Source organism: Hoplias malabaricus, chromosome 4 (genome assembly GCF_029633855.1).
Source record: "Hoplias malabaricus isolate fHopMal1 chromosome 4, fHopMal1.hap1, whole genome shotgun sequence".
NCBI classification, from domain to species: Eukaryota; Metazoa; Chordata; class Actinopteri; order Characiformes; family Erythrinidae; genus Hoplias; species Hoplias malabaricus.
In genome coordinates, this window is record NC_089803.1 from 7,569,478 (window position 1) to 7,693,061 (window position 123,584).

Below are 123,584 nucleotides of genomic sequence, written 5' to 3' on the forward strand. Positions count from 1 at the left end.
TGTGTGTGTCTGGGTTATATGTGGTCTGCTGGGTTTACAGAGAGAATGACCTGAAGAGTTCTGATTCAGATGTGTGTCTGGGTTATATGTGGTCAGCAGGGTCTACAGGGAGAATGACCTGAAGTGTTCTGATTCAGATGTGTGTGTCTGGGTTATATGTGGTCTGCAGGGTCTACAGAGAGAATGACCTGAAGAGTTCTGATTCAGATGTGTGTCTGGGTTATATGTGGTCAGCAGGGTCTACAGGGAGAATGACCTGAAGAGTTCTGATTCAGATGTGTGTGTCTGGGTTATATGTGGTCAGCAGGGTCTACAGGGAGAATGACCTGAAGAGTTCTGATTCAGATGTGTGTGTTGGTTATATGTGGTCAGCAGGGTCTACAGGGAGAATGACCTGAGGAGTTCTGATTCAGACGTGTGTGTCTGGGTTATATGTGGTCAGCAGGGTCTACAGGGAGAATGACCTGAAGAGTTCTGATTCAGATGTGTGTGTCTGGGTTATATGTGGTCTGCAGGGTCTACAGAGAGAATGACCTGAAGAGTTCTGATTCAGATGTGTGTCTGGGTTATATGTGGTCAGCAGGGTCTACAGGGAGAATGACCTGAAGAGTTCTGATTCAGATGTGTGTGTCTGGGTTATATGTGGTCAGCAGGGTCTACAGGGAGAATGACCTGAAGAGTTCTGATTCAGATGTTTGTGTCTGGGTTATATGTGGTCAGCAGGGTCTACAGGGAGAATGACCTGAAGAGTTCTGATTCAGATGTTTGTGTCTGGGTTATATGTGGTCAGCAGGGTCTACAGGGAGAATGACCTGAAGAGTTCTGATTCAGATGTGTGTGTCTGGGTTATATGTGGTCAGCAGGGTCTACAGAGAGAATGACCTGAAGAGTTCTGATTCAGACGTGTGTGTCTGGGTTATATGTGGTCAGCAGGGTCTACAGGGAGAATGACCTGAAGAGTTCTGATTCAGATGTGTGTGTCTGGGTTATATGTGGTCTGCAGGGTCTACAGAGAGAATGACCTGAAGAGTTCTGATTCAGATGTGTGTGTCTGGGTTATAGGTGGTCAGCAGGGTCTACAAGGAGAATGACCTGAAGAGTTCTGATTCAGATGTGTGTGTCTGGGTTATATGCGATCAGCAGGGTCTACAGGGAGAATGACCTGAAGAGTTCTGATTCAGACATGTGTGTCTGGGTTATATGTGGTCAGCAGGGTCTACAAGGAGAATGACCTGAAGAGTTCTGATTCAGATGTGTGTGTCTGGGTTATATGCGATCAGCAGGGTCTACAGGGAGAATGACCTGAAGAGTTCTGATTCAGACATGTGTGTCTGGGTTATATGTGGTCAGCAGGGTCTACAGGGAGAATGACCTGAAGAGTTCTGATTCAGACGGGTGTGTCTGGGTTATATGTGGTCTGCAGGGTCTACAGAGAGAATGACCTGAAGAGTTCTGATTCAGATGTGTGTGTCTGGGTTATATGTGGTCTGCAGGGTCTACAGAGAGAATGACCTGAAGAGTTCTGATTCAGATGTGTGTGTCTGGGTTATAGGTGGTCAGCAGGGTCTACAAGGAGAATGACCTGAAGAGTTCTGATTCAGATGTGTGTGTCTGGGTTATATGCGATCAGCAGGGTCTACAGCGAGAATGACCTGAAGAGTTCTGATTTAGATGTGTGTGTCTGGGTTATATGTGGTCAGCAGGGTCTACAGGGAGAATGACCTGAAGAGTTCTGAATCAGATGTGTGTGTCTGGGTTATATGTGGTCTGCTGGGTCTACAGAGAGAATGACCTGAAGAGTTCTGATTCAGATGTGTGTGTCTGGGTTATATGTGGTCAGCAGGGTCTACAGGGAGAATGACCTGAGGAGTTCTGATTCAGACGTGTGTCTGGGTTATATGTGGTCAGCAGGGTCTACAGGGAGAATGACCTGAGGAGTTCTGATTCAGACGTGTGTCTGGGTTATATGTGGTCAGCAGGGTCTACAGAGAGAATGACCTGAAGAGTTCTGATTCAGATGTGTGTGTCTGGGTTATATGTGGTCTGCTGGGTTTACAGAGAGAATGACCTGAAGAGTTCTGATTCAGATGTGTGTCTGGGTTATATGTGGTCAGCAGGGTCTACAGGGAGAATGACCTGAAGTGTTCTGATTCAGATGTGTGTGTCTGGGTTATATGTGGTCTGCAGGGTCTACAGAGAGAATGACCTGAAGAGTTCTGATTCAGATGTGTGTCTGGGTTATATGTGGTCAGCAGGGTCTACAGGGAGAATGACCTGAAGAGTTCTGATTCAGATGTGTGTGTCTGGGTTATATGTGGTCAGCAGGGTCTACAGGGAGAATGACCTGAAGAGTTCTGATTCAGATGTGTGTGTTGGTTATATGTGGTCAGCAGGGTCTACAGGGAGAATGACCTGAGGAGTTCTGATTCAGACGTGTGTGTCTGGGTTATATGTGGTCAGCAGGGTCTACAGGGAGAATGACCTGAAGAGTTCTGATTCAGATGTGTGTGTCTGGGTTATATGTGGTCTGCAGGGTCTACAGAGAGAATGACCTGAAGAGTTCTGATTCAGATGTGTGTCTGGGTTATATGTGGTCAGCAGGGTCTACAGGGAGAATGACCTGAAGAGTTCTGATTCAGATGTGTGTGTCTGGGTTATATGTGGTCAGCAGGGTCTACAGGGAGAATGACCTGAAGAGTTCTGATTCAGATGTGTGTGTCTGGGTTATATGTGGTCAGCAGGGTCTACAGAGAGAATGACCTGAAGAGTTCTGATTCAGATGTGTGTGTCTGGGTTATATGTGGTCAGCAGGGTCTACAGGGAGAATGACCTGAAGAGTTCTGATTCAGACGTGTGTGTCTGGGTTATATGTGGTCTGCAGGGTCTACAGAGAGAATGATCTGAAGAGTTCTGATTCAGATGTGTGTGTCTGGCTTATATGTGGTCAGCAGGGTCTACAGGGAGAATGACCTGAAGAGTTCTGATTCAGACGTGTGTGTCTGGGTTATATGTGGTCAGCAGGGTCTACAGGGAGAATGACCTGAAGAGTTCTGATTCAGATGTGTGTGTCTGGGTTATATGTGGTCTGCAGGGTCTACAGAGAGAATGACCTGAAGAGTTCTGATTCAGATGTGTGTGTCTGGGTTATAGGTGTTCAGCAGGGTCTACAAGGAGAATGACCTGAAGAGTTCTGATTCAGATGTGTGTGTCTGGGTTATATGTGGTCTGCTGGGTCTACAGAGAGAATGACCTGAAGAGTTCTGATTCAGATGTGTGTGTCTGGGTTATATGTGGTCTGCTGGGTCTACAGAGAGAATGACCTGAAGAGTTCTGATTCAGACGTGTGTCTGGGTTATATGTGGTCAGCAGGGTCTACAGGGAGAATGACCTGAAGAGTTCTGATTCAGACGTGTGTCTGGGTTATATGTGGTCAGCAGGGTCTACAGAGAGAATGACCTGAAGAGTTCTGATTCAGATGTGTGTGTCTGGGTTATATGTGGTCTGCTGGGTCTACAGAGAGAATGACCTGAAGAGTTCTGATTCAGATGTGTGTCTGGGTTATATGTGGTCAGCAGGGTCTACAGGGAGAATGACCTGAAGTGTTCTGATTCTGATATGTGTGTCTGGGTTATATGTGGTCTGCAGGGTCTACAGAGAGAATGACCTGAAGAGTTCTGATTCAGATGTGTGTCTGGGTTATATGTGGTCAGCAGGGTCTACAGGGACAATGACCTGAAGAGTTCTGATTCAGATGTGTGTGTCTGGGTTATATGTGGTCAGCAGGGTCTACAGGGAGAATGACCTGAAGAGTTCTGATTCAGATGTGTGTGTCTGGGTTATATGTGGTCTGCAGGGTCTACAGAGAGAATGACCTGAAGAGTTCTGATTCAGATGTGTGTGTCTGGGTTATAGGTGTTCAGCAGGGTCTACAAGGAGAATGACCTGAAGAGTTCTGATTCAGATGTGTGTGTCTGGGTTATATGCGATCAGCAGGGTCTACAGGGAGAATGACCTGAAGAGTTCTGATTCAGATGTGTGTCTGGGTTATATGTGGTCAGCAGGGTCTACAGGGAGAATGACCTGAAGAGTTCTGAATCAGATGTGTGTGTCTGGGTTATATGTGGTCAGCAGGGTCTACAGAGAGAATGACCTGAAGAGTTCTGATTCAGATGTGTGTGTCTGGGTTATATGTGGTCTGCTGGGTCTACAGAGAGAATGACCTGAAGAGTTCTGATTCAGACGTGTGTCTGGGTTATATGTGGTCAGCAGGGTCTACAGGGAGAATGACCTGAAGAGTTCTGATTCAGACGTGTGTCTGGGTTATATGTGGTCAGCAGGGTCTACAGAGAGAATGACCTGAAGAGTTCTGATTCAGATGTGTGTGTCTGGGTTATATGTGGTCTGCTGGGTCTACAGAGAGAATGACCTGAAGAGTTCTGATTCAGATGTGTGTCTGGGTTATATGTGGTCAGCAGGGTCTACAGGGAGAATGACCTGAAGTGTTCTGATTCTGATGTGTGTGTCTGGGTTATATGTAATCTGCAGGGTCTACAGAGAGAATGACCTGAAGAGTTCTGATTCAGATGTGTGTCTGGGTTATATGTGGTCAGCAGGGTCTACAGGGACAATGACCTGAAGAGTTCTGATTCAGATGTGTGTGTCTGGGTTATATGTGGTCAGCAGGGTCTACAGGGAGAATGACCTGAAGAGTTCTGATTCAGATGTTTGTGTCTGGGTTATATGTGGTCAGCAGGGTCTACAGGGAGAATGACCTGAAGAGTTCTGATTCAGATGTGTGTGTCTGGGTTATATGTGGTCAGCAGGGTCTACAGAGAGAATGACCTGAAGGGTTCTGATTCAGATGTGTGTGTCTGGGTTATATGTGGTCAGCAGGGTCTACAGGGAGAATGACCTGAAGAGTTCTGATTCAGATGTGTGTGTCTGGGTTATATGTGGTCAGCAGGGTCTACAGAGAGAATGACCTGAAGGGTTCTGATTCAGATGTGTGTGTCTGGGTTATATGTGGTCAGCAGGGTCTACAGAGAGAATAATCTGAAGAGTTCCGATTCAGACGTGTGTTTGGGTTATATGTGGTCAGCAGGGTCTACAGGGAGAATGACCTGAAGAGTTCTGATTCAGATGTGTGTGTCTGGGTTATATGTGGTCAGCAGGGTCTACAGAGAGAATGACGTGAAGAGTTCTGATTCAGATGTGTGTCTGGGTTATATGTGGTCAGCAGGGTCTACAGGGAGAATGACCTGAAGAGTTCTGATTTAGATGTGTGTGTCTGGGTTATATGTGGTCAGCAGGGTCTACAGGGAGAATGACCTGAAGAGTTCTGAATCAGATGTGTGTGTCTGGGTTATAGGTGTTCAGCAGGGTCTACAAGGAGAATGACCTGAAGAGTTCTGATTCAGATGTGTGTGTCTGGGTTATAGGTGTTCAGCAGGGTCTACAAGGAGAATGACCTGAAGAGTTCTGATTCAGATGTGTGTGTTTGGGTTATATGCGATCAGCATGGTCTACAGGGAGAATGACCTGAAGAGTTCTGATTCAGATGTGTGTCTGGGTTATATGTGGTCAGCAGGGTCTACAGGGAGAATGACCTGAAGAGTTCTGAATCAGATGTGTGTGTCTGGGTTATATGTGGTCAGCAGGGTCTACAGGGAGAATGACCTGAAGAGTTCTGAATCAGATGTGTGTGTCTGGGTTATATGTGGTCAGCAGGGTCTACAGGGAGAATGATCTGAAGAGTTCTGATTCAGACGTGTGTCTGGGTTATATGTGGTCAGCTGGGTCTACAGAGAGAATGACCTGAAGAGTTTTGATTCAGATGTGTGTCTGGGTTATATGTGGTCAGCAGGGTCTACAGGGAGAATGACCTGAAGTGTTCTGATTCAGATGTGTGTGTCTGGGTTATATGTGGTCTGCAGGGTCTACAGAGAGAATGACCTGAAGAGTTCTGATTCAGATGTGTGTCTGGGTTATATGTGGTCAGCAGGGTCTACAGGGAGAATGACCTGAAGAGTTCTGATTCAGATGTGTGTGTCTGGGTTATATGTGGTCAGCAGGGTCTACAGGGAGAATGACCTGAAGAGTTCTGATTCAGATGTTTGTGTCTGGGTTATATGTGGTCAGCAGGGTCTACAGGGAGAATGACCTGAAGAGTTCTGATTCAGATGTGTGTGTCTGGGTTATATGTGGTCAGCAGGGTCTACAGAGAGAATGACCTGAAGGGTTCTGATTCAGATGTGTGTGTCTGGGTTATATGTGGTCAGCAGGGTCTACAGGGAGAATGACCTGAAGAGTTCTGATTCAGATGTGTGTGTCTGGGTTATATGTGGTCAGCAGGGTCTACAGGGAGAATGACCTGAAGAGTTCTGATTCAGATGTGTGTGTCTGGGTTATATGTGGTCAGCAGGGTCTACAGAGAGAATGACCTGAAGAGTTCTGATTCAGATGTGTGTGTCTGGGTTATATGTGGTCTGCAGGGTCTACAAGGAGAATGACCTGAAGAGTTCTGATTCAGATGTGTGTGTCTGGGTTATATGCGATCAGCAGGGTCTACAGGGAGAATGACCTGAAGAGTTCTGATTCAGATGTGTGTCTGGGTTATATGTGGTCAGCAGGGTCTACAGGGAGAATGACCTGAAGAGTTCTGAATCAGATGTGTGTGTCTGGGTTATATGTGGTCAGCAGGGTCTACAGAGAGAATGACCTGAAGAGTTCTGATTCAGATGTGTGTGTCTGGGTTATATGTGGTCTGCTGGGTCTACAGAGAGAATGACCTGAAGAGTTCTGATTCAGACGTGTGTCTGGGTTATATGTGGTCAGCAGGGTCTACAGGGAGAATGACCTGAAGAGTTCTGATTCAGACGTGTGTCTGGGTTATATGTGGTCAGCAGGGTCTACAGAGAGAATGACCTGAAGAGTTCTGATTCAGATGTGTGTGTCTGGGTTATATGTGGTCTGCTGGGTCTACAGAGAGAATGACCTGAAGAGTTCTGATTCAGATGTGTGTCTGGGTTATATGTGGTCAGCAGGGTCTACTGGGAGAATGACCTGAAGTGTTCTGATTCTGATGTGTGTGTCTGGGTTATATGTGGTCTGCAGGGTCTACAGAGAGTATGACCTGAAGAGTTCTGATTCAGATGTGTGTCTGGGTTATATGTGGTCAGCAGGGTCTACAGGGACAATGACCTGAAGAGTTCTGATTCAGATGTGTGTGTCTGGGTTATATGTGGTCAGCAGGGTCTACAGGGAGAATGACCTGAAGAGTTCTGATTCAGATGTTTGTGTCTGGGTTATATGTGGTCAGCAGGGTCTACAGGGAGAATGACCTGAAGAGTTCTGATTCAGATGTGTGTGTCTGGGTTATATGTGGTCAGCAGGGTCTACAGAGAGAATGACCTGAAGGGTTCTGATTCAGATGTGTGTGTCTGGGTTATATGTGGTCAGCAGGGTCTACAGGGAGAATGACCTGAAGAGTTCTGATTCAGATGTGTGTGTCTGGGTTATATGTGGTCAGCAGGGTCTACAGAGAGAATGACGTGAAGAGTTCTGATTCAGATGTGTGTTTGGGTTATATGTGATCAGCAGGGTCTACAGGGAGAATGACCTGAAGAGTTCTGATTCAGATGTGTGTGTCTGGGTTATATGTGGTCAGCAGGGTCTACAGAGAGAATGACCTGAAGAGTTCTGATTCAGACGTGTGTTTCTGGGTTATATGTGGTCAGCAGGGTCTACAGAGAGAATGACCTGAAGAGTTCTGATTCAGATGTGTGTGTTTGGGTTATATGTGGTCAGCAGGGTCTACAGAGAGAATGACCTGAAGAGTTCTGATTCAGATGTGTGTCTGGGTTATATGTGGTCAGCAGGGTCTACAGGGAGAATGACCTGAAGTGTTCTGATTCTGATGTGTGTGTCTGGGTTATATGTGGTCTGCAGGGTCTACAGAGAGAATGACCTGAAGAGTTCTGATTCAGATGTGTGTCTGGGTTATATGTGGTCAGCAGGGTCTACAGGGACAATGACCTGAAGAGTTCTGATTCAGATGTGTGTGTCTGGGTTATATGTGGTCAGCAGGGTCTACAGGGAGAATGACCTGAAGAGTTCTGATTCAGATGTGTGTGTCTGGGTTATATGTGGTCAGCAGGGTCTACAGAGAGAATGACCTGAAGGGTTCTGATTCAGATGTGTGTGTCTGGGTTATATGTGGTCAGCAGGGTCTACAGGGAGAATGACCTGAAGAGTTCTGATTCAGATGTGTGTGTCTGGGTTATATGTGGTCAGCAGGGTCTACAGAGAGAATTACGTGAAGAGTTCTGATTCAGATGTGTGTCTGGGTTATATGTGGTCAGCAGGGTCTACAGGGAGAATGACCTGAAGAGTTCTGATTTAGATGTGTGTGTCTGGGTTATATGTGGTCAGCAGGGTCTACAGAGAGATTGACCTGAAGAGTTCTGATTCAGACGTGTGTTTCTGGGTTATATGTGGTCAGCAGGGTCTACAGAGAGAATGACCTGAAGAGTTCTGATTCAGATGTGTGTGTTTGGGTTATATGTGGTCAGCAGGGTCTACAGGGAGAATGACCTGAAGGGTTCTGATTCAGATGTGTGTGTCTGGGTTATATGTGATCAGCAGGGTCTACAGGGAGAATGACCTGAAGAGTTCTGATTCAGATGTGTGTGTCTGGGTTATATGTGGTCAGCAGGGTCTACAGGGAGAATGACCTGAAGAGTTCTGATTCAGATGTTTGTGTCTGGGTTATATGTGGTCAGCAGGATCTACAGGGAGAATGACCTGAAGAGTTCTGATTCAGATGTGTGTGTTTGGGTTATATGTGATCAGCAGGGTCTACAGGGAGAATGATCTGAAGAGTTCTGATTCAGATGTGTGTGTCTGGTTATATGTGGTCAGCAGGGTCTACAGGGAGAATGATCTGAAGAGTTCTGATTCAGATGTGTGTGTTTGGGTTATATGTGGTCTGCAGGGTCTACAGGGAGAATGACCTGAAGGGTTCTGATTCAGATGTGTGTGTCTGGGTTATATGTGATCAGCAGGGTCTACAGGGAGAATGACCTGAAGAGTTCTGATTCAGATGTGTGTGTCTGGGTTATATGTGGTCAGCAGGGTCTACAGGGAGAATGACCTGAAGAGTTCTGATTCAGATGTTTGTGTCTGGGTTATATGTGGTTAGCAGGATCTACAGGGAGAATGACCTGAAGAGTTCTGATTCAGATGTGTGTGTTTGGGTTATATGTGATCAGCAGGGTCTACAGGGAGAATGATCTGAAGAGTTCTGATTCAGATGTGTGTGTCTGGTTATATGTGGTCAGCAGGGTCTACAGGGAGAATGATCTGAAGAGTTCTGATTTAGATGTGTGTGTCTGGGTTATATGTGGTCAGCAGGGTCTACAGGGAGAATGACCTGACGAGTTCTGATTCAGATGTGTGTGTCTGGTTATATGTGGTCAGCAGGGTCTACAGGGAGAATGATCTGAAGAGTTCTGATTCAGATGTGTGTGTCTGGGTTATATGTGGTCAGCAGGGTCTACAGGGAGAATGATCTGAAGAGTTCTGATTCAGACGTGTGTGTCTGGGTTATATGTGGTCAGCAGGGTCTACAGGGAGAATGATCTGAAGAGTTCTGATTTAGATGTGTGTGTCTGGGTTATATGTGGTCAGCAGGGTCTACAGGGAGAATGACCTGACGAGTTCTGATTCAGACGTGTGTCTGGGTTATATGTGGTCAGCAGGGTCTACAGGGAGAATGACCTGAAGAGTTCGGATTCAGATGTGTGTGTCTGGTTTATATGTGGTCAGCAGGGTCTACAGAGAGAATGACCTGAAGAGTTCTGATTCAGATGTGTGTGTCTGGGTTATATGTGGTCAGCAGGGTCTACAGGGAGAATGACCTGAAGAGTTCTGATTCAGATGTGTGTGTCTGGGTTATATGTGGTCAGCAGGGTCTACAGGGAGAATGACCTGAAGAGTTCTGATTCAGATGTGTGTGTCTGGGTTATATGTGGTCAGCAGGGTCTACAGAGAGAATGACCTGAAGAGTTCTGATTCAGATGTGTGTTTGGGTTATATGTGGTCAGCAGGGTCTACTGGGAGAATGACCTGAACGGTTCTGATTCAGATGTGTGTGTTGTGGTGGAAGTTTTACCCTGAAAATATCAGACAGGCAGTTCTTGTGTCAAGTAACAAAAAGTTTTTATTAAGAGTAAGAGAGAGCGTGCGTTGTGGGATGAAACCAGCGGGCACACACTCTCCTGAGAGAAGGTTACACACAGTTTTAACATTTCCTGACGATGACGTGAGGAAGTGAAACAGAGCTTGCTCCATGTTCTGTAGCCTTGTTCTCCTATCTTATCAGCAACCTTGTAAGCTTGGTTGTGAGTACGCGATGTTCGTGTTGCAAGGTGCAACTGTCTGTTTAATCTGATGAATGTGAGCACATGCTGGTCACTTCTTCATGTCAAACGCCAAGGTACATTTTGCTCAGTATCAATCATAAATGAGTTTGTCATTACAATCCCCCCTATGATCCATCCATCCATTATCTGTAACCGCTTATCCAATTTAGGGTTGCGGGGGGTCCAAAGCCTACCTGGAATCATTGGGCGCAAGGCGGGAATACACCCTGGAGGGGACGCCAGTCCTTCACAGGGCAACACAGACATACACACATTCACTCACACACTCATACCTACGGACACTTTCGAGTCGCCAATCCACCTGCAACGTGTGTTTTTGGACTGTGGGAGGAAACCAGAGCACCCGGAGGAAACCCACGCGGACACGGGGAGAACACACCAACTCCTCACAGACAGTCACCCCGAGCGGGAATCGAACCCACAACCTCCAGGCCCCTGGAGCTGTGTGACACTACCTGCTGCGCCACCGTGCCTCCCCCCCCCCCTATGATACTATCAAAATTTACCTTAAAACAGTCCCACTAGACATGGCTATGATAATATGGTGTAAGCGTCCTAAGTCAGCTTGTCGCTGAATTTTACTAGGCAATCGCGTGCGCTGCATTGTATATGAGTAAGCGTATTTCTACAAATTCACTATGCACATGTGAACATAATCGAGTGTTTTATTAAACAGAAACAGGTGGTCCATCGAACAGGTCTCCCAACTCCAAGGCATCCTCGTCCGGGAGGGGCAGTGTTGCGATGTAAGTCAGCTGATTCTGCTGGAGAGAGAAAGAGCGGAGGAGGAGAGAGGAACAATGGGAAAGCATACATGGGATTAACAGTATGATGAAGAAAAACCCTATCAGCATGGGCAGGACCACGGTCAGCAGCCAGTGGCCCCATGGCCCCCACAGGGCAGTCAACTGTTCGAGCCACCCAGTTGGTTCGGCGCCCCGAGTGGCGTCTTCTACGTATCTCTGTAGTGCAGTTAGGTTTCTTAGGGCTTCCGCAATCTTGCCATGGTCTTGTCCTTCATCCGGGATGTATGTGCAGCAAGTAGTACCGATTATTTTGCACACGCCCCCTTGGGCTGCAGTGAGTAAGTCTAACGTCAGGCGATGCTGGAGAACCATATCACGCAGAGCGGCCAGTTCTGTCTTTGTCCCTACTCCCATTGTCGCAGTAGCATTAATAAGTCGAAGAAGGGCGTATCGATTTATTTCTACATGATCTCGCACCTCGCCTAGGCCGACCCACAGAAAAACTTGTTGCCAAACCTTCGCTCCCCCTCCCCAGATGCGATGGTCCCATGGGACTTTGGTGTCAGCTGTAATCCAGGTCTTACTTCCCCACTTATGTGTGTATGTGTCAGGTAGGTCCCTCTTGGTCCTACTGTGTAACATGCTTGTCGGGTGGTCATGCTTTTTCTTAATGAAGAAAGTGTGATCACTGAGATACACTATGGTGCATAACCCTCCCCAATTTGGTGGGATATGTGTGTAGGCTTTATATCCACATATAAAATACCAATCTGCCAATACTCTACTACCCTTCCAACCTGGGACTATGGCTGAACACTGCGCGGTTTGGTTAGTACCTGGGATTAACTGCTTATACGTCTGGTTACGGGAGCATTTGGCGCGTCGCATGGTGCGCTTGCCAGAGCAGTTAAGATTGCTCAGGCATGACAAACATGCTGAGGCGCGTAGATAGGGGCAGAAAGTATAGGTGTTATTACACAGGGACGCCGGGAAGCTTCCAAGGCTGGTAGAGCCATTATTAACGAAGCATATGGGGAATGTCTTTAACTGTACACCAGATAGGGATACTGTCTGCGGTAGGGATATGGTACGAGGTGATTGTGGCCAGGCCAGTAGATCATGCAACATGGAACAATTTTGGTTGGCCAGTGGTGTGCCAGACCAGGATATGTTCAAAGGTTTGGAGAAATTTGCTTTGGCATACGTGGTTAGTCGCCCTGGGTGGGTTGCTAGTCCTAGCAAACAGTTTGTCAAGGGTGCGGTCAGATTGTACGGGTAGAGATGTGATCCGCTTACGCTAGTTGGCATATGGGAACATGCATAGCATCCCGATACATTGCGAGTGTGTGCAGTGTATTGTACTAGTTGCCACCACTGGTTCGCTTGGTACTCGTGCGGGGTTGCATCTCCAGAGGCGGCCACAGAAGCGAGGAGGCAGGAGAGGATTATTCCAAGCACGCCCGCTCTTGACGGACCCGAGCACAGAAAGGGCCTGCCCATAGCGGCAGTTAACTCCCTAATCCGTGCAGGTCCGGTCGGTTGTGCTGGCGTCTACCTCTACTGCTGGAGCTCGCTTACAGTGAGTGTGGTGCACCCAGGTGCCTCTTCCTTCTGTTTTAACTGCAGTGTGTGTAGTCAGGAGCACTTGGTACGGTCCTCTCCACCTGGCGTCTTTCCAGTGTTGTCTTCTTAGATCCTTAATCAGCACCCAATCGCCTGGTTTGAAGTCATGCAGGAACTGGTCAGCTGGGCTCGGCAGGACAGCTTTTACCTGTGGATAGATATCAGACAAGATTGTGTAGAGTTTTGAGCAGTAAGCTACCAAAGTGTCGGACAGTAGGACTTGGTCCTGTAGGGGTGGTCCCACTCCAATATTGGGAGGTCTTCCAAACACTATCTCAAAAGCGCTGAGGCCTGTTTTTGGTTGAGGTCTGGTTCTCATCTGCCACAACACTAATGGTAGGCATTTGACCCAGGATAACCCTGTATCCTGGTGCATTTTGGCTAATCCATTCTTTAATGTGCCATTCATTCGTTCCACCGCCCCTGCACTGGCAGGGTGGTAGCTGCAATGTTTTATCATGTCTATACCTAGGTGCTTGGTCAGATCAATCAGACCTCGTTGTACGAATGGGGTGCCATTATCGCTCGAGATGCGGGTTGGAAGACCCCACCTGGGGATTATTTCTCTCAACAACATTTTCGTAACAGCTTGTGCGTCCTGTTTACCTGTGGGAAAAGCTTCCGTCCACTTGCTGAACATACATACGCAAACCAACATGTATTTCTTTCCCTCTGCCTGAGTCAGTTCTACAAAATCAATTTGCCAGTGCTGGAATGGTTCTGTTGCGGGCGGGTGGCCCGCTGTGGAAGTTTGCGCATGTGCTGCTTTCGCAGAGTGTTGTGCGCATATCAGACACTGAGAACAAAATTTTTGGGTTAAGTTCATGAGGCCTGGAGCGTACCACTGCTTTCTCAAAGTGTCCACTATCCCCCCTTTGGACATGTGGCTACGCCCATGTACAATCTTAATCAGGCCTCTCGCGTATGCTTTGGGTAGGCAGGGTTTGTTTGTTGGCGCATGCATCCAACCTTGTGGGGTCAGTGAACACTTGTCTTGTTTCCACCTCCTTATTTCAGCTGCCGTGGCTGAAGACTGGATATCTGCAAGAGATACGGTAAGGTTAGTCACAGGAATAGCAGAGGCTTGGATTTGGGGTTTGAGTGCTGCTGCTTTCGCAGCAAGGTCTGCCTTTGCATTACCCTTGGTGATGTAATCAGTTCCCTTTTGGTGAGCCGCACACTTAACTATAGCTAATTCTTTGGGTAGTAGGATAGATTCCAGGAGTTCGGCCACTAACTGGTGATGTTTAATGTGTGTACCATTGCTAGTCAGGAATTTACGGTGTTTCCAGATTGCAGCAAAATCTGAGGCCACGCCCCAAGCATATCTGGAATCCGTGAAAACCGTCGCTGACTTACCTTCTGCGAGTTTACATGCCTCGATTAGGGCTACCAGTTCGGCGGCTTGGGCCGAATATGTGGATGGCAAGGGTTTAGCCACTAAGACCTCTGAAGCAGTCACAACCGCACATCCAACATTATTCACGCCGTGTCGGTCTCTGGAAGCTGATCCATCTACAAACAAAACAAGATCAGGGTTAGTGAGAGGTTCGTCTTTCAGGTCTAGTCTGGGTGTGCATGTTTCAGTCAGTACTGCCACACAGTCATGTGGTTCCTCGTCCTCGACCGTAGGGAGCAGGGTTGCTGGATTTAGGGAGGTGCAGTGTTTTACTGTGATGTTTGGCATGTCTAGCAATGTAGTGTGATACCTCAGCCATCGCTGCGCCGACAAGTGTGAGACCTTCTGGTCCTGCAATATTCTGTGAACTGCATGTGGTACTAGGAGTGTAAGTGGAGAGTAAGCAACAATGTCACGTGATGCTAAGACTGCTTTTTCCGCAGCTGCCACTGCTCGGAGGCAAGCTGGCAGTCCCTGTGCAACTGCATCCAATTTTGCAGAAAAATAGGCAACCGGGCGTTTATGTGGTCTGTGCTGTTGGCACAGGACAGAAATCATATAGCCCTCTTTTTCATCCACCATCTGGTGGTAGGGTTTGTCTGGATCGGGGACTCCTATAACTGGAAAAGTTTGCAGTGTTTGTTTAAGGTTAGTGAATGCCTTTTCTGCCTCTGCAGTCCAGACCAGTCTGGAAGAGCTAGTTCCCTTAGTGGGTATTAAGTTTCGCAAGGGGCCCTCAGCCTGAGCATAAGATGGTATAAACGCTCTACAGTAAGATGCAGTTCCTAAAAATGAAAGCATTTGTTTTTTGGTTTGCGGTTTAGGTATGGCTGCAATCGCTGCCGCTCGTTCTGCTGACAGTGTATGGGTGGAACCTGTCAGGATGTGGCCCAGAAAAGTCACTTCCTGTTTACAATATTGCAGTTTTTTAAGAGACGCTTTGTGCCCCTCCTTAGCCAAGTGCAGCAGGAGGTCATGAGATGCTACAACACAAAGTTCTCTCGTGGGGGCAGTTATAAGCAGGTCATACACGTACTGTAGGAGGGAAACGCCCTCAGGAAGAACTAAACCATCTAAGCTTTGTTTCAACGCTCCATTGTAAATGGTAGGGGACTCACAATATCCCTGACATAGCCTGGTGAAGGTATAGGGTTTACCCTCAAATTGGAAAGCAAACCAGAATTGGCTATCAGGATGCACTGGAACGCTAAAAAAAGCGTTTGCTAAGTCCACAACTGTGTACCACTGTGTGTCAGGCGGGATGGATGATAAGATGGTGTGTGGGTTGGGTACCTCTGGGGCTCTAGCGTGAACTGCAGCATTTACAGCCTGCAAATCTTGAACAAAACGCCAGTTATCTCCCCCTGGTTTCTTAACTGGGAAGATAGGTGTTCTGACTGGGGAAGATGGGCATGGGATAATTACTCCTGCCTCTTTTAGTGCCTCGAGTACTGGCCTAATACCTTCCAGTGCCTCCTTCCGTAAGGGGTACTGGTTCTGTTTGGGTCTGTATGTGCTCTTTGGGGTTATCACAACGGGTTCACAATTCCTAATGAGGCCCACATCATTTTTACCTTTTGCCCAGAGGGTATCTGGGATATCTGCTAGGTCTGTTGGCAAAACTACCTCTGTTACCATGGACAGTGTATCATTTGCTGCCAATGTGACCACTCTGTGCGCATGGAACAGGTAAGGTGTGACTATTTTATATACATTTGTGCAACGGCTGTGCATGATGGGCAGTGGTCCCTCCACAGGACGCCAGTCTGTAACCTTCAACACTACTGTGTTTAACCATGTACCCACGTCCTTCCATTCCTCATGCGGAGCCTTTCCCAGCGACACATGAGGAATGGAGTCATACACTTCAAACAGCTGAATTTGGTCCCTGTTTAGGGTGACTGTTGCGCCTGCGAGGGTATTGCCCACGTACACTGTGTTAGTCCTAATAATTTCGTTCTGCACTTCCTTAAAGAACTTTAGTTCGAATTCTTTATCTGGCCCTTCACTTATTGTGGCTGTGACATGCAGCTGATCAGGCTGCATCCACTGCATTGCTGTCTCCATACTTAAGTCTTTAGCTTCGTTTAATAGCATCGCTCCTAGATTTCCATGCCCGCTCTTCAACTCCCATTCATATACATACAGAGGTTCTCCCAATCCGTACCTCACGCCCTGAAAATCAGGGTGTTCTTCTGCAAAGTCCACCGACAATCCCGTCGGGGTACTTTCCAGCTTACACTTTAGTTTACACATGAGATCTCTGGCTAGTGAGTTTACTGGGCAACACATGGAAATCAGGAAACTGTGCTGAAAATTTCTATCTCCCAATCTACATTCGAGCAGGCCAGAGATTGGCTCTTTGGTCAGTCTCCCTCCAGCTCCAATGGTCGTTATTGATTTGTTTGTGAGTGGCACATTTATTTCATTCCCTTTAATAACTGAGTGAGCTGCCCCACTATCTACTAAAAATTTCAATGGCTTGTTTTTTACAATGAGGGTTACCATAGGCAAATCTAAAGCGTTCTTAGTCAATTGCGTTTGATAAAGTAAATAAGGTGATTGTACTTCCCTGTCTGATGCGTCGGTGTGTTCCCTGGTGTTCCCTCCTCCGCCCGTCATTCCTCCTCGCCATCCGCTGGTGTCCAGCTGGTTGGGTATTTTGGATTATTTGGTGGTTGTGGGCAATCGCGCGCTAAATGTCCTGGCTTATCGCAGTTGTAGCATCGATTGTGTCGCTCCATGTCAGGTCCTCCAGGCGCTTTGCGTTCTTTCTTTTTTTGATCTCTTCCCCTGCCTCTCCCACGTCCTCTACGTGTGGTCTGGGCTTGGAACTGCTGCACCATGGTTAACATGACTTGTTCTTGGACGTCCGCCTTTTTCTTGTTCCTCTTGTTTTCTTGCTCGCGGAGTAGTGTTTCGTGGTGTCTGGCATGCTCCTCGATGATCGTCAGGGGCTGCTTTGAGTAACCCACGCAAGTGGTCTTTACGCCTGCGAGAATCTGAGGCTTCAGATCCAGCAGGAGGCTTTGGACCAGGTAAGACTCCCATGTGGAGCGGTCCGTGGTTCCGATCGCCAATGTCACTGGTTTATCTAATCCACAGCTTTCAGTGTGGACCATGGTGAGCCGAGCAACATAGTCTGACACTGTTTCGTCGTCCTTCTGGACACACGAGCCGATGCGGGAGGACTTGACCATTGCAGGAAAAGCTTGTTTGAGTCTCCCTTGTAAATCCGTTATGACCTTTCTATAGTCATTATTGTCCGCATGGTCCAGGCTCGGGTTGACCATTTTTGGGTCCCCGTTTGCCCACTCTCGGTCGATCTTTAAGAACTGTGATCCGAGAACAAGGAGGTACAGGCGACGTAATTCCGTTTGGGTTGGTTTAAACGAATTCACAAAGGGTATCAGTTCGTCCGCTGCGCGCGACCCTCCCACCTTCAGGGGGTTGGGCAGACTTTGCGCGATATCTTTTATGTCCGTTTCTGTCCAGTAGCGGACCACCAGTGTGGGTCCACTTGCTCCAGCCACTTCAACCATTGGGCAATGTAGCACTGGTTCCGCTGTCTTTCTTCCTATTGGTGAAAAATCAGACGTGTGTGTCTGGGTTATATGTGGTCAGCAGGGTCTACAGGGAGAATGATCTGAAGAGTTCTGATTTAGATGTGTGTGTCTGGGTTATATGTGGTCAGCAGGGTCTAAAGGGAGAATGACCTGAAGAGTTCTGATTCAGATGTGTGTGTCTGGGTTATATGTGGTCAGCAGGGTCTACAGAGAGAATGACCAGAAGTGTTCTGATTCAGATGTGTGTGTCTGGGTTATTTGTGGTCTGCTGGGTCTACAGAGAGAATGACCTGAAGAGTTCTGATTCAGATGTGTGTGTCTGGGTTATATGTGGTCAGCAGGGTCTACAGGGAGAATGACCTGAAGGGTTCTGATTCAGATGTGTGTGTTTGGGTCAGCAGGCTCTACCAGGGGAGATACCTGAAGGGTACTGGGTTCAGATGGGCATGTTTAGTAGGTGTTTATTAAACTCAGTTTATTTGGCAGGGTGAATTTTGTGTGTGTTAGGTGAAGTGAGTTGATTATTTTCATTGAACCGTTGAAATAATTCACCAGTATTTGGAGTGCCAAGAAGGCCAGCCCCCCCCCCCAAAAAAAACTACATACACTCACATGTTTTGCAGATATTGTAGAATGGCTTAAAGAGTGATGATTGTAACTGAGGAGTCTGTGAGAAGTAGAAAACAACAACTTCCAGCGACAAAAGCAAAAGCAGGAACAAAAGAACACATTTAAAAGACAACAGAAGTCATGCACTGTGCTTGACTAACTTAAAAACAAATATAATTACACAGATTAGTTTCTTGTAGATGTGTCTCCTATAAGAGGAACTTTAAGAGCATTTACAGTTTAAAAAAAAATTAGAGGTCTTTACAATAACTCCTAAAAGACATAGGCAGCTGAGGGGCCCTTTCAGTATGAGTTTTAAAACATGGAAATGTTCTTCAAACATTTCAGTAATCAGTCCTGCTGGTAAAACACCTGTGAACAGATTTCCTGCTCTGAGACAGTAAAGGGTTTACATTTGCACAGTAACTAACATCCTGTGATGAACACAGCTGAAGGAGACTCTAGTAAAACACTGTAGTGTTGAGTGGAGCTGAACACGGTGGTGAACGGTGTTAGAGCAGTAGTGATGGACACAGCTGAAGGAGACTCTAGTAAAACACTGTAGTGTTGAGTGGAGCTGAACACGGTGGTGAACGGTGTTAGAGCAGTAGTGATGGACACAGCTGAAGGAGACTCTAGTAAAACACTGTAGTGTTGAGTGGAGCTGAACACGGTGGTGAACGGTGTTAGAGCAGTAGTGATGGACACAGTTGAAGGAGACTCTAGTAAAACACTGTAGTGTTGAGTGGAGCTGAACACGGTGGTGAACGGTGTTAGAGCAGTAGTGATGGAAACAGCTGAAGGAGACTCTAGTAAAACACTGTAGTGTTGAGTGGAGCTGAACACGGTGGTGTATGGTGTTAGAGCAGTAGTGATGGACACAGCTGAAGGAGACTCTAGTAAAACACTGTAGTGTTGAGTGGAGCTGAACACAGTGGTGAACGGTGTTAGAGCACTAGTGTTGGACACAGCTGAAGGAGACTAGTAAAACACTGTAGTGTTGAGTGGAGCTGAACACGGTGGTGAACGGTGTTAGAGCACTAGTGTTGGACACAGCTGAAGGAGACTCTAGTAAAACACTGTAGTGTTGAGTGGAGCTGAACACGGTGGTGAACGGTGTTAGAGCAGTAGTGATGGACACAGCTGAAGGAGACTCTAGTAAAACACTGTAGTGTTGAGTGGAGCTGAACACGGTGGTGAACGGTGTTAGAGCAGTAGTGATGGACACAGCTGAAGGAGACTCTAGTAAAACACTGTAGTGTTGAGTGGAGCTGAACACGGTGGTGAACGGTGTTAGAGCAGTAGTGATGGACACAGCTGAAGGAGACTAGTAAAGCACTGTAGTGTTGAGTGGAGCTGAACACGGTGGTGAACGGTGTTAGAGCAGTAGTGATGGACACAGCTGATGGAGACTCTAGTAAAACACTGTAGTGTTGAGTGGAGCTGAACACGGTGGTGAACGGTGTTAGAGCAGTAGTGATGGACACAGCTGAAGGAGACTCTAGTAAAACACTGTAGTGTTGAGTGGAGCTGAACACGGTGGTGAACGGTGTTAGAGCAGTAGTGATGGACACAGCTGAAGGAGACTAGTAAAACACTGTAGTGTTGAGTGGAGCTGAACACAGTGGTGAACCGTGTTAGAGCAGTAGTGATGGACAAAGCTGAAGGAGACTCTAGTAAAACACTGTAGTGTTGAGTGGAGCTGAACACGGTGGTGAACGGTGTTAGAGCAGTAGTGATGGACACAGCTGAAGGAGACTCTAGTAAAACACTGTAGTGTTGAGTGGAGCTGAACACGGTGGTGAACGGTGTTAGAGCAGTAGTGATGGACACAGCTGAAGGAGACTCTAGTAAAACACTGTAGTGTTGAGTGGAGCTGAACACGGTGGTGAACGGTGTTAGAGCAGTAGTGATGGACACAGCTGAAGGAGACTCTAGTAAAACACTGTAGTGTTGAGTGGAGCTGAACACGGTGGTGAACGGTGTTAGAGCAGTAGTGATGGACACAGCTGAAGGAGACTCTAGTAAAACACTGTAGTGTTGAGTGGAGCTGAACACAGTGGTGTATGGTGTTAGAGCAGTGTAGAGTAGTGATGGACACAGTTGAAGTTAAATGAGATAAATTATGTCCCAATCCTGCTCTCAACTCTCTTGAACCTAGAACGCTGCCATGGTTTTTGTCCCATCCTCACGCTTTATCATCATAGTGCACACTTCAAGGTAGGTCTTAGGGCTTAGGGAAATAAAGTGGAACAGATTTTACAGAGGTGCTCATAAACAGTAAATAAAAGTGAATAATACAGAAACAGACCATGTACAGAGATGAAAATGGTTGTGTTATTTTGTGTAAGGTAATGTCAGAACATGTGAAACTTACAACACTTTATATAATTCAGAAAATAAGTAGCAAACAAATGAGATAAAATTCATATTGTCATATGACAGCCCACCCCCCCACAACCCCAATCAGTTAAATATTGAAATTATGTCCAGTACAGGGACAGTTTCCTTAAAAATTAAATATTCAAATGTGTCTTTACATTTTTCCCTTTTTCTGCTCGTGGTCACAGTCTAAATCAAGGCAGACATTTTTCACTTCAGGTTTAAAAGTGATCCAGGTTTAAAGAGGTCGCCTTCTGAACTTATACGTCTTTGAAAATAAGACTGAACTGTAATGGTACGTTTGGTTTAAGGCGATAGAAAACTGGACAGGGAGCTCTCTGACTAAAACTGGACCACAGAACAGGAAGATGTTGCCAACAGATGTGCATTGCTGACAGCAGCAGAATTAAAAAAAAGAAAAGAAAAAAAAACAGAACTGAAGCTCTGTAGTTCTGCTCAGATCCTGTTTATTGCTGTAAAATAAGTGACGCTGACTCTGTTTTCCAGATGCAGTAAAACTGTCTCAGATAAAGAGCTGAGCTGATTTCCCTCCTCTCAGTTCTGTATGGTAGTTGGATCTTGTTACCCCTCCTTTTTATTTCAGTTAATGTAAAATACAACCACTATATTCACTAAGTATCCAGCACCAACCTCCTGTACTCACCTCTTCAGGGTTTGGGGTTTAAATACAGCAGACTCCTGGGGTTTAACCTCTCTCTCTGTGTATTTATTTAATCTACTGCTCACATTAATTTTAACTTTGGAGAATAACTCACCGCCGAGAGAAAGGTGAAGAACTACAAACAGCACAAAAACCCAAAGTCCAGCTGCTCCCATCGTGAACTGGTCACTGGTCCAGAGTTTACTTCACAATTCTCTGATGAAGGTCCGTGTACAGTTTGTCACAAAAATCTCAGTGCAATTTTCACTTTTTAAAATCTCTAGACTGATGCATTAAAACATCAAGGTGTTGCACACTATAATCTATATCCAGTAAAGTGTTCTGTTCCTGCTCTTCACTGTTCATGGTTCTCGACAGGTGACATCATCTTGTAAACAAGACTCAGTCTGACATGTCCTAAGAACAATGTAAACTTTGTGCAGAGAAGTCTCGCCCCCACCGCAGCTCACTGAGGTAAAGTTTGTTTCATATTCGACATTCACCTACGTAAGCCTTGTAGTGTGTAAGGAATACATTTCTGTATTGACTTCATTGAATGTGTTTCACTTCATTAGACACATCAAATACAAAGTTTATTAGTTTTATTTGAATATTAAAATAATTATAAATAAACAGATTAATAGTATAATAATACTATTATAATATAATATAATAAGGGGCAGCATGGTGGCACAGCAGGTTAGTGTCGCAGTCACACAGCTTCAAGGGCCTGGAGGTTGAGGGTTCGATTCTTGTCTTGTCGTGTCTTGGTTCCTCCAAAAGTTTTTTCCTCCAGCCTCCACTGTTGTCTTCGGCTGTTCACCTGGTGACATTCCGTTCTGATACCAATTGTGTAAAGCTGCTTTGTGACAACATCTGTTGTAAAAAGCGTTATATAAATACATTTTAATTTATTGATTGATTGAGGAGAATGCTTTAAAGGAGCAATCAGTGATTTTCTCATGTTATTCATTATTAAAACTGACTGACCCCTAGTGGCCTGAGTTCCATAGAAAACTCACAAGAGCAGAATGACTCAGTGATGACTACAACTATAATGTAAAAGTGTTTTTTACAGTGTAAAACACATGTAAACTATGATCAATTAATAGAACAAAATATTCTCTGTTCCACATTGACAGCAAAATCAGGATAAACCATACACACCTACAATAAAGTGTAAAAAATAAAAACTAAAGAAAAAGAGTTTGTGCTTCTGTATTTAACACAGTTCTGGGTCATGGTGCATGAGTGAAGGGGGCTATAGAGTCAATATATTTACACAAACTCTGAGTAAATACTTCACTTACAATTGAAATGTGCAATTACTGGTCACAATAATATGTCAATTGAAATATGTCTTGTAGTGAACACCTCTTTCAGGTCCCAAACCTTCTCTAACCATTAGGCCACAGCTGTCCTCATCATGTGCTTACTCCTTCCGTTCTGGACAGTGTTTTCTAAATGTGCTCAAATCTTAGAACCAAACCTGTAAAGACTTGTAAATTAATAGCATTTTTGCATAGTTTCTACAGCTTATTTTTTTCCTCCAGAAAATTACAGGTTCACCGCATGTTCCCCATGTGCTTGATCAATTTCATACATCAAAAAATAAATATTTTGTGGTCAGAGTATTAACTATAAAATAAAGAAAGAAAGAAACAAAAAGACATTTCAGCTTTAACATGGCGCTAGCTTCAAGATTAACTTTGAGAAACACTGGAGTGAAAATCAGGCTCTCAGGAGTGGTTAGGAGTATTTTTAAATCAAATCAAATCAAATCAAATCAAATTTATTTATATAGCGCTTTTCACAACTGATGTTGTCACAAAGCAGCTTCACAGAATTCCAGTAAGACAAAGATTTGACATGAAATGTAAAAACAAATGTAAAACCCTCAAGTGAGCAAGCCAGGGGCGACAGTGGCAAGGAAAAACTCCCCCAGCTGAGGAAGAAACCTTGGGAGGAACCAAGGCTCACAAGGGGTGACCCATCCTCCTCTGGTCAATCTACTGGTGATAATAGTTAGTAGTCCGTGAGAACTTCAGTGTAGGGACAGCTTCAAGGCACTTGGTGGTTGCTGGAGCGTGGGCAGCTGGTCTGAAGTGTGGAGGAGGATCTTGACAGTCATCCATCAGTGTCCAGACAGACAGGTGGGCAGTCGTTTACTCGGAAAAATGTAAAGATATAGAATTAGTTTTGAACTGTTTTGTGTTTGTAAAGTAGAAAATATGAAAATGCGGCACGGTGGCGCAGCAGGTAGTGTCGCAGTCACACAGCTCCAGGGGCCTGGAGGTTGTGAGTTCGATTCCAGCTCCGGGTGACTGTCTGTGAGGAGTTGGTGTGTTCTCCCCGTGTCCGCGTGGGTTTCCTCCGGGTGCTCCGGTTTCCTCCCACAGTCCAAAAACACACGTTGCAGGTGGATTGGCGACTCGAAAGTGTCCGTAGGTGTGAGTGTGTGAGTGAATGTGTGTGTGTGTGTGTCTGTGTTGCCCTGTGAAGGACTGGCGTCCCCTCCAGGGTGTATTCCCGCCTTGCGCCCGATGATTCCAGGTAGGCTCTGGACCCCCCGCGACCCTAAATTGGATAAGCGGTTACAGATAATGGATGGATGGAAAATATGAAAATTTCCAGAGTGTGGCTAATGACTCCGGCAGATCTGACTATGACAGCTTTAACTAAAAGGAGAGAACCAGGAGGACACACAGACACGGGAGCATCCTGAAACACTGGCATCCCTCCGCTCCACCGTCAACAAACCTGAGTGATCGCGAGAAGCGGCGGGACGACAGCACCAGCGTCTCAGTTTACTATAATTCCCTGTGTCCATGGACCCCCCGGATCTGCCGCCTTTATCCATGGGGGAGTATTAACTACCAAAAGATAAACTAAACAAATGTGTTTTTAGCCTAGATTTGAAGATTGTGACTGTGTCTGAGTCCCGAACATTTTCTGGAAGATCATTCCAGAGTTTGGGGGCTTTATAAGAAAAGGCTCTTCCCCCAGCTGAGGCCTTCTGAATTCTGGGAACTATTAAAAATCCAGTATTCTGTGATCTGAGTGAACGTGGAGGCTCATAATAGGAAATTGTATCTTGAAGATATTCAGGAGCAAGCCCATGTAGAGCTTTATATGTTAATAACAGAATTTTGTAATCGATACAGGATTTAACAGGCAGCCAATGAAGTGATGATAAAACTGGGCTGATATGTTCAAATTTTCTAGTTTTAGTGAGGACCCTAGCTGCAGCATTTTGAACTAGTTGAAGTTTTCTTAAATTGCTGCTGGTGCATCCTGACAGTAGTGCATTACAGTAGTCAAGCCTTGAAGTAATAAAGGCATGTACTAATGTTTCTGCGTCCTGAAGGTATAAGGCATTTCTAATCTTAGCAATATTGCGAAGATGTAAAAAAGCTGTCCTAGTGATACTACCTATGTGTTGATCAAATGATAAATCCGGGTCAATTATGACACCAAGATTTTTTGCTGCTGAACCAGGTTTAACTGGGAAGTTAGCTAGATTTAAAATTAAATCTGATAATTTATTTCTTGCCACTTTTGGACCCAAAAGCAGGACCTCTGTTTTGTTGCTGTTTAGAAGGAGGAAGTTACGCAGCATCCAGCCTTTCACGTCTTTTACACAGTCCTCTATTTTCTTTAATCTGTGTTTGTCATCGGGCTTGGCTGAAATATACAATTGTGTGTCGTCTGCGTAACAGTGAAAGTTAATGTCATGGTTTCTTATAACTGTGCCTAGCGGTAACATGTATAATGTAAATAATAATGGTCCTAAAATAGAGCCTTGTGGAATTCCAAATCTTATTTTAGAATAATTTGAATTTAGATTGTTTACTTTTACGAATTGATAACGTTCCGTTAAGTATGATTTGAACCATAATAGGGCTGTCCCTGTGATTCCAACCATGTTTTCTAACCTTTCTATAAGAATATTGTGGTCTATTGTATCGAAGGCTGCGCTTAGGTCAAGAAGCACCAACAGGGATACGTGACCTTGATCAGAGGCAAGAAGAAGAACATTTGTTATCTTGACTAGAGCTGTCTCTGTACTATGATGTGGCCTGAATCCAGATTGGAATTTTTCATATATATGATTCTTATGTAGATATGAACTAAGTTGTTGGGCCACAGCTCTTTCTAAGATCTTAGACAGAAATGGCAAATTAGAAATAGGCCTGTAATTAGACAGTGTACTAGCATCAAGATTTGGTTTCTTGATCATAGGTTTAATAACTGCTAGTTTAAAAGCTTTGGGTACATGGCCCAGACTAAGGGATGAGTTTACTATAGTTAAAAGAGGATCAATAATAGCTGGTAGTAATTCTTTGAGCAACTTTGTGGGAATTGCATCAAGTGTGGAAGTTGTACAGTTTGCGGAGGTGATAATCTTCTCTAGTTCTAACTGTGGGAGTGGGTAAAAGGTTTCAAGTCTTTCTTTTGTCTTTCATCCACTATGCTTCTCACAAATCCCTAATCATATAAAAGTTTCATATGAAGAGAATGATATACACTGATGAGGGTTATTTTGTACCTGACCACAGATATGATGAATTTTGTGATACATGACGGTATTACATTAATTCACCTCATCTACTCATTAACAGGTGTCAAACACGTTCCATACAAAACTGTATAATGCTGAGCTACTACAAAGAACTCAAAAACCCATGTGAGGAAAAGAGGAAAATAATAAAAAATATATATAAATGAAATAATTACATGAATAAAATGTAATATTTTGATCGTATAGTGTTTTAAATACTACATTAGAGCCCGACAGGTCTCAATATTTCATATAAACCCTTATTACAATCACACAACAATGAACATACCTGAATAAAACAGCATGGGGCACAGTAAGCTCATGCAGCAAATCAGCACCCTCTCTCACCCTACACTGGTGACGCCAAAGAAATGTGACCGTGTTATACATCGCCAAATATCGTTCATATTTGACACAAAACTGACATTCCAACATTTTCTCCTGAGATATTAAATTACACGTAATCACAATTTCTTTGTTTAGTGGCTTAATACTGCATTTCTCAAGGAAAGAGAGCAGCAGGTCTCACCCATACAGCTTCAACTTAATTAATTAATTAATTAAGACCCCAGCTAAAACAGGTTCAGGGGGAACCCAAAACGGTTAGGAAAATTGAACTTATTACACTTCAAGCATATAGTGACACATAAAAAAAGAAATAAAGTTTTGGTGAAGTTCACAATAGCCATAATTAATTTATCACAACAAACAAAATAATTATAAATAAAAAAATTAAAAAATAAACCAATTTAATCTCAGCTACACACACACACACACACACACACACACAATACAACGGGTTTCTGGAGAATTTGATGTTCACTTCTGAAATTATCTGCAAAAGAGCTCATTAAAACTCACCTAAATTACAGTAAATTACTGCTAACAGCAAAGGATGCTGGGAGACTGGCCGTTCAGCAGGAGACACTTGTAAAATGAGGAGGTTGACCCGTCTGTATCTCAATTTTTGTTGAAAAAGTGTGAGTCCCTTATTCACAAAGAGGGGGTTTGTTTATAAGAGTTTACTGAAGGAGGCTCTGAAGGTCTTTATTATATTTTCTTTGACATTAATATTTTTACAGGTTTAACAGTGTGGCCTTGACCTCACTGTTCTGTGAAGTTAATAACAGCCCAGTTTTGCAGAATTAAGGCATTTTATTGAGAAACTGCTGAGCAGCAGTAACTGGTTCTATTCTCTGGAGAAGAAGTTTTATTTCTTCTTATCTTTCACTCACCCTGTCATTCACACACTCACCCAGTCACTCACACACTCACCCTGTCATTCAAATACTCACCCAGTCACTCACACACTCGCCCAGTCATTCACACTCACCCTCTCATTCACACACTCACCCAGTCATTCACACACTCACCCTGTCACTCACACTCACCCAGTCACTCACACACTTATCCAGTCAATCAAGCACTCACCCTGTCAATCACACACTCACCCAGACATGCACACACTCACCATGTCATTCACACACTTATCCAGTCAATCAAGCACTCACCCTGTCACTCACACACTCATTAACACACTCACCCAGTCACTCATGCACTCACCCTGTGGTCACTCACACATTCACCCAGTCACTCAGTAACTTACACACTCACCCTCTGGACAGTTTCCTGGAGGAAACCCACACACACTCCTCACAGTGAGCTGAAAGTATGTTTGAAAACACTACCCCAGGACCCTGGAGCTGTGTGACTGACACCCCCTGCTGCATCACTGTGTTACCCCTGAATACAACACAGATTTGATTTTCTTTTTTAGATTTCTTTGGGGTGAACAGTGGGTCTGCTTTAGTGCTGTGTAAAGCTCTGATGGTAAACTCTATGACATGACTTCATCATCACAGTCATCACAGTCTCAATGTGTAATATATTTGTAAACAGTGGGAGAAACACTGTGGTATGGGAGGCCTGAGGAGTCCACTAGGGGGCAACAGAAGGAAGACTCGACCTCTGTGGTCTACAGAATGATAACACATCACTGTCGGTGTAGACCGTCTAGGACAGTCCTCAAACAGACGACAGGAACAGAGTCAGACTGTTCTGTAGGAGCAGGGGACACTGTAATACCTCCGTACACCATCAGAGAGTCCAGTTTAGAGACTGTGACCGAGGGGGTGGGGGCAGGAACACAGTCAGACTGTTCTGTAGGAGCAGGGGACACTGTAATACCTCAGTACACCATCAGAGAGTCCAGTTTAGAGACTGTGTCCGAGGGGGTGGGGGCAGGAACACAGTCAGACTGTTCTGTAGGAGCAGGGGACACTGTAATACCTCAGTACACCATCAGAGGGTCCAGTTTAGAGACTGTGACCGAGGGGGTGGGCACAGGAACACAGTCAGACTGTTCTGTAGGAGCAGGGGACACTGTAATACCCCAGTACACCATCAGAGGGTCCAGTTTAGAGACTGTGTCCGAGGGGGTGGGGACAGGAACACAGTCAGACTGTTCTGTAGGAGCAGGGGACACTGTAATACCTCAGTACACCATCAGAGGGTCCAGTTTAGAGACTGTGACCGAGGAGGTGGGGGCAGGAACACAGTCAGACTGTTCTGTAGGAGCAGGGGACACTGTAATACCCCAGTACTCCATCAGAGGGTCCAGTTTAGAGACTGTGACCGAGGGAGTGGGGGCAGGAACACAGTCAGACTGTTCTGTAGGAGCAGGGGACACTGTAATACCTCAGTACACCATCAGAGGGTCCAGTTTAGAGACTGTGACCGAGGGGGTGGGCACAGGAACACAGTCAGACTGTTCTGTAGGAGCAGGGGACACTGTAATACCCCAGTACTCCATCAGAGGGTCCAGTTTAGAGACTGTGTCCGAGGGGGTGGGGACAGGAACACAGTCAGACTGTTCTGTAGGAGCAGGGGACACTGTAATACCCCAGTACACCATCAGAGGGTCCAGTTTAGAGACTGTGTCCGAGGGGGTGGGGACAGGAACACAGTCAGACTGTTCTGTAGGAGCAGGGGACACTGTAATACCTCAGTACACCATCAGAGGGTCCAGTTTAGAGACTGTGACCGAGGAGGTGGGGGCAGGAACACAGTCAGACTGTTCTGTAGGAGCAGGGGACACTGTAATACCCCAGTACTCCATCAGAGGGTCCAGTTTAGAGACTGTGACCGAGGGAGTGGGGGCAGGAACACAGTCAGACTGTTCTGTAGGAGCAGGGGACACTGTAATACCTCAGTACACCATCAGAGGGTCCAGTTTAGAGACTGTGACCGAGGGGGTGGGCACAGGAACACAGTCAGACTGTTCTGTAGGAGCAGGGGACACTGTAATACCCCAGTACTCCATCAGAGGGTCCAGTTTAGAGACTGTGTCCGAGGGGGTGGGGACAGGAACACAGTCAGACTGTTCTGTAGGAGCAGGGGACACTGTAATACCTCAGTACACCATCAGAGGGTCCAGTTTAGAGACTGTGACCGAGGGGGTGGGGGCAGGAACACAGTCAGACTGTTCTGTAGGAGCAGGGGACACTGTAATACCTCAGTACACCATCAGAGAGTCCAGTTTAGAGACTGTGACCGAGGGGGTGGGGGCAGGAACACAGTCAGACTGTTCTGTAGGAGCAGGGGACACCGTAATACCTCAGTACACCATCAGAGGGTCCAGTTTAGAGACTGTGACCAAGGGGTGGGGGCAGGAACACAGTCAGACTGTTCTGTAGGAGCAGGGGACACTGTAATACCTCAGTACACCATCAGAGGGTCCAGTTTAGAGACTGTGACCGAGGGAGTGGGGGCAGGAACACAGTCAGACTGTTCTGTAGGAGCAGGGGACACTGTAATACCCCAGTACTCCATCAGAGGGTCCAGTTTAGAGACTGTGACCGAGGGGGTGGGCACAGGAACACAGTCAGACTGTTCTGTAGGAGCAGGGGACACTGTAATACCTCAGTACACCATCAGAGAGTCCAGTTTAGAGACTGTGACCGAGGGGGTGGGGGCAGGAACACAGTCAGACTGTTCTGTAGGAGCAGGGGACACCGAAATACCTCAGTACACCATCAGAGGGTCCAGTTTAGAGACTGTGACCGAGGGGTGGGGGCAGGAACACAGTCAGACTGTTCTGTAGGAGCAGGGGACACTGTAATACCTCAGTACACCATCAGAGGGTCCAGTTTAGAGACTGTGACCGAGGGAGTGGGGGCAGGAACACAGTCAGACTGTTCTGTAGGAGCAGGGGACACCGTAATACCTCAGTACACCATCAGAGGGTCCAGTTTAGAGACTGTGACCGAGGGGTGGGGGCAGGAACACAGTCAGACTGTTCTGTAGGAGCAGGGGACACTGTAATACCTCAGTACACCATCAGAGGATCCAGTTTAGAGACTGTGACCGAGGGAGTGGGGGCAGGAACACAGTCAGACTGTTCTGTAGGAGCAGGGGACACTGTAATACCTCAGTACACCATCAGAGGGTCCAGTTTAGAGACTGTGACCGAGGGGGTGGGGGCAGGAACACAGTCAGACTGTTCTGTAGGAGCAGGGGACACCGTAATACCTCAGTACACCATCAGAGGGTCCAGTTTAGAGACTGTGACCAAGGGGTGGGGGCAGGAACACAGTCAGACTGTTCTGTAGGAGCAGGGGACACTGTAATACCTCAGTACACCATCAGAGGGTCCAGTTTAGAGACTGTGACCGAGGGAGTGGGGGCAGGAACACAGTCAGACTGTTCTGTAGGAGCAGGGGACACTGTAATACCCCAGTACTCCATCAGAGGGTCCAGTTTAGAGACTGTGACCGAGGGGGTGGGCACAGGAACACAGTCAGACTGTTCTGTAGGAGCAGGGGACACTGTAATACCTCAGTACACCATCAGAGAGTCCAGTTTAGAGACTGTGACCGAGGGGTTGGGGGCAGGAACACAGTCAGACTGTTCTGTAGGAGCAGGGGACACCGAAATACCTCAGTACACCATCAGAGGGTCCAGTTTAGAGACTGTGACCGAGGGGTGGGGGCAGGAACACAGTCAGACTGTTCTGTAGGAGCAGGGGACACTGTAATACCTCAGTACACCATCAGAGGGTCCAGTTTAGAGACTGTGACCGAGGGGTGGGGGCAGGAACACAGTCAGACTGTTCTGTAGGAGCAGGGGACACTGTAATACCTCAGTACACCATCAGAGGATCCAGTTTAGAGACTGTGACCGAGGGAGTGGGGGCAGGAACACAGTCAGACTGTTCTGTAGGAGCAGGGGACACTGTAATACCTCAGTACACCATCAGAGGGTCCAGTTTAGAGTCTGTGTCCGAGGGGGTGGGGGCAGGAACACAGTCAGACTGTTCTGTAGGAGCAGGGGACACTGTAATACCTCAGTACACCATCAGAGGGTCCAGTTTAGAGACTGTGACCGAGGGGGTGGGCACAGGAACACAGTCAGACTGTTCTGTAGGAGCAGGGGACACTGTAATACCTCAGTACACCATCAGAGGGTCCAGTTTAGAGTCTGTGACCGAGGGGGTGGGGGCAGGAACACAGTCAGACTGTTCTGTAGGAGCAGGGGACACTGTAATACCTCAGTACACCATCAGAGGGTCCAGTTTAGAGACTGTGACCGAGGGGGTGGGGGCAGGGACACAGTCAGACTGTTCTGTAGGAGCAGGGGACACTGTAATACCTCAGTACACCATCAGAGGGTCCAGTTTAGAGACTGTGACCGAGGGGGTGGGGGCAGGGACACAGTCAGACTGTTCTGTAGGAGCAGGGGACACTGTAATACCTCAGTACACTATCAGAGGGTCCAGTTTAGAGACTGTGACTGAGGGAGTGGAGGCAGGAACACAGTCAGACTGTTCTGTAGGAGCAGGGGACACTGTAATACCTCAGTACACCATCAGAGGGTCCAGTTTAGAGACTGTGACCGAGGGGTGGGGGCAGGAACACAGTCAGACTGTTCTGTAGGAGCAGGGGACACTGTAATACCTCAGTACACCATCAGAGGGTCCAGTTTAGAGACTGTGATTGGGATTTCTCGTTAGCTGATGAAATTATTGTCATATTTTGTTCATTTTTTATGACTTACTGCTCTTTTAAAGAATAAAAAATGTTCTATTTACAGTAAACATTTAGAAAATCTTTCAATAAACACAAGAGCAGAGTGATGATAGAAAAGTTTTATTTTTAATAAAAATATACCTTAAGATATTTACATTCTGTACAAAAATATCATTCAACAGCATTTAAAACATACACCAAAGATCAAGAAAACAAAACAAACCAAAAAAAAAAAAAAACAAGAAAAAGATTAAAGGAGTGACAACATTAAAGGAGTGATCAGTCATTAGTCTTTTGTTGGAGATGAACTATGTCTCCCCCTGGTGGTCAGTGAGAGTAGCTGGCTGCAGTGTGGAGGGGAGGGTAGAAGGCAGACAGTGGTCACCTGCAGCTCATAGGAGCTCTGACTGATCTCACAGCTTTTCATAACGAAATACAACATAAAGTAAATAAACACGCTACAAGAGAAAAGTGGTTAACATTTTAGAAAAAAATTATTTGAATGGAGCTTCTTGTCAATGAGGAACCTAGTTACACACACACACAGAGAGAGAGAGAGAGAGAGAGAGAGAGAGAGAGTAATTGTCATTAAAAGTTGATATAAAGAGATGTGAGCACATGAGGAGCACAGATTAATCTCATTAAATTATAATGAATGTATTAATTACATCAGAGGACTGTTCTGTTCATAAGTGAATGTTAAATTTATTGTAATTTTACACCAACACCACGTCGTAACGTTTATAACCTCATCAGCTCTGAGTGGAACTTTCTTAAAAACACAAGGAGCAGAGTCAGGGGCGGAGCTGGTTAATGACGTGTTAAATTATATGTTAATGATGTGTGCAGTGTGTACTTCTCTCTAAATGAATAAAGACACTGAGTTGTATCAGCTGTGTTTCTGTAAACCCCTTCTACAGAGGTGTGTACAGTCAGGGTCAGTTCTGGAAGTGGGTCCTGTGTTTACAGATCAACTGACTTCAGCTGAATCTCTAACTCTACACCTGCACTGACACTGTAAGGCAGGTGTGTGTGTGTGTGTGTGTGTGTGTGTGTGTGTGTGTGTGTGTGTACTACAGTAACATTGTTCTGACTAGTTACTGAACACAGAATTAAACCTGTTTTCTTATCTTCCAGATTAGTGTCTAACAGCAGCACTTTTACTGTCATTAGTCTCTAACACAGAGATCTGTGAAGTTCATCAACTCAACACTAATCACCTGCTCCAGAGTCTGAGGAAAATCACTGTCCTGACTTTTCTAAGTGAAGTAAACCCCTCCCAGGTTAAAGAGCAGTGAATAAACTCAAACTGTTGAAGGTCAGTGTGTGTGAATCCCACCGTTCCCGTCCGGTCCACTTTCTGAAAGTTAGTTTAGAGTTTAGTGTGTGTCTGTATCTTCAGGTGAATAAACACTTACATCATCAGATCATTCCTCTTCCTGCTGTTCCTCCTCCACCATCTCAGTGTCTTCATCAGTTTTATTCCTAACACAGGAACCTAAAAAAAAAAAAATGTTAATCTCCAGATCATTCATTAGTTTAGAATCTAAAATAAATCTAAAATAAAGGAGAAGTCTCTCTAAAGTTTAAAGACGTGTTGCTGTATTTCCTCAGGACTTTTGGACCGTGTCATTAATCTTTAAGACGTGTCTGTTGCTGGTGTGTGGTGTTTTTCCTCATTTTCTCTCAGTGTTTGATTCTAGTTTTACTCCAGTGTCTGTGTGGAGGAGTTCAGTGGAGTTTGAGCTGTGAATGTTCATCATTTTAAATAAATCTCTGCAGATGCCTCCCTCTCTCCACTCGTCTGTTTATAATCTCAGAGATCAGGATTAAACTGCATTTCCTCAAAGACACTGCACACATTTACAGATTACACACTCTTCACTGACTTTAAAAACTAAACAGGAGTCAGATGTGTTCAGGAGAAACTTTACCAGAGTCGAGTGATGAGTCACTACTTTTATCATCACTTCCTCGTCCTGAAAAAGAGAAAAAACACATGAACCTGATTAGAGCTGAGTTACAGTGAACAACCACCATTTACAGACATTTAAAAATGTTAAATATGGATCATTACCAGAGTCTGAACTGTCCTCTTTCTCTAAAGAAGAACCAAAGAAAACACAGATTTAAATAAGAAATAAAAACATTAGCTGAAGAGTAGAAATGAACCCCATCTGTTTATTAATCAGTGCTCTGTTCCAGAAACAATGTTTAAACTGGGTTCAGTTTTATTTCATTTCACAGAGAACAGAGAAAAACAGCTTCACTAATAAACTGTTGCGTTAACACTGTTGTATTACGCTCAAAAATGAAGCTGGAGCTGAAACAAGGACTTTACACTTTGTAGAGTTCACTCAGAGCTCAGAGGAGAAATAAACTGTAACTCAACTCACCGTTTTCCTCGAGCTGCGGAGGAACAGACCTCAGAGGAATCTTCTCACCTGAAAGAGCAGGATTTAGAGAGAGTTGAGTACAGATGTGCAGTAACATCGGCTGTGTCCTGATTGACTGGTTCCACATTCATTCACATGTTCAGCACAGTCTCAGTGTGAATGTGAAGGACTCTGATTGCTGAGGAAGCTCAGGCTGGAGTGGATCTCCAGTACTTTGAGGGAGATGAAGAAATAGATCACAAACAACAACTTGGAGAACTGGAGAAATCTCTGTGTTCAGATGAGGATCAGGAGAATGATCAGACAGTGACACTCACCTATGGCCTGAGAAAACTGGTGGGGATTTACTGATCTTCTTCCTTGAGTTACTAAATAAAACATGACAATATTTTATTCAGAAAAGAAATAATAACAACAACAATAAGAAAATATTTAAATAGAGTATGCCATATGTTTTAAACCTTGCACAGAATCTACACTCACCATTTCTCTTCTTCTTTATAACATCAAAGATGAGCACAGCCACTGCCAAAAACACCACTTCAAGTAGTGCTCCAACAATCACAGGTCGATCACTTGAAGAGTCACTGTGTTTCCTGTCTGTAAACAAGTGAGGAACAACAGAGACAAAGTGTTTCTGGATTAAAATAAACCCCTGTAAGAACTGTAACTACTGTAAGAACAGTGGGATATTCTGAGTCTAATGGAGGATTCTCTACTCTTCAGTGTTTCTGGATTAAAATTAACCCCTGTAAGAACTGTAACTACTGTAAGAACAGTGGGATATTCTGAGTCTATTGGAGGACTCTACTCTTCAGTGTTTCTGGATTAAAATAAACCCCTGTAAGAACTGTAACTACTGTAAGAACAGTGGGATATTCTGAGTCTAATGGAGGACTCTCTCTACTCTTCAGTGTTTCTGGATTAAAATAAACCCCTGTAAGAACTGTAACTACTGTAAGAACAGTGGGATATTCTGAGTCTAATGGAGGACTCTACTCTTCAGTGTTTCTGGATTAAAATAAACCCCTGTAAGAACTGTAACTACTGTAAGAACAGTGGGATATTCTGAGTCTAATGGAGGACTCTACTCTTCAGTGTTTCTGGATTAAAATAAACCCCTGTAAGAACTGTAACTACTGTAAGAACAGTGGGATATTCTGAGTCTAATGGAGGACTCTCTACTTTTCAGTGTTTCTGGATTAAAATAAACCCCTGTAAGAACTGTAACTACTGTAAGAACAGTGGGATATTCTGAGTCTAATGGAGGACTCTCTCTACTCTTCAGTGTTTCTGGATTAAAATAAACCCCTGTAAGAGCTGTAACTACTGTAAGAACAGTGGGATATTCTGAGTCTAATGGAGGACTCTCTCTACTCTTCAGTGTTTCTGGATTAAAATAAACCCCTGTAAGAACTGTAACTACTGTAAGAACAGTGGGATATTCTGAGTCTAATGGAGGACTCTACTCTTCAGTGTTTCTGGATTAAAATAAACCCCTGTAAGAACTGTAACTACTGTAAGAACAGTGGGATATTCTGAGTCTAATGGAGGACTCTACTCTTCAGTGTTTCTGGATTAAAATAAACCCCTGTAAGAACTGTAACTACTGTAAGAACAGTGGGATATTCTGAGTCTAATGGAGGACTCTCTACTTTTCAGTGTTTCTGGATTAAAATAAACCCCTGTAAGAACTGTAACTACTGTAAGAACAGTGGGATATTCTGAGTCTAATGGAGGACTCTCTCTACTCTTCAGTGTTTCTGGATTAAAATAAACCCCTGTAAGAGCTGTAACTACTGTAAGAACAGTGGGATATTCTGAGTCTAATGGAGGACTGTCACTTGTTTCCTGAAAACAACTTCCACCTCGCAATCTCCTTGTGTTTTTTAACTTTCTGTCCTTCACTGTCTCCACTATCCCAACTGAAAATAAACGGGGACGCCCATATTTAATATTCAAGGAGTGATTTGAACTGACTATGTATTTGTCAGTGTTGGTGCTTTATAGGCAGAACATGGGGTTGGTTCCCCTGGGCATATTTTGAAACAGATTTTGATTCATAAAGAGGAAAGAGCATTCAGGTGTGTACGCTTCCTCACAGTCTCAGTCACCTTCAACATCAAACTGTGGGAGGTGCTGTTTCTGTTTCACTGCCTGTGGACTTTGTAGTTGATTGACGAAGAGGCTAATAGGCCCCTCCCCCCAACAGAACAGTTATAAACAAATCACCTTTTAAAAATCCAGTAATTTTGATGACATGATGACATCAGTAAACAGCTCACCTGCATGACACCATACACGCAGTCTGTCATCTGGCTCGTGCAGTGAAAACTGGGATTCTTCCCTGAGACGGTTTCTGACAGTTTGTGCAGAAATTCTTGGTTATTCAAATTGATTGTTGCAGCAGCTGTATGGGGTCTGGTCTCAGACGATCTTGGAAGTGAAGATGGTAGATGTGGAGGTCCTGGGCTGGTGTGGTTACACATGGTCTGTGGTTGTGAGGCCTCTTGGATGTACTGCCAAATTCTCTGAAATGCCTTTGGAGACAGCTTATGGTAGAGAAATGAATATTTAATTCATGGCCAACAGCTCTGGTGGACATTCCTGCAGTCGGCATGCCAATTCCCTCAATACTTGCAACATTTGTGGCCTTGTGCTGTGTGATAAAACTGCACATTTCTGCGTGACCTTTTCAGCATGATCTGCAATAATCATGCTGTCTAATCAGCATCTTGATATGCCACACCTATGAGGTGCATGAACCTGTGAAGGGGCAGCCTTGGCCTAATGGTTAGAGACCGGGTTTAGTAACGGAAGGCTGCCAGTTCGCTCCCCAGGACCGATGGGAACATCCAAGGCTGAAGTGCCCTTGAGCAAGGCACTGAACCCTGGGCACCGGGGGATGTCTGCTCGCCGCTCTGGTTGTGAGTGTGTGTGTGTGTGTGTGTGTGTGTTCATTGATACAGGTGGGTTAAATGCAGAAAACCATTGAAGCTGACACTGCCCTCCTTAGTGCATGTTATCGTATTGTAGTGGAATTTAATATCACCTTTCATACTCGCCCATCAGAGAGTGTGTGGAATTCATAGGCTTTCATGGCTGTGTACCAACAAAGCCTCAATGAAGAGCTCAGGGACCTCATGGCACTCCATGAATCTCCTGCCTCACAGTAGCTCTATGAACTCACTCTGAGGCTTGACATCCACCTGCAGGATTGTTGTCAAGCAAGTAAAAGGGGTCAGCATGCACCTCCATACAGTAGAGGACAGTGAACCGATCCAACTGGGTCTTACCCGCCGTACACTCAAATTAACTGCCAGCCCAAATCCATCCAACAGGTGTGACCCAGGCACCTAAGGTACCTACTGACTATCATGACCTTTTATGAGGTTTTCAACAAGCAGAAAGCAGAGGTCTCGCCTCCTCATCGGAATTTTGATTGTGCCATTGAGTTAATACCCGGTACTACCCCTTGTAGGGGACGTCTCTTTTCCTTGTCTGGCCCAGAAAAAGAGGCAATGGAAAAATATATTTAGGAGTCTCTCACACATGGCTTAATACACCCCTTCACGTCTCCTGTGGGTAAGAAGGGATGAAGGCCTGTGTCCATGCATAGATTATAGAGGGCTCAATAAGATTACTATCAAGGAACACTATCCCTCCCCAGAGATGGTTTCATCATCCCTAATGGCCACTGAGAGTATCTAGTGATGCCATTTCAGTTGATGAATGCTGCAGCTGTCTTTCAATGCCCCAGCCATGAGGTTCTGCTCAGGCCTTTGGCCTATATGCTTTTGCCTACATGGATGACATACTCATTTTTACCAAAACCTTTAAGGGACATGTTAACCATGTCCACCATAATCTGCAGCTACTCTTGGAGAACCATCTTTATGTCAAACTTGAGAAGTCTGAGTTTCATGTACCAGTGGTACACTTCTTGAGGTTTGTCATCTCCAAGGATAGTCTAGCCATGGATTTGGCCAAATTGAAGGTGGTGGTCGAGTGGCCTCGCCCTGCTACTCTCGGTTTTGTCCAACACTTTCTGGGCTTCACTAATTTCTACTGTTGCTTGGTCAGAAACTTTGGTTCAGTGGCAGCCCCTCTCATGGCTGTGACTTGCAAGCAACCAGGACCCTTCAGATGGACTGATGAAGTCCAGAGAGAATTTGAGGAGAGTAAGTACAGGCTAAACACCTTCCCTGTCTTGCGTCTCCCTGATACTAACGTCCTCTTTGTAGTGGAAGTTGATGCCTCCAACATAGGGGTGTGCTCAGGTTGTGCAAAAGGCCTGTGGAGTACCTCCCTCCTATTTCCTCCTATCATTACCTTGCACCAAATTAGAAGGCACAAGGACAATTAATCAGTTGCCAGATTCTCAGTAGCAGAGAGAGACAGAGAGAGCTCTTTTATTTTTCTATTTCAGAACCTGTAAGTACTGTGTAACATTGTACTGATGGTCATAGTATTAGCATAGTGATAACTTTAGGCTACACATTCATGTTGAGCACTGTGATGATGCTTAGCTAATGTTGAATGTTAGGATGGTAGGTAGTCACATCATGTTAATAGACTACTGCTGCTTGTGTGCACCTGTTAACATGCTATAGCTAAATTTTGTTTACCCAATTTAGCAGTAACTATTGATACTTTACATTTGGTTATTTATTTTCAGTGTGCTGTATCTCCTTATACATTATTGCTCTAATATAGAGAAGAGAAGATATTTCCTTTTCTGGCATCATTTCATTTTCTGTATAAGTTCTAATCAGTCTTCCTGTAGTGTTACCATTAACCTAACCAGGCAATCCTATAATAGAATCACTTGTTTTCACAGGTTCAAACAACAAACTCCACCCTTGCATGTTCTTGTCTCACCATCTGACCACCACTGAGCGAAATTTTGATGTACAGGACAGAGATCTTCTGGATTTCAAAATGGCAGGAGGGGGGCAAACATCCCTTTCTGGACTGACCACAAAAACCTTCCATATCCCCAGGGAGCCAAACATCTAAATCCTAGACAAGCTCGGTGGGCTTTGTTTTTTAGTCGTTTTGACTTTACCCTATCTTACTATCCAGACTCTAAGAAGGTCTAACCAGATGCACTCTCCAGACAGTTGGAAGAACCTTCTGTTTCACCACACACTCCTCTTCTCCCTCCTGAACAAATCATTGCGCCACTATGGTGGGAGAGCAATGGAGTGATAAAAACCGCCCTACAAACTGAACCAGACCCAGGTGGAGGTCCTACAAGCAGGTTGTATGTACCCTCTGCACTTAGAGGTCAAATCATGTTTAGGGGATATACCAGTACTGTCTCAGGACATCCAGGAAGCACACTCACCTTGGAATTCCTGCAAAGGCGATTCTGGTGGCTGAACATGGCAGTTTGTGACACGTGTGCTCGCAATAAGGAACATGGGTCAAACGGGATTGCTCCACCCTCTCCCTATCCCTGGTCACACTTGGCCCTGGACTTCATAACAGGTCTACCCAACTCTGGAGGGTACACCATTATACTAACTGCCGTGGATCGATTTTCCAAAGCGGCCTGTTTTATCCCTGAAACTTCCCTCAGCCAGTGAAACTGCCTAACTGATCCTCTAACGTGGTAAGTTATCATGAGGTGCCTGAAGACGTGGTGTCAGACAGAAGCCCCCAATTCCAGCCTTCTGCTCATTTCTGGGGGCTTCTGCTAGCCCACAACACTCTCTAGCACTCATCTCTGGGTATATACCCTTTTGAGTGCCAGTTTGGTTATTCACCTCCCTTATTCCCGTTTCGAGACCTCAACACTGCATCTAATTAGTTTTAATCTCCACAAACTGATTTTAAATTCACAGAAACTTTTATTCTGGAATATATACTATTACGAATATTACCAACAACTATGAGAGATATACTAATATAAAATGATTATGCTAAAAATGTTGACACTGTGCTGGATTAAAATTATTTACTAATCTAATTCATAAAGAATAACAAAAATAAAATAATGAAGGAAAAATAATACTGTGAATGGAAATGTGACACTTGTTCTTTTTAAAGGGTGGTGGTCCACCCAAATAATGCTGTGCAAAATGCCAATGGACCTCCAACTTGGCCCTCAGTGGACCCAGGGTGGTCCGCTGTCTTCTTGCTATCTGGGCAATGGTTAAACCATGACATTTTACTGACTGTATCTGTCTCTGGCCCTGTCCTGAGCAGGGAAAGTGAAACAAAGTGTAGAATACACACAGTTTTTACTTTGGCAGGTGATGCTCATGACAAATGACATCCAAAATCCATGAAATTGTGTTTGACCAAACAGTGCTCGATTTGTGAAAACTTTCTCAAACACAGTTTGTGTATTTAAATCAGTTTTGCACTACTACCCATGCTTTAATTCATATAAATTACTCAACTTGTCATGAATTGAGATTAAAGCTGACACACACACACACACACACACACACACACACACACACACACACAAACATTCTCCTTAGAGAACATTTCCTCATATTTCTTTAAGTTGAGTTGGATGAAGGCGCTCAATCTGAAAAAAAACAAAACAAAAAAAAAACGATGCAGTGTACAATTAAGTTTCCACTTTATTTTAATACATACATCTCCTGCAGGTTTTTAGTCAGTTTTTACTTTCTCTTTAGTAACAATGGTATTGCTTCATTCAGAGAAAAACTTACCTTTTAAAATCGACAAAATGGCCACTTCAAGCAGCACACAGAGCCAAATCCTACACTCTCCCATCTTTTGCTCGTCATTTATTCTGAGATTTTAGAGTGAGTCCATTCCTGTGCTGAAATTCCATAGGTCTGGCAGCTGGTGGACAGTTAAGGAAGTTTAGTGTCCAAGAGAAAATCAGGAAATCTTATCTCTCGTAACTTTCTAGGCAGAAAAGAGCACTGCATGTTACTGAATCCCTGCTCCTTGCTCAGCATGTCCTCCTCTGATCTGGATCTACCTCGTCCAAGCATCTGTACACACTGCTGCACACCTGGGCTACAATATATTCTTACGTTTAACGCTGTTGTGCTTGTCTTTGTTCTTTGTGTTCGTCTGCATGTAAGATGCTGCAGCACAAACATTTCCCTGCAGGGGTCAATAAAGAGTTCATCTTATGGGATGACATGGACCTGGACCTGAGGTTCATCACAGGCCTATAGGTTATCAGTATGTATAACTCATTTTGGAGCCAGTGTAATGATCTGAGGACTGAAGATATCTGAGATTTCAGACTCAAAGAGACTGTGTCAGTAATATTTGGAAGATGAAGAGCTGTTCTAGAAATGTTACCTTTGGATTCGTCAGATGATAAACCCAAATTGAAGACTCTCAACTAGAGGTGTTTGACCCAGGTGCTCCTGGAAAATCTGCTGTATTTAAACTTTGTCTGACAGATACTTGCATGTTTCTGATTTACACTGTTTGTGGTGTTATATTAAACATAACCGACCATAGTGAACTAAGCTAACATATAATGCTAACAGCAATTTATACTTTATTCATTCATTCATTCATTATCCGGAGTGGGAACCGAACCCACAACCTCCAGGTCCCTGGAGATGTGGGAGTGCGACACTACATGCTGCGCCACCGTGCTGCCCATGTTTTATACTTACCCAATAAAATACAATGTCAAGTACTAAGAAGTGAATGAATTAATATTATCTTAAACTGGTAATATTTAAAAAAAATCAGACTCAAATAAACGGTACGATAAATCGATAAATGTTTTGAAAATTAAGTTAATATTGGGATGTTTCCAATGGTGGAAAGTAAGGAATTATTTAGTTCAAACATTGTATCTTTTTACCTTTCACCTTCACTACATTATGAAAACCTGTCATTCCTGATGTGGTAAAACTCCCTGCTCTGCACAGTGTCTCTGCGCTGCGTCTCTAAGACACACACAGTCAGAGTCTAACACAAGCAAAACATAACGATTCTCCGCCTACAACCAAGAAACGACAAATACTTAGAGACTGTTCTGTTATGAATTAACAAAACAATTTATACAATTTACTACTGATCCCTATTAGAGTGAGAAGTAACTGGCAGTGTTACCGAGATGAAATGTACTATTCATTCCTATTACACTGTTGACAGATCTGTAGATACATCATCATTCACTGTATTTAGTCTTGGGCTATTTCTGCTGTTTTTAGATCTTCATTATTTATTTGACCACAAAGTATTGTTTAACTTCTCTCAAGTCTGTCCCTTTTATCAGAACAAACACCTTTTAGGTCATTTGTCCGCGTACTGCCTTAGCCTATTGTATAACGTTTTTAAACATAGGTTACATATGGAGAACGCTAGTCTGTAGTTTACTAATTGTACAGTATTCATTTGTTCCAATACAGATTTCACACATCTGTGTGGACAGCGCTGACCCTTCATCCTGCCTCCATTTTTTCTGCTGCTGTCGCAGATAAATGGGAGACCCCAGCATTGAGGCTACTTCTTCTACCTTCAGGACACAGCTGGACTGGCCACTGGGAGAGAAATAAACAGGGGGTAGGAGTGGGTTGTCAGGTGTAAATAGTAATAGAACATACATTCAACACTGTGGAGATACACTGTCGGAGCACATACAGAATCAGGCCAGACACTGTCCTGCTGAAATAACCATGGACTTCCCGGGAGAAGATATCACCTTGATGTCTAAATTCCCAGAATCCACTGCCTGATGATTGAAGGATAGTGTGTCAAAGGGGACTAAGAAGGTATGCAGAGCAACAGCTGTATACAGTCTGCAATTGTATAACTACTAAGTGCTCCTGTGTGTTTCTGTCCCACCCTCTCTATTAGCTTGTTTAAAATGACGGAAAGTATTTGCAAAGATTTTCTGGTGAAACATAAAATAATAGATAAGTGCAGCATGATGATGATGCAACAGTGTTTTAATTTTCATTAAAAAACAACAACATATATTCAAAGTTTGCAGAAAATGAGTGACTTTGGCTTCTAGGAGAACCTTCCCCCTTCACCAGACTGACCTGACATCCACAAGAGCCCTGGAATAAACAGTAAACACCACAGAGAACCCACACAGCTACAGTACATCAAACTCTCATAGAGCACAATAAAAAGATTAAACTGTACTGTTCCTGCAATCCATCAACGTGCAGAAAATAAAATCTTAAAATATGTAAAACCATCAACAGATATTTCCTTTCTGATGTAAAAATTACTGATTGCTCCTTTAACATTTATATAATTTCATTGGGGATCTAAAGTTTTTGTGAGTGGCTTTGCTCAGCAGCTGGGGTGTTGATGCAGGTTTCTATTGTCACTGTCTTCATCTCCATCATCTTTGTCCGCAGTATCCACTGTAAGCAGGTATCTAGCATATATTTCAATCCAAAATGGTTTGGAAATAAATGACCCCCGTCATTAGTTACATATAAAACACAATATCAATCAACAGACATGTGCAGGAATATAAAATCAGTCCTTGAGGTCTTTCTGGTGGTGAACAGTTTCAAGTCACAGAAAAAAGATTAGTTGATGTTAATGTGTTACAATTACATTATATTTAAGTGCTATCTGTAATTGAAGTTAAAAAGCAGTTTTATAGATTTCTGAGTCTGACCCAAAAGTGAGGCCCACTGAGGCAACAGTGGCAGGAAACACTCACTTAGAACCAGAGGAAGAACCACTGAGAAGAACCAAGACTCAAATAGGAGAACAACCTCCTCTGGTCCACACCAGACTGAAAGAGTGTAAACTCAGAACATGTCTGTAATATTTGTAACATGAAACACTTTAAAACAATCATCATCTTAATCTGGGTTCTGTGCTGCACTGGGAGTCAGTGCAGAGGCTGAGACTGGAGGATTCCTGCAGCTGTGAACATCAGGAATCTCAATGACCACAAAGATATCTCACTGACCACAAGATACAGTGCTTTCTCCTAAACCAGCAGCAGTGTAAGGTCTGAATCTGGAGATAAACATTTCTGTCTCTTCTGTAACCGTTCATACATATTTTATAAAAATCTTTATAACACAGTTTGAACATTTCACTGAAACATAAATAAGATTCAGAAATTGATTTCCAGAGATTTGGAGATTGATTAGTGGCTTTAAGACAAAGATTGTGAGGATCTTTTGCTGCTGTTGAGTTTTCTTCCACTGCAGAACCATTTCCATCTCATACTGCAAGAATCAAGCACACACACACACACACACACACACACAATCACACACAGACACACCCAGACACACGCACAGAGCTTGGTAAATCTGGAGGGAATTAGAGGGTATTAGAGAGGCCAAAGACCATCACCATGGGCTTCATTTATAAAGGGTTCCTATGCACAAAAACAGGTCTGAAATGTGGGTGTCACACAGAAACTATTATTTATAGAGAAATACTAGGCATAAAACAATTGTACAAGTGTCTCTGTCACAGCTCCAGAGACCTGGAGATCCTGCTGGGTTCTGCTGGGTGACTGTCTGTGAGGATAATGTTGTATCTACAGATCTGTCAACAGTGTAATAGGAATGAATAGTACATTTCATCTCGGTAACACTGCCAGTTACTTCTCACTCTAATAAAGATCGGTAGTAAATTGTACAAATCGTTTTGTTAATTCATAACAGAACAGTCTCTAAGTATTTGTCGTTTCTTGGTTTTATGCGGAGAATCATTATGTTTTGCTTGTGTTAGACTCTGACTGTGTGAGTCTTGAGACGCAGCGCAGAGACACTGTGCGGAGCAGGGAGTTCTGTAACAAGCAGGAAGAATAATAGGAAGATGAGGAAACCTCCAGCAGGAGAAAGGAGGCTGTAATGCCATCGCATTGCTGCACAGGGGCTCCTTCACCTGGCAGCGAAGGCAAGAGACGAGGAAGTTCATTTCATTATCTGAATGAGCAAAGGGGACACAATTGTTTCGGAGCATGTTACTGGAACAGCCGGAGAGCAGGAAATGGGAGGCTTGAGGTCACGTGCCATCGGTGGAGGTAGAGGAGGGGTTTCAGGCATATCACTGCAGGAGGAGAAGCAGAAGGACAGTCGGTGCGGGAGCAGTTGCTCTTAAGCTTTTAGCACTGGGAGCAGTAAGGAAGCAGGCATGAAGAAGGCTGATCGTGTTCCCCAAACTCAAGCAGTCCCGTAGCTGTTATCACCGAAGAAAGAGGAAATGGGAGATTTGGAGCTGTGCTGACAGCAGAGATAGTAGCTGGGGTTACACTCAACGCTGCTCATAGTGGAAGTCTGCGCTGCAGAATTTGTAGCAGATGAAGCAGTGGGTATTTGTGCAATAGGGTATTTGCAATTAAATTTTATTGTTTTCAATTTAAGTTCCAATATAGGAATACTTATATTTTAATCAGAATGAGGGAAGGAGAAGACTGCAGTTGGCACCATATCGGAGCTAAATAAATATATGGAAATGTCCTTTGGCCTCTCTAGTGCCCCCTTAGCATCTATTGACTATGTCCTCAGAGACAGGATGGGGCAGTATGTCATTGAGTACATCAGTGACATCTTGCTATACTGCCTTTAATATACTCTCCAGTCACAGATGCCAGAACCAATTATCATCACCAGAATTCTGATAATGTGCAATCCCTATGAGTTTTATGAGGTATGAGAGTGATTTTCATTGTGAAGTTCTGTTTTCTGTTCTCTCTGCATACTGTGCATTTATCATCTGCCATTTCTTGACCTGAGATCAGAAGTAAAGTGGCTTTTCTCTAGGACAATACAGACTCTTACAAATAAAACATAAATCAAAGCAATTAGAAACTAAAACAGATTAGGAGAAACTTTACCGGAGTCTGAAGATGTAATCACACCGCTGCTCCACTGAGACATAAAAGTGCTTCCCATCCCTGGAAACAGCCACATCAGAACTAAGTTACAGCAAACAACCACTAAATCAATTCAAATATTCATCACATGTTATAATAATCCAATATGAATTATTACCAGAGTCAGAATTACCAGCCAAAGAAACCAAAGAAGTATACAGATTAAAAAAGAAAAAGAAGATCAGGACACAGAGGGGAAAAGAGCTTCCCTGCTCTGCTCCAGTAACGATGTTCAAAGTTTAAACTGGGTTTTATTTCATTACACAGAGAACAGAGAAAAACAGCTTCACTAATAAACTGTTACGTTAACACTGTTGTATTACGCTCAAAAATGAAGCTGGGGCTGAAACAAGGACTTTACACTTTGTAGAGTTCAGCTCAGAGGAGAAACAAACTATAACTCAACTCACCATTTTCCACAGGCCTCAGAGGAGTCCCCTCACCTGAAAAAGCAGGATTTAGAGAGAGTTGAGTACAGATGTGCAGTAACATCTGCTGTGTCCTGATTGACTGGTTCCACATTCACTCATTAACCCTTCACTGACTCTAAACATGTTCAGCACAGTCTCAGTGTGAATGTGAAGGACTCTGATTGCTGAGGAAGCTCAGGCTGGAGTGGATCTCCAGCACTTTGAGGGAGATGAAGAAATAGATCACAAACAACAACTTGGAGAACTGGAGAAATCTATGTTCAGATGAGGATCAGGAGAATGAACAGACAATGACACTCACCTATGGACGGAGGAGACGGGGGAGGAGTTTTTCTTCCTTCAAATACAGTTTAAACAACGATACATTATTAACTTAGTATAGATTTAAAAAAAAAAAAAAAAAATATATATATATATATATATATATATATATATATATATATATATATACCGAGTGATTTATGAAGTATATTAGGAATATCATCATACTCACTTTTCTCCCACTGTTTATAGACAATGAACCCACACACTACAGCCATCACCAACACCACCACTGCTCCAATAATCACACCTTTAACACCTGAAGAGTCACTGTGTTTCCCTTCTGTAAACAGAAAAGTGTTTGTAATAAAATAAACCCATGTAAGAACTGTAACTACTGTAAGAACACTGGGATATTCTGAGTCTAATGAAGTACTCTACTCTTCAGTGTTTCTGGATTAAAATAAACCCCTGTAAGAACTGTAACTACTGTAAGAACAGTGGGATATTCTGAGTCTAATGGAGGACTCTCTACTCTTCAGTGTTTCTGGATTAAAATAAACCCCTGTAAGAACTGTAACTACTGTAAGATCACTGGGATATTCTGAGTCTAATGGAGGACTCTCTACTCTTCAGTGTTTCTGGATTAAAATAAACCCCTGTAAGAACTGTAACTACTGTAAGAACAGTGGGATATTCTGAGTCTAATGGAGGACTCTCTACTCTTCAGTGTTTCTGGATTAAAATAAACCCCTGTAAGAACTGTAACTACTGTAAGAACAGTGGGATATTCTGAGTCTAATGGAGGACTCTGTACTCTTCAGTGTTTCTGAATTAAAATAAACCCCTGTAAGAACTGTAACTACTGGAAGAACAGTGGGATATTCTGAGTCTAATGGAGGACTCTCTACTCTTCAGTGTTTCGGGATTAAAATAAATACTATCTTTCTGGGCAACAATGGTGGAATTGGTGATCCTCTTACCATCTTGGCTTCAGAGAGACACTAACTATAATGAAGCTTTATTATTGAATGCACTGAGACAGTAAGATTTTAGCAGCAAATACTCCTGTGCGTCGGTCAAGACATCAAAGACACGGAGACACAAGATGATATTCTGGATGTTGTTGTATTAAGTGGATTGGTTTGACATTGTAGTTAAATCAGAGAATATTAAGCAGTACACTTGGAGGACAAAGGCACAGAAGAATGAGGAAAAGTAATTGAGTCTGAAATGAACAACAGACAGGTACAGTATTAACTAGTAGAAGAAGTATATATACACATACACATAAATGGTGGGATAAACAAGGCTAATACATGCAACACCCATTAATATCATACCAGAGCACAAGCTATATCGTCACCTTAACGGACACACAGCTTAAACAATGGGATTTTAGCGCTCCCATGTGGACAAAAAAAAAAAAAAAAAAAAAAAAAAAGAGTAGCAAAAGTCTGAGCAGTAACTAATTATACGCCAATGAAATCGACTAAAAACACGGATTTTGCGCATTTCCACCAAGTTACACCATCAATAGTAATGTGGAACAGCTCGATGTTGTAAAATATATTAGAAAATATTACCAAACCTATGAATATTAAAGGAAATACAAATCGATAATGAAGCTACATTTCTACAGACCTAGCCTACAATTAGAATTAATCTATTCTCAAAGAATGAACATAATAGCTTACTTTGTGTCACAGACTCAAATGAAGATTTATACCCAATCATGTTGTCAGTTGACCTAATTAGTGTTAATTGGTCTTCCAGCTGTTTGTTATATTCTCAATTTCCTTTTTCCAGCCACTTATTGCTACTTGTCCCAACTATTTTGGGATTTGTTGACACTGTGAAATTTTGAATCACCGCGATCTCAAGATGAGGCTGGGAATAGCCTCCATGGCAACAATAAACAGATTAAACAGTAAAGCCCTCGGAAACGAGACAGTCACTCTCTCGCTCAGCAGCAGCAACATGTTTACCGACCGGAGCAATAATGACATGCCTGAAATTTGCCCCAAAAAGGAAACTGGACAGCGAAAACCGCCAGTTCCAGCCAGAATGGACAGAAAGATTTGCGTTCTTTCTACCACCGTCCAGTACTCGCCCTATGAATCAAAACACAACTGTTATTCCCTCCCCGAAGCACGGTCAGACACAAGTGGTTTTCTTTAACTGGTTTACTGAAGTTTTCTTCTTCTTATCAAACCGTGAAAACTAATAATACACAGTATTAAACATAAAAACCACCATGTTAGCATACGTGATGATAAATGATATAAAACAAAAATACAAACTGTACAAATACCTCGTAGGCTGCATGCTGGGAAAAGAAATCTTCTTAAACATTACTTTTCTTAATTCCAAAATATCCTATGACTTATATATTATTACCTTCACAAGAACATCTCTCCCCTGCACCTAATGGAGCCAGCCTGCACCTTTTTTTCCCTTCTTCCCTTTTTTTTCATTCACGCCCAACCAAATCCCAGTGGAAGTGACAAAACAAGTCATTTTTGTTAACCTTAAAGTGGCAACAGTAACACTCCCACAAAATATCACAATCTTATTGTAGGATTTCTAACACTTGCTGACTGTTGCAAGTAAACTTGAACCCTTTAAACTTCAAACATTACTTCAATGACTATTACACAGAAACCTTGTGTACATAAAAATTAAACCTTGCATTAAATGCAAATAAAAACAAAACAAAATGAAACATTCAGGATAGAATGCCAATAAAATATTAAGCATCTTGATCTGCTTCAAGTAAAGTGACTAACTTGTGTACAGGTCTCTCTAGGAGCACTGTTTTCGTAGTGAATTTACACATGGCATCAAATGTGGTGTCATTAACAATCAACCTGACCTTTCTCACCCTGTCATCTGACCCCGGGTATACTTCTGTTATTCGGGCCAGCTTCCAGTCATTGTGTGGGGCTTGGTCATCTTGTAACAGCACAATATCATTCACCTTCAAATTTCTTCTGGTGTTCTGCCATTTTTGTCTTGATTGCAAACTCAATAGATATTCCTTTTTCCATCGAATCCAAAACTCGTTGGCTAAATACTGTACTCGCCACCACCTCTTCTTAAGATAAAGATCCTCTCTGATAAACTGTCCGGGTGGAGGTAAGATTATAGTGGACTTCATTGTAAGGATATGATTCGGAGTCAATGGTTCAGGTGAGGATGGGTCATTCAGTGGTTCAGCGGTAAGTGGTCTGCTATTGATGACCGTCATCACTTCATAAAAGAAAGTTCTTAGGGATGAGCTATCAAGTCTTTGCTCCTAATGGTTCTAATTTGTCTCTCCCAGATGCCACCCATATGACTTGCCGCTGGAGGATTCATTAGAAATTCGCATCCTAAAGCCTTCACCTTTTCTTCATCCATTCCTTGCATGAGTTCTGCAAATTCACGTCTTGCACTAATGAAATTGGTTCCTTGGTCACTTCTAAGCTGACGAACATTACCTCTTATGGCAATGAATGCTCTTAGGGCATTGATGAATGCATCTGCTGTCATATCATCAAGCATCTCAATGTGTATAGCTCGTGAACACAGACAGGTAAGTAAAAGTCCGTATCTTTTAACATCTTTTCTTCCTTCTTTTACATAGGACCAAAGCAGTCTATACCGGTGTATGTGAATGGAGGAGTTGTTTCCATTCTGTCTTTAGGTAAATTGCCCAATTTCTGGTCTTCAGTACGTCTTCTGTACTTTCTGCACTTGACACATTTGAATATGTGCGATGATACTACACTGCTGCATCCTAGTATCCACCATCCATTAGCTCGCAGTTCACTGACTGTCATTCCACGTCCTTGATGATATACTTGCTCGTGGAAGTGCTTGACAAGTAAGCTGGATATGTGATCACCCTTTGGAATTATTGCTGGATGCTTCACATGTGGATGTAAAGAAGCTTGACTTAGACGTCCCCCTACTCTCAGGATCCCTTCTTTGTCTAAAAATGGACTTAACTTGTACAGCTTACTGTTCTTGAATTTGGAGATAACCTTGTTTGCCTTCAAGCTCTTTATCTCATTTGGAAATTCTTCTTCCTGAACTAACTTGACAATAGCAATTACTGCTTCTTTCCTTTCTTCTAAGCTCGTACTTTCATTGTTTTTTTGTTTTTCACCTTTGTGTTCTTTAACTAGTCATTTTAATCTGGCCACTGCTTGAACTACTCTAGACCAGTCAGAAAACTTCTTAAGGCGGTCCAATAATGATCTGTTCTCCTTTGATTTGGTGCTGAATTCAGGGTCATCATCTTTAACTTCTCCCACCTTCTGTTCTCTGTCAGGCAATTCCCTTTGCCAGAGAAACTTTGGTCCAGTAAACCAACTGGAGGTTGTAAATTGTTCTGCTGTTAATCCACGAGAGGTGTAATCTGCCGGATTTTCCTCAGATGCAACATTAGCCCATTGTTCAGGCTTCGTGCTTGCCTTGATTCTTTGGATTCGATTTGCCACGAACACTTGAAACCTTCTAACATCATTATTTATGTAGCTGAGAACAACCGTGCAATCCGTCCAAAAGTATTCTTGCAAATCTTGAATTTCTAATTTGTTGAGGAGCATGTCACTGGTTCGAACTGCCACTACTGCTGCAGTGAGCTCCAGTCTTGGTATTGTTGTCACTTTGGTTGGTGTAACTCTTGATTTCCCCATCACAAGAGAGCAATGGACTTTGTTGGACTCACTAATAACTCACATCATATTCACCGTATCCTGAGACGCTTGCATCAGAAAAATGATGAAGCTCATATCGATCAGTTGACGTCACAGGTACGTCACTTCCGGCTGACTGCTCGCGTGCTTGATTTGAAATTGTTTGCTGTTTGTCACTGTTTTAGTCCTCTAGACATTTATTTACAATCTCTATTGCATATTTTTTTTGGCATTGCTTATCCTAGTGTGCTGTATTCATCGTTCCTAACCCACTGTGCTTCTTAACTTAATTTTTTTTCGTACATATTATTTCTCATTGTTTATTTTTCTCTTTTCATGGTGCCTGCCGAGGAACGAGCCCTTTCTGAGCTCGGCGCGGAGCTTGAGCAGCTCGGTCGCCGGATTCAGCATCTCTTGGAGAAGCAGACAGAGCTCCAGCGGGAGAAGACGAGACTCGAGGCAGCCCGCGACACCTCCTACGTGGCCGTCGCCTCTCCGGCTCCTCTGCCGCGGCGGTTCGCGGGGGTACCTATCTACACGCCTGCACCGGGATGGGAGCGCCAGCATGGGAGTGGGAAGCCGAGGCCGTCCCCCCCTCCACCGCAGCCAGTCTTCACTTCTGCCAACCGGTTTGAGGTGCTCAGCTCCTGGCCTTCACCTGCACCTGCTCCAGCACCGAAGACTAAACAGGACGGTTTTCTAATTATTGGTGATTCAATAGTTAGACATTTAAAAGTGCCGGGGATAAAGAGTAATGCAACCGTGTCTTGTCTCCCAAGCGCACGTGTCCTGGACGTTGCCAGGCGGCTTCCGTCGGCACTTCGGCAGCGTGAGGACTTCTGCACCGTCGTTCTCCACGTGGGAACGAACGACATCTCCACCCGCCGCAGTGAGGTCCTGAAGGAGCACTACCGTTCGCTTCTGGATACCGCTCGGAAGAAGGCGGATGCTAGGATCATCGTCTCTGGCCCCCTGCCCACCTACCGTCGAGGATGCGAGGCGTTTAGCAGGCTCTTCGGGCTCCACTCCTGGCTCCTGGATTGGTGCGGCACTGTCGGCGTGGACTACGTCGACAACTGGGAGTGCTTTCGTGAGCGTCCGGCCCTGTATCGTTGGGATGGGCTTCATCCGAGCCATCTAGGATCCGTAGTTCTCTCTGAGAACATTGAGGTGGTTCTGCGCCAGAACTGACTGGTCATTCCCAGTCACATCAGTCAGGTACGTGGAATGGATAGCAAGCAGGTAAGTAATATTAAAATTCCTAATGTTCCTCCTGACCAGCTCTCTACTGCTAGTATGATGAGTAGCATGTCCATATCACCCACTCTGATTAACGCTAATAAATTTTTCAGCATTGAGACTGTGTCTGTTCCCCCGCAAAGCCTGTTATCACAAACGCCCAAAAATCAGTTTTAACAACCTAATTAGAATTAACACCAAGGCACTGCAGCGAACGCAATATTTCAGCACTTCCAGCATTAAATTAGGGCTTTTAAATATACGATCTCTAACATCTAAAGCACTCACTGTCTGTTATATTATTATTGATAACAAACTCTATGCATTATGTCTCTGCGAAACATGGGCTAAACCCAATGAATACATTTCCCTAAATGAGTCCACTCCCCCTGGCTTCAGCTATTACAGTTGCCCACGAACATCTGGTCGTAGTGGTGGTGTAGCCACAATTTATGACCCTACCATTGACACAACACAAAAATCTAGTTATGATACTAAATCCTTTGAAGTACTTACTCTTAAAGTCACTGCATCAAAAAGGAAGCACTCTTTTATGCTCATCACAATCTATCGTCCTCCTGGCCCTTATACAGAATTTCTTTGTGAATTTGCTGATTTTCTCTCAAGTGTATATATTGTTTCAGAAAAGGCCTTAATTGTTGGTGATTTCAATATTCACTTTGAGAAGGATCATGATCCACTTAAAATTGCATTTGAATCAATTTTGGATGCACTAGGGTTCACTCAGAATGTTACTGGGCCCACTCATCAATGCAAACACACATTGGACCTAGTGTTAACACGGGGCATTGAGATAAAGAATCTATCCAATCTCTCGCTACATGAGACCATCTCTGATCACCATCTAATCACATATGAAATTGCGTTAAACTTTGATATTTGTCCACAGCCACGCTATATTAGAAAGTGCACTATAACATCCTCAACAGTTAGTGATTTTATCAACAACCTTCCAGACCTTACCACCATTTCTTTTCCTACTCACCCAAATGACCTTGAGATCATTACAAACAACCTAAACCACTTATTGTGTACAAACCTAGATAGTGTTGCACCAGTCAAGACCAAACAATTTAGAGAGAAAAGGCTTGCTCCATGGTACAGTGACAGCACGCGTGCCTTAAAACTGGCTGCTCGTAACCATGAACGTAAATGGAGACACACAAAACTAGAATGTTTCCGAACTGCATGGCAGCACAGCCTCGCCGACTACAAACATGCCTTATCTAAAGCCAAATCACAGTACATCTCTTCCCTTATAGAAAACAACAAAGACAACCCTAGATTCCTTTTTAACACTGTATCACATCTAATTGGCAACAAAAAGGAAATCAACCCCATTGTCCCCTCTGATTTCTGTAGCAATGACTTTATGAGGTTTTTTAATGATAAAATTGATTGCATTCGCCTCAAAATCCAAAATCAGTCCAAAGTCACATCGGCTTTTGTTGATGAACCCCCCGCCAGCTCTGAGGTGAATTTAGACTACTTGAATTCTGTCGATGAAAATGATTTGCTTAGTTTAATTAGCTCATCTAAATCAACTTCATGCTTACTGGATCCTGTACCAACACAATTATTTAAACAAATTTTACCTAAAGTCATTAGACCATTGCTCACAATAATAAACTCATCCCTCAACATTGGATATGTACCACAACCTCTGAAACTAGCGGTAATCAAACCAATTATTAAAAAGCCCAATCTTGACCCTCTTGTACTCGCAAACTACAGGCCAATATCAAACCTCCCTTTTATTGCTAAGATTCTAGAAAAAGTCGTGTCACAGGAGTTGTGCTCTTACCTACAAAACAATGACATTCATGACATTTTTCAGTCTGGATTTAGACCAAATCACAGCACAGAAACGGCTCTAACAAGAGTAACTAATGACTTACTCCTTTCACATGATAAGGGCTATATGTCTATTCTGGTGCTGCTTGACCTTAGTGCAGCGTTTGATACCATGGATCATGTGATGCTTCTTGATAGGCTGGAAAATCTGGTAGGAATAAAAGGATCTGCCCTCTCTTGGTTCAGATCCTATTTGTCTGATCGTTATCAATTTGTTTATCTGAATAATAAATCCTCAAATCATACTTTAGTTAAATATGGTATTCCACAAGGATCAGTGCTTGGCCCTGTATTGTTCACACTCTACATGCTGCCACTGGGTCGACTAATCCGTAAGCATGGGATTCAATTCCACTGTTATGCTGATGACACACAACTGTATATATCAGCCAAACCTAATGATGTTGCTTGTCTACGTAAAATAACAGAATGTCTAACTGAAATTAAAGACTGGATGATGCAAAATTTTCTCATGTTAAATTCTGATAAAACTGAAGTCTTGTTACTAGGTACAGATACTCAGATACATTCACTCAGAAATGCTGCTATTAATCTTGATAATTCAACAGTAAAACACAATACCATCATTAAAAACTTAGGGGTAGCCTTTGATTCGACTCTCACATTTGATACTCACATATCCAATACAGTCAAAACCGCCTTCTTCCACCTACGCAATATTGCCAAAATTCGGCATATTTTATCCTTAAAACATGCAGAGAAACTAGTGCATGCTTTTATAACTTCACGTCTAGACTACTGCAATGCGCTCCTGGCAGGGAGCTCGTGCAAAGCGTTACACAAGCTTCAGTTAGTTCAAAATGTAGCAGCCAGGGTGCTCACTAGAGCTAGAAAATTCGAACATATCACCCCAGTTCTCTCGTCTCTACACTGGCTACCTGTAAAATTTCGCATTGACTATAAAATACTCCTCTTAGCTTATAAATCTCTAAATGGTTTAGGCCCGCAGTATCTTACTGAACTTCTCATACCTTATCGCCCGACACGTACACTTCGTTCACAGGATGCCCATCTACTCTTTGTTCCTCGCTTTAAGAAAAACACTGCAGGAGTGTCAGGAACGAGGGACGGATTGAAGGAGGCGGACGCACTCGCTAAAACACAGCTTTTTAATAAAGGAGAATAACAAAACAAAGATACATTAACATAACGAAAACAAACAGGGAGCTAGCCAAGCTAAACTAAACAAGGGGAGCTAAACAGGGCAAACGGGACTGACAGACTAAAGAGAAAACGAAGGAACGAGAGAGGAAAAGTAACTACGACACGAAACAACGACTAGGGAAACAAACACGGAGAAACTGTGGAGACAGACGGACAGACTCGAAAACACGACCGACTAGACATGAGAAATGTGAAAAGAGAAATGAGAAATGTACGACAAACAGGACGTGACACAAGAGGGCTTAAATACAGACACAAACGAGACACACCTGGACAGATAACGAGGACGGGCTGACACATGACACGGACGAGGAGGCGGGACGAAGGCGGAGACTCAAACATAAACAAAACAGAGCCATGTGCAAATAAAGCATATGGCCGGGACAACAGACTAACAGGACGAAGGCGTGACAAGGAGGAAGAGTCTTTTTTCACAAAGCTCCTCAACTCTGGAATAGACTTCCGGTTACTGTTCGGGGCTCAGACACACTCTCAATCTTTAAATCTAGACTAAAAACCTACCTTTTCAAACAAGCTTTTGGGTAATCATTCACTTTCTCTATTTACTCCTTCTCTATTGGTGTTCGGGCTGGTTTTCATACTATCACTGTTCTGTATTAACCCTGTCATATCACCATAGCTACAGCACTTTTTAGCTCTCTAGTAACCGCCAACACGCTGTCTGTCGCTGGGTTCTCTTGCCTGACCTGTGGAAGCTTTTTTCGCAGGACAAATTTGCCCGTTCTTTACCATGACCCTACTAACCTCTGTATTTTTATTTGTTCCCTTTGTCTGGTTTTCTTTCTCCTGTCTCTCTCATGCTTTGAGATGTCCTGCTGCTCTCCAGGTGTTGCCCTGATCCAGCCCCTGTGTATCCTGTACAAGATCCTGGCCTTGTCTCATCTACACTATCATGCTTGGCCATGCTGTTTTATCTCAGATTAACTCTGCACCTAATATTAACTCACACAGAATCCCTGATCACCTTCTCCTTCATCAGACTCATACATCACTCACATTACTATAACCCCTTCATCTGTCATCATTTCACTTTTACTTCTGTTCGACCCGAGGAGGATGGGTTCCCCGTATGAGTCTTGGTTCCTTCCGAGGTTTCTTCCTCGTGTGCTGAGGGAGTTTTTCCTTGCCACTGTTGCCCCAGGCTTGCTCATAGGAGGCTTGGACCCGGATCTCTGTAAAGCTGCTTTGTGATGACTTTTTGTTGTGAAAAGCGCTATATAAATAAAATTTGATTGATTGATTGATATCGCTTGACGTCATGGAAAGTTGAGGGTAAGTAGCATCTTTAATCTCCATTTCAGACAGCATGGGAAGGTCTCTAATCCAGGACTCCCACTGAGGTCTTAGTCTTACTGGAAGTTCATTGTCCCAGCCAATTTTTTCTCTACACATTTGTTGGAGAACTTGCTTTCCAAGAAGTACGAAAGGTGCCATGAATCCTAATGGATCATACACAGAGGCAATTGTAGAGAGTATGCCTCTTCTCATGAGTGGATTGATCTTCACTTGCACTCTGAACTTGAACGAATCGGAGATGATGCACCACTCTACGCCAAGCACTCTCTCCATATGAGGTAGGCTCAAGGTCATGTCTTGATCCTTGACAGTGGCACGTTTTTCTTCTGGGATGGATGCCATCACATTCCTGTTATTGGAGACGAACTTGTGGAGCCTTAACTTTCCGGTCGAACAAAGTTACCTTGATTCACTGACAAGCTGAATGGCTTTCCTCTAAGTGTGAACACTTGCCAGACCATCGTCTACATAGAACTTTCTCTGAATGAAGTGTATGGTGTCTTCGCTGTATTGACCTTGTCCTTTTGCTGCCAAATGTTTCAGGCCAAAGTTGGCGCAGCCAGGTGACAAAGCTGCTCCAAATAGGTGGACTTTCATTCTGTAGGTTGAGGGTGAGGTTTCCAGATTGCCGTATTCCCACCATAGGAATCGTAAGTAATCCTGGTCTTCCCTTTTAAAGTGAACCTGGTGAAACATCCTTTCAATGTCACAAGTCACAGCAATAAATCCTTTTCGGAATCTGCACAGGACTCCCACCAATGTGTTTGTCAGATCGGGCCCGGTAAGCAGATGGTCATTGAGAGAAGTTTCTTGAAACTTGGCAGAACATTCAAATACTACCTGAATTTTCCCTGGTTTCTACGGATGGTAAACTCCATGGTGTGGAATATACCATACAGGACTGTTATTTATTTCTTGCTTGGGGACTTTCTCTGCATCACCACGTGAGATTATGTCATCCATAAAATTCACATAATCTTTGAAGTATGTTTCATTCTTCCTTAGTCTCCTTTCAAGACAATTTAGATGGTGTATTGCACACAAGTAATTGTTTGGTAGTTTTGGTCTTTCCTCTTTGAACGGTAATGGCATTTCATAATGACCATCGTCCTTCTGCTTGATGTTTTCTCTTATCTTTGACAGAAACTTGAGATCATCTTGGGACACAGAATCTTCTTCTCCAACTCTTTCTGTGAAGTCTGATTCGAAAAAACTTTTAAGATGTCTGAAGGAGTAATTTCTATGATTTTGTATCTGTTCACATAGGGCACTTCTGTTTTTAGATTGATACAGGGCGCAGTATGTGGAGTCACTTGCCTTACCACTATACGATGACTGATCCCAATGGCATCTCCATAGTTTACAAAGGGGTTTCTATAGCCAACTATACTCGACCCCAAATCTGTGCGCTGTGCGTAGGGCTCATTTTCTTTGCCAAAGACAACTTCTCGTGGGAGTAAGGCTTGAGAGCAATTGTACCCGATGAGCAGTTCGCAGTCTTGTAAAGGCGCCACATCTTCTTGGAGGTGTTCTAGATGGGGCCAGGCTTTGGCAGTTTCACCAGTTGGGATGTGAGTTTGGTTGACTGAAATAAAATCACGTGTGTAGGCTGGTGGTAAAGAGATCTTCTTATTGGAGTTAAAGCCGCGGACTTGTAGGTCTTTCATTCGTTGAGAGCTTATTACTGTAGTTCTTGAGGTCATAGTAGAGAGCTTCATCTTGACTTTATCAGTTCTTTATCAGTTTCTAGAGCATCAGCTACTTCTCTCAAAACAAAGGTTGTATCACTTTGAGTGTCCAACAGAGCATATACCAGTACCTCTTGTGCTGGCTGCTTGACTGATGACAGCCAGACAGGAAATATTGCAGATGTCTGTGTATTGGCTTCTTCAAGGATTACTCTGTTTGAAGAAGCAACTATGGTCGTGTCCTTGAGTTGCGTTTCTTGAAGCCATTCTTTATTCTTTTCTTGACTTGAACTTGACTTTTCTTGACTTGGATTTTGTTTAACTTGTGGTTGTTTTTGTTTTTCCTTGTCTTTGTCTTCATGCAAACAAGTAGGGTGCCGCTTGTTGCAGGTATCACAAACACTCCTACTGCTGCAGCTCTTAGAGATGTGACCTGGCTTGAGGCATCCAAAGCAGAGCCTTTCAGTTTGGACAAACCTTATTCTGTTAGAGACTGTCTTTTCTAGGAACCTTCTGCATTTGTGCAAAGTGTGCCCATTCATCTTGCAGAAAGTGCATGTCTTCCCAGTCTCTTCATTAGAACTTGTTGTCAGTGTCTTTGCTTTGATGTTTTGATGTCTATATGTCTTTAGCTTGTCAGGTTCACCTTGCTTTAATGATTGCAACGATGTCACTGGGTTACAGGCAATTTTTGATTCTCTTGTGAGGAATTCAACAAACTGACTATAGGAGGGGAATTCACTGTTTTTTTCTTCAATTTCAAGGACTTTCCTACTCCATCTTGCAATAAGCCAATCTGGTAACTTTGACAGAATTTTTCTGTTTTCATTACAGTCATTTAAAATCTCCATTGCCTTAATATGGACCATGGCAGCCTCACAACTGCGGAGGAAGTCGACAAACTCTCTGAGCTCAAAGCTGTCTTTTGGACCAATCTTTAGCCATGTTTGGAGTTTGTCTCTGTATGCCTTTGCAACTGTGAATGGATTTCCATATTTCTCCTCCAAGATCTCCCATGCTGAAGCATAAGCAGATTAAGTTCCAAGCAGAAAGTTTCCTTCAAGTGCATTCTTAGCTTGACCACATACATATCTACGAAGGTAGTATATCTTCTCTTTGTTTTGAATATTTTTTTTATCAATAAGTGTTTTAAAGGAGAGCTTCCAATCACTGTACTTCAGTGGATCCCCATTAAATACTGATGGTTCAGGAACTGGGATTCTGTTAGTGCTTAAGGCATCTGTAAAGACCTTGACCAGCTCAAGTGTGCTTTGATTTGTGGAGGTTATTACAGCTTGAGGGGCAGGAAATATAGGCAGGGGTAAATGCTTTGTGGGGCCCAACTCATGAGTTAGGATGTCCCTTGGGTTAGGATGTCCTTCATTTCCATCCAATTCTTGATCATACGCTTGCATTCTTGCCTGTGCAGCATTTAGTTCCTTCACTATCTCCAAATGCTGTATCCATCTCCGTTTTTCCTCCAAAGTCCTTTGTAGAGCGTTGTGCTCTTCTTCAAATTTAGCTTTCAGCTCAGCTTCCTCTTCTTCTCTCCTTATTCTCCTTTTCATCTCTTCAGCTTCTTGTTCTAGCTGACACTTCATGGCAGCTGCCTCCTGAGCAGCAAGCCTCCTTTTTGCTTCTGCCTCTAGATGCTGTATTTCCAGTTGTTCTCTTTCTTGTTCTTGTAACACTTTTAGAACAGCTTGGCTTGCAGCAGCATCAGTGGCAGCTTCTTGGCGTTTCACAGAAGACTTGCTTGAATGCTCTGAGGCTTTTGGGATAGAAGTGACGGAAGTGAATTCACTCTTGCCTAAGTTCCAAAGAAAACTTGAATCTGGCCAGTCTTCTTGTTCTCCTTCTGAAACGTTTCCACTCAGGTGGCAAAATGCTCTGGATACAATGAAGCTTGAAATCTCTACACACCGGTCTACCTTGCGGCGTGTGTCTTGGTCTAGAGCTATGATGCCACGTAGAGCTTCATAAATGCACTGGAGGTCAGCACATAGGCCTCTGACATCACCCATGATATCGTTCAGAAGATTGTCAGATAAGGGCTCTAAGAAGGACTGTGACAATTGCTTCTTGGCGAATTTGGCTTGTATTCGCCATTTTTGATAAATGTAATTGAATCGCTGCTGAAGTGCCTTGATTTTGTTATCTTGCATTTCTTTGCCCTTCTCTGTTAGTTTGCGAATTCGTTCACCACGTTTTGGATGTGGCACTTCATCTTGCTGCTCCTTCTCTTGTGGCACATCAGCATCTTCTTCCATTTGATCTTCTAAAGGGTCTTTATTTTCACTATCCCTAACATTGTCCTTTACCTTGGGTGTGGACATGCTTGACTCGGCCATTATCAACAAATTACCTTTAATGGAATGGCTGAATGTGAAATGAAAATAAATCTGAAGTGTGAATATATCCCTGTATGAATTACTAGCTCTTAATGTGCAAGTATTTCTTATAACTGTGAATGTCTTATAAGTGAATTTGTTTGCTCAGAAAATAATGTCATAAGCTCTAATAACTAATTCTAGCAAAAAGAAATATTTCTTCATATATTTGTGTTTCTTGCATGTGTATATCAGTTTAACAGAAATTATCATTAGCAAAAAATGATCAAAATCTTAAAACTCAGATTTCACCTCAGAAATGTAATTAAGCATCTGTCCCCTTCATACACATATTCTTAACCAAAATAGCAGATAGCCTTCACTTGTTATCAAAACACACTTTACATTGGAACCTTAAACACAGTGGGAAATTTCACCCTTTGACTTAAATCTTTAAACTAAGCTTATAGCAACCTTCATGGCAAGATTTAGTTCACCTTAACTTAGCAAATAAGTTGCATTCATCACCCACAGTTTTCAAGCATTCACATAAATCCTTCAAGCAACTCTTATAAAGCCCTCTTCTTAGCCTATTCTCATCAGTGTACAAGTAATTAATGGCCCTTTTTCATGTTGCTTATACAGTTCGTGTGTTTACGCCTTCAACCACGTATATGTGCACGACTTTCACTCATCTGCCAGTCCGGATAAACGCTCGCTGCTCCGTCGCGACCGCGTTGAATTGAGCTTGCTAGCTATCGTCTTACTGTGTCGGCCACTCGAGTCGATGGACAGTACGAGTTTTCACTGTTATTCCCTCCCCGAAGCACGGTCAGACACAAGTGGTTTTCTTTAACTGGTTTACTGAAGTCTTCTTCTTCTTATCAAACCGTGAAAACTAATAATACACAGTATTAAACATAAAAACCACCATGTTAGCATACGTGATGATAAATGATATAAAACAAAAATACAAACTGTACAAATACCTTGTTGGCTGCATGCTGGGAAAAGAAATCTTCTTAAACATTACTTTTCTTAATTCCAAAATATCCTATGACTTATATATTATAACCTTCACGAGAACATCACTCCCCTGCACCTAATGGAGCCAGCCTGCACCTTTTTTCCCTTCTTCCCTTTTTTTTTTCATTCACGCCCAACCAAATCCCAGCGGAAGTGACAAAACAAGTCATTTTTGTTAACCTTAAAGTGGCAACAGTAACAACAAGCATTTTGAAGAGACATTTACGCAAAACTCCCAGATCAGAACAACAAAATTAAATGCTCTTAAAGCATCATATGAAACATCTAACCGAATCCTCCACACTTCTTTGACAAAACAACAAAAGACAACACAATGCCCCCTTAGAGTAGCGTGGCTTTTGGCGAAGCACATGAAGTCATTCACGGATTCAGAGATAATGAAAGAATGCATGATTGATGTGATGGACACGTTGCTTGAAGGCAAAGGAAAAGAGGAAATGAACGCCAAAATCCAACAAATCCCACTGTCTGACTCCACAGCATGCAAACATACCGAAATGTTGCCTGATGATGTTGTAAAGCAGCTGTGTGATGGAATAAAAATGCAGAGTGCATTTCCCTAGCTGTGGATGAATCCACTGACACTACTGATAATGCTCAGTTGATGGTGTTTGTGGGATACTTTGATGAGTCAAAAAGGGAGTTTATTGAAGATGTGCTGGGCATGGCAAACCTTTCTGGGCAGACGAGGGGTGAAGACATTTACAATGCAATAATGGGAGTGCTGAATGAAAAAGGAAATGATGCGAAGAAAATTGTGTCAGTGGCTACTGAGGGAGCGCCATCTATGATGGGCAGAGAGAAGGGACTAGTTCAGCGCCTGAAGCTTCTTCACCCTCAATATCTTACCACTGTATAATTCACTTGTGCAAGACTTGGAGAAAACTACGCTTAAGTCATGAACACAATGATGAAGCTTGTGAATTTCTTGAGAGCATCATCTGCACTACAGCATCGCTTGCTGCCGTCATTCCTGACTGAGGTCAATGCTGAATTTGATGAATTGCTTTTGCACAACACCGTCAGATGGCTGAGCAAGGTCAAGGTCCTGGAGCGGTTTTGGGCCATTAGGAATGAACTACAACTATTTCTGTCACAACAAAAAAGTGCAAAAGCAAAACTGTTCGACTTACAGGTAGGCTGTTTAACATTGTCTGCCAAACACATCTTTATCTTATTTTTATTTTTTAAAATGTCACAGAAGGAATTGCTCCATTTCCCCAAACATTTGGAGCAGACCAAAGAAAAAGAAGCCCATCTGCAACATATTCCATTTGTGGAGAAGATGATTGAGAATTTCTAAACAAGATTTGATGACTTCAAACTTGGAAAACAAATCCTTCTATGCATTGGAAACACATTTCTGGTAAGAAATGTGAGCGAGTTCTCTTCAGAGGCAAACCAGATCTTCCCATGGATGCCAGCTGCTGCATTGCAAAGTCAGCTCATTAACCTGCAAGAAAGCGTTGCACTGAGAGAGACTCAGTGTGACATCATCACCTTCTGGTCAAAAACGGTAACTGCAGCCAGTTTCCCTCTGCTGCAGAAGATGGCAATTCACATCCTGACAATGTTCGGGTCAACCTACCGCTGTGAATCTGCGTTCTCAACCATGAACATTGTTAAAAATCAGTACCGCAGTTGACTCACAAATGAGCATGTGCATCAGTGTGTCTGCCTGGCCATCACACACAAGTTCATCCAAACATTGGCCAAAGACACAAGAGGCCATTTCTCACATTAAGCTGAGAAATGTGAAATAGTTCTTGACACAGCGATGCATAGTTTGTTAAACAAAGCACAAGAAATGAGCTGCCTGAAGGCTCTTTGCTTTGGATCTTGAACATGGTTATGTTTGGTTTTATTTAGTTATCAATTTTAATTTATGCCCAAATGCAAATTATATTTTTATTTTAGGTAATATTTTTGTTTTGAATAAAAATGAAATGTTATAAATGTTATACGTTATATTGTTATGATACGTTATCATACACGGTCCCAATAAATGGCCCCTTAAGTCATTGAAAAAAAAATTGTGGCCCCTCATCATTTCTAGATTATACCAGAATACCCCTGGTATATGATATTATCTCCCAGTTTACATCTAGTTATATAAGCAATGTTAGACTATTGAGAAAGTGATTAAACGTCGTGGTTTCATATTCTGGAAGTCCTTGTTTTAATCAGAATTAATCCTAATTTCTGACTTCTTGTTCTGTTCAGCAGTGTCTAAAATAATGTCAAACAGTAACAGAAATCATCGTGTGAAATCTAAACTAGACTGAACTTTAATGTGCCACAAACACCATCAAACAGATATATTTACCCCAGGGTTTAATTATTGGTTCCTGGAGGGAGCTGTGTTCCACATAACAATCATATCCTGCTGTATCTTCCTCCTGGACGTCCACACTCTTCCTCAGCTGGTAGGTTCCATCACCATTGTGTCTGACTCCTGAGGATGTTAGTAGATGATCAGGGAGTGAAGTGGTGAATCTCCTCAGTCTCATCTTCAGGTCTTTGGGGTAGAAGCCCGTGGCCAGGCAGGTCAGGTTCAGTCTGCTGGACTCAGTCTGAGATTTCTTCACAAACACATACACATCTGGAACAGCTGCAGAGAGGAACAGTGTAAAAACTCTATGTCTTTCATTCAAAATTTAAGTCTGTAATGTTCATGAACATTGTAAGAAAGACTGATCTCCTCGAGCAGCTCAGTGTTTTACTAGAGTCATAAATATAAATGTGTTGAAAGTGGTTAAGGTTATCATAGTCTCGTCTTCATGTGTGGAGGTGTTTCTGTGACACACAAGCCTTTCACTTTATGCTTTATATTTTACAGTACTGGAACTTGTCTGTCTGTGTAACAACACAAATACTCAGACACTGTCATGGTGAATGCCAGGAACAAGCCACAGGAGTAAGTGCTGGGATGCGGAGTTTGTTTAAAAAAATGAATCGCATACAAGAATAAAGAACCATGAGAAATAACAAACAAATACTAAGACAATGAACCTATAACATAAAGATAATATAACGCTTGTGAGTAGTGATAAAGACAGTCGCATGGCTAAAAGAATGAAATGAGCATGTGGAACAGTAAACAGAAACAAAGAACTACATGGAGACAGATTCCAAAAGAACATGAATTCAATAGAAAGACAGAAATCTATCATGAGACAAGGGTGAGGAGTGTGCAATCCTGGAAAAAAAATAAAATCAGAACTGGACAGCAATATCATTTTCATTCTTCTTTCTTTCCTTACAAATTACACCTGCCTTATTTGTTTTGTTTCTTTGTTGAGTGGCACGGTGGTGCAGCATGTAGTGTCTCTGTCACTGAGACACTACATGTTGTTGGTTCGAGTCCCGCTCCACGTGACTGTCTGTGAGGAGTGTGGTGTGTTCTCCTTGTGTCTGCGTGGGTTTCTTCCAGGTGACTGTCTGTGATGAGTGTGGTGTGTTCTCCCTGTGTCTGTGTGGGTTTCCTCCAGGTGACTTTCTGTGAGGAGTGTGGTGTGTTCCCCCTGTGTCTGCGTGGGTTTCTTCCAGGTAACTGTCTGTGAGGAGTGTGGTGTGTTCTCCCTGTGTCTGCATGGGTTTCCTCCGTGTGACTGTCTGTGAGGAGTGTGGTGTGTTTTCCTTGTGTCTGCGTGGGTTTCCTCCGGGTGACTGTCTGTGAGGAGTGTGGTGTGTCCTCCCTGTGTCTGCATGGGTTTCCTCCGGGTGCTCAGGTTTCCTTCCACGCTCCAAAAACACAAGTTGGTAGGTGGATTGGCGACTCCAAGTGTCCGTAGGTGTGAGTGAGTGTGTTTCGCCCTGTGAAGGACTGGCGCCCCCTTCAGGGTGTATTCCCGCCTTGCGCCCAGTGATTTCAGGTTGGCTTGGGACTACCTGAGCTCACCACTACCCTGAACTGGATAAGGGTCATTGGACCATGAATGAATGAATGTTTCTTTGTTTTTAACACAACAAACTCAATTTTCTACCAACATTTAAACCTAACACCAATATATAAACCTAACATTTCAAATCAGATAACATAATGATGAATAACCTTCACATCCTTTATTCTTAAAGGAGCAATATGTAACACTGACACCAAGCGTTTCAAATTGGAATTATAATACAGTTTCAATTCTCCTCCCCAAGCATGAAGCTCGAGCTGGGTGCCAGTTTGAGGAAAACTGAACAAACAAGCAAGAGATGAATTTAAGAACTTGGGATATAATATGTAAAAAGAATGTGCCGTAATCAACATATTTACACAGAAATGTGTTCATCATTACACTCCATCTTTAATTCTGTTTCCCACTTACATTTAACATACAAGGAATTATGTGAATTATAAGTTGATATAAATTTGAAATGACATTGCAGGGAGTATCACCTAATTGAATTTTCATAAATAGTGTTGTATCGAGGATGGTAATTTATTTTGACAAAAAGGTCATTCTTATTTAAAAAATGCATGATCTGTCAATACATAAAGAAATCTGTCTCAGGGAATTGTTCAAAAGATTTGAGGATTTTTTTTATTCAAATAGTTGATGGGTATATGCCCTGTCTTGACCAGTTTTCAAATCCTGAGTCTATATGCATGGGGGGAAAATACACATGGATGTAATTGGAGTTAATGCAGAGAGAGTGGTAGGGAGACTATATATTTAAAAAGTTTTCCTCCAAACTAAGAGTGTGTCTTTTTTGTCCGTTTGTGCTTATCTTGATAGCTGTCAGGGGTGTATCAGTAAATAGCAGGTCCGCCATCGTGTATTCACAGCTTAAACTTAACTTAAATATCTAACCATCTATTTGTTGTATCATTGGCAGTAAAGTCTAACATAGGTGTTAGTTGAGCAGCCCAGAAATACAGCTTTAGATCTCAGAGGGCCAGCCCTCCATCAGATTTATTTAACTGAAGTGTATGGAAATGAATCCTAGACTTTTTATCCTACCAGAAAATGCGAGAGATAACTCATTCAAACATATGGAAGTTTGACAGTGGAATTGGAACTGGAAGCATTTAGCACAAATATAATAGTCTTGGGGGAATATTTATACATATAGATTCTGTTCGTCCTAACATAGACAAAGATAGTTTTGACCACTGGCTTAAATCACTTTTAATATTGTGAATTATCTTGTCATAGTTAACGTAGTACTGTTTACCCAGACAGAGTGGAATATATATATTATAGATATTTCATGCCTTCTCCTGGCCATCTGAAGCCACTGTCATCTTTCATTTTTTGTGGGACTTTAACATTAATGTCCAGTGCCTCAGTTTTATTCACATCAACTTTATACCCAGAGTAAATTTTTCTATGCAGTCCATTAAAGATGTTATAGAGTAAGATGGATATGATAAAAAAAGCACATTGCCTCCATAAAGGTATATCTTATGTTCCTCCTCGCTCACCCAGATTCCTGATATGTTTTTATTTTCCCAATGCAAATTATACTGTATCAGTGCAAATGGCTAAAAGGGGAGGTGACAATGGGTCCCATTGTTGTTTTCCTCTCTCAGGAGCAAAATAATTTCATGTGCACCCATTAACTCTAACTGCTGCTCTTGGTTCTGAATAAAGTGTACAAATCCATTTAATGAAATGTTGGCCAAATCCCATACTGATTAAAGTTTGGTAAAGAAATTTCCAAGAAAGGCGTTCGAATGCTTTCTCCACATCTAAAGATAATATGATTGCTTCTTCATCACCAGCGGTTCATATTTAAAAGTCTGCGGGCATTATTACCAGAGTATTGGCCAGTTATGAATCCCGTTTTGTCCGATGTACTATTTGTTTGATATATTTATCTAGTCGTCTTGAGAAAATAAATGTTATTAGTTTTTGGTCACCTTTAAGAAGAGAGATAGATCTATATGAACTGCAGTCTGTAGGATCCTTCCCTTCTTTATGAATTATAATAATGAAGGCATCTATCCAGGAAGGAGTCAGATGTCCTGTCTCTAGAACACGGTTATACGTTTGTGTCAACATAGGAGGCATTATATCTATACATTTTTTAAAATTAATAAAATTAATTTGTGTATTCATCTGGACCTGGACTTATATTACATTTTAAGTAAGTTTAAGCTATAGACTGTCATACTTCACATTCAGTAACTAAGCTATCCAATTCCTACACTGCAATTTCTGGAAGATTTGTCATAGTAATTTGGTACAGGAATGATCCGATTTTGGCTTCACAGGAAGCAGTCCCTGTGTTTTTATAAAAGGATCTGTAAAATTCAGCAAATGATTCAGAAATTTGTTCTGGTTTAATCAGAAACTGTCCTGGTGTGTCTGACTTTACTTTTGTCACCACCTGAGATGACTGTTCTTTTCTTAACTGAAATGTGAGCAGACAACTTGCTCTTGATCCATACTCATAATATCGCAGTTTAGCAAGTCGCACTTGACCTTCTGCTTTTTCTGAATACAGGGGACCCATCTGCTGTTTCGACCACTACACAATTAAAGTATCCTGCTATGTAAAGAACACCTGTAGCTTTGCATAGAGATACACAGATACCATCAGTGATTCCATTCACTGATAGGTACCTACTTTCTAAGTCCTTATGGAATGAAGTAGCTGTAAAGTTTAACATTATATTTATTAGGATTATTACACCTCTTTACCATCCTGAACTGTGAGATGAGAAAAATATTTTATCAGCCCACATTCTGCCCAGTTTTGCATGCTTCTTCTCTGACAAATGATAAGGATTAGGTTTAGGGGCACACACTTTTTCATGCAGGGTCATGTAGGATTGGATTATTTTTTTTGTCCTTTAATAATAAAAACCTTCATTTAAAAACTGCATTTTGTGTTTACTTGTGTTGTCTTTGACTAATATTTAAATTTGTTCGATAATCTGAAACATTTAAGAGAGAAAAACATGCAAAAAATAAGAAATCGTGAAGGGGCAAACAGTTTTTCACATTAGTGTATATATATCTGCTTTAAACATGACGAGTTAAAGTGATGTAGCTTGCTGGCCTATTTGTGTTTATTTATAGGTATGACAAAGATAAATCTATGTGCAGAGTCGTTTACTAATCTCTGTGAAATCATTCATGGTCAAATTGGGGGAGTGGCTTTGGAATGAGGGCTGAAAGAATGGAGTGTGATTGGTCAGAGATAAACAAAATAGCCACCTCCATCACCATGTCTAACCCTGTGCTTAAAGTGGAGGTCTCCTTAGTACAGCTTATCTTCGTAAATGCTACTATGAGGATAATTTTAGCATTCTTGAGCCTGCTGAGTATATCCTTGATGTATGCGCCAATTTTAAGGTAACTGTGGAACCTTTTGATAGAAGAGATGTTGTGGACAAAGTGGTGATTTCTACAGATCACAGATGAGTAATAGGGTGACTGATCAGCAGCAGACTTACAGACCTTTTCAGGATTTTGCAAGCTTGTTTGAAAACAAGTTTTTGTCAGGCACAGAGTTGAGAACTTTGTTAACTCTGTATGTAGATGAGCTTGAAGTTTGCAATCCTCTAGGAATCTCATACAAAATAACAAACTTTCTACAGTCTGCAGTTTTGAGTCACTTAACTCCAAGGTCATATTCAGTGCTGTCTTCTATATGTTTGGCAGTTTTGTGTAAGAGTGAGGATGTGGAGAGATATGGTTATGACACTGTCTTGGATCCTCTTCTTCAAGCTTTGAAAAGTCTTGAGCAAGAAGGATCTTTTAAGGGCATAGTACCCGTAGAGCTTGCCCATTGCTTAATATTGTTGATTACCAAGAATTTCTTCACCCATGAGCAGCTCACAACAGTCATCCTTACTTTCCCTTATACGTTTGGAGAAAAGAAAAATAAATCATGTGATCCCATGAACATTTTTCCATTAAAATAGGTGAGAAATTCCCTGGTACATCTGAAGTTGATTAACCAAATCTGTTTTGATGTCACGCCCTCGTCTCTTTTAAGTCTGTTTTTCCGGCCATGTGCACTTTTAGCACATGGCTATGTTAGTTGTTATTCTAGTCCTGCCTTTGTTCCTCCTCCTCGTCTGTGTCATTTGTTACCCTGCCCCCTCTTTATCTGTCCAGGTGCATCTTGTTTGTGTCTTGTATTTAAGTTCCCTTGTGTCTTTCCTGTTTGTTGGACATTTCACCTTCGTTTGTTCCCAGTCATGTTGTGTTGTTTATCTCCTGTTTCTAGTCAGGTCATGTTTGTTTCCTAGTGTTGTCGTTTTGTGTATTTCCTGTCGTCATTTAGTCTCACGTCTGTTTGTTTCTACTTTCCCTCATTTTGGTTTTTGCCCCAATCCTAGTCTGTTTTGTTATTCCTTTTTGTAAATAAAGTATTGTGTTTTAGCGAGTGCGTCCGCCTCAGTCAGTCCGCCCTCCGCGCGTCCCTGACATTTGAAGTATGTTGTCGATTTCAAAGAGGACATGATATTTGCCCATGAATCAACAAGTGGACTTCCTGACTTCAGGCAAATTGTTCAGATTTGTGTAGTACAGAAATGACTGTACAGAACAACAGAAATTACTCTTCAAATCTTCTAGAGATTTTGTGGGTGTTAAAACATTTTTGGGCCTTTGAAACTACAGATATTGGAAGCCTGTGCTAGCATTTCTCCTGTGGTGTTTCTATCAGTGTGTGAAAAGTGGGAGAAGAGGGTTGCATTGACAATCCAACACAATGGGCAGCACTTTGAACACATTTTATAAGTGGTCAGAAATTTGTAAATAACTCATGAAAGAATAAAGTTAAAACCAAGCAGACCATTGTTTTTCTTGTGAAATTCCCAATATGTTTGATGTGTCCCATGACCCTCTTCCCATTGAAAAAACAAAAGTTGGATCCAAAATGGCTGACTTCAAAATGGCCACCATGGTCACCACCCATCTTGAAAAGTTTCCCTCCTCCCATATACTAATGTGCCACAAACAGGAAGTTAATATCACCAACCATTCCCGTTTTATTAAGGTGTATCCAAATAAATGGCCCACCCTGTATAAATAGTTTTAGTCAGTTTTATATCAGCAGCTCCAGTCTGTCATGTTTCTTCCTAGGTTCTGCAACATTTCTTGCTAATTTTAATTTTCCGCTAACAACATCAATTTCAATGTAGATTTAATCTGTCACATTAAATTATAATAACTTTAAAATAAGGTGGACCAGAGTAAATAAAAGTAGTTAAATCAACACAATTAACCCTATTACATATTTTTTTGCAGTAAGTTGGACCAACCTAAGTAAAATAAGTTAAACTAAAATGAGACATTAGCTTTAGATCAAGTCTAGCTTACATAAGTAAAATAAGTTTCATTAACACATGTAAATCAATTCCAGATAACATCAGTTAAGTTGGAAATTTGAGAACTTTAATTTTATCCAATTGAAATAAATTACATTTGTTTAACAAAATAACCTTGTTTAAAAAAAGCAATTATATTGTGTGGAAATACTTTCCAATATTCAATTAAATTAATTAATTCATTATGTCGTATTCATTATATTCGTTACCATTTATACAGATCATGGTGGGTCCGGAGCCTACCCAGAATCACTGGGCACAAGGTGGGAACACACCCTGGAGGGGGCGCCAGTCCTTCACAGGGCTACCTGCTGCACCACCATGCCGCCCTCCCTTTCATATTATTTTAAGTAATTAAAAATAATATCAAATAACAATATCTATAAAATAATAAACTGGCGATTACTAGTACTAATTAACAAACGACAGCAGTCAAATAACACACACAAATCATTCATTTTTCACCCGTCTGTAAGGGATTCATCCAGATCAGGGTTGAAGTTGATCTGGAGCCTACACAGAACCTTCTCTGGGCTCAAGGCAGGAACACACCCTGGACAGAGCACCAGTCCATCACTGTGTACGACAGACACACACACACCTGTGAACAGTTTCACACACTCACCCCTACAAATGCGTGTGGATTGGGTGAGTACCCAAAAGAAACCGACTCGCATACAGAGACCTGGAGCTAGGCTCTAACCCACAACCCTATGAGCCTGGAGCTGTGCGACTCTGACACTAAATCAAATAAACATATACTCACCTGTTCTGTTTTTTGTGGTATTGTTTTTCAGATAAATCTTAAGCCACTTCTCACTTTCCTTAAAAGCATGATCAAGAGCTTTGTGTAAATGTCCATACTCATGATTTAACCACTTCTCCAGTTCACTGCCCTGAGCAGCTGAGGCTAACCAAGTCTTCAAGGTCCAGTTATAAGAGAGTAAATCTTCTCTATCGTAGCCAAATTCATTAACATGGTTTAAAGTTAACACAGAACCATTAGATATCTTTTCCCCCACACAGCCATGTCTCCACTGAAAAACATGGCCATCTGAAACAGAAGAAGGAGAGAGACAACCACACACACATACACACACACACACACACACACACGAATAACTTTACACACACCCTAAACAGAGTACTGCATTTACAGTCTCACAAACACTGGGTCAAATATAGTTATGATATTTCTAAAGTTCTGTTAGTTCTTTTTGATCTGATTTTGTTTACACAACTCATTCACTCATTCATTGTCTGTAACCCTTCTCCAGTTCAGGGTCGCGGTGAGTCCGGAGCCTACCCAGAATCACTGGGCACAAGGCGGGAATACACCCTGAAGGGGGCACCAGTCCTTCACAGGGTGACACACTCTCTCTCACACACACACACACACACACACACACTCACACCTGTGGTCATTTTGAGTAGCCAATCTACTTACCATGTGATTTTGTACTGTGGGAGAGCACTCAGTGGTTAGTGCCCTGGACCCTGGAGTTGTTGTGCTGCCATGCTGCACTTTTTATGCTGTTTTATGCTGTTTGTAAAAGTTTTGCGGTTGATATTTTAAAGAGGGAATAATTGAAATACTAAATTTAAAAGTAAGTGGACTGAAATAATATTATTGGAATAATAGGAATATTTTACTCTGAAATCTCTGGGATTTATTTGCATTGCTGAATAACTTCTTATTTTCCAACTGAATAATTTATTTGAATGCAGGTAAATTTCCCACATAAAGTATGAGTCCCATTTATATATCTGTGAGATTTAATGCAATGCTTGTTTTTCAATGTGCTCTTTAATTAAAAAAAAAATCATCATCATCAACATCATCATATTCACCCTGCTCGCTCCATTTCAGAGTCATAGGGGCAACTAGCCCAGGCATCCATGTCCCCCTGCAACCTCCACAAGCTCCTCCTAGGAGATGCTTAGGCTTTCCCCGGCAGCTGGAACATACACTATATTGCTAAAAGAATTTGCTTGACTGCCTTTACATGAACTTGAGTGACACTTAATGCATAGGGTTTAATATGATGTCAGCGCACCTATTGGAGCTATAAGAGGTTCCCACAAGGTTTAGGAGTGTTTTAATGGGAATTTTTGATCATTCTTCCAGAAGCAAATTAGTGATGTCAGAAACTGTTGTTGGATGAGGCCTGTCTCACAATCTCTGCTTTAATACATCCCTAAAGTGGTCTATCAGATGGGGGTCAGGACTCTATTAAGGACAGTCAAGTTCTTCCACACCAAACTCGCTGGTGAACTGGTGCACAGTCATGTTGGAACAGGAAGGGGCCGTCCCCAACTAGGGGAAATTTCATAGGGAGGTTAAAGAGAATTACAGCTCTTGACCACATAAACCTAACTGACAAAATTATCGGAGTTACTTACTCTCGCCAGTTCATCTTTGCCTTACTTGTTGCTTTTCAGTGGTTTCAATATGCATGTAAACACTCCTGTCTTTCCTTTAGATACTGCTACTTCCTTTTCTGAGGATCATACTACAATGCTTATTACGGTTATTTCAGACTCTCTAAACATTTTCTAACTCCTTTAAAACCAAAAACAGTTTTTTTTTTTCATTCTTCATAGTACACTGCTAAGCTCCATGAATTGAAGAAGGCTGGTCACCAACTTGAGAGGTTACTTAAGAAATCCAACTTGGATACCCTCCAGTCCTCCATCTTAAAAAGGAGAGCCACCACCCCTGACTGCAACTCCAGAGGCACTGCTCCTGATATCCTTGGATTTTGCAAGATATTTCAGCCAGGACAGCCCCACAACATCCAGAGCATTTAGGACCTTGGGGGCAGATCTCATCCACCCCTGGGGCCCTACTACCAAGGAGTTTTCTGACCACCTCTGCCACGGCTTGGGTGATTGCCGAGCCATCCCCAGGGTCTCCAACCTCAGCTTCCACTGTAGAAGTGATGGTGGGATTGAGAAGATTCTCAAAGTATTACCTCCATTGTCCAATGATGTCCTCAGTCGAGGTCAATAACTCCCCACCTCTACAATATACAGTGTTGGTGATAAATATACCTTCCCCTCCTGAGCCACCGGAATTTGCTAAAATTATCTCTGTGCCAACAGCCAAATGTCCAGACTTAAAGTCACCAGCCTCCCCCAGAATGCAGTCAAATCTCTGCCAAACGTTGGAAGTTAAAGATCTTTCTGACAGGTTCCTCTGCCCAATTTTACCAGCAAACCCTCAGCACACATTTGGGCCTACCTGGTCTGTCTTGCTTTCTCCTCGCCATCTGATCCAACATACTTCTAGGTGGTGATGAGCTGACACCTCAACACCTCTCTTTACCCTAGTATCCAGAACATATGGCTGCAAGACTACGAAGGTAAGGTATTTTGATGGCACATGTATTGATGGACACCCTTATGCTCAAATATGGTGTTTGTTATGGATAAACAGACAAGCACAGAAATACAACAACTGAAAACCACTCAGGTTCAGAGTGGGGAGGCTGATCCTCCCAATCACGCCTCTCCAGGTCTCACAGACATTGTACACATGAGCATGTAATTCCCACAGCATGACAACAGTGGTCCCCAGAATTAGTGCTTTTTAACAGCCCCCAAACCAGTGTCTTCAAAAAGTCCTGGTACTCAGAGCTGCTGTTCAGTACATAAGCACAAAGAACAGTCAGAGCTTGTTTCCCAACACAAAGGTACAGGGAAACTACCCTCTTGTCTTCTCAGATAAATGTACAGGCACTAAGTCAGGGGGCTATGAATAAGCCCACTCCTACAATAAATCTCTCACTCTGGGCAACCCTATGTTGAAAGAGCATCCAGCCCCTCTCAAGGAGGTTGGTTCCAGAGCCTATGCTGTGTGTCAAGATTAGCCCAACTATATCTAGCTGGTATGTTTCAACTTTGCACACCAGCTTAGGCTCCTTTCCAACCATAGAGGTCACATTCAATGTTCCAAGAGCCAGTTTCAGTAACACCGGAGTCCCTGCCCTCGGCTGCTACCTGATCCACAATGTACTGGAACATGATTACTACCTCTCCCACAGGTGGTGGGCCCATGGGAGAATCAACCCACTTGCTGCTCTGAGCTAAGCCCGGTCTGACTTCACGAATGTGCCAGTTCAGCTTAGGGAAAACCTACTAGTGCTGCTAGACTCATTCCTGCACAGAAAACCCTCCACCACAATAAAGTGATGGTACACTCTTACTCTAATGCTAAACTACAGCTAATTTCAAGTTTAATTGTGAGGAGAGGACTGTTAGTTCTGAGTAAATCCCCAGTGAAGATGTGAAGATGACGACTCCCCAGTGAAGATGAGTCTCCAGGAGGAGAGACCACTGTTAGTCGACTGTGGGCTGATGGAGTGTGTTGTGTTTATTCTGTGACTGAGATGAAGATGAAGAAATGAAGAGCTCTATTCAGAGCAGTGTGTGTAAATCTACAGACTCCTCTTCCTCAGAGAGGAGGACGTACATCTTTAAAAAGGAGAACAGCAGCAGTTTCTCACCTGACCGTTTATGTCCAGAGAACTCCATCTGTCTGAAATAGATAGACTGTAAAATTTTCCCATCATACTTCAGCTTCTCAGTGCTATCTGTCCACTCAGTCTCATTTTCCTTTGTCCCGTTCTGTTTAAGGGTCTTGATAATAGTCTTAAAAACATACGAGTCGACCTGTTTGTCATCCAGCAGAGTCACTGCCCAGAACTCATAGACATAATCCTCCAAAATGAGATTTGATTCGGCGGTGTAGAGGTAAACCAGAGAGTGTTTGTCTGCAAGAAATAAAGGAATACAAAGATATTAAACAATGGTTTGATTGCAATAAACAGAGGAATTGATTTTCACCAATCTGAAATAATGTCCTGACCAAAAATAAATAATTACAGTGTGTTTAATATAAAGAAGAATATTTCATGAAATGAAATACTCGGGAGGAACTGCACATATTATGGTACAATAGATAGAGGGGTAAAAATGCCACCCAGGATTTGCCTGTAAACTGGACATGCTGCCAGAACTTGAGACAGAGTGTGGTGTCACCAACGTGAAATCAGTTAGAATTTAGAGGTAGGCAGAGTCTTATTTTAGGCAAGACAAGTTTATTTATAGAGCAATACACAAGGGCAAGTTAAATTGCTTTACAGAGTCAAAACAGGAAAAAGCAGTTAAATTAAGAGCAAGAATGAAAAAACTTAAAAGGCATTTAACACAATTAAAAATAGTGCAATAAAAAAGCAGACATTTGGATTACTTATATTTTGGTGGAAAAAAAACCCACAGGATTAAAATGATTCAAACAATTAAAATGTTACAATAGAAAAAAAAGTGTTATTCTAGAATAAAAAGTGAGGAGTATTTTGAGCCGAGCTGTAGCTGTTCAAACAGAAATGTTTTCAATTTAGAATTAAAAGTGTCTGAATTCAGAGCTATTCTAATGTTCTCAGTCTGGTTCTGTTTAAGAGCAGCACAGGAGCTAAACTCTGCCTCCCCATGTTTACTTTTGACCTGAGGCAGGACTAACTCTGGTTCCTAAAGATCTGAGAGCTTTGCTCGGCTCATATCTCTGTAGCAGATCTGATAAATACACTGGTCCTACTCCATTAAGATATTTATAGACCAGTAATAACACCTTAAAGTATATTCTGTAACAGACTGATAATGCAAGGCAAGGCAAGTTTATTTATAGAGCACCTTCCATACAGAAGCAATTCAAAGTACTTTACAGAAAAGAAAAAGTTAAATTAAAAGCCAGAATAAAATCATAAAAGTCCAATAAAACACAATAATTACACAAAAAGAATAAAATGATTAAATGATTAAAAATTATTAAAACAATTTAAAATTATACAATCAAAGAAATTAAATAAAATGCAGTTACAGAAATTAAAGTGCAGAGTATTTTAAACTGAGCTGTAGCTGCTCAAACAGGAATGTTTTAAGTCTAAATTTAAAAGTGTCTAAAGTCAGGGCTCTTCTAATATTCTTAGTCAGCTGGTTCCATTTATGAGCAGCATAGTAGCTAAACTCTGCTTCTCCATGTTTAGTTTTGACCTGAGGCAGGAATAACTGACTAGTTCAAAAAGATCTGACAGCTATGCTCGGCTCATATCTCTGTAGCAGATCTGATGAATACATTTAAATACATAAGACATTTATACACCAGTAATAACACCTTAAAGTCTATTATGTAACAGACTGGAATTCAGTCTATGATGTAATCTCTTCTTTTGCTCCGAGTGAGAACTCTGGCTGCTGCATTTTGAATCAGCGGAAGCTGTTTAATGGTTAGTTTTTTGGAAGTCCTGTTAAGAGACCATTACAGTAATCAATGCTAGAAATAAAGGCATGGATAAGTTTCTCCAGGTCCGGTTTAGTCAGAAAAATTTCTAATCTTACTGATGTCCTTAAGATGGTAAAATGCTGATCTAACCGCTTTAATATGAGACTAAAACTGAGATGGAGACCACGCTCCAGGATGCCTAGTAATCAGCCCAAGTGAAAACAGCTGGTGCTGACACTTCATAAGACCTCCGTGTGGCTCTCTCAGTGCAGAGTCTTGAGTTTGTACTAAACCAGACCACGCTGGTAATTTGGTGTTTTTTCTGCAAAAGGAGTCTTTCAGGTTCCTTTTGAACTTGCTACCCTTTGAATCAACTCATGGGACTTTTTTTCTCTTGTTTCTCCAGCAGTCTGGAGAGAGTGTTCCTGTTGGGACTTTCGTCTCACTGCCTTGCTTTCTTCTTTGTTGTTAAAATAATAATAATAATAATAATAATAATTCTTTTTCTTTCACCTTTATTGGGTTCTCTTCTTCTCCTCTTCTGTTGTTAAAGCAGCTGTAAGGTTCCTGATGGCACAACGGGTTTGTTAGCTGCTTCTCTCACAATTGTTACTTGCAGGTTTTTGTGTTTGAGTATTTTCTTTACGTCTTCATCTTTTGTCATCTGTTTGTCAGTTTGTTCCCTTTGATTTTCGTTTCCAAAAAAGAATTTGGTATGTTATATTTGGAGTTTGTTTCTACTCTTGGTTCAAAACGTATTGTCACAATCAACACTATCTCCTACATAGAACACTGGTACACTCACTGCCCTTGCACCCAAACGACCCCGGTTGGTAGTGAGTCAAGACTGCAAGGGAATGGTTTGAAATGATTAACTGTGTCAATTAAAGTGTCATTATGTAACAGTACTGAACCCTGACATTTTAACTAAGGTGTCTCTATAAGGTGATGGAGAGGGTACAGACTCATTACTGGATACAGATGTATTAATCACTTGTCTGATATTCTTTTTTAGTGTTAAAAAAATAATGCAAACTCATTACATCTGTCAGTTGTTAATAATTCAAGTGCCATTTGTGTGGGTGAGTTAGTAAATCTGTTGACCACAGTGAAGAGGATTTTGCTATTGTAAATGTTATTATTGATGATGCTAGAGGAATTGTCGTGTTTTGCATATTATCGTGTTGTATTCACATAGCCTATCTTTGTAGATTTTTTTTGTGAATAGGAAGACTTGTTTTATACCATCCGCATTCTGCCTTTGCGACATTCCCTCTTTTGGATTTGAACAACAGAGGCATTTCTTTATGGTGCTTTCTGTTTGCAAGACAAAGCCATCACTTTAACTGGTGCAATCTCATCCATAACACTGACAATTCTTAAATTAAGACTATTCATCAACAGAGTTGGATCGTTCACATGGTGTAGTGCACCTTTTACTCATGAAAAGTGTAGCTGTGCAGTCCTTTATAATTATTTTCTTGACACAAACTCTTCTGTCCCTGATGACTGGTGAGGCCCACATATCAAAGAACACACAGTAGTGATCTGACAACGCAACGTCCTTCACAGTCACTGATATGTTGAGACTCTTTGAGATAACAATATACAGTGTGTGACCATGACAAAGTGTACTCCCTGTAACATGCTGTGAAATGCCAAAAGAGTCCAATATGGTGTGTAGTTCCTTGGCAAAACAGTCCTTGGGATTGTCAATATGTATGTTAAAGTCACCAGCAATAACAAAATGGTCAAAGTCTATAGAAATAAAAGACAGCATCTCTGTAAATTCATCAATAAAATTAGCACTGTACTTCGGAGGCCTGTAGACAGTTACTAGTAATATCAGTAGTGTCCCTTTCAGAACTATACAGACATAATTGTAGTGGAGTATGGACCAAATATGAATACCAGATCGAAATGAAGAAATGAAAAGTTTTGGATTAAAACTTTTCCAGTCTGAATAGGACCTTTCCTCTGCGACCAAGTCACATTCCAGAGGACTGTCTGTGCCCGCGGGGGTCAAAGCCCCACACACACGCACACACATAAGCTGAAAACATCAAAAGACACTCTCAACACATGGCCCCAACAACCCGTCTCTCTTTTAACTAACAGGAACTGTCGAGATAACTAACTTTTATGATGCTTTTAGAGAGACAGGAACTTCAAACAAAGAAGAGAGCTTTTACGGCCGCCTATGACAAAGTGGCGCCTCAATGTCCCTTATCTTTCACGGGGATCAACAGATGTTCAAACCAAAGTGACCTCGAGTGAACTCCCGTGAATCACCAACCGAAGCACGGATCAACAGCGACACCGACTGGACACTGGCGAAACTACGCCTCGCTCGGAGTCGCCGCAAGACAATAGCGAAAATAGTCAAACTCCGAGTTATTTATGTATAAACAAATGTATTAATGTCACTTTTCTGTACCCTCAGATGAATGCCGATCTCCTAATGAAATGATGTATAATGCCGATTGTTTCCATTACAAAGATCAGTTTTGTCTCTGAATGAGAGAAAATGGATTAATGTTTTATTTTTCAGCGTATCATCACGAATTGGACTTGAACAATGTACTCAAGATGGGACCTTATGTAAATGTCTGATATTAATAGTCCAATGTACTCATTGTTATATGTTGATAACAGGTATAAGAATTTTGATACGAGAAACTCATATTCCTTATGTAGGAATCACAGATTCAAACACCCTCCTACTCTCTCTCTCCCTCGCGAGAGTCACGTGAGCCTGGATTTGTGTCCAATCAGAAAGAGGACGCCTCCCGTTAGAGCGTGACCGCGCCAGCCTTGAAAAGGCAGAGTAGCCCAAAGCAGTTCAGTTCGAAGTTTTGAAGAGTCGCGAGGACTCTACAGAAGTAACGGACCACGAAAGGAAGTGGAAAGAGAGGACGCCGACGAGAAACCTTGAACAACAAAAAAACGCTGTCTCTTCCACGCCGACAACGAAACAAAGGAACCCTCTCAGAGACTTCAGAAAAGCTTACGAGAGACGTCTCAAAATTAGCTAAGAGTATGAAGTTTAACTAATAAGTCGAGTAATTTGAATATCTTTCTTTTCTTTTAATCTTGTTTATGTTTATTACCTACCTAAGTTTAATCTCACGACTAATCGAAGCAGGTGAACTTATTCGTGGCCAGAGTAAGGAAACACTGCCGAGGTACCATAGAGTCTTAGAATAAGTGAGTTTATTGAAGCGGTTTTTCAGTTCTGGAGCTGCAGCAACCAGCGAACTTTCGTCTAAAACGTCCATATTTTGGACTCTCCCACTCCGGACCGAAGGCCGAAGAGAGGATCCTGCCGCCTGCGTCATCACACTCCGGGTACGCCCGAGACAACTCAATCAACCAAGAAAGAACTCCAAGCTAACTCAGCCTGGACGCTTCTGCGGTAAGAACCGCGAGACTAAGTGAGACGCCTCCATTCCCAGGACTTCAAAGAGCCTCTGCATCCAAACGAGTGGTGAAAAACCGACGAAAAGTAAGCTAAACTTATGCACTTCCAGAGCTGAACACCGAATTAAGTTCTTGATAAATCCTGTATTAATTAAACCTTAGTTAGTAACCTTAGTCACAAGTTAGAAGCGCCTAGCTCACCTTAAGGTCAAAATCAGTTCCCCCTGCCGGACACCGTGAGATTACAAGGTTGTGCTATGTTAACTAAATATCTTCTTTTTATTAATAAAACTCTCATTATTTGAAGTCACAGTGTTTGCAATTTATTCATTAGAATTTCTGAAAATCCTGAAGAACTCATTTAGCATGATTATTATTCATTCTCAAACTAATTATTAATGTTTTAATTGCTTAAACCAATTATAAATCTTAATTAATATCATTAAGTCAAATATCAGAGGTTGGAGGAGTTTGAATAAGGTCAAGGCTATAAAACAAATTATAAAATTATATGTATATGTATCGGGGTGTATGACCAACATCCACTACATATAAAATATATATATTTTATTGGCGCCCAACGTGGGGCAGGAAAAAGGCTTTTTAATGAACAAAACTGAAAAACACTGAAACAATATCAGCTTGGGTTTATGAAATACTTTCCGCTGTTTGTGTTGCTGAATAACGATTGAGATTCAAAGCTTGATGTGGGTAATTTCGTGTTGTGTTTGTTACTGCTGAAAAACTGTTCTGTGATATATACCGGTTAGAAAATAAGCTTGGTTGTTTTTGAAAGAGCGCGGCTCTGCGCCATTTTGCATGCATTAAATTGAGGCCTGGGCACGTCTGAACTGCGCGAAATTCGCTGTGAGACTTTGCCGTCGGATTCGACCTCCCGCCGCGAAATTCCGGCGAAGAGAGACCACCGAACCGAATACCCCCGTTCGTTTTAAACTGGGTCGCTACCAGCGTTAATAACGAGATCGCGCGCTAGGCGATTGGGAGGTTATTAAACAGCCGAAAATACGGCTTGTATGAAGAGCGGTCTGCTCTTGTCAGCTGTTCCTGTTAAACTGAACGCTTATTCAGAAAAGGAACGAACCCCTTTGAAGGGGCGGAGCTGAAACTAAGGAGGGAAATTCAAAACGCCCCCAAAACAGAGGAAGACAAATTTCCTCTTGTGGTATAAATGCGTAATTGCAGGGAAAAATACTTCATAACTAGCGTCCATTGAAGCGTGACCCCCGTGCTCCTCCTTGTGGTCAAGCGGTGCTACCCTTGACGTTTGATTCCCGTACACCCTCTAGTGGTTGGGAGGTTGTCCGCCGAGACAACATAAGTGTTTAGCAGCCCTCTGGTGTTTAAAAGTTGTCATTACAGATGAAATTCTTTTAAAATACCTTAGTGTGAAATCTCTGTTTCCCTTTTAAAATTTTAAATTTTTATTTTCGATAAAGTATCTGAGCATTTAAAATCTTTATCCCATTTTAGATTTTAATTTGATAACACCCTCTAGTGTTGAAACTTCCCGCTACAGTGGAAATTCCCATTTGTGTTAGTGTATCTGCTGGTACCGTGTCTATTGGGACTCTCACCAGCGCCGACTGGTGTCCATTGCTGCTATTGCATTGTAACTTGCTTGTCGCCCTCTGGTGTCCTAGTCTGGTATTACAATTTAAGTTCAACTTAAATACTGAAGCTCGCTGTTGCCATTCAGACTTACCTTCAGTACCCTCTGGTGGAGAAAACTTGCTATCGCAATTGAAATTGTCGACCAGTTCACACTGATAAGACCTGGTATCACAGCTCTAGTGGCTGTCTCTAAACTCTGCACATCTGAATAATTACAAGTAAACGCTTGGAAGCATAATAAGTTGATACAACTACAGCAGACAGTGTGCAGTAATTAGAGATTGACACTTTAACTTGATACCAGATCACAAACGCAATTAAAAGAGAGAGTCTTTTAATCTTGCTATTCTTAATAATTCTTTAATTCGGAAAATTCTTTTACTTTCATAATTCCTTAATTGGAAATTATATCTAATAATAAACCTCACTTAATATTAAAATTCCTTCATCCAAATTTTTCGACAATTCTTTAATTCAAAATTTTTAATAATTTTAATTATTGAAAAATTTTTTTTCTTTCTCTTTTCTTTTATTCACTCGCGCATAGCAACTTTCACTCCACCCTCTCCTACTAACAGACTTCCCTTAGAGATTCACAAGTGAACTCTAACACCATACATACTAGCAGTTACTCTTAAAGGCACTCGATACAGGTGAATTTAGTTCAGATTTAGTTAAGAAAAGGGATTAGCGGAATTAATCCTAACTAAATAGAAGTAAGTTACACCTCGCGGTTAAAACACAGCTAACATGGCAGAAGGGACTTTTTCCTCGGAAGTATATGTAGAAGGTTTGTGGGATGAGGCATTCTCTGTTCTGACCAGCATCACCAGTGATGTGATGCCTGGACTCGCAGAAACTGTGCAGAAAACCTCACAGGCCCATCGTGACCACATGGTGGCTAAGTGGGTAGAGAACCACTTAACCGACATCCTCAAGGGCAAGTCCCGAACTGAGGCATTAGGTCAGATAGCCCTCCTCGCTGTAGTACAGCTCAGAGCCAGCGAACGTGAGCTTGAGGTATCACGGCGACAGCAGGCAAAGGTAGAGGCAGAGTTAAGTCGACTTCAAAGCGAAATAGCTGAAGGGAACACACTGCCCCAGGTCACTCCTGACGTGCCACCTAGTGCCGCTATAGGAAGACAGGACCAGCAGGAAGATAGTGAGGATCAGGAACCAGACTCAGGGACCGTAACCTTTAGAGCTGCTGCAGCACCTCCTCTGGTATCAACGGGTATTTCACCTTCCCCTGTGTCTCCTGTCAGCCGCCCCTTACACCGTCCTGCTAGACCCAGAGCACTGCAACCCAGTGTCTGGTCCCCTCAACCTTTACCCTCTCATGGTCCCTCATACAAGGACCTAGATAAAATCGCGCGTAATATAACCCGCTTTGATCCCAAACCTGACGGTTCTAATGATATCTTTTCCTACCTAAAAGATATTGACTTTTACCTCCAAAGGTTCCCCGGGATCACCATAGATGACAGACTATATGTGATTAAACTGACCTCCAACCGAGACGTCAGTAACTTCATTGAACGTCAGCCAGACTATGTAAAAGCGCGATATGATGTGCTGTGCCAAGCATTGGAGGAAGAATTCTCCAATCACCTGTCACAGACCGGACTGGCCGCTGCTTTGAACATAAAACAGCAACGCCAGGAATCCCCTCAGCAATATTATAATCGACTCAGACAGGCGTACTTCGGACCTAGAAATGACTCCGGAATGGAGGAAGAGTTAAATTTCAAATCACTATTTATCCAAAACCTCCATCCCCACACCAGTCACCAGTTGGGAGTCTCAGCTTGCCCTCGCACCCTGTCTAGCAGGCAGCTGCGTGATTTAGCACTCAGAGGTTTCCTAAAATCCCAACAAATTCCCAACAGGCGGTCCGAAACACCCCAAGTCTTCAATGTCGACTCCAGCTCCCCACATTTAGAGTTAGAAGGTGCCACCCAGGCCGATCCACCAAGATCCGCCCTGGACCCTTCCTCCACTCCGTGGACCAGTGAGGGCCCGAAACCTCATCCGCCCTCACACCAATACAAGCGCTACCCTCCTCGCAGGCCAGACAGAAATCACGACAAAGGTTTCTGGAACCCTCGGGACAGGGCTGGGTATGGTCGTGACTATTACCCTGTAGAAAACCGCGGTGCGGGCCGTGGAAAACCATCACATCCCCATAAGGGATATGAGCGAACAGCTCCGAACCAGCTTTCTAATTCCTATAGAGAAAAGAAAGAGAAATACTGGTATCAAAATAAAGAAAATCACGCTAAAGACAAGCTTAAAGACAAGGAACTCAGCTCTAAGGAGTTAGAGGACATCCGCCGAATGCTTGCAATGATTTGCAAAGAGAAAAAGAAAAAACCTGACGTTCTTTCTATCACCTCTTCGCGGTCTAACCCAAAGCCATCCTCTAACACCCCAGAAATGTTAGAAAGTTATGTAGGAGAAGTGACAAGCGAAGCTCCGTCTTCTAGCGCACCGTGCAATCTCCTCGTGACCCAAACAAACACTGAAAACCCGATAAGACAGGGGGGTGACTTGCAACCACCCTCCAGTGCTGTTTTAGTTGTTCAGTTAGACGGTAAAGAAGGTTTAACGCCAAATGACCCTTCAGTCATTGAAGGCGACACACCCGTCCGACAATTCATGGGACACCTAACAGAGAAAGGGGTTGCACACAAATTCTACTTGTCCACCATTGTGGAAAGAAGGCTAGTACATGAGGCCCTGTTGGACACTGCATCAGATGTCACGCTCATGTCTTCCGCCTTGTTCCACCAGGTTCGAGCCATTGCGCGGCATGAAAATCGCGAGATACAGCTCCAAAACTGTTCTCTTAAAATTCAGCCGTATTCACATGCAGGCCTCACTATCCAATCTATGGCACTAATACACTTAGCCATTGGACCAATGACTTTAGTGCATCCAGTCCATGTGTCTCCTCTCGAAACAATTCCCTTCCTCATCGGCAAAGATCTCCTTAATCGCTTCGAACCACTGATTGACTTCAAAAGGTCAAAGATCTGGGCACAAGTGCGTGAGCCTTTACCCATCTGCACCCCACACCACCGGGAAGCTCAGTGTTGCCGCCTCGAAATCCGGCCTGAATCAATAGGAGATCCACCAAGTCAGATCCCTCACTTCGAGGAAGAGGAAACTGAGCCCATGGCGGCCACACCAGAGACAGCAGTCTCTCCCTGGCCCCCTAGTGCCATATTAGAACAACGGAACACATTCCTATGCACTTTCACACAGCCGTCCACAACAGACGCTCCAGGCCTTCCCATCGTGAATGGTCTCACAATGCAGGACTATCATGTAGACAATGCAGTTCTGGCTCTATGGACCGACCAGTCCGCCATAAGCCAAACCCTCTTTAACACTCTGCGCCTCACTCAACCAAATATTCCTTTGGTGAGCAGTCCTTGTCGCTTTCCTCTTAACCTGACATCAAAAGCAATGTCACCCACTGATGGAATTTGCGCTTTAACCGTCCAGTGGAACAAAAGGGTAATCACCCATTACTTCTTGGTCGTCCCTAACTTGCCGCACGACGTTTACATTGGAAGTGACTTCTTGGTGCGCCTCGACGTCCACGTAGACACCCTCAATAGTGTACTGTGGTCTTTGACTGATGTTTCAACGGAAACCTGGTCCTCTGATCTCAGCAACCTAGGCTCAGGACAAACTATTCCCGAGGTATGTCAGGTCACTAACCAAGGTTCACTTGTGGTACCTGCGAACGCAGCAAATGTACCCATCCGCTTAGTCATGCGACCTGGCCAACACTTAAGCCACGCGCATGCACTTTTCCAACCGTCACCTCAGTTCTTCGAACTAGGCCTCACCCTCGAAGCCACACCTTTGGTGGAGACGCGAGCAAGATCCACCTATCTATTCGTACGGAACGAAACCACTCAACCCTTAACAATCCCTCACTCATCTCCTCTGGGTTGGTTAGTCAGTACGAAATTCCATGACTTCGAGTTGCGAATTCCGATCATAGGACCAATGCCTGAATCCCTGCTTCTTGATCATGCAGAATCAAAGGTGTTCTACACTCATCCGACACGAGCTGTTGCTCTCTTCTCAGCTCTGGACATGAGTAATGACGCCATTTGCAGGATAGATCTCGCTGACGACAATCAAATGACGATCACGGTTCTTTCCATAGATTCATCCCCGGAATCCTCCCGGGAACCATCTCTTATTCCCGAAGCGGGAGAAAACACTTCAAATCCACGTACTTCGAAAGAACTATCTGACTCCGAATTTCGTATCCAAGTCGAACAAGTTCTAAAGGAGGCCGACGCCCTCCAAAGCAAAGAAGAACGTGAGAAACTCTGTGAAGTGCTCCTTAAATATCAAAAATCCTTTTCCAAAGATTCAACGGACTGTGGTCTCACTGACATTCATTCAGTACGCATTCCCACTCGTCCAGGAGCACCACCCACATTTGTCCGCCAATACAAAATTCCGTTGGCATCCTATGAACCGGTACAAGAAATCATTGATGACTTGCTGGAAAAGGGCATAATTCGACCCTGTAATAGCACATATTCGGCACCATTATGGCCCGTCATAAAACCAAATGGTAAATGGCGCTTAACCATCGACTATCGGAAACTAAATCAACAGGTTCCCTTGTCTCGATGGCCGATGACACAATTGGAGCAAGAGCTTCCCTCGGTCCGAAACGCTAAATACTTTTCCACCATCGATGTAGCCTCTGGCTTCTGGACCATCCCGGTACAAGCAGAAGACCAACACAAGCTCGCTTTCACTTTCGCAAACCGACAGTACACATTCACTCGGTGCCCTTTTGGATATGCCAACTCACCCGCGGAGTTTAATATTTTCTTAAACAAAGCATGCCCTGATGCCCGCGAGCGAGGCACCCTAATATATGTGGACGACATACTCATGCGTAACCACTCCCTACAGGCACACATTGACGAAATTGATCATGTTCTTGACCAGCTTACAACAGCAGGTGCGAAAATATCACTCTCCAAATGTCAGTGGTGCAGAACAAAAGTGAATTACGTCGGTCTGCTCGTAAGCACTGATGGTGTTGAACCACAAGTGAGTCGAGTGCAAGGGGTAACAAACCTCGCAGCACCCACCAATCTTAAGGAACTCCGCAGTTTCTTAGGAGTATGCAACTACTCACGTCAATTCATAGAGAACTATGCGGACCTAGCTCGTCCACTTTATGACCTCCTGAAAAAGGACACTCCGTTCACCTGGGGCGAAGCCCAGGAACACGCCATGCAGGCACTAAAATCGAAACTTTGCACGGCTCCATGCCTTGCCTATCCTGACAGTAGCAAAGAATTCTACCTAGAAGTAGGGTTCTCGAACTACTGTCTCAGCTCCGGTCTGTATCAATTACACGATAGAGACAAACGTGTCATAGCCTATGCTAGTAAAACTATGCTGGCTGCCGAAAACAAATACAGTGACTGCGAAAAAGCACTACTAGCAACAGTGTGGGCAGTCAAACATTTCTCCAACTACCTAGGTGGTCAGAAGGTGATTGTTGAAACTCATCATCAACCAGTCACTTTCCTAAACAGCCAACGAATTCGAGAGGGTGTAGTAACTAACGCTCGAGTAGCATCATGGCTAATGGCTCTCCAAAGCTTCGACTTAGAGGTGCGTTACGCGCAAAACTACAAGAGCCCCCTAGGCACAGGCCTTGCTTCCTGCAGGCGATGCGAAGGAGACATGCCTTCCCAAGTGCCACAAACTCTAGAAACCCTCTTACCTACCGTGGCTAACCACCACTATTTTGATCCTAACACATGCAAAGACCTTGTCACTGCATATGTAGATGGTTGTTCGTTCCGCCGAGAACACACCCTGATGGCAGGGGTGGGTATTATCGGAATAAACGGATGGCCTCACGAACCCCTAAGTTTCAAATTGGGTGCTCAGTCCTCCCAATATGCTGAAATAGCAGGAATTCTCATCACAATCCAGTCTGCGGTCCAGAAAAGCGTAAAAACGTTGGTGATCTGCACAGACTCCAACTACGCACGCCTAAGCTTCACATGCCACTTGAGACTGTGGAAAACCAACAACTACACCACGTCAAACAAAAAGCCAGTTAAACACAAAGAGCTTTTCGCAGCATGCGAACACTTGGTAGACACGCATGACCTGCAGATCTACTGGAAGAAAGTGAAAGGTCACTCCCGAGTCTCGGGAAATGACAAAGAATTCAATGATCAAGCAGATAGCTTAGCCAAACAAGGGGCCCGCGAAGGCACATTGTGGACATTCGATCCCTCCCTTTTTCCAAACCCACCCGACATCGAAGTCCTAGCTGTCACACGGTCTCGAACTGTAACAAAGGCGTCGCCTGACAATGCCAAAACTACCATTGTCTCTATTAACCCTGCTTTCTCGGACGCTGACTTAGTTACTCTCCAAGCTCGAGACCCATCCATTTCGAAAATGCTTAGCCATGTCTCTGACCCATCTACTAATCCCATTGCAGCACAAGATCTTGACACCATACCAGGCCTTAAAGACCTATACGGCGCCAAAGCGTCCCTCCAAGTCGTCAAAGGCTTGCTAGTTCATGCCACTGACTCGCACACTTCACCTACGTTCGTGGTTCCTCAGTGCCACAGGGGGGTGATGCTGATGCACGCCCATGACTCCCCATCTGCGGGACACAAAGGGGTCAAAGCAACACACCATGCGCTCAGGCAGGTGGCATATTGGCCCCACATGGTAAAAGATGTGGCTGACTACATTAAAGGCTGTCTGGTATGTTGCCAATTTCAACCCTCGAATCCTTTTCATAGAGCCCCCTTGCAAAAGAAAGGAGTATCCTTCCCTTGGTCAAACCTCCAGATAGACTGGGTTGGACCACTCACTCGAACAGTAAGAGGTAACAAGTACTTCCTCACAGTCACGTGTGCATTCACTAAATGGGTAGAATGCCTCCCCGCACCGAATGACACAGCGCTAACCACTGCATACTTACTGATGAACCATGTCTTCTCACGGTTTGGCCTACCCAGCCGTGTCGACTCTGACAGAGGGACACATTTCACAGCTGAGGTCATGCAGCAGCTCTGGCAACTCTTAGGAGTAAAAGCCAGCCTTCACATTAGCTACCATCCTCAAAGCTCAGGTCAGGTAGAACGAGCCAACCGAACTGTTGTTAGCATACTGAAAAAGTACGTAGCAGCAAACCAACGAGACTGGGATGTCAAACTACCCCTCGTACTGATGGCCATACGGGCGACCCCACACGACGCGGTCGGGGTCTCACCCTTTGAGTTGATGACAGGGAGACAAATGACTCTGCCTCTACATCTGTTATATCAGCCAGGTGAAGCTAGCATAGCCGTAGCCTACACCACTCATCAGTATATGGAGGATCTGCAGAAACACCTCAAAGCCACCTTTGCCTTTGCCCAGCAGAAACTGGAAAGAAGTGCAGAAGGTCGCAAAGCGTACTACGATCACAAAGCATCCCACGATGAACTCCAAATAGGGGACAAAGTATGGTACTACATCTTTGTCCAACCTGTTGGAAGGTCACGAAAAACAGGGGGGGAATTTGGCCCGCAAATTCCTACCCCGATGGTCCGGTCCCTATAAGATAACAGACAAACTGTCCCCCGTTGTTTACAGGATCAAAATAAACAAAGCTCGGGGCAGTACCGAATTCAAATGGGTCCACCGCAACCAAATCCGACCACACACAACCCCCATGGGACTTGTAGGGGATACTAACGCTTGTGTTAGATCATAAACGACAGAACCAAAGGCAGGAAGGGTGTTAGTTAACAAACAACTATAACCTTCTACTCACACCTTAGTTCTCCTATCCCTTTTCTCTTTTTCTCTCACTCTTTAGCAGGCAACGAACTTCTAACCAGACTGAGGACACTCAGGGTGCAAGACCCTAGTCCCTCATCGTCAATTATTGTAGAGTATTTACCCTAGGAAATTTTTATCAAAAGGGGGGTATCGTGAAAAATTTTATAATTTGTCTAAACGACTCGCCATAAATACCCTAAATCTAACCATGAGCATCTCTTCCGGTAGGATGGCCCCGCTGCTCATTCTCCTGATCGTCGGCTCCCTAGGAACCGCCGTGCTCCCTGAAGTGATTGAACCAGGTCCTGACTCAGGAATAATACTGAAAGACCAGCCGGGACTGCTAATCACTAATTGCCGCCTCTATACCCAGAGAGTATTTGTACAGTTGAATCCCGCCGAAGCGTGTAGCAAAAACCTACCGTTAACCACGCTGCAGACTGGCCGGAATGGAGTTAGATGGACTGAGGAAGCTATCAGCCATGCTGAAGCCGACGTAACTCACATGCTCCGCCAGTTACAAAAGTTTACCGTAACGCAATCAGAACTAAATGGTTTTAATAAACGACCTAAACGCTTCATAGGTGGATTGTTAATGGCAGCTGCAACTGTGGGATCACTACTGAGTCTCGGAACGTCCGCCGTCAATGCCGTCAATGTAGCCACTGTTAAACGTCAAGTAGGGGAATTACAAACGGAAATTCCGAACATTAAAACCCAATTAGATAAACAGCAGCAGCACCTGCAAACCATTGGGCAAACCCTACGTGGCACCGTCGTAGTGCTCAACGCTCACAGTGTCGCCTTGAACAAAACGCTCCAGACGGTTAACTCCATGCTTTCAGTAGTACAACTTGACCTTGCCCACATCCAGCTTGTGAATATGTTATTGTCTGATATGCTACAAGAAATCAGCTCCTCGGTAGATAGCCTAGCCATGGGGAGAATCCCTCCCTACCTGGTGCCCCTATCCTTAGTACAGGAGATTTTATCCACAGCAACTCGAGAAGTAGTTACTGATCTCCAGGCCCACCTAGCCTATACCTTAGGTAGCGCCATCCCAATTTATGTTAATCCTCAAGACCGAGAATTAGCATTCATTATTAACCTTCCCATAATGGCGCCTGAAAACATATACCGTTTGAAAGATGTTGTCAACGTTGGTTTCTGGCAAGATTCTGCCTACGTTCGTGTGAAAACAACATCTCTTGTAGCATACCAAGACGATAACCCTGACCTATATCTGGTACCCAATTTGCTTATGTGCACACTCACTAAAGACATTCACTACTTGTGCCCTAGCAAACCTTTCATTCGTGACAGCGCAAATGGGATCTGCGGCCTTAAGCCTATGATGAGTGACACTCAATGCCCGGTAGTCGTCACACCCCGACGTTTGGTAACCAGTACTCAAGCTGAAATTGTTGGAAATCGTTGGTTGGTTAACACCCCCTTTAGAGAGGCCCTACTAACCTATGATCAACATGACACCTCAGAAAGGGTACTCCTTCCTAGCCAAACCTTCTGGGTAGACGTCCCCGTAAACGCAATCTTACATGTAGGAGACCTGGCCCTGTATCACCTAAACCCTGACCAATATGAGAGCGATATAGAAATCTCAGAGTTCTTCTCTAAACACACCATCGAGCTAGATACTAAAACACTAACTCGCCTAGAATATGAGGGAACCCAAGTCATTGACCTAACCCCCATAGATAACACTCTTAGAGAACTATCGTCTCAACCCCTATGGCCAGTTCAGCCTGTCACCTATGCATGGTCCACCCCGGACACCTTACTAGTTACCCTGGTAGGATTAGGATATCTTTTGACCTTTGGTATAGCTTGGTTCTATTTCAAACGCACTCAAGCCCTCCAGAGCAGGTTAGAAACTTGGTCTAATAAAATGGTCAAATTCGTTAGACATAAAAGAGCCCAGAGAGGTGAACCCCCAAGTTTTAGATATGAAGCCGAAGGCCATGTCGAAGAATCAGCTCTCGAGGTTGCGTTTGAACAAGACCTACCCCTAAATAATTAGGATCCCTTCAGCACGCAAACATACACATTCCATATACACCCATACACTAATAGGAATACATCAGCTCTGGAAATGTGTTTGAATATGCTTGCTGACCTCACCTTCCTCCACAGCAAAAGTTCTTTTCAGCTCCATGATCCCTGACGAACCATAAAACTGAAAAGAAAGGGGGGAATGTAGTGGAGTATGGACCAAATATGAATACCAGATCGAAATGAAGAAATGAAAAGTTTTGGATTAAAACTTTTCCAGTCTGAATAGGACCTTTCCTCTGCGACCAAGTCACATTCCAGAGGACTGTCTGTGCCCGCGGGGGTCAAAGCCCCACACACACGCACACACATAAGCTGAAAACATCAAAAGACACTCTCAACACATGGCCCCAACAACCCGTCTCTCTTTTAACTAACAGGAACTGTCGAGATAACTAACTTTTATGATGCTTTTAGAGAGACAGGAACTTCAAACAAAGAAGAGAGCTTTTACGGCCGCCTATGACAAAGTGGCGCCTCAATGTCCCTTATCTTTCACGGGGATCAACAGATGTTCAAACCAAAGTGACCTCGAGTGAACTCCCGTGAATCACCAACCGAAGCACGGATCAACAGCGACACCGACTGGACACTGGCGAAACTACGCCTCGCTCGGAGTCGCCGCAAGACAATAGCGAAAATAGTCAAACTCCGAGTTATTTATGTATAAACAAATGTATTAATGTCACTTTTCTGTACCCTCAGATGAATGCCGATCTCCTAATGAAATGATGTATAATGCCGATTGTTTCCATTACAAAGATCAGTTTTGTCTCTGAATGAGAGAAAATGGATTAATGTTTTATTTTTCAGCGTATCATCACGAATTGGACTTGAACAATGTACTCAAGATGGGACCTTATGTAAATGTCTGATATTAATAGTCCAATGTACTCATTGTTATATGTTGATAACAGGTATAAGAATTTTGATACGAGAAACTCATATTCCTTATGTAGGAATCACAGATTCAAACACCCTCCTACTCTCTCTCTCCCTCGCGAGAGTCACGTGAGCCTGGATTTGTGTCCAATCAGAAAGAGGACGCCTCCCGTTAGAGCGTGACCGCGCCAGCCTTGAAAAGGCAGAGTAGCCCAAAGCAGTTCAGTTCGAAGTTTTGAAGAGTCGCGAGGACTCTACAGAAGTAACGGACCACGAAAGGAAGTGGAAAGAGAGGACGCCGACGAGAAACCTTGAACAACAAAAAAACGCTGTCTCTTCCACGCCGACAACGAAACAAAGGAACCCTCTCAGAGACTTCAGAAAAGCTTACGAGAGACGTCTCGAAATTAGCTAAGAGTATGAAGTTTAACTAATAAGTCGAGTAATTTGAATATCTTTCTTTTCTTTTAATCTTGTTTATGTTTATTACCTACCTAAGTTTAATCTCACGACTAATCGAAGCAGGTGAACTTATTCGTGGCCAGAGTAAGGAAACACTGCCGAGGTACCATAGAGTCTTAGAATAAGTGAGTTTATTGAAGCGGTTTTGGACTCTCCCACTCCGGACCGAAGGCCGAAGAGAGGATCCTGCCGCCTGCGTCATCACACTCCGGGTACGCCCGAGACAACTCAATCAACCAAGAAAGAACTCCAAGCTAACTCAGCCTGGACGCTTCTGCGGTAAGAACCGCGAGACTAAGTGAGACGCCTCCATTCCCAGGACTTCAAAGAGCCTCTGCATCCAAACGAGTGGTGAAAAACCGACGAAAAGTAAGCTAAACTTATGCACTTCCAGAGCTGAACACCGAATTAAGTTCTTGATAAATCCTGTATTAATTAAACCTTAGTTAGTAACCTTAGTCACAAGTTAGAAGCGCCTAGCTCACCTTAAGGTCAAAATCAGTTCCCCCTGCCGGACACCGTGAGATTACAAGGTTGTGCTATGTTAACTAAATATCTTCTTTTTATTAATAAAACTCTCATTATTTGAAGTCACAGTGTTTGCAATTTATTCATTAGAATTTCTGAAAATCCTGAAGAACTCATTTAGCATGATTATTATTCATTCTCAAACTAATTATTAATGTTTTAATTGCTTAAACCAATTATAAATCTTAATTAATATCATTAAGTCAAATATCAGAGGTTGGAGGAGTTTGAATAAGGTCAAGGCTATAAAACAAATTATAAAATTATATGTATATGTATCGGGGTGTATGACCAACATCCACTACATAATCATAAGTTGTAAAGTCACCAAATGATAACTGCTTGCACTGAAATGAAACATGGAACACCTCTACCTTTTCTACTGGCACGAGATACATTTAAAAAATGAAAGGAGGAGCCGACTCTACTAAAACAGTTGCAGCACTACATTAATTTAGCCAAGTCTCAGTTAAAAGTATAAAATCAAGCCCGTGTGCTGTAATAAAATCATTAATTAAGTGTGATTTGTTTGTGAGAGATCTGATATTTAGAAGAGCTAACTTAGTAACTCGTGCACTTTGCCACAGAATCTCTGTCTCACATTTTATATGCTGTAGATTGGCTACATTCACAGAATTTGACCTGAACTCCCTGTTCTTTCTCTCTCTGATAAGTACTGGAATGGGAGAGATTACAGGCACCATATCTCCAAGCTTTTTTTGATGATGTTACTGCTGACATCATCACTGCAGCAGCCAGGACCCGAAAAACATCACTTTTCCTCGCCCTTATCAGCTGACAAAGCTGTGTGAAGCTCCTGCTGGCGATGGGGCCGTGAGTGAAGCTGTCTTTCCGGGGGTCGAGGAGCTTGTCTCTTCCATTGAGGTGCTCTAGGTGGTGATGGAGCGTGATTTTTCTTAGGAGACAGTCTAAGGGACTGCAGTGGGGAAGTGGCAGTAAATGAGGGTAGAGTAGAAGTTGGGGTGGTTCTTCTTTGCACCTGAGGGCTGGCTGACAGGGAAAGTGACATCCTTGTCCCAGCTGATACCAGCTTCTCCATGGCTGCTGGGAGATTCAGGTGGGGTGATGTTGGGGGAAAATAGAGGACATGGAGAATTCCTCTTGGGGTTTTGGTGTCTCTGGCAGCTAATTGAATTAGTCATTGCCACTCATGTCCAGTGTCTGCTGCTCCCTCAGGTCATCCTCAGTGGGGGGAAGATGTTCTGGCCCTGACATGGTGTCATCAGCTTGTACAGCAGAGTTCCTAGATGTTGGTGCTGATGTGCTACCACCAAGAGAAGTGGATAGATTACACACTGAGAAAATGAGGTGGTCTGTCAGAAGTTTAACACCCCTCTTGTTTGTGTGCAGTCCATCTCTCCTAAAAGTTCTCTCTTCCCAAAAAACAACTTCAAATTGACAGTGAAGTTCAGTCCATCTGACCTGCAGCTGTTCTGTAGCCAGGTGTTTAATCCCAGTAACCTTGAGAACACGTTGGTGCCTCCTGCAGGTAGAGGTCCACTGATGAAAAATTGTATGTTGAACTTACTGAGCGTGTTAAGGAGGTCATTAAAGTCTCTTTTTAAAACTTGAGACTCCTGCTTGACAGTGTCATTCTTTCCAATGTGTACAATAATCCTCTTCACATTTGTGTACCCAGCCAGTACAGCTGGAAGCTTTGCAGTAAGTTCACATCGCACTATGAGTTTTGGGTTTGTTACCCCATTAACAGTGTCATGTCCAAAGATCAGGGTGTCTGCTGTAGGTTTATTAGGGTTTTGTGACCGACTGACACTTCTGGCACTTTCTGTGTTGTGTTCACTGCATTTGTGATTCTCACGAAGGGCATGCAGTGGTTCAGATCTGTGACCTCTCAGCAGTAGTGTTAGGTTTAGCAGCTGAATTTCCTGGACCAGCTGTGGTACCAGGAGTAGAAGACAAGACTACAGAGCTATACAAAGCATGGCGCTTGGGTGTCAAGTGTAAGGTTTTGAGGATGGGGGGCGATCTCTTCTTTCACTCCGAGTGAGACTCTGGCAGCTGCATTTTGAATCAGCTGTCATGTTAAGAGACCATTACAGTAATAAATCTGGCAAATCCCATCCAGTTAGCGACGTGTTTAAGGTCCTTACACAAGTCAAGACCAGGAGGAAACTACAGAGGAAGCATGTATAAATTAAATAGAAGTGGACCAAGAACTGAACCACTTTACAACTAAAGTCCCAGTTTGTGAATTTGTCTATAAGAAATTCTTGGTCAGTGATATCAAAGGCAGAATTGAGATCGAGCTGTAATACATTTCCATCCATCCTCTGTATAGAATGTCATTAATTACCTTAATTAGATCTGTCTTGCTTTGATTAGTTCAGAACCCAGACTGCAGGTGGCTGTTTAGGGACAAGGAACTAATGATTTGCTTGGATTTTACAAAAGAAATTGGTAGTTAGTGTGGATGTTTTGCGATAATTAAATGTCAATTAAAATTTCATTATTAACAGTAAGGTGTTTTTATGAGGTGATGGAGAGTGTACAGACTCATTGTTGTATGTCACGCCCTCATCCTGTCATGTCTGTTTTCCCTGCCATGTGCTCTCTCAGCACATGGCTTTGTCTGTTATTGTCCATGTCTCCGCACTTGTCCCGCCTTTGTTCCGCCTCCTTCTCCTTAAGCCTCATTATCTGTTTCAGGTGTGCCTCGTCTGTTCATGTGTTTAAGCTCCCTTGTGTCACTTCCGTGTATCGGTCATTCGTGTTGATTCTTTCTCATTCTTAGTCATGTCGTGTTGTTTCTCACCTATTCCAAGTCAAGTAGTTTTGTTTTCTAGTCGTTTCGTTTTGTTTCCTATTCATTTCGTGTTGTTTCTTTCCCACTCCCAATCAAGTCGTTTTGTTTCCTAGTCATGTCGTTTCGTTTCTCTCCCCAAGTCATGTTGGTCCTTTTCCATTGTTGCCGTGTCACGTTACCAAGTCTGGTCTGTCAGTCTCAGTCGTTTCCTGTGTCATGTTATTAAGTCTGTCTGTTGTGTTTTCTCTAGCCCTCTGTGTTTTTATAAGTTTCATATTTAGCTCTGTGTTTAGGTTTAGCTTTAGCTCTTTGTGTTTACTTAGCGTTCTAGGTCTTTGTAAAGCATCCCTTTCTAGGTCTCTGTTTAGTATCTCTGTCAAAGTCTTTAGTCTGTCTGTCTTTCATGTTTGCTTTAGTTCTCCGTTTTAGGTTTAGTCTGTCTAGTTCTTTGTATTTAAGTTTAGTCTGCTTACCTCCCTGTGTCTGTCTCTGTTAGCTCACTGTGTTAGCTTTCTGTTAAAGTTTCTTTGTTTTGTTAAATTAAAGTATCTGTGTGGACATAAATGTGTAAATAATGCTTCATTTTCCCTGAAATTAAATTAAATAAATTTAATTTTAAAGATTACATTTTTGGAAAAGCAATGTACAAAACAAATGTACAGCCCATTATCTTTTTCTTTTGTTATTCATTTAGATTTTAAATTTGTATTGGTGTATAAGATTAATGTTCTAATATATATAGTTGTGTATATATACAGTAGTAATAACATTTATAGCATTTAATATTAGCATGCATTAATTAAATGTGTAATGCAGAAATAAAATGTTATTTTAACTGATTTAACAATTTAATTGATATCTTTAGAAGAACTGTACCTCTTTTACTCTAGATTTTACTATCTGGGTAACTACTGCTCATTCATATATACAGTTTACAGACCTGTAGGGGTCACAAATCACTCACCGAGGGCGAGAGTCAGTTGAAGGTTTATTAAACAAAATACGTAAAGCAAGGTTAAAACCAGAAGAAATATTCCAAAACTCCAAATTCAATACAGAAAGATAAACAAGTCTAAAAGACAAAAACAAGTATCAGGCAAAAAGTCAGGAAAACAAAACAGCAGCCTGTTTAAAAAGAGGTGTCTCACAATAGCAGAAATAACTCGAACTATACTCTGCAACTGTGTAAACAAAACAGAGAGCTTAAAGGAACACTATAATATTTTTACCTTAAAATTACTGCTTCAAAATCATTGTGGTGCTTCACTGACCTATAATATGGAAAATAGAGTCATTTTCCTTGCTACTCTGGGCTCAGCACTGCAGAAACTGCACTATGTAACTTTTGGTAGGAAACTACCCCCACTAATAATTTCAGTACAGTGCTGTAAATGTTAATTGCACTAGGGGGAGACCCAGGAGCAGAAAAAAAACAATTTTGCCTAGTGTTCCTAAATGAGTAAAAAACTATGTAATGCAGGAGTGTCCTATGCCATTGTAAATGTTTATACTTGTGTCTGCATCACAACTAGGGCTGAATTTCAAACATCTTATTCAATCCTATGTAGTACACAATGTAATGGTGTAGCTGTATTAGTTCTGTAAAGTTCTCTATTTAGGGAGCAATATTTTTGGACTTCTTAATTGGAGCAACCTCTGTTGGTTTGGTTTTGGCCAGTTATAATATATAATATATATTGTAAAAAAAAATATATATATATATATATATATATATATATATATTCATTCATTCATTATCTGTAACCGCTTATTCAGTTCAGGGTCGCGGTGGGTCCTCAGTATCTCAGAAAATTAAAAATTAAAAAAATTTTTAAAATGCTGGCCAACTGAAAAGTATGAACATGTATAGCACTCAGTACTTAGTTGGGGCTCCTTTTGCCTGAATTACTGCAGCAATGCAGTTTGGCATGGAGTCGATCACTCTGTGGCACTGCTCAGGTGTTATATGAGAGCCCAGGTTGCTCTGATAGTAGCCAGCTCTTCTACATTGTTGGGTCTGGAGTATTGCATTTTCCTCTTCACAATACACCATAGAAAATCAAATTTTCTATGGGGTTAAGGTCAGGTGAGTTTTCTGGCCAATCAAGAACAGGGATAACATGATCCTTAAACCAGGTATTGGTATCTTTGGCACTGTGTGCAGGTGCCACGTCCTGTTGGAAAATGAAATCTGCATCTCCATAAATTTGGTCAGCAGCAGGAAGCATGTAGTGCACTAAAAGTTCCTGGTAGACAACTGTGTTGACCTTGGACCCCAGAAAACACAGTGGACCAACACCAGAAGATGACATGGCAACCCAAACCATCACTGACTGTGGAAACTTTACACTGGACCTCAAGCAATGTGCACTCTGTGCCTCTCTTCATCCAGACCTTGATCTCCAAAGGAAATGCAAAATTTACTTTCATCAGAGAACATAACTGTGGACCACTCAGCAGCAGTCCAGTCCTTTTTGGAAGCGAGACGCATCTGATGATGAAGAGTGGCTTGACACAAGGAATGCGACGCTGTAACCCATGTCCTGCATACGTCTGTGTGGTGGTGGTTCTTGAAGCACTGACTCCAGCCTTTGTGAATCTCCCCCACATTTTTTAATAGGTTTTGTTTCACAATTCTCTCCAGGGTGTGGTTATCCCTATTGGTTTTAAACTTTTTCTACCCCATCTTTTCCTTGCCTTCTCCTATCTATTAATTGTGCTTGGACACAGAGGTCTGTGAACAGCCAGCCTCTTTACAATGACCTTTTGTGTCTTGCCCTGCTTGTGTAAGGTGTCAGTGGTCGTCTTTTGTACAAATGTCCAGTCATCAGTCTTCCCCATGAGTGTGTAGCCTACAGAACTAGACTGAGAGACCATTTAAAGGTCTTTGCAGGTATTTTGAGTTAATTCACTGATCAGAGTGTGGCACCAGGTCTCTTCAATATTGAACCTTTTCGCAATATTCTAATTTTCTGAGACACTGAATTTGGAGTTTTCATTAGTTGTCAGTTATAATCATTAAATTAAAAGAAATAAACACTTGACATATGTCAGTATGTGTGTAATGGATGGGTATAATGTACAAGTTTCACTTTTTGAATGGAATTACAGAAATAAATCAAATTTTCACGATATTCTAATTTTATAACCAGCACCTGTATATATAACAGTTCACTGTATTTAATCTTTGGCCATTTCTGCTGTGTTCAGTGTCAGACTAATTAATGATAATCAATTAAAAGACTGAGGAACCAAGAGTGACACAAGTCATTTCACCTACAATGTGTTAAACATGAGCCTTGTTACAAAAGTGATAATAGGACATTAGAGCCACAATACTTTTACTTTTTAATATTTAAATACATTTGAAGGTAATTATTTTGTACTTTTACTTAAATGGAAATATACAATGAGGATTTCTACTTTTACTGGAGTAATATGGTCTGTGTACTTTGTCCACCACTGCTGACTTCTCATTTATTTTGAATGCAGGCGATGACGGATTTGTTAGTGTTATAAATGAGCAACAACATGCCAGTCCCAAGATGTCTTCTATAACCATTAGGTCACAGCTCCCCCTCCCCTCAGGCAATGGCTGGTCCCCAGCTGAAATTTAAAATTACGCCCTGTGTACCTCAGGAGATATTCCTCAAGACTACAGTAGAGTTCTCTATTAACAATTGAATTGCATCCTTTTATGGGTTTTAACATTGTTCCATATAGAACTGTACTGTCATGTTCAAGTATTTATTGTTGTGCTATTACCCCAAATTCCTACAGTAAAAACACATGAAAACTTCACCATCGTCACCAGGTGTCCATCGACGTTTGGAGAATTGTAGTAATCTGAGATATCAGTGCTGTCAACACCCTGCTCTCACACAATCTTTTATTAAAGTTTTTATTTCACACTGTTCTAGTGAGGTCTCCCAGAATCACAGTCTGTTTATTCTTATAGTGTTCAGTGACCCAGAATCAATATGTATTGTTCTCTGCAGAGCAGAACAACTGCACGTCCCATCTGCCATCTGGCCAGATGCTGAGGAAAAATGGTCAGAGTGGTGTCCTCACTTAACTGTTGTCCAGCCACCTCTGACCATCAATGCTGTGACTGGGATTTAACTAGAGCCGTGTCCTTGTACCTGCTTCAGACTGTTTTTCATTATCACAGTTATTAACACATTGAGAACATCTAGACCGTTGTACACTCAGTATAATTCTATAAGTCTTCATTCTAGTCTCTCTTTGTACACTGCCTTTGGTCTACACACTTTTTTTTTATTCATTGTTTTTCTTTGTCCGTCCAGAGGAGGACAGATATTTCCATTTTCACTTTTGGTTCCTCTAAGATTCTCCTCATGATCTGAGGGAGTTTTGTCCATCACTGCTGATTCAGCGGCACTCACATTGGGCTCAGACGCTTAATGTTGTAACGCTGCTTTGTAACAACTCCAGCTGTAATAAGTGCTTTATTTATAAAACTTTATTGAATTGAACTTAAATGTTTACATTCTGTTTACAGAAAAGGACTTTTATTTTTCTTGATTTTGGTTTGCCATTACTCTATTTTTTATTATTTTTTTTATATCATTTTAATCATGTGCCTTCTTTTATTGAACAATTTTAACTGATATAAATACTTTTAATATATTTTTTTTCATTTCTGACTTTTAATGTAGCAGTTTTTATGGTTTCTTTTGACTCTGTAAAGCGATTTGAATTGTCCTTGTGTATGAAATGTCAAGTGCAATGGTATTTAATTTAAATATTTATTAACAGGAAAAGAGTGAATGTCCTGTATGTTGTGGATTGTTGAAGGCTTGTATTATTATTTCATTATTCGTGTTATATCATGTTCGTTTGTTATTAAAGCCCTGTAAATTATGAATAGTTCAGTTTTACGGTTACATTTTTGCTGATGTTAAATATGTGCTGAGGTTTCCCAGTGCGCGTGACCGCGGTGTGGACGGAGTGACGGTTATTTCGTGAAACGAAGATGACCGTGGTTTTCTTTTGGTTCCACATTCAGCTGTTTTCTGACCTCCTCTCACATCTGAAGACAATTATTCTTTAAGGAACAGACAGGGGTCTGTATCGATCAAAGATTAAAAACGTATAAAACCACATTAAACAGGATTGATTTATTAAACGGCAAAACGAGTGGAGGTGACGGGGTGAGATTATTCCCCTGGACACGCTCCCGAGTGTGGTCCCAGTGTGTGTCTGAGAGAGTGCGGTGGATGGAAAAGTCTTTACTGTAAAGTTTGTTCTAACATCGACTTTAGTGAGAAATCCTGCTGTAAACAACACAGAGGCAGAGATTAATAATCCTCCTCACACTTCTGTAGATTAATCAAGACGATGAACCTCTTTATTCTACTTTACTGTAATGAATTACTCTCTCACACACACAGAATTACTCTCACACTGAGAAAACGGACTCATTTAATTCCTAGACAAACTTACCTTTTAAACCCGACGAACTGACAACTACAATCAGCAAAAAGATCCGAATCACCCGAGCTCCCATTGTCACCGTGTCACCGTTATCCACAGCTTTAGTGGAAGTTCACTCCTGAGTGGATCAAGTCTCCGGAGACCCGAGGAAGTGTCCAATAGGAAATCAGGATTTTATTTATATTCTGTCACCTGTTTCTAGGCAGAAATCACAGTTCAGTTTAAACGAGCCGTGGCCGAGTTTGAACAGATGAAACTGAACTTTGTTTTCACCGCCATTTTGTAGGTGTCTTGTGTTCAAGGCTGTTCTGTAATGACTCCGAGATTCTTCTTCTCCTTCATCAACATTCACTGGTGAAACGGTAAAAAATGAACAACAGGACAATATCTTAAATTATTTTAATCTCTTTCCTAAAACATGCTTCATCCATAGGGCGTTAAAAATGTATAAAAATAGAATAAAGGTGAGGAATATTTAATAGTTGTTTTCTGAAGAAGATGTTCACTCATCCATTCATTATTCAATAAACCAGTTAACATTCATTTCTTCAGTGACCTGGTGTTGTTCACTAGAGGGCAGTGTTCTCCACGCAGTCTGTGCTCTTCTAGAAACGTTTCATATTTCTGAATCTTATTTGGACACTGGATTTAGTTCAATCACTAATTTGTTTAGGCAGGAACACCCCCTCAACAGGGTGTCAGTGCATGGCAATGTAACACACATTATTCACCCAGAAACTATCACACACCACTGGATAGAAAGGGCTCTCAAGTCCTGCTCAAGTCCAAATCATGTGGGAGCATGTGAACTTTTGAAATGCGTGTGAGATTTGAGAGCAGGCTGGACAGTTTCACACACTCGCCCAGTCTCACAAACACACACACACACACACACACACCTGTGGACAATTTCAGTGTGAAACTACAGGAGCAAACTCCAGACTCTGACATGTCTGACAAGTGAGTAAAGTACATTGAAACCAAAACCCGTATCTCCAAACTATCTTCACAGGAGGAAGAACAAACAGACACAGGACTACAGTCTGTCAGTTACAGAAATAAAAACTGCACCTGTGTGGTTATTGTCAGACTGTGTACTCTGTTTGATTAAAAAGTATTTGGAAGATATTTCTGGGGAAACATAAATTAAAAGAGCAGGATGATGATGATACTAAAATGTTTTAATGAAAATAAAAACATAAATATTTACAGTGTGTAGAAATCAACAAAGTCAGTTTTCTCTGAGTAACTCGACTAGTGTCGAGGCTAAGTTCCATCACCTGACATCAACAATACACTCCACAGAGAAGAAAACCCTTCAGCCTTTCAGACAAAGTACAGCACACAACAATTAGACAGAAATTTCAATAAATTATCATACATTTCCTTTTTAGTAAATCATACCGGTATAAACATTACATCAACTTCATGTACACATTATGATAACTGAAACATTCTCCAAAGATCACCACTTATTTTCAGTTCACAGCAGGCCCCCCTTAAAGAAGTCACCATTAAATGAGTGATCAGTCATTTTCTGATTTCTCCTTCAACATTTGCATAATCTCAGTTACCTTTAAAGTCTGTATGTGTGGTTCTCCTGAGAAGCAGGGTGTTGTTACAAGTTTCTAGTCTCATCATCTTCATCATCATGTTTATGTACAGTTGAACTACAACGTTTATTATCATGGGTATATGGTTAATCAGTTTCATTATAAAAATGCCCCTTCTAGGCCGGCCCTGTAGGCGGTGTGGAAAAAATTAAGGGTAATGTATGACACGGTTTATCCCATGTACAGGGGCTGACTAATACACAGACTACCCCAGGCTGCAGCCTATGGGCCCACGGAAGAATTGGGGACCGTTGATTGGCCAATTGATTTTTTTTTTTTTTTTTACAAAACATTGAACTGCCATTGGTCCTTTATAATGAGAAACACTTTGCAAGCTCTGGATTGGTTGGTTTGAAAAGGTTCATTAACGTCTAATGTTGGTGGACCCTATGTCACGGTTGACTTGCTGCTGCTGCCTGTGAGGCATATATAGGCATATATATATAGTGGCTATATAACCTTAAACATGTGTGATAAATAGTGCAGTAGTGGCACCCAAAAAAGAAAAGCAAGTCTACTAAAGGAACTACGTGAAAAGGAGCTGCTTAAAAAGATCCCCAAATTGACCAAGTATTTCACGACTGGGACCCAACAGTAGCCGAGACAGACCCTGCACAAGAGGAAACGTCAAGAAGATTAGCTGCACCTAACTGTTCCAAATGAGGTAGTGTTAGAGAGAGAGAGCAGCCACCTGAAACTCTACCAGCAGCTGCCACAGCATTTACAAACACAATGGTGGCTCCGCCACAGCAGTTAACAGACGCAAAAGAAGAATGGACTAAAGAGATGGTGACAGAAGCAGCAGATCATCCTACCTACAGATCGGACCCAGCACGCAGGACTAAAATTGATGAGCAAACAAGGACGTACAGGGCTAAAATGGGCCCAGCGTACTGTCCGAAGAAAGATGTGAATGTTGAACAATCTGATCTGAAACACCAGAAAAGGTACTTCTCTAAAACACTTTTCAAAAGAAAACTTGGTGAGTTTGTATGAAGAGAATGGCTGCTGTTGTCTCCAGCCAAAGGTACTGTGCTTTGTTTTGCATGTCAATTGTTTGGAGGCAGTGAGTCTGCTATAATTTTACAGTGAATGTGAATACTGGACCAAACGTTTTGAAAAGAGTGGTTGCCATGGTGATGTTTTTAGCAGAACGAGGGTTGCCATTTTGTGGGCAAAGTGAGACGTTTGGGCAATCTGAAAGCAGAACAATGCACTCTCCTGGTTTGAGTCTTATCTCACTGGACGATCCTTCAGTGTGTCATGGCTTGGACAAACATCAGCGCGACACCACCTCACCACAGGTGTGCCCCAAGGCTCAGTGCTGGGACCCCTCCTCTTTGCCTTGTACACAACCTCTCTAGGCCCAATCATTCATTCGCACGGCTTCTCCTATCACTGCTATGCAGATGACACACAGCTCTATTTATCCTTTCCTCCAGGAGACACTTCAGTGGCAACTCGAATCTCTGACTGCCTCTCTGACATATCTACATGGATGAAGGAACATCACCTCCAATTGAATTTATCCAAAACTGAACTACTGGTCCTCCCAGCCAAGCAAGATATTCTCCACAACATCAGCATCAAGCTAGAGTCCCTATCGGTGGCTCCCACCAAGGTTGTAAGAAACCTAGGTGTCATGGTTGATGACCAGCTGACCTTCGCAGATCACGTTACCGCTGTAGCTCGATCGTGCCGCTTCTCCCTATTCAACATAAGGAAGATTAGGCCATACCTAACTCAACATACAACACAGCTCCTCGTTCAGACGTTAGTAATCTCCCGTCTTGACTATTGCAACGCCCTCCTGACAGGTCTTCCGGCCTGTGCTGTGAGACCGCTACAGATGATCCAGAATGCGGCAGCACGCCTGGTCTTCAACCAACCAAAAAGAGCACATGTCACGCCCCTATTAGTTGAGCTGCATTGGCTACCCTTAGCTGCTCGCATCAAATTTAAATCACTAATGATGGCCTTCAGAGTATTCACTGGCTCTGCTCCCATCTTCCTCAATAGACTCTTAAAACCATACGCTAGCGCCCGCCCTCTCCGTTCCTTAAAGGAGCGCCAACAAACACGACCAACTCCCCGTACAGGTCAGTCGAGGCTATTCTCATCTCTGGTACCACGCTGGAACGAGCTTGGAACGAGCTTCCAAGCACTATCAGAGCAACAGAAACCCTCTCTGCATTCAAGAAATCATTGAAAACCCAGCTCTTCCGAGAGTATCTTTTGCACTGAATGTCTTTCTTTAATGCACTTATTACTTTCTGGAATATTGCACTTAATGTAAGGTATTGTGTATAATTTGTGCTGTAGTTCGAATGTTAGATCCTCTTTTGTAAGTTGCTTTCGATAAAAGCGTCTGCCAAATGCATAAATGTAAATGTAAATGTAAATGTAATTTCATGGGTGTGCTTGTGGTAGTGTATAGACAGGATATTTGTCGGTTTGGGTGGTGTGTTTTGGTGAATCCATTTAAAGTGTAGCCTAGGAGACCTTGGTCACCTAAATCCACCACTGCCCATGTACACCGTCAATACCTTTCACATATAAACACATCCACATTATACCATCCAGTACAAAACAACACAAAACTTTCCTTTGGGGGTACCTTCACAGAGACAGCAAGAGGTAGCCCCACAGTCACATTTGTTCTGACAGTATTCATGGGTTGCAGTGGCGTAATGTTTTTGGCGTAGGCACCATATTGGGGAGAGATTGTCTGGGTTCAGAGCACAGAAATAATGTAAACCAATGGGGAAAAATAGATATGTTTATCTCATACACAGCTCTTCTCCCTCATTGGACCTAATAAAAAACTGTTAGCGTCAGACTCTGATGCATTTCTCTTCTCTTGTGTCTGAATGGGAGTGAGTTATTCACACACAGATCACACACAGGCTTCAGTAATTTTCTTATTTCACTCCTATGTTGCTGTAGTGTGTAAGAGAGGACAGACAGAAGCCCTGTATTCCTCCGTCTCTGTCTGTTCCCCCTGTTTACAGGTAAATAATCTGATCCGTCTGTCCCTGCGCTCTGAGAGCGGAACAGAATCTTGGATCGTGACTGTCAGTCTTTTCCTAAAGTTAATGAAGCAGCTCTGCTTTTCTGAAAGTGTGAGTGATCAGTGATAGAGGTTACCACACTGCAGCGAAGCCAAGGCTGAATCACCTCTCTACACCCTCTGTAGGCACAGTCGGTCATAAAATAACGGTCTGTGCACTCACACAGTGCACTGCATGTTGAAAATAATTTTAGTACGGTAGGTATTTTGAATATAAAATCTCATGTTGGTGAAATGTTCCATAGTCACAGGAAAAACTCTATTCACAAGTCGCTATTTATCACTGGAGTCAAAAATGCACCCTTTTAGAATTCTGGATCTGAGCCGGAAGTGAGGCCCACTGAGGAGAAATGCAGAGAGGAACCTGGTCAACAGCTGAAAGACTGAAAGATTAAAAGCTCTTCAGACCTAGAAGCAGTGTAAACTCAGAACATGTCTGTAATATATGACAGTGCAGGACCATGACACGTTTTAAAACCAATCACCATCCGAATCTGGGTTCTGTGCTGCACTGGGAGTCAATGCTGAGACGCAGAGGCTGGAGGATCATCATTAGCCTTGGGCAGATAAAGGAGATAATCAAATTGTATCCAGTTTCTTTTTTGAATGTCGTTGCTTTCTATTTAACGTTTAGCTTTGTACGACCATTCTAATCTATGATAGACAATATTAAATATTAATGTATAACAGTAGATTGTATTTAGCCATCATTGTCCAGTCCACCGCACTTTGCACATTTGTTGATTGCACCTCATAAATAATAACAATTAGCCTTTTCCCTTTAATAATTAGGTTGAAATATCAGTCCAACAAGGAATTCTTAGGTGAATTGAAGTCTCAATTTAAGACAAGCATCTTTTCCTTCTGATACTGTAAGAAATCACACATAGTTCAGTACTTTATTTGGACTTAACACACACACACACACACACACACACACAAATAACAAGCTGTGATGACAGATGTATGAGAATGATGAGAACATGAAGAATACTGAAACTGAACTCATCTTACAGATTCCAACTTTGTGAGAAATGTGTTTAAACCCACCATCTTCACGTAGCGCTTTATTAAAGATGTACAAAGGCTGCAATCATGGCCAGAGGACATTAATGATATTTTAATAATGATATTTAAATCACTTTGTATTTCTACAGGTACAGGCTTTAGCCCATCTGTTACTCTGCATACTTCAATACCTCCTCTCTACCTGTTCTTCAGCTCTCAGAACCCCCACAGAGCAGGTGTGGTGTGGTGGTGGATCATTCTCAGCGCTGCAATGACACTGATGAAGTGGTGGTGTTTTAGTGTGTGTTGTGCTGGTCTTTAGTGTCCCCTTCCCCCGTGTCTCCTTTGTAATCCTGCCTCTAGTTCTCCTTCTCAGGTGTTCCTCGATTGTGCTCCTGTGTAGATATAGCCCCTTTCTTTCAGTGTAGCGATGGCAAAACGAGGCTTCATGAACCAATGGGGTTTTCCAGCACAAAGGTTCACCTAAAGATTCATTACTCGAGGCCTCATTGAATCGTTCTCACTAGTGACACCTGCTGTGTAAAGGGATATATGACACACTAAATTAACCCTGAGCCAGAGTATACTGGAATGTCTGTGTATAAAATTAACAAAGCCACTCTGTCTCAGTGAATATTAAAGTGTGTGTTTGCATGGACATATTATTAATTGGGTGTTGTGATGGTGAACACTCAAAATAAATACATCAAAGCTGATTCCTTTTCTTTGACACAATGTCCCCAGTCTTAGAGAATACCCTTTCACATGGCACTGAGGAGGCCGGAGCTCATAAAAAGGTCAGTGCTAGCTGATATAAATGTGGAAATTGATGTTTTCTTTGCTCCAGTATGTAAGTGGATCTTCATGTCTTGCCAGATTTACTTCAGACAAGTAGCGGTCTACAATCGTTGCATCAGCCGTTGCACTTGGGCTCTTCCTGCTCTGTCCCACAGCGGTATCCAGCAGATGACAAAAGTCACCTATAAGGTGCTCCAGCATGCTATATGTGCTATTCCACCTGGTGTCCTCCTCTATGATCATCTTAAGAACAGGTCTCCCCATCTGCTTCTGTACTTGTGTCAGTGTTTCTTTTGCAGTGGAACTGGTTCTGAAATAAGTAACTATCTTGTGGTATTTTTCTCTCAGATCAGACAGACCTGGTACTTCACCAAAGGGCTTTTTGACTATGGAATTTAAAGAATGCGCAATGCACAGAGCATGTGTAACATTCAGTTTGTTTAGCTTTGTCCTGTATGTCCCACTCCTCCATGAACCTTGTATGAGCCAGTGCCAAGTTCTCAGCAGTATGGGGGCTTGGAAAATGCTCTACCCCAAGCAAAACTGTCCCAAGCTGGTCCTCCCCAAATGACAGGTCACGGCAAGGTAAGCTTCCATGTTGATGGAAGTCCACATGTCTGATGTGAGGCTGACAAACACAAGATGTTGCAGTTTCTCATTGGCCTTCTCCTTAGCCTCCTCATACTGCTTGTCCCCTATTGCCTTTAGAGTCTGTAAACATGAATATTAGTAGTTAGTCTACTATTCATTTCATGATCAAGTAGCAATGAAACCCTTAATCCATATCCCTACCATACGCACCGGTCTGGTTGGTAGAACGTCTGTCAGATCCAGTACATGAATGAGCTCTTTAATACCCACATCTTCCACAATGGAAAAGGGCTGGGAGTCTTAGATGGCCATATTAACTAGGGCATCATCCACCATGTTCTTCCTGAAATCTGTAATAAAATGTAATGTGGGACATTATATGGCCCCTAGCTTGCTTTTTACGTTTGAGTTAGTTTCGTTTTCAGAAACAGATCTAAGGCTGACACGCCTGTGCTCTTCGGTCTGAAAGGGCAACCAGACAGAAGTTTAACATTGAGGATGAAAGGGGTTTCGGACTGAACTGGTGACAGGATGAATCGCCATCATCCTATAGATATGGATTAAATCTGTGGATTATTTAGGAATTGACATGGGGTCTGTTTCACTGTGGGTTTTCCTGCTCTTTAGATTTCTCACTGTTCCTGGAGGTGAGTTTATCTCTGAATTAATCCGCGGTTTCTAAAGTGAAACTGAACCAGCAAAAAGAGTTGAAAATGTTAAAAATTAATGAAGTATGTCCTATAGAGGTTACATTTAAACTAATTGAAATCTTAGTTCATATAGAGTTTATTCCCTTTAAATAAAGTTAGGACAATGTGTGCCTTGATCAGGCTCTTGGGGGTTCCTGTTCAGTCTGAGTGTTTTTCCTGGGGGTGGGGACTAGTAGTTGTAGGCCAACTACATATCTCTGCAGACCGGAGATCAGTGAGGGGGGGGGGGATTAATAGTTACATGAATGTGTGTGCATAATTTCAGTCCGAAAAAGTGCAAGCTGTGTGTGTGTGTGTGTGTGTGTGTGTGCCATATGTGTGTTAAGGTCATCTGACCCGGTTCCCAGGTGATCTTTATGGTGTAATCTTGTCTATTTAAGGTTTGTCTTGGTGTCTCTGTTCATTGTAGTTTTGTTTTGAGGTTTTACAGTCTTCTGTTCCTGTGTGCATTAATGTTTACTGCTTTTGTTTATTAAAATATTGACTCACCTCAGCAGTAACTTTCTATTCTCAGTTTGTCCTGCACTTGCCATGATTTATATTAATTTTCCAGTGTAATTTTTGTTTTTAATTTCCCCACAGATAAACACTCTCTGTTTTACCTCTTCACCGTCCACTCAGACCGATCTGTGAATAACATCTACCAGTTCAGTGTAGAGACTCTGCTGGACGACACACAGTTGGACTCCTACAGCAGTCGGGACGGTATCAGGACTCCTAAACAGAGCTGGGTGAAGGAGATAGAGGAGAGTGAGTGGAAAGATGGCACTGAAAAGTTGAAGGATGATGAGTATCTTTTACATGAGCTTCTCATCACTCAGATGGAGTTCTCTGGCCATGATCCATCAGGTGAGAAACTGCTGCTGTTCTCCTTTTTAAAGATGTACGTCCTCCTCTCAGAGGAAGAAGAGTCTGTAGATTTACACACACTGCTCTGATTAGAGCTCTTCATTTCTTCATCTTCATCTCAGTCACAGAATAAACACAACACACTCCATCACTGCTCTCACTATCAACAATCACTGTATATGATGATTACAGGAGTGTGTGTGTGTGTGTGTGTATGTGATCAGGTGTGTGTACAGTGTAGATTCTGATGGTGATTCCTGGTGAACTGTGTTCTCTGTTTCAGAGCGTCATGTTCTTCAGTGGAGACTCGGCTGTGAGGGGGAAACACTTCCTGACGGATCAGTTTCACCTTTAAACTGCATTAATGATCTTCACTACGATGGAGAAGATTTAATCTCTTATAACTGGACCCTGAGGAAGTGGAGAGTCTCAGCCTCTCAGAGCAGTGACCTGGAGAAGAGGTGGAATAATGAAAAAGGAGATTTACAGAAAGCTCTTCATTATAAATGTGACAACTGTGTGATGTGGCTGAGGATTTATTTAAAATGTAATCCCACTGTGACCATTCTGAGTGAGTATTTGAAAAGTGTGTGTGTGTGTGTGTGTGTGTGTGTGTGTGTGAGCATAGATCTCTAAAGTAGCTAATTTAGAATTCGATCCCTGCAACACTTTAAGATAATTTCAGAATTTTAAATGAGTTTATACTGTATTTACAGAAGGCACTAAAGTGAAGTAACAATGTGTAGTGTCTGTTCTTGTGTGAGTGTGAGGACAGGTGACTTCTTCATGATCAGAGGAGGATATGCTGCTTCTGGAAGAACACCAGCTGTTTTTATAGATCTGAATTCTGACTGAAACACATTGTGTGTTTACACTGTTCCTCTCTGCAGCTGTTCCAGATGTGTATGTGTTTGTGAAGAAATCTCAGACTGAGTCCAGCAGACTGACCCTGACCTGCCTGGCCACAGGCTTCTACCCCAAAGACCTGAAGATGAGACTGAGGAGATTCACCACTTCACTCCCTGATCATCTACTAACATCCTCAGGAGACAGACCCAATGGTGATGGAACCTACCAGCTGAGGAAGAGTGTGGACGTCCAGGAGGAAGATACAGCAGGATACAACTGTTATGTGGAACACAACGCCTTCAATGGATCAGTGATTAAACCCTGGGGTAAATTTATCTATGTTTAATTATCGACAAACACTGAAGAGTAGAGAGTACTCCATTAGACTCAGAATATCTCACTGTTCTTACAGTAGTTACAGTTCTTACAGGGGTTTATTTTAATCCAGAAACACTGAAGAGTAGAGAGTCCTCCATTAGACTCAGAATATCCCACTGTTCTTACAGAAGTTACAGTTCTTACAGGGGTTTATTTTAATCCAGAAACACTGAAGAGTAGAGTCCTCCATTAGACTCAGAATATCCCACTGTTCTTACAGTAGTTACAGTTCTTACAGGGGTTTATTTTAATCCAGAAACACTGAAGAGTATAGAGAGTCCTCTATTAGACTCAGAATATCCCACTGTTCTTACAGAAGTTACAGTTCTTACAGGGGTTTATTTTAATCCAGAAACACTGAAGAGTAGAGAGAGTCCTCCATTAGACTCAGAATATCTCACTGTTCTTACAGTAGTTACAGTTCTTACAGGGGTTTATTTTAATCCAGAAACACTGAAGAGTAGAGTCCTCCGTTAGACTCAGAATATCCCACTGTTCTTACAGTAGTTACAGTTCTTACAGGGTTTTATTTTAATCCAGAAACACTGAAGAGTAGAGTCCTCCATTAGACTCAGAATATCCCACTGTTCTTACAGTAGTTACAGTTCTTACAGGGGTTTATTTTAATCCAGAAACACTGAAGAGTATAGAGAGTCCTCTATTAGACTCAGAATATCCCACTGTTCTTACAGAAGTTACAGTTCTTACAGGGGTTTATTTTAATCCAGAAACACTGAAGAGTATAGAGAGTCCTCTATTAGACTCAGAATATCCCACTGTTCTTACAGAAGTTACAGTTCTTACAGGGTTTTATTTTAATCCAGAAACACTGAAGAGTAGAGTCCTCCATTAGACTCAGAATATCTCACTGTTCTTACAGTAGTTACAGTTCTTACAGGGTTTTATTTTAATCCAGAAACACTGAAGAGTAGAGTCCTCCATTAGACTCAGAATATCCCACTGTTCTTACAGTAGTTACAGTTCTTACAGGGGTTTATTTTAATCCAGAAACACTGAAGAGTATAGAGAGTCCTCTATTAGACTCAGAATATCCCACTGTTCTTACAAAAGTTACAGTTCTTACAGGGGTTTATTTTAATCCAGAAACACTGAAGAGTAGAGAGAGTCCTCCATTAGACTCAGAATATCTCACTGTTCTTACAGTAGTTACAGTTCTTACAGGGGTTTATTTTAATCCAGAAACACTGAAGAGTAGAGTCCTCCGTTAGACTCAGAATATCCCACTGTTCTTACAGTAGTTACAGTTCTTACAGGGTTTTATTTTAATCCAGAAACACTGAAGAGTAGAGAGAGTCCTCCATTAGACTCAGAATATCCCACTGTTCTTACAGTAGTTACAGCTCTTACAGGGGTTTATTTTAATCCAGAAACACTGAAGAGTATAGAGAGTCCTCCATTAGACTCAGAATATCTCACTGTTCTTACAGTAGTTACAGTTCTTTCAGGGGTTTATTTTAATCCAGAAACACTGAAGAGTATAGAGAGTCCTCTATTAGACTCAGAATATCCCACTGTTCTTACAGAAGTTACAGTTCTTACAGGGGTTTATTTTAATCCAGAAACACTGAAGAGTAGAGAGAGTCCTCCATTAGACTCAGAATATCTGACTGTTCTTACAGTAGTTACAGTTCTTACAGGGGTTTATTTTAATCCAGAAACACTGAAGAGTAGAGTCCTCCGTTAGACTCAGAATATCCCACTGTTCTTACAGTAGTTACAGTTCTTACAGGGTTTTATTTTAATCCAGAAACACTGAAGAGTAGAGAGAGTCCTCCATTAGACTCAGAATATCCCACTGTTCTTACAGTAGTTACAGCTCTTACAGGGGTTTATTTTAATCCAGAAACACTGAAGAGTATAGAGAGTCCTCCATTAGACTCAGAATATCTCACTGTTCTTACAGTAGTTACAGTTCTTTCAGGGGTTTATTTTAATCCAGAAACACTGAAGAGTAAAGAGTTCTCCATTAGACTCAGAATATTCCACTGTTCTTACAGTAGTTACAGTTCTTACAGGGGTTTATTTTAATCCAGAAACACTGAAGAGTAGAGAGAGTCCTCCATTAGACTCAGAATATCTCACTGTTCTTACAGTAGTTACAGTTCTTACAGGGGTTTATTTTAATCCAGAAACACTGAAGAGTAGAGTCCTCCGTTAGACTCAGAATATCCCACTGTTCTTACAGTAGTTACAGTTCTTACAGGGTTTTATTTTAATCCAGAAACACTGAAGAGTAGAGAGAGTCCTCCATTAGACTCAGAATATCCCACTGTTCTTACAGTAGTTACAGCTCTTACAGGGGTTTATTTTAATCCAGAAACACTGAAGAGTATAGAGAGTCCTCCATTAGACTCAGAATATCTCACTGTTCTTACAGTAGTTACAGTTCTTTCAGGGGTTTATTTTAATCCAGAAACACTGAAGAGTAAAGAGTTCTCCATTAGACTCAGAATATTCCACTGTTCTTACAGTAGTTACAGTTCTTACAGGGGTTTATTTTAATCCAGAAACACTGAAGAGTAGAGAGAGTCCTCCATTAGACTCAGAATATCTCACTGTTCTTACAGTAGTTACAGTTCTTACAGGGGTTTATTTTAATCCAGAAACACTGAAGAGTAGAGTCCTCCGTTAGACTCAGAATATCCCACTGTTCTTACAGTAGTTACAATTCTTACAGGGTTTTATTTTAATCCAGAAACACTGAAGAGTAGAGAGAGTCCTCCATTAGACTCAGAATATCCCACTGTTCTTACAGTAGTTACAGCTCTTACAGGGGTTTATTTTAATCCAGAAACACTGAAGAGTATAGAGAGTCCTCCATTAGACTCAGAATATCTCACTGTTCTTACAGTAGTTACAGTTCTTTCAGGGGTTTATTTTAATCCAGAAACACTGAAGAGTAAAGAGCTCTCCATTAGACTCAGAATATTCCACTGTTCTTACAGTAGTTACAGTTCTTACAGGGGTTTATTTTAATCCAGAAACACTGAAGAGTAGAGAGAGTCCTCCATTAGACTCAGAATATCTCACTGTTCTTACAGTAGTTACAGTTCTTACAGGGGTTTATTTTAATCCAGAAACACCGAAGAGTAGAGAGTCCTCCATTAGACTCAGAATATCCCACTGTTCTTACAGTAGTTACAGTTCTTACAGGGGTTTATTTTAATCCAGAAACACTGAAGAGTAGAGAGTCCTCCATTAGACTCAGAATATCCCACTGTTCTTACAGTAGTTACAGTTCTTACAGGGGTTTATTTTAATCCAGAAACACTGAAGAGAAGAGAGTCCTCCATTAGACTCAGAATATCCCACTGTTCTTACAGTAGTTACAGCTTTTACAGGGGTTTATTTTAATCCAGAAACACCGAAGAGTAGAGAGTCCTCCATTAGACTCAGAATATCCCACTGTTCTTACAGTAGTTACAGTTCTTACAGTGGTTTATTTTAATCCAGAAACACTGAAGAGTAGCGAGTCCTCCATTAGACTCAGAATATCCCACTGTTCTTACAGTAGTTACAGCTCTTACAGGGGTTTATTTTAATCCAGAAACACTGAAGAGTATAGAGAGTCCTCCATTAGACTCAGAATATCCCACTGTTCTTACAGAAGTTACAGTTCTTACAGGGGTTTATTTTAATCCAGAAACACTGAAGAGTAGAGAGAGTCCTCCATTAGACTCAGAATATCTCACTGTTCTTACAGTAGTTACAGTTCTTACAGGGGTTTATTTTAATCCAGAAACACTGAAGAGTAGAGTGTCCTCCATTAGACTCAGAATATCCCACTGTTCTTACAGCAGTTACAGTTCTTACAGGAGTTTATTTTAATCCAGAAACACTGAAGAGTAGAGTCCTCCGTTAGACTCAGAATATCCCACTGTTCTTACAGTAGTTACAGTTCTTACAGGGTTTTATTTTAATCCAGAAACACTGAAGAGTAGAGAGTCCTCCATTAGACTCAGAATATCCCACTGTTCTTACAGCAGTTACAGCTCTTACAGGGTTTTATTTTAATCCAGAAACACTGAAGAGTAGAGAGTCCTCCATTAGACTCAGAATATCCCACTGTTCTTACAGTAGTTACAGCTCTTACAGGGGTTTATTTTAATCCAGAAACACTGAAGAGTATAGAGAGTCCTCCATTAGACTCAGAATATCCCACTGTTCTTACAGAAGTTACAGTTCTTACAGGGGTTTATTTTAATCCAGAAACACTGAAGAGTAGAGAGAGTCCTCCATTAGACTCAGAATATCTCACTGTTCTTACAGTAGTTACAGTTCTTACAGGGGTTTATTTTAATCCAGAAACACTGAAGAGTAGAGTGTCCTCCATTAGACTCAGAATATCCCACTGTTCTTACAGCAGTTACAGTTCTTACAGAAGTTTATTTTAATCCAGAAACACTGAAGAGTAGAGTCCTCCGTTAGACTCAGAATATCCCACTGTTCTTACAGTAGTTACAGTTCTTACAGGGTTTTATTTTAATCCAGAAACACTGAAGAGTAGAGTCCTCCATTAGACTCAGAATATCCCACTGTTCTTACAGTAGTTACAGTTCTTACAGGGTTTTATTTTAATCCAGAAACACTGAAGAGTAGAGAGTCCTCCATTAGACTCAGAATATCCCACTGTTCTTACAGCAGTTACAGTTCTTACAGGAGTTTATTTTAATCCAGAAACACTGAAGAGTAGAGTCCTCCGTTAGACTCAGAATATCCCACTGTTCTTACAGTAGTTACAGTTCTTACAGGGTTTTATTTTAATCCAGAAACACTGAAGAGTAGAGAGAGTCCTCCATTAGACTCAGAATATCCCACTGTTCTTACAGTAGTTACAGTTCTTACAGGGGTTTATTTTAATCCAGAAACACTGAAGAGTAGAGAGTCCTCCATTAGACTCAGAATATCCCACTGTTCTTACAGTAGTTACAGTTCTTACAGGGGTTTATTTTAATCCAGAAACACTGAAGAGTAGAGAGTTCCCCATTAGACTCAGAATATTCCACTGTTCTTACAGTAGTCACAGCTCTTACAGGGGTTTATTTTAATCCCAAAACAATTTGTTTCTGTTTTCCTCACTTGTTTACAGAGTGGAAACGCAGAGACCCTTCAAATGATCGGCGTGTGATTGTTGGACCACTACTTGGAGTGTTCTTCTTGTCACTGGCGTTGCTCATCTTTGACGTTATAAAAACTAAGAGAAATGGTCAGTGCAGAGTCTGTTCAAGGTTTAAAACTTACGAAATTAGAATACACTATTTTAATATTTACTACTTGTTATTATTATTTCTTTCCCGAAAATAATATTGTCATGTTTTATGTAGTAAGTCAAGGAAGAAGAACTCCCCTTCAGTCCATAGGTGAGTGTCACTGTCTGTTCATTCTCCTGATCCTCATCTGAACACAGAGATTTCTCCAGTTCTCCAAGTTGTTGTTTGTGATCTATTTCTTAATCTCACTCAAAGTGCTGGAGATCCACTCCAGCCTGAGCTTCACATATGAGTCCTTCACATTCACACTGAGACTGTGCTGAACATGTTTAGAGTCAGTGAAGGGTTAATGAGTGAATGTGGAACCTGTCAATCAGGACACAGCCGATGTTACTGCACATCTGTACTCAACTCTCTCTAAATCCTGCTCTTTCAGGTGAGGAGATTCCTCTGAGTCCTCCGCAGCTCATGGAAAACGGTGAGTTGAGTTATAGTTTGTTTCTCCTCTGAGCTCTGAGTGAACTCTACAAAGTGTAAAGTCCTTGTTTCAGCTCCAGCTTCATTTTTGAGTGTAATACAACAGTGTTAACGTAACGGTTTATTAGTGAAGCTGTTTTCTCTGTTCTCTGTGTAATGAAATAAAACTGAACCCAGTTTAAACATTGTTTCTGGAACAGAGCACTGATTAATAAACAGATGGGGTTCATTTCCACTCTTCAGCTAATGTTTTTATTTCTTATTTTAATCTGTTTTGCTCCTGAACACATCTGACTCCTGTTTAGTTTTTAAAGTCAGTGAAGAGTGTGTAATCTGTAAATGTGTGCAGTGTCTTTGAGGAAATGCAGTTTAATCCTGATCTCTGAGATTATAAACAGACGAGTGGAGAGAGGGAGGCATCTGCAGAGATTTATTTAAAATGATGAACATTCACAGCTCAAACTCCACTGAACTCCTCCACACAGACACTGGAATAAAACTAGAATCAAACACAGAGAAAATGAGGAAAAACACACCACACACCAGCAACAGACACGTCTTAAAGATTAATGACACGGTCCAAACGTCCTGAGGAAATTAGAGAGAAATTAGAAATTAGAGATCTGGAGAGTAACTTTTTATTTTTTTAGGTTTAAGGTTTAGGAATAAAACTGATGAAGACTCTGAGATGCTGGAGAAGGAACAGCAGGAAGAGGAATGATCTGATGATGTAAGTGTTTATTCACCTGAAGATACAGACACACACTAAACTCTAAACTAACTTTCAGAAAGTGGACCGGACGGGAACGGTGGGATTCACACACACTGACCTTCAACAGTTTGAATTTATTCACTGCTCTTTAACCTGGGAGGGGTTCACTTCACTTAGAAAAGTCAGGACAGTGATTTCCCTCAGACTCTGGAGCAGGTGATTAGTGTTGAGTTGATGAACTTCACAGATCTCTGTGTTAGAGACTAATGACAGTAAAAGTGCTGCTGTTAGACACTAATCTGGAAGATAAGAAAACAGGTTTAATTCTGTGTTCAGTAACTAGTCAGAACAACGTTACTGTAGCACACACACACACACACAAACACACCTGCCTTACAGTGTCAGTGCAGGTGTAGAGTTAGAGATTCAGCTGAAGTCAGTTGATCTGTAAACACAGGACCCACTTCCAGAACTGACCCTGACTGTACACACCTCTGTAGAAGGGGTTTACAGAAACACAGCTGATACAACTCAGTGTCTTTATTCATTTAGAGAGAAGTACACACTGCACACATCATTAACATATAATTTAACACGTCATTAACCAGCTCCGCCCCTGACGCTGCTCCTTGTGTTTTTAAGAAAGTTCTACTCAGAGCTGATGAAGTTATAAACGTTACAGACACAAAGGGAAATGAGGAGTCGAAATATGTGTTTGAAGTTTAAAACATTTACTTCTTCACGAGTTCACTGAAAATATAACACAGTATATGTTTCATCAGCTCTGAAAACGTGGCTATACACAGCACTCTAGCAATGCAGTCGCTTGTATAGGACCCCTGAGCTGAGCTGCACTAAGGTTATTTCAGTGTCGTAAAATATTACTCAACATAATTGAATAACTCATAGACAATTACCCAACGCTATCACATAGAGTTTTCTAATTTGTTTCATTAGCACAACACACTGTGTCTCTCACAGAGTACGGCTACTCATTTGAGGCACTGATACAGGTGGTTAACTCTTCCCCTGCTATGTTAAGCGGTGCTGGTTCCTTCAGTTGCACATTCACATTCACTTACAAAGACAGTGTATATCTAAAATTCGCAACTCCAATGACTCGATCATTTAGAGCCAGTGTTCACTACTATAATACAACTCTGCTCACCCGAAAACATAACACAGTACATGTTTCATCAGCTCTGAAAACGTGGCTATACACAGCACTCTAGCAATGCAGTAGCTTGTTTAGAACCCCTGAGCTGAGCTGCACTAAGCTCCTAATTGCCTGAGTGATCAACCCATTCCTGTTATTTGTTCCTTATCAAAGCATTCTGCCATACTTTCTAGTGTACAGTGAGAATACAAGATAAAACAAAATACATTTTAGAAAAATATACTGGGGGGGTCTTATTTTAAGCCAAACATGAATTAGTACCCCACATAAACATTACGACGTGGTGTTGGTGTAAAATTAGACTAAATTTAACATTCACTTATAAACAGAACAGTCCTCTGATGTAATTAATACATTCATTATAATTTAATGAGATTAATCTATGTTCATCATGTGCTCACATCTCTTTATATCAACTTTTAATGACAATTTCTCTCTCTCTGTGTGTGTGTGTGTGTGTGTGTGTGTGTGTGTGTGTGTGTGCGTGTGCGCGCGTGTGACAGCAGCAAGAAAAAGAGAAGAGGATTCTTCCAGTCAGTTTTCATACTTGTAGCGGAGTCAGTGATAATTAATTATTATATAGTTAATATTTATTTAATTCATTTTGTTAAGCTCCACGGTTGAGAGCTATTAAATATTGTGTAGTGTCTTTACCTGTCTCAGCTTGGACAAGTCGGTCATCGTGACTTTACATATAATATAGCATAATTAGCTAGAATTAATTATTATTAATGAGTTATGCTCATTGACCCGCTGTAGGTTCTTGGCTCCGATATTGAATCTGAACTAAAAGTAATAATTCAGTACAAGAAAGGTGCGCACACAAAGAAATAACCAAGGACTGGTTTTATCACACAACTGGTTTATTAAATGTAATTACAAATAATGAATATTGATTATACATTCATATAATGAAGTGCATTACTGCAATACATAAGGGAGATTAATTACTGTAACTTCTAAAAGGCTATAGTTTATCCCAGCAAAGCATTCAGCACCAATCTCCTGAGCTATGAATAAATGGAACTGTGTGAACTTACATATTCCTGGAGAGGGTGGAGATGGCTTGCTGGGCTTTCTGGAGCTTCTCACAGACACAGGCCTTACGGCATTGCACTTCTTCCATTTGGGCTTTTGGTCAAAGACACTCTGTTAGACACAGCTTTGCTGGATTTAAACTCTATCTTTCTAATATTACTACTAAAAATAAAAAATAAATGTCTGTTAAGCATCTCTTTCTGGACTCTCTTAGCTGAGCTTCCTGACTGAAAGCAGATTCACCCTTGAGTGAATCTAAATTTCTCCTTCATTGTATCCCTCCTGCCCTGTGAAGGACTGGTGCCCCCTCCAGGGTGTATTCCCGCCTTGCGCCCGATGATTCCAGGTAGGCTCTGGACCCCCCGCGACCCTAAATTGGATAAGCGGTTACAGATAATGGATGAATGAATGTGTCACAGCTGATTTATAGAATGTAATTTTTATTCAGTTGATGATAATTACAGTATTGCTTCAGAGTTTCTTTAAATGAATTGTCTGACATTTATTGTTTATTGTGTTGTTGTGGACAGAAATTTTTTTGTTTTCAGTTCAAATGTTTTGATTTTTATGAACTGGACACAAGCCTGTGTTTCTGAAAATATTATTGAGTCCTAGCAACAAAGAGCCATAACCACAGGGGCAGCCATGATCTAATGACCCTCTTTAATGGGCAGGAAATTTGGGGGTGGAGGGGAGTGAAGGAACAGCACTGTCTCCTCCCTCAACACCCATGACTGAGGTGCCCTTGAGCAAGACACCTAACCCCCTATTGCTCCCCAGGTGCTGAGCAGGCTGCTCATTGTGTTTGTGTCTTCACTAGTTTAGTGTCTTCACACTTCAGTTTTGGATCTATGTTTCTTTGTAACAAGGGTTAATGCACACTGTTTGTTCATGATATTTTTATTTTATATATGTGTAAAGATGTATATTTTAAAATTGGTTTGTATTAAACTTTTGTTATTGTGTTGAATGTAATTTTCTCATTTTGACCTCGGCTTCCATTTATTAACAAATTGCTGAAGGAAATTTTCTTCTCAGGTGTGTATTTTTCATCCTCATTCTGATGTTGATGTTGGGGGGGGGGGGGGGGGGGGGGCAGGGCTGTAGAATCAATGTCCAGAATCACCCTCAGAGCGTAGTGTTTCTATGAATTGATAATAGTTAACATGTATTTTACACTGTAAATAAAAACACTTTTATATCATCATTGGATTGTGCTGCTCTTGTGTTTTCTGTGAACCAGTTTACACATAGACAGGGCTCACCACATGGGGGTGCTCATGTTTACAATAGGTTCACTGCAGAATCTGATTCACTCAGGCCACTAGAGGTCAGTGTAATGAGTGTTTTATAATGAATCACTGCTCCTTTACAGTGTTCTCCTCTGTGAAGAGACTAAATCCACAGCTCTGATCTCACGCTGTCTCTAGTGTAATCAGCTCCACTCTGTTTTCTTTAGCACTGTTCACAATTCAGCAGAAGTTCTACTGAATCTGGATCATAACCAGGTTTATGTTTTAGATCATTACTGTCAACGTGGAGCTTACTTTTCTTTCTCTTTGTCTCAGTCACATCTGATTTGAGTCTGTTCCCTCTCAGAATAACACACAGTCTGCAGAACAGTGGGAGAGGGGTGGGATTCTGAGACACAGTCTACATTTACAATCTGCACTATCATGAATATTAATGAAGACTCAGACTCTTAAACATTATTGAAGTGCAGTATTCAGTTTTCTCTGTGTGTGTTCTCCTCTTACAGACAGACGTGTGATCAGCCTGAAGTGTAAATACACTCTGGGCCTAATGCACACACACTACACAAAGTGTTTATGGAGGATTTGATGTTCACTTCTGAAATGGTCAGCACAAGAGCTCATTAAAACTCACCATCCATCCATCCATTCCATCCATCCATTATCCACCGCTTATCCGGGTCCGGGTCGTGGGGGAAGCAGTCGGAGCAAAGAAACCCAGACCTCCCTCTCCCCAGCCACCGACTCTAGCTCCTCCGGGGGTATACCGAGGCGTTCCCAGGCCAGTCGAGACATATAGTCTCTCCAGCGTGTTCTTGGTCTGCCCCGTGGCCTCCTCCCCGTTGGACATGCCCGGAACACCTCTCCAGGAAGGC

General features: G+C 42.3%; 1 protein-coding gene across 2 annotated transcripts; it reads right to left on the reverse strand.

The window, feature by feature from the left end:
• Positions 1–43,326: 43,326 nt before the first annotated feature.
• On the reverse strand, positions 43,327–103,042 carry LOC136693952 (H-2 class I histocompatibility antigen, alpha chain-like). 2 transcript variants are annotated; one of them, XM_066667241.1, is made up of 9 exons: positions 102,965–103,042; positions 76,088–76,354; positions 72,346–72,633; positions 64,626–64,910; positions 47,166–47,276; positions 46,974–47,009; positions 46,652–46,684; positions 46,203–46,262; positions 43,327–44,580 (listed from the first exon to the last, which is right to left on the reverse strand). In XM_066667241.1, exons 1-9 carry the CDS (start codon positions 103,026–103,028, stop codon positions 44,576–44,578), a joined length of 1,149 nt encoding a protein of 382 aa, XP_066523338.1. In that variant the 5' UTR covers positions 103,029–103,042; the 3' UTR covers positions 43,327–44,575. The 2 variants fall into 2 exon arrangements, with proteins under 2 accessions (XP_066523338.1, XP_066523339.1); XM_066667242.1 differs by lacking the exon at positions 72,346–72,633.
• Between the last annotated feature and the right edge of the window lie 20,542 nt (positions 103,043–123,584).

Coding starts and splice junctions, on each gene's coding strand:
- LOC136693952 (XM_066667241.1), bottom strand. CDS start 103,028: ATGGGAGCTCGGGTGATTCGGATCTTTTTGCTGATTGTAGTTGTCAGT. Junction 64,911..72,345: donor TACCACAAAAAACAGAACAG/GTGAGTATATGT, acceptor TCCTCTCTGCAG/CTGTTCCAGATGTGTATGTG. Junction 46,685..46,973: donor CCCGTCTCCTCCGTCCATAG/GTGAGTGTCATT, acceptor CTGCTTTTTCAG/GTGAGGGGACTCCTCTGAGG.